Genomic DNA, 144,179 nt, shown 5'->3' with positions numbered 1-144,179 from the left:
CAAGGGGAAAACACATAAATACACTTTTCAAAGGAAACGATTTATTAGAAACAACATTAGAAAAAATACTCGCCACCTGTCTCACATTGGGAATTAGGTTTCCACCGATGAAAAGTAAGAGGGGAGACTTTAAAAAAAAAAGAGAGAGAAGAAGAAAGACACAAAACCATTTCAGTTCAGTACTTGTCGTGAGTGAGGAGGAAAAGAACCAACAACCTGTAGTCAAATTATTGTGTAATAAATTACCTTTCCATTGAGGACATGCTGACTCTATTTAGGAGCAAGCGGACTCATTACATAATCTCTTCTAGTAGGTGCAAAACTGGGAATTTTGAGATGTATGTTTCACAAAAGTAGACTTCTTTCTACAACCTCCTGAGATGGTGACCTTTCTTTCCTATTTTCACCAACATTACTTCAGCACATTAAATATGCAGACTGCGCATCTCAAGAGACTCACGGCTGTCTACTTACGCCTTACACCCTTAACGACCTTAGGAATCAAAATGGAACAGAACACTGCGGTGAGAAAAGACCTTAGAGATCTCCAAGCACAGTGTGCTTTTTCAAAGTAACATATCAAACACCCGTGAGCCTGCCACCTTGCCCATGGGAAAGGTACCTATGCAGTATGCTCGCTAGCCTTTTAAAGTCACTCTTTTAAAATAAAGAGTTGGGGTGTGTCTCAGTGGAAAGCACTTCCTTAGCATGAAGCCCTGGGTTTGATCCCAGCCTCACAAGTAAAAGTAAACATTAAATAATTAAGGAGCTTTTTGCCTTTATCTCTAAACAAAGCAGATAACTTCACTCTCTAAATCTAAGCTAAATACCACTTTTATGGACTGTATCTTATCTGATAAGTCACTTAAGATGGATTGTTCTGGCCAATATCCACCAAAACCTTAAAATGTTTCAGAAGACAATTCCACTTCCAGGAGTCCTGTAAGAACCATCTGAGAGGAACAGGAAAACTAAGGACAAGAGTGTCATCGTAACTCTATTTATACCGCACAGCTAACAGTCCAAACGGGCAGCAGCAAGACAAGAGTGAGCAGAAACAGTGGTACCCCCTTAAGACTGTTAGGCAGTAAAAACTTCCTTTGACAAACTGTTTTAATGATATGAAAAATACATATGAATGTGAAGTCAGAATGCCAAATTATACATACGATATGAGCTCAACTATACATCTAGAAGAAAAGTTAAAAAAGAAGGATGTCAAAATGACAACTGTGGTTATTTCTGGATGGCAGAATTACTATTGCTTAATTAAAATTACTTAGTGACTTAATTTAAAAATTTAGTTTTCTAAGTTGCATATATTCTCTAAACTGTCTTCCTCTCTTTTGCTAATTAAAACAAGTTGGACATGACGGGATGCACCTGCAATCTCAGTTACTGGGGGGAGGGGGGACCGAAGCAGGAGCAAATTAAAAGCTTAAGCAATATAATGGGACCTTAACTCAAAACCAAATAAATAAAAGGGACTGGTGTGGAGCATGGTAATAGAGTCCTTGTCTAGTACACACAAGGCCCTAGGTTTAAGTTCCAGTACTGAAAAGGAAAAGAAAAAGATATTTTAAAAAAAGACAATAAAAGATAAAATTAATTAAAACGTATCTGGAATGAGCAGACTCTTGAAGGATCTTTAGATCATTTGTCTTAGACAGGTTGTGGCCAAGAAATTCTTGGGGTGAATAATCCTGGTCCTTCTGGTGAAAGAGAAATCAAGGCCCTTGCTCTCTGAACTGAATAATGTAACTGTAAGGTGCTACTGACTCTTGCTTTTTAAAAAAATGCTCTGCCACACAACCAATAGCTGCTCATCCAAAGATGAGTGCCTATGGGATTGACTAGATGTCATAGAATGCACGGCATCACTTGGCCTTCTGGAGAGTAGTAATTGAAAATATGGCTCCTAGGTCCATAAATATTATATTATTGGGTAAAATAGGTCTCAAACTCCTTCTGTCCTCTCTTTAATTTCATTATTTTATCTTAAAATACAAATCTGGGCCTTCATATAATCCCCTCATCTACTCAATTAGCATCATGTATGATCTTTTTCAGTAATTTTACATGCATGACCATGATTCGTCATCCTATCAAAAGACTGTCACTTGGCACTCTACTCTTATGGAGACTCAACACTGAAGCTGAATATCATGGCTATGCCTAGAATCCCAACACTCAGAAGGCTAAAGCAAAAGAATTGAAACCCATTAGTCTGAGGCCATATAATAGTGGCCTATCACAGTGAGTTACAAAACAACATTCATTCATGTATGAATTCGTTTATTTACGTGTTGTTTGTTTTATACATCCTACCTCATTCGCAAGAAGACGCCAGGTTGCCTATTATAAAAACATGGAACACAAATCAAAGGCAAAACAGAAATGAAAAGTTATCAAGGAAAATTATACGAGAAGGTAAAGCATAAGAGAAGAAAAGGAAAAGAAGAAAAAGAAATCGCCAAGGGCAGACCTTAAAGGGTGAAGAGATACTCCTTTGACATTGCACTTTTCTCTGGGCTTCCTAGAAGCCAAAGTGCAAACAAAGGCAAAAGCAAAAAGAGGTGTTGTAGCACTTCAGGAAATCTCCGTTGATCTTTGTGCTGGGCAAAGGGCTATATTCTCGAAGTTGTTTGAACAATTGTAGACTATAAACATTCTTTTGCAGGCAGGAGGCAGAGTTCAGAGGTGAAGAGCACTTGTTGCTCTGACAAAGGACCTGGGTTCCATTCCCGGCACTCACGTGATGGCTCACAACCATTCATAACTCCAGTTCCAGGGGATCTGATGCTCTCTTCTCTCCTCCCCAGGCACTGCAGACACATGGTACACATACAGGCAGGCCAGACACTCACAAACATAAAGGAAAATAAATAAAGCTAAAAAGTGAATCATTTTGCCACTAAGTAAAGTTTCCAGGTATAGGGAATCCCAGCAGAGGTAGTTCAAATTTACATTAAAAACTTTGAGTAACTCGAACATATTTCAAATACCAGCGCCTTACCATTTCGTCAGCTAAAATACCATTGACTCCATTTTCATACAAAGAAATCAACCAGTTCAGTCCTCGAATCTGATAATCTCGCAGGGGTCCACCTTTCACATCTGAAAATAAAAATGAAGAACCTCTCATACTCTGCTAGGATAGTCAAGGAAATTTGTATTTCTCAAAAGGAACTGTTAAAGGAGCCGTGACTGTGATGAAATACTCACAGGAAGGTGAAACCTCAAATCTAACACACACATTTGATGTTTTCCTACTCTCTGACAGCAGTTCTTCATCTTCTTCTTGTTCTGTGCGCCTGTGGCGATAGCTAAGGTGGGGGGAAAAAAAAACACCAATGCTGAGGCACCAACTAAGTTAGGTTTGCTAACAACTTTTATGAAAAAGGAATGTGTTATCTGGTGTCTGGCATAGAATGTGCTAGAAGCAGTCTACACTTTTAACTAATTAAGTTCTGGTAAAGGAAAAAAAAATATTGTTGTCTCCAAGACATATTTATATTGCCAACAGTCATATTTTTATATAGCTATACTGAGAAAATGGAATGGGAAGGGGGAGGCATAAAGAGGGGAAAGAAAGTAGAGAGAAGGGTGCATACTCTCCAGCAGAAACCGAGGTCTGCTTGTCATCTTTCTTTACTCGAGGACGCGCCAGTTTCATGGTGAGAGGAGATGTTGGAGACTTCTGTGCTGAAGGTTGAATAAAATGTGCAAAAAGTTCTGTCTGCTTCAGTAAAAACTCAAATCTCTTCGCTCGATCTGCTTTCTAATTTACAAAAGGGAGGAAAAAGGAAAGATTTTCTTTTATATTTTAGATTATAACTTTTTATTCAAAGTTATTTAGCAAACGTTTATATTCTACTTAACTCATGCAATATCCTTAGCGCTCTTAACATACTAATGTACCGAATCCCCTTCCGAAATCCAGGAGGTAATCACTAGTGTCATAGCCATTTTACAGATGATAAATTGGAGGCACAGAATGAGCAAGGAACACTCCCAAGCTTCAACAGCTTGTAAGTAACCACATTTTAAAATGCTGTTTCGAACAGTTTGAACAGAAGAAAAATAACCTGGCAGATTTATTAAATGCTCCCCAAAGATGTATACCCTTGGCATTGGAGGTATAATACGGTGGCAGAGCATGCACCAAGGCCCAGAGTTCAAGTCCCGGTGTCAAAATATGACAAAAGAATCAAAAAGTCAAAATTAGAAAATATGACTCATTCGTCTTTCTAAAATATGATTCTCTTTTCCTTAATAATAGAAAATTAAACATCAATTATAATGTCATAAACATAGAAATACATATAAATTGGGGCCAGTTGTGGCATACACATTTAATTCCAGCACTTGGAAGGCAGAGACAGGAGGATTTTTGTGAGATCAAAGCCATGCTGGTCCACATAACAAGCTTTAGTACAGCCAGGACTACACAGAGAGACCCTTTCTCAAGAAACTAAAAATAAATAAATGAAACACATGTAAATGATGATATATACATACTATAAATTTAACTTTAAGAATTACCAAGCTAAAAAAAAAAAAGAATTACCAAGCTGCAAATAACTGAAATCTTAGAGTATGAAATCAGCAGCTCTCAAAAAACTATTTCAATGTCATGATACAATAATGCAATAAACAGTGCTTTGAGTTGTGGTGATCTGGGAAATTCTATTTTATGTTATTAGTATGCAAGCTTTCTACCCAAGGGAAAAGAGCTTAGAGAAAAAAATATTGGTACACTCATATGGGAAGCAGTTAATCTGTATTAAGTACTGAATGATGTGTAGTCTAAAATTCAATAAGCTCTGAAGCATTGTATATAACTTGTAGCATCAAAATAAATGGCCTTTATTATTACTTTTTTAGATGCTTGTTGGTTTTCTAAAAAAGAGAAAGAAGGGGTATGGGTGTGGATGGGAAGTGAGTTGGAGAGAATCTGAGGAATAAGGGGAGGGAAAACCATATTTATAATATACTAAAAAACTATTTTTGATAAAAAAATAGTAAAAAATTAAAAATAACACTGTTTACTACAAAACCTTAAAAGATTTAAAGACTTGTACCTCATCCTAGATAAAGAAATTAAATTGGTTTGGGTTTTCTTTTAATGTTACTTTCTGACCATTCAGCAGAGACTAATTGATTGATGGTGAAAAAGTAGTAAGAACACCAGAAACTTATAAGAACATTCATTAGCATAGATACAAGACTTAGAAAAAAATACATTCAGATGACGAGCTGGATAGAGGCCAAAACTTTTCCACTTCATGTTATCCTCTCTGGAATGTTGTTTTTAGAACTGTTAAAACATTAACTGTCTCCTTAGATGTGGTCTTAAACATCAAGGCACAGGCTCTTGTAAAACAGCTATCAGCAACTAAAACATGTATTTCCTCTCCACTTATTTTTAAAACTGTAAAAATAGTCCTTTGGGGGAAAAATCAATTCCAACTACCTGTCCAGGTCTCGATGACTGAAAATTAAACAAATCATAAAACAATATATGGCATTCAAATAAGATTACACTGCTTTTTTAATATTTGTTTCTTTATTATGTATACAATAGTCTGTCTGCGTGTTTGCCTGAAGGCCAGAAGAGGGCACCAGACCTCATTACAGATGGTTGTGAGCCACCATGTGGTTGCCGAGAATTGAACTCAGGACCTTTGGAAGAGCAGGCAATGCTCTTAACCGCTGAGCCATCTCTCCAGCCCCCAAGATTACACTACTTAAGTATGTAATACTTTCATGCATTGGGTAAATATGCTTGAATATACCTCAAAAGATGGATTGCCATAATTGTACATATTTTCTTGATGTACAGTGTTCATTTATATACAAATTAAGGAGAAATACTGATCTGGAATCATGACTGCATATCCCTCAGGGTATAAAGCCACACAGATACTGCCACTGATACCTTCATCACTGAGCACACAAAATATTTTTGCCTTATAGCATCTTAGTATTAGTTAAAGAACACTTAGCAAAAGTGAGATGTGGCTTCTCATCTCAACTATTCCGCATAGTTTCTGTAATCCTTAATTTTCTCCTTTGAAAATGAGATTAATTTATTCAATAAAAAGTAATAGTTGGTTCAGTGGGTAAAGTGCTTGTCACAACAGAATAACATCCTGAGGTCAGATCCCTAGCACCCACATAAAAAGGTTGGTATAATGGCATACACCTATGCTCCCAGCATTGACAAGAAGGAGGGGCGAATCTCTAGAGCTCACTAGCCATTCAGCCTCACCAAATCTGTGAGCTCTTGGTAAGACAGTGAGAAAAAATTAAGTAAGGGAGAGAATGGTTAAGGAAAAATCCCACCAAAACCCATCCTCAGGGTAAAGAGGCCAGGATCAAAAAAATAAGATGCCTGAGGAAGATAACTGATGTCCACATCTGATCTATGCACACACATACAAACACACACACACATACAAACACACACATACATACAAACACACACACATACATACACACATAGATACACACTTGTGACAATTTAATGTTTCAAATCACATTTGTACTCAGAAATATGATTATAAGTCATAAACAGGCAAATCTTTTTCATCTTTCATATCACTATAACATTAACTATAAGCCACGTATGGTGGAACTAATAATCACAGAAATCAGGATGCTAAAGCTGGAGAGAGAATCACAAGTTCAAGAACTTCTGCCTGGAAGTATATAAACCAGACCTGTCTACAAACAAACAAACAAACAAACAACACACACACAAAAAGAGAATTACAGTGGTCACTACCTTACCAAGGGCATATTTACCATTTTCTCTTCATAGTCTGGGTCCATTTCCTTTTCAGATTTGGAAGTTTTAGCAGCAAGTTTGAGTTGAAACGGAGAAGTGGTTTTCTAGAATTTCAAAGGAAATAAATATCAGTCAATTGCAAAGCAAGGTCTTTAAGCTTGTCCATGTTCTTCCTTAAAGAAAGCCAAGAGTAATTAAATAACATGATAAATAAATCACTGAGGGACATGCATGGAGCAATGAGGAGAGCGAGTTATGAAGCAGGGCTTATGATTAATCCAGTTCTGTGCACCTGAGGTCCAACGATAACGCTGAAATATCAGAGAGATGGCATTAATTAAAATAAAAACCAAAAATAAAACACTAATCCTTATTGTCTATTTTTTTAATTAAAGCAGAAGAAATGTGTAACCATAAAATAGCAGACTTAGAAATCCTCAACAGGCTAATGCTCAACCACAAACCAAAGAATTCAAGAAATGTAAATAATAACCCTCCCAAACACTTCTTTATGTACTGGAAACCAGCCAGACTTTCAGAATAAAAGACTCTGACTGCTGTTCCTGAAACGACACTTTTGAAATTTGTTGTCCTAGACTAATTAAAGCATGTACGTTTTTATATAGTGCGACACGATCTCATACGCTTAAAATAATCCAATAGTACAGCTTCAAACTGGTCACTTTATTTCCTCTGGAAAGAAAACTATTCTGGCTGTTACAAAAACATTTTATTCAAGTGATTCATCAGAGCTATTCTCTATTAACTGCTGACATTTTAATGCTATAATTTAGTGAACACTAGCATCAATTAGCAATGAGAAGTCTAAAATAACCTGCCAAAACAGGGTCAACATCTTATGAAAAAACAATTCTATTGATTTAAGTATCAGAATATACCTAGAGTAAATATCCTTCTCTGGGAGAAATTAAAAGATAAAATAACAAAAACAAGAATCTATTCATCAAGATGAATACCAAGAATACTTGAATTTGAACATAGACTTTGCAGAAATTAAAGTACAAATCTTGTTATGAAAACAAAAGAATTGAGGTCACTTTTATCACCGCTTTTGTCCAGCTATCTCTGAAATCTTCCATAGTAATTCAGCACCAGAATGTGGCCTTAAACGAGAAAATAAAATGCCTCCAATAATTCATGACTGTCTTCCAACATTTGCTAAAAGTTTTATTTTGAGGAAATTCAGAGATTATGGAACTCGACCATGGTCAGAGGCCTACTCTGGAGCACTGATCACAGAATACCTCTCTATAGTGATAGGCAGCATCTTATGTGCAGTGATCAACTATGTGAGCTGGCTTGAATGAAATTCTGGGTGGACTGGTATAGAAACTGAGAAAGACACTCTGAATAGCATACATTCAACATGTCACATATGCTGGAAGTCATGATGCATGCCTCTAGTCCCAGCACTCAGGAGGCAGAGGTAGGCAGATTTCTATGAATTCAAGGCCAGCCTGGTCCACAGAGTGAGTTCCAGGAACGCCATGGCTATGTGGAGAGACCCTGTTTCTCTAAGACCCTGAAAAAAAAAAACCAAAAAAGTCACATATACAAGTCTCATTTTCAAAGCAACAAAATTTTAGATATCAAAATATACATAAAATACATGAATAAATATGTCTTTTAAAAAATTCACACTTGTATCTTAAAAGGTTAATGAGGTGGAGTTTTCAAGTTTTAAAACAATAAGTACCTCATCAAATATATATATACATATATATACATATATAGATATACATATATATGGGAAATAAACTTCACTTTCAGAAGATTACATCTCAGAAAAACATTTTATTAATTACTTCTGTGCTTAAAAAACTAATCACACACTATATGAATCCCTCATCTTGAGTAGTACTATTAAAAGATATGGGTAATCACTTTATTGACACTACTATCCAAAACAAATTTTTTTTAATTTTTTCAGGAACCAGAAGGTAAGAAAAAATAACCCTGTGTGGGCTGTCACAATCAGTTCGCTAACAGATCTATCCAAGTCTATCTCATTGGCTAGTACAGCTTTGTACACTTAAAGGAATGAAAGCAGTACCAAATGACATAGTAAACACTACTAAACCAAGGTGTACCATGGAGACCAGGAAGACATGGCAGAACTCCAGACTGAAATCCTGTTCTCTATAGCAACATCCCTTCTTCCTGGGGTTAAGCATCACTGATATTTTTGTATTTTACAGATGCTTTAAATGCTATGTCCTATACAATAGATAAATTCTTTCTAATTAAAGTAGATGAGATCTTAAAAAAGTAAAAGTAAATACCCTGCTATTAGAAGCTAGTATTACTTTTGTAAAAAGTCTGAGAAATGGTTATTTAGTTGAGGGGAAACAAGCTGCTTAATGTCAGCTGGCTTGGTATCACTGTCAAAGTATAATAACCAAGGACTATGAGGAAATAATAAATGTGTACTTCTCCCAGATTCAAGGTAGTTCAAAATATACATAACATTTTTAAAAGGTGTGTGTGTGTATATGTGTGTGTGTTTCTATACATTTGCTTGGCTGTATGCACATATGAATGTGAAGGTGCCATACATCAAGTGTGGGGAACAGAAGAGAGCATCAAGGTTCCTCCTCTATTGCTTTTTACTTATTCCTTTGAGGCAGTGTCTCTGTCTCTCAACCAAGGGCTGCCTTTTTTTCCACTAGGCTTATAGCCACCACGTCCCCGCAATCTTTCTAGCTCTGTCACCCTCAAAAATAAGGTCTTCGGGTGTGTACAGGTCTAGTGTGTTACCTGGCTAGTGGGACCCACATTCTATTCCTCATGGCTGCCCCAATCTAAGCTTTTAGAGACAACTGAAAATTAAAAAAAAAAAAAAGAAAATATTGACCAAAATAGGAAACTTTGGAGACTCAGGAAATGCAGCTTCTATCCTGAGGGGACATATGAGGTTCCACCAGAGCAGTGTATAGAGTTCATGAGAATACAGCAATACACTTCATGTTTTGTAAATATACTTTATTGATCCCCAGTGTTTTCACAATGAAAATCCAAAAACTTATGCAATTTCAAAATTCAGCATTGACTACTTTCCAAAAAAGAAGGAAGAAGGAGGAGGGGGGAAGGAGGGGAGAGGAGAATGAGGGGGGGGACGAGGAGGGGAGAGGAGGAAGAGGAAGGAGAGGGAGGAGAAGGAAGAGGAGGAGGAGGAGGAGGAGGAGGAGGAGGAGGAGGAGGAGGAGAAGAAGAAGAAGAAGAAGAAGAAGAAGAAGAAGAAGAAGAAGAAGAAGAAGAAGAAGAAGAAGAAGAAGAAGAAGAAGAAGAGAGAAGGGGAGGATGGGGAGAGCTTGGGTGAATGGGAAGGTTGGGATGGAGGAAGGGTAGATATGGGAGTAGGGAAGTATATATCTTAATTAAGGGAGCTATTTTAGGGTTGGCAAGAGACTTGACTCTAGAGGGGTTCCCAGGTGTCCAAGGAGATGCCCCTAGCTAGTTCCTTGGGCAGCTGACGAGAGGGAGCCTGAAATGGCCCTATCGTATAGTCATACTGATGAATATCTTGCATATCACCATAGAACCTTCATCTGGCGATGGATGGAGATAGAGACAGAGACCCACACTGGAGCACCGGGCTGAGCTCCCAAGGTCCAAATGAGGAGCAGAAGGAAGGAGAAAATGAGCAAGGAAGTCAGGACCGCGAGGGGTGCACCCATCCACTGAGACGTTGGGACTGATCTAATGGGAGCTGAACTGGGACTGATGGAGCGTGTGACCAAACCGTACTCTCTGAACTTGGCAGAAAATGAGTGCTGACTGAGAAGCCAAGGATAATGGCACTGGGTTTTGATCCTACTGCATGTACTGAATTTGTGGGAGCCTAGTCTGTTTGGATGCTCACCTTCCTAGACCTGGATGGAGGGGGGAGGACCTTGGACTTTCCACAGGGCAGAGAACCCTGACTTCTCTTTGGACTGGAGAGGGAGGGGGAGGGGAAGTGGGGGGAGGGGAGGGAAATGGGAGGAGGGGAGGAGGTGAAAATTTTGATGAAGAAGAAGAAGAAGAAGAAGAAGAAGAAGAAGAAGAAGAAGAAGAAGAAGAAGAAGAAGAAGAAGAAGAAGAAGAAGAAGAAGAAGAAGAAGATATTTACCAGTCGAGGGAATAAAAGGCACTAGATACATTTCTGAATTTTGATACACGGTATTTGACCCAGATTTAATCATCGGTGTTGTCTTATTGATCCAGGTATTACACACATCTTCCATCCAGTATCTCCCATGGTTTTCACTTAGCACTACAGTTGTCTTCTGCTTAGTCAACTTTGTAACAGTAAACTGAGTGGCTTAAGGAACTGCTGGGATTTAGCATCACTCTTCCAATTCAAGGGGAAAAGGTGCTCCTCTCCTCCCAAAGCTGTCCGTCTAGTCGCATAGTACTGTATAATGACTCATACCAACCCACTTGAGATCTCTACAGCATGATTTCAATTTCCCACCATTTTTTAAATCATTGTGTGTGTCATAAACCGAAAAACATCCACCTATATACGATCTGGTCTGCAATTTTATTAGACATCAAAACTTCTTATACTCCATCCTCTCCTTTAACATCAGTTTTCGAAGCATTTTATAGTTTTACTTGCATATTCGTCTGCAATAATACCTGCTTCCTGGATTGGCCTGTAATAGGTGTGACTGGCAGCGGCTCCTTCTCGTGCGTGTATCAGGAGTAGTTCATTCTACAGACTCGGACTTTACAACAAATTGACAAAAAAAAAAAAATGCCTGTGTCCAGGAGTGAATGCTGCCCCAGTAGGCAAGGGAAGTGAAAGGCTAGAAGACCAGGCCAGATGTGGGGGGGGGAGGGGGGGTTTCATCTGGGTGGCCTGGGGCGAAACACTCTACCACCAGGGGCGGGGCAGAAGAGGGTGAGGGTGCAGAGATTGGACATTTTCCTAAGACAGCAAGCATGGTTCCTCAGTGTGAGGATTGTAAGGTAAACCGCGGAGAGGTTGTTTTCTTGACATGACACCCCCTCCTCACCATGAGGCGGGGATCAAAGGAACAAGGGGGATTATTTTTTTTTTATTTCTGTAATCCCAAAGACAGTGCCAATCAAAGAAAGCATTCCCTTCCAACCATTTTTCCTTTTCCCAGTCCTGCTCCCCCTACTACCAGCACCTTGAAATTTAAATTACAAATATAAGCCCTAGTCAAACCCCCTTCAGCGATGGTGAGACTGAAGGGCCCAGATTTCCCAGGCAGAGGCCGACGGGAAGAGGGGGGTAAGATAGGAGAACAAGCGAGGAAAGGGAGAGGCGGAGGCTTTTTCCAGCACAGCCCCATCCCCCCCCCCCCATACCGTTTCCCCAGTTCCGGAAAGGTGGAGAGCCCGGGGATAGGAAAACTCGGGGCTCAGGATCAGACACCCCGCTATCCTGCCGCGCCCTCGCCCTGCCCCGCCCCCGCCCAGCAGGCGGCCGGCAGGAAAGGGGGAGGGGAAGGAATGCTAAATGGTTCTGCCGCCCTGCTGCCCCCATCCCTGCAGGAATCGCGGTACCTGTCGGCGCCAAAAGGTCAGGATTTGGGCCCCTATGAGGGGCCAGGCACAGGATGTGACCAGCACACACAGAGCGCGCGCACACACCCCTTTCCTATTTACCTCCTTCTTCTTCTCGCCCTTCTCAGTGGCCGAGGTGGCTTCCGTGGTGGCGGCAGCCGCTCCCTCCTCCTTAAAGGTGGACGGCCCGGGCTGCTCATCCTTTATGACCACGATTGTGGCTCTGGCATCCGAGGCTGCCACGGTGGCTGCCTCTGTGGCCGTGTCCGGCTCCATGGCGTTGGAGCGGGAAAGATGAAGAGGAGAAGGGAGGCTCCTGGGCGGTTGCAGTGGCTGCGCTAGGAAGAGCTAGATAGAGCAGGGGTAGGGAATAGTAGCTTCCAACCCCTTCGCTCGCCCCCCACCTTCTTTAAATAACCCTCAACCCTGCCCCACTTCCGTCCACCCACCCTACGTCATGGCCTCCCCCCATCACCCTCCCCCCTCCGCCCCCCCTCACCAATCGCGAGACTCCCCCTCCCCACCCAGAGCCCGGGCTGGTCCCACACGACCAACTGTTGCCTGAATGTGGGGTGCACACAGGGGTGGCAGACGAAACCCACACAGCTCATGGCCCCTTAAAATTTCTACTTTTCCATATGCCCCCAACAGTGAGCCTGAGTTTCCCTCACAGATGTGTGCAAAAGAAATAATCTTTCCCTCAAATCTGCCCTACCTATTCTGCACCTCTGTGCCTCGGTGTGTTCTCCCCCTCCTTGCATAAAGAACTCCTCAGCCAATGACTGCACTGCAAAAGCCCAGAACCCCTCTGGGGACTGCCCTTTTGCAGGTTTCTGGGAGAATTAGATTGATAGAATACACTCAACCTTCAAAAACTCTGCTGAAAAAGAACTTGAATCACTCGACGGCAAATACTCCCTCAGACTCAGAAGGCAAAACCTGACAGAGATTTTATGAATATATGTTCCACTTTCCACTCTGGTTTCCTCAGATGGCCAACACTCAGGAGTCCTTCTTTTGAATGCACCCCTGAATCTTAAAATTCAAAGGAGACAATGTCAAAGTCTTCCACAAAACCTAGGGCAACTTGTGATAGGTTACCTGATATTGGTCATTGAATTAAACAGCTATGATTTTTTTTGCTTCTATTCCGCTCATATCCTTGTTATTAATCAATGATCGCTGAATGTATTTTGTAAAAGGTGCACGTGTATATAAACACGACTATTAATTATTGCTTCTATGTCTCCTTATTATTTATAAACAGTGGGGAGATTGACATCCTATCCTTTAAAGTTCAGTCACTAGAAATGACAGACAACAGAACATGTAAGAAACAGTATACCAAACAATCACAAAGCATACTGTTTCCAAAATGAAGCAACTGCTTTCCAAAGTAACTGTGTCACATGGTTAACGTCCATCAGCAGACCTCCCTAAACAACCCATCTAAAATAAGCTGTGGTTTGTGTACATAGTACCATAGCAATCAGATGACCCCAAAATATTATCTGTTACTGGTCACTTGTGCCTTAATGTGAATTAAGATTGTAGATTAATGTGGATGTGAGATTGTGTCCCTAAACTAGGTCATGTTGCTCTGTCTCTGCGTGTCTCTCTCTGTCTCTGTGTGTGTATGTGTTGCTCGGTGCCTCTCTGTCTTTCCCTCTCACCTTTCCTCTCTCCCACCTCTCTCCTTTGAGGTAGGGTCTTGCTCTGCAAGTCTAGCTGACCTTTACTTTGTAGCAGTTCTCCTGCCTCAGTCTCTCAATCCCTAGGATTACAGGCATAAGCAACCGTGCTCCATTTCATGGTCTAATTTCAAACACAGAAAAAGAGGCAGAGAAGAAGCCAGTGACTGAAGGAGTGTGCCAAAGAACGGGAAAAAGAATCTGATGATGGTATCATCTCATTTTACCATCATTATGTGTGAATCCCTCCACCCCAAATCCACTGATGACCTTTCTTAGTGAAGTATAGACATGCACTACCCAATGGACATTGGGTGTCTCAGGGTAAAGACTGCTGGTACTCCTGAAGCATCAGATTCCACTGAAGGAGATGGAGAGGGGCATTAAGTCGACTAACTGACCATTAGAAATGAATTTTCTATTAAAATATACAGAGACATTAAGGAATAAGAGTTCTTATCCCTCCCCCCCCCCTGCATGTACAATCTCCTCGATCAATCATTAAGGTCCTTTGGTAGACAAATTACAGAAGACCTGAGAGGAAAAAGTAGGCTGTATATACATACCTATCAAACAGAGGAAACAGAGCATTTTTTCTTTCCTTTTTTCTTTTTCTTTTCATTCAAACTGCATTTTTTCATGTGAATTTCATTCAGAATTGCAGTTTTCATGCAAACTGAGAGGAAATAGAATTCCCCCTTTTGCTGCCTGCAGCTTGTAGAAAGATAAGAAAGCTCCAAGAAACATTTGTTGTCTTTTTTCTGTGCTCCTGTTTTTAAGGTACCATATTGCTTATTGCTCCCATACAATGTTTCTGGTACACCATGTATTAAATACACTTTCATCAGGATGTCTTTTTCTGTGTGAATATGTATTCCACATTCCAAGAGAAGAATCTGGGAAGTGATTTGAGGTTGGGGGAGGGGGGTATAACGTATTTTTACTTGGGCAATTTCTCACATATGTATAAGGTGATCAATCTTTTTTAAGACAGGATGGCTGAAAGGGCGCACAAGTATACAAATTTGCCTGGGAAGGTGGATGCTCAGTCAATAGACTTTGCCACAGGATTCATGTAAATATTGGCCTTTGGCTTACAGCGACAGCTGGTATTTACAGAGCACGTACCCTCCTATTTGGGAAGCTGCCTACACTCCTGATCTGGAGACTTTGTTCAAGTCTCCTCACTTACGATTGTCTATGCTCTGCTCTATCTGCTTCTCCTCCACCCTAATAGGAACTTGTGAAATGGTCTTTAATTGCACTGTTCCATTGGGGTTGGAGCACAAGGCAAATGTTTATAAAGAAAGGAAGCCATGTGGATGCCGTAATCTGGAAATTAATCTCACCTCCTGTGCTAATGTCTATCTTGGCAGGTATGAGCATCATAGAAGCTGTGCTGTTGTTGCTTTAACAGGGCAATACTTTTCCCAGTAATTATAAGAATGCATGTTCAGACGTGCTATTCAATTGTCTCACTAAGTTCCTAAAGGCCACTTCAAGGGCCTTGTGTTTTTTCTCTTTTCCTGTATCTAAAATTTGTCATGGGGCCCAGATGGTGGCTTCAAAGCACATCATTATCTTTAGGAGCTAGTACACAGAATTCTAGTCACAGTATCTTGGTTGCAACTATGATACCAGTTTGCTTGAACCAAAACTCTCACCTTTTTTTTTTTTTAATTTACGGTAGTGGCATTTTTAAAGCCATATGCCCTTGGTGCTGACAGTATTAAGGAAAATTAATGATTTTATCGAATAGCAACACTTCTTAACCACCTTATAGTATATCAGGTAGTGTATTGAATTCCTTCCTTTTTAGTTTATTTAAGCTTTTCTGCAGTGAATTTGTTTTCTTTTTATTATTTGAAAGTTTTGTGCATTTATATAATGAATTTGAGTCATGTTCACCGCCATTCTCCTGTCTTATAGCCTCTCTCTTGCTGGAACCTTTCTTTTCAAAGAAACTCACATTTTACTTTCCTATTTGTCTTCATGTATGACCCACTGAGCTGAATTAGAAGTTTTACTCATGCTAATCCAGCACTTGGGAGGCAGAAAGAAGCAATCCTGGACAGTCAGAACTCTTACACAGAGAAACCCTGTCTCAAAAAGAAGGAGGGGGGAGGAGGGGAAGGAAGAGAAGGAAGGGGAGGAGGAGGGGAGGAAGAGGAGGAGGAAGAGGAGGGGGAGGAGAGGGAGGAGGAGGAGGAGGAGAAAGATGAAGAAGTTATTGTTGAAGTTCTACCCACGCATAGATAGAAAGTTATTTATTAAAGCAAGGGTATTTATTAAAGCAAGGGTAAAGCAAGGCTTACCCCACTAAAGAAAATGACACCCCTACATCCAACAACTTTTAACAGCCAATAGCCCCTTGTGGGGAGACAGAACCTTGTGGACCCATCTTCCATCCATGATGAAAGGTAATGGTCTCAGGCTTGTGCAGGCCTTGTGCATGTAGTCCCAGCCTCAGGGCAATGACTATGACATACCCTGAAGACATCTCTCTGCTGCACTTCGCCATACCCTTAGGCTTTTCCATCCCTGTTTTTCTCTTTTGCAGTGTTCCCTGAACCGTGGTATGCTATGTCCTTACTATCTGATATTACCTTTAGCTCCTAATAATTTCATCAAATAAAAACCAGCATAACTCTTTCACAGATGAAAACATGGAAATTTAAGGACATTAAATAATTCATCTAAGATTCCATAGCTAGTAAGTGTCATAAGCCAGATCCAAATTCCAAAATCATTCAACATCTCATTTTTCCCCCATTTCATCTTTATCAAGTTCCCTGTTCTTCATGGGGCTTTTTCCTTGATAGTGAAATTATATTGAGAAAATAACTGAAAAATATTTCTGTCACCTGTCTCCCTGGTGTTTCCTCTAAATTACCCAAATAGTATTGATTCTTAGGACAGTTACTGCACAGTGGGGAAACCCTAAGGGAAACAACTTAGTATTTAAGAAGGGATTGGAAAACAATTGTAGAACACATTCATAAATGAAATACTAAACAAACATAAAGAATGGTTCTGTGGGGCCTGGAGAGATGACTCAGTGGGTAACAGCACTGGCTGCTGTTTAGAGGACAAGTTCAACTCCCAGAAACCCACGTGATGGTTCACAACCATCTGTAACTCCAGTTCTAAGGGATCTAACGTCCTCTTCTGGCCTACATGGGCACTGCATTCATATGGTGCACTTACATGCAGGGAAACACTCATAAATTATAAAATAAAAATAAATAAATAAATAACAAATGTTTAAAAAAAAGAATGATTATGCACAGAAATATTCCCTTAGTATTCAGCTGACTATAAAGGAAAGTCAAGAATAGACTGTTCTTATTTCAGGGGGGAAAAAGGCAAAGAAAGAATTTATGTGACTATTGAAAAGTCCTGCTCCAAATGTTACCAGTATTTACAGTAATGTGGTTGGTAGGATCATGGGAGACAGTTTTTCTATTGCATCTAGGTTTGGGGGGAATTTGTTTTGTTTGTTTTTGTTTTTCGAGACAGAGTTTCTCTGTGCAACAGCTCTGGCTGTCCTGGAATTCACTTTGTAGACTAGGCTGGCCACAAACTCACAGACATCCCCTGACTCTGCTTCCCGAGTACGAGGATTAAGGGTATGCACCACCACTGCCAGACTCGGTTCTTTTTTAAACTTTCTATTATATCAGTTTTCCTTGATACGGTTGCTTCTTTACATAAGGACGAAAGAAAATGGTAAACGATGAAAATCAAAATGTTGCTCGAAGCCAGAAGTATGAGCTAGAAAGGAACACAGGACTTCCATATACCAATAATCACAGAAGGATGAAGCTAGAAGTTGTAGAGATTAGGGCCATCCTGGGCTACATAATGAGACAAACAATAGCATTTTATCCTAAAGAAACAATATGGCCGTGGTGGGTAAAGCAGCAGAAACAACAGAAATTATTTTACTGGTTACAATAAACGTGATCTGGGTGAGGAACTGCTTTTAACTGTAACCATTCTAAGCCATATGTTTATAAAGATTTTTCTACTTTTAAAAATTAGCATATAAAACATAGGTCAAGAAAAAGATATAACAAATTTCTCACGTGCTTTCTAATCCTGAAATTCAATCCATCCATAATACTCTAAAACACGAAACATGCTAAATTATATAAACTGGGCTTATTAAAGACACAGTATGCATGGTAAAAATTATTCCTGGCAGCAGAGCGGTTGGCTTTGATATGATGGTTCAAAAGCTTGGAGTTCCAATTCTATCCAGTTATTCAAACTTTCTGCCCTCAGCTTTACATCAGATAAAACAGATACGATAACAAGTAACTTAAAGTGGTTAACAAAGATGCAGACTAAAGATGGATGAAAAAATATTTTTAAAAATAAACATTTAGATGGTCTTGGTGCGCAAAAAAATGCAATCAGTGAATGCTAATTAACAAAAAGACAAAAAACTCAAGTTAACACTTCAAGCTTCAGATTGAGCCAAGGATATAAAGAAAGCCCTGGCTAGAAGTTAGCCCTAAGCAGCTGCTGAGTTAATTGAGCCTATTATCATTTTAAGGGTCGGCAATTTAGTGCAACTGCACATTTCTGAAGGCAAGTTGCAAAGAAAAGCAAAAAAAGAACCAAGATATTCCCCAACTTAGACTGACACCTACCTGAAACCAGTAAACATATCTGATTCATGGGGTTTTTTTTTGGTTTGGTTTGGTTTGGTTTGGTTTTTTCGAGACAGGGTTTCTCTGTGGCTTTGGAGCCTGTCCTGGAACTAGCTCTGTAGACCAGGCTGGTCTCGAACTCACAGAGATCCACCTGCCTCTGCCTCCCGAGTGCTGGGATTAAAGGCGTGCGTCACCACCGCCAGGCTGATTCACGGGTTTTTTAAGAACATACTTTGTGTATGATAGTACAATTTACATATCAAAGACTATAATGCAATGATTCACTTTTTGAAAACGACATAGGAATGTTCAGTCCAAGAACTAACGGAACTGCTACATTGGGTCCTCCACCCTCCATACATACCTTTGGACATCTAGGTTGGCTTTTCCTGATTCTCTCATTTTTTTCTTCTATCTTGTCCTAGGTGTCCAGTTTTCCCAGCTGTCACATGCATAACAAACACTACATGGTTCAGTTCCTCAGGCATCATCTCTAGTTTCTACTACCTATAACACATTGAAATACAGTTTGAGTTCAAAGTATATCTTTACCTTGAATGAATGCTCTCCTTGATTGATGTGTTGCTGTCTACAATGACAAGTTACCACAACCGTTGGTCTCAGATGTCATGGTATCTTTTAATATTGGCCATTCATTTTTGAGATGTGTGAGACACTATGTATTTGGAATATCTTCAACCATTCACCAGTATGATTCTTGCTTATTTGAAGATCACTTCAGATCTGGTACCATATCTCTTAAATGCAGTATGCTATGAATTTCTCTCAGGCACCATGTCCCTGCACTGAGTCTTTTGAGTATTTATCCAGGCCATGCCGTTTGTCCCAGGGAATATTCACATTCATATCCTCAAATGACAACAACTCCACAGATGATGCATTCATTCTCTTTGCTCTTGGGAAAAAAAAAAAAAAACAGAGAACTTGGGAATTACAGCTTCTGGAGCACAGAGTCCAAACTCAGCCTGGGAGTAGCAAAGAGAAAAAAAACATTTAACATTTTCAAGGCTCCTTTACAGCAGGCGTCAACTACTTTTTCTGTTGTCAGGATAAAATATAATGACAAAGGTAACTTTTAGAAGGCAGAGTTTTAATTTGGCTTATGGTTCTAAAGTGATAAGAGTCCGTCATGGTGGGAAGGCATGGCAGCAAGTGTCAGACTTGGTTGCTGGAAAAGGAAGCTAGGAGCTCATATCTCCAAACACAAGCAAAAAGCAAAGAAAGTAAATTGAAAATGCTATGAGAATGTAAATACCCAAAACCTGCCCCCCAGTGACACACTTTTTCCAGCTAGGCCATGCCTCCTAAACCATGCCAAGAAGCGTTACCAACTGGGAACCAAATGTTCAAATACCTGATGCTACATGGGACATTTCTCATTCAAACCACTACATTCGACTCCTAGCCCTCCATAGACTCATGGCTATATCATATGTAAAATGTACTTAGCCCAACTTTAAAAGTGCCCATAGTCCTTCTCAGTCTAAACATTGTTTAAAAGTCCAAAATCTCTTGTGAGACTAAAGGTAATCTCTTAATTGAAACACCCTGTAAAATCCTCAAAATCAAATTACATATTTCCAACACATCTTAGTAATTGTTCTATTGCTGTGGAGAGACACCATGACCATGGCAACTCTTAGGAAAACATTTAATTGGGGTAGTTTACAGTTCAGAAGTTTACTCCATTGTCATCATCGTGGGAAACATGGTAGCATACAGGCAGACATGATGCTGGAGAGGTGGCTGAGAATTCTACATCTGGATCAGTAGATTACAGAAAGAAAAGAGAGATGGAGGGAGGGAGAGAGAAAAAGAGAGAGGCTGGGCCTGGTTTGAGCATTTGAGACCTCAAACCCACCCCCAGTTACACACATACTTCAACAAGGCCACACCCTCTCCAACAAGGCCACACCTCCTAATTGTGCCACTCCCTGGTGACCAAGCATTCAATCCTATGAGCCTATGGGGTCATTCCTACTCAAACCACACACAACATATGATAGCACAGAATATACATTACGATTCCAAAAGAGCATAGGGAAGAAATTCTGGACCAAAACAAGACCAGCACTCATCAGGGAAAACAGCAAATCTGGTAGCCTCATATCCATTGTCAGAAGGGCTTAAATGACTCCAGCCTTCCTCCCTCTCTCTCTTAGTATGGCTTCATTCCCTGTATAGAGCTCTTACTGGCATATACCCCATGGCTCTAGCATCTCTGTAATCTTGGAGTCTCTACTGCCACCCAGACTTCACTTTAATAGCTTCACACAATGGCCTCCTGCAGTCTCAGAGTCTTTACACAGGGACTATGCTGCTGCACAGTCTGGCCTCAGTGGTCCTCTGCAAACCAAGGAGGAAGAATTCATGCCCCTGCTACTCTTGCATCCTCTATCCCTCTAAAGCCAGCATCCGATGAACAACACTGCCAAGTTTGGCTGCCATCTTGGAATGAACTCTGGCTTCTTTGAATTACATTCTTCAGGTACTTTCGAGGAGCAAAAACTCTTTAAGCAGACTTTCCCAGAGTGGCAGCTTAGCTGGGTGAGGTTTTCCTATGAGGGCACCTATCTCTTCCCACCCCCAACCCCCATAGAGCAGGAAGCTTCTTCTTAATGGTGCTAATCCTCACAATTACTTCCTCTCTTCTATCACTTGCCTTGAGTGGAGTAGTAAGCTTCCTGGTGTTCTTTATCTCTCTAAGAGTACATTTTGGTTTTTTCTCTGTCCTACCTGTTCATTTTCATTGTATACCTACCTAAGGATTATCAGTCACAACCATACCCCAGCTTCAACATTATGTGGTCTTGAAATTTTCTCTACCAATAAAATTAGTCTTTTCTTTGCTGTTTCAGAAAGCTTTAGTTTTACTTGGTCCAAGACTTAAGAGGGGCTCCAGGGCCATTATGAAGCTGTCTATGATGGGGGAGAGTCTTCTGTTTTGTGTTGATTTAATTGGTTAAATAAAGAAACTGCCTTGGCCCTTTGATAGGACAGAAAATTAGGTAGGCAGAGAAGACTGAACAAAATGCTGGGAGAGGGAACCCTGATTGCTCTTTGGGCTGATGAGGGAGGGGACTTGACTGGGGGAGGGGGAGGGAAAGGGGAGGCGGCGGTGGGGAAGAGACAGAAATCTTTAATAAATAAATAAATAAATAAAATGCTGGGAGAAAGAAGCTGAGTCAGTCGCCATGATTCCCCTATCCGAGGCAGATACAGGTTAAGAATTTCCCTGGTAAGCAACCAGCTCTTGGTGCTACACAGATTGTTAGAAATGGGTTAAAGCAAGATGTAAAAATTAGCCAATAAGAGGCTAGAACTAATGGGCCAGGCAGTGTTTAAAAGAATGCAGTTTACATGCAATTATTTCGGGTAAAGCTAGCCGGGTGGCGGGATGCAGCCCACTGCTCCATATCAACATGTCTAGTGGCTTAAGAGGTTCTGGTGAAGGTCTTGAGGCTGACTGGTGCAAGGCAGAGGTGGGAGCCCCTTGGAAGGTGAGTTCTCCTAGCCATGCTTGAGAGTGAGCCTCTCAAAGAGATAGCCCAGAGATGGCTGGGGCATGCCAGTCTGCATTAGCTGTGACCAGCCAGCCTACGGAGGCTGATCAGGTGGTTGCCCATCTTCTTAAAGAGCTTCACCTCCTCATCCAGGGAAGTGGTTTTCTAGGAGGTCACAGAACTTTTTAATGTAGTCTCAGGAAAGTTCTTAGGGCAAGAAGAAAACCAGATTCTTTGCCAAAATATCACAGGAATGATCTCTAGCTCTGATTCAGCATTCAACTATTCTTCTAGGCAAAAGTTCCAATTACTCTGCCATTCCTGCATTAATCAACACGGTTAGATTCTTCTCCACAGCAGCCCACTCTCTAGTACCAACTGTTGTATTTGTTACTGTTTTTCCTGTTGCCATGATAAAATACCGTGAACAATGGAACTTGCTAGAAGGAAGCGTTTATTTTGAATAACGGTTCCACAGGGGTAAGATTCCATCATGGTGTGGAGTCATGGCAGCAAGAAACAAGAAAGGCAACCATAACAAGAAGCTGAGAGCTCGCATTTTTCACAATAAACATGAAACAGAGAGAGCAAACTGGAAGACCAGGGTATAAATCTCAAAGCCCAGCCCACCCCTCAGTAACATACTTCTTACAGCAAGGCTGTACCACCAAAAACTCCCCAAAAAGCACCACCAACTGGGAATCAAGTGTTCAAATACCAGAGCTTACGTGAGACATTTCTCTTTCAAACATAGTACATATGGAACATATAGTACATATAGAACAGTAATACCATGATGGCTCATTAAGAAAATGGATAAAGTCCTTGTCTAAGAATAGACTAGTGGTTCTCATACTTGCACATCAGCATTATCTGAAGGACTTATTTAAAAAGTAAAAAAAAAAAAAAAAAAAAAAAAAGAGATAAGTGGTCAGGTTGCAGCACACAACTGCAGTCCCAGCACTCACGAGGAAAAAGATTGTGATTTGAAAGTTCTAGGACAACCTGGTCAACACAGCAAGACCCTGACTCAAACAAACAAAGAACAGATGATCAAATAAGAAGTGGCCTTTGGCCTTTGAACAGGGTTTGCAGACCCTGCATGAGCAATATCCAGTTAAGGTTTAAGGAAGACAAAGCAAGTACAACTGGAAAAACAAAGACATAACAAAGCAAAAATCATCCAAGGTGTTTAACCTCTAAAGTCACTGGGAGAATGGCAAACTAAAAACCTGATAAGGCCCTGCTATACATCAACTAGAATGGCTGAAATCCTTAAAGACTAAAAATAGAAAACATTGAGAAGGATGAGGAGCAGAGTGGGTCTCACATTGCAGGCAAGAATGTAAATTATGCAGCTACTTTAGAATTACATTATGTTATTACATTATGTTATTAGAGTGGAAGACATAAATTGTGGTAGAGATAGATGTGCCACCTAGATTCTCCTTCAAGAAAGTGCATTCTGTTCATATTTGGAAAGCAAAGAGACAACCTTCAACTAATAACTTCCTGAATCTACCCCAACTTCAGAGAGATGCTTGGGCCAAGGTCTTGTACATCTAAGATGAATAAGCAAGGCAGGGATGAAAAGAATCATTTCAGACACACAGAAACTCACCAGTGGGCTTTACTTGTTCCAAAGATTGGTTCAAGTTTTATTCTTATATTGCATTTCACCTTGCCTTCCGAAACCTTCTTCTGCTTTTCTTTCACAGGTATTGATCTCTAACGAAAATTTTGGATACAATACACCATTTATGAATCTTTACTTCTTATCATTGACAACTAAATCCACTAGGATAATATACCCTCCAGAATGTCCTTCATCATTCCTATGGGCATCAGAAAAAAATTAACTATGCAAGAATATTCTTAACAGCATTGGCTTGAAAAAGACAGCTACAAGACACATTTAATGTCTTTCATCAGGGGGAATGAATTGTGATATAGTCACTATACAATACAATATCCTGTCCATCAATGAAAATGTACAACATCTATATACATTCACCACCATGACATGATATTAGATGACATTAACAAAACATGAGTATATACTGCATAATCCCAAACAGGCAAATATATATAAATAACGTATCACATATTCACGTTATAAAGTAAAAATAAAAAACGAGGAACTAATTATCACAAAAGTCAAGATAGTGGCTTATAGGGCTGGAGAGATGGCTCAGAGGTTAAGAGCACTGACTGCTCTTCCAGAGGTCCTGAGTTCAATTCCCAGCAACCACATGGTGGCTCACAGCCATTTATAATGAAATCTGGTGCCCTCTTCTGGCATGCACGCATATATAAAAGGAATGTTGTACACATAATAAATAAATAAATCTTTTTTTTTTTTTTTTTGCTTTTTCGAGACAGGGTTTCTCTGTGGTTTTGGAGCCTGTCCTAGAACTAGCTCTTGTAGACCAGGCTGGTCTTGAACTTACAGAGATCTGCCTGCCTCTGCCTCCCGAGTGCTGGGATTAAAGGCGTGCACCACCACCGCCCGGCATAAATAAATCTTTTATTAAAAAAAAGATAGTGGCTTATATACAGAGGAGATACTAAAATTTTTGTGGTGCTGAGCATTAAATCTGCAGCCCTGAATATGCTAAAGAAGCCTGTTACCACTAAGCTCAATCTTCAGATTTTTTGAACAGCCAGTATGACACAAATCTTGATAAATGAAAATAAACAGAAATGTCTATACTTCAGAGAATTATGGCTCAGCAGCTGTTCCAGATTTAATCCTGGGTTGGGGGAGGAATGATGAGAAAGAGATGCTTGCTCTGGAGGTATTGTCCCAAGTGCTAACTGTTTGATTTCCTGTTTCTACCACGCAGAGTTTACATGTGCATTTGCTTTATAATGATTGTTAAGTGTGTTTATCTATTTTATACACGTTAAAGGAAGGACAAAGAAGAGACGACATAGGAAATTATAAACAGATATCTTCCAAGCATTTACTCTAAAACGTGTGACCATAAAGTGCTGAGAAATGGTGAGTAGAGATAAGAAGGAACAGAGGCCAGCGTGTGCTCCTTCGTTCTGCAACAATATGATACAAAGCAGACCTTGAAGAGTTCCAAGAAGTTCTATAAAAGGTACAAAGAGGCACACTGTTGCTCAGAAGAGGGAGCATTCCTTTCCAGCTGAACAGTAATGGGAGAAGAGCTTCAAAGAGCAAGGCCCTAAGGTGAGCATTGAAGAATTGAGGGTTCCATTGGGTAATAGCAGAAGAGATGGATGATAGATAGAGCTAAATTAATACTGATATTGAAGTAGGGAATGTGTGCTCAAGAAATGAGGCAGCATTTCTGCAATTTGTTTTGATGTTTAACACCCTTAGGAAAATTCCAAGTCATTCATCTTTTTCTGTAAGGGTTGTTTAACAGATCCCTATGAAAATACTGTGTGTTTTACAGATGCCAATGGAAATGCTACTGTGTGGGATACTTAGTACTGAGTATACTTCCATAAGAAAGAGAGACTAAATTCTGGACTTTCCACTGTGTGTATCTGGACACCATTTCTTTCCGGAGGCACCATCCTTCCTGAGAGCAATGATTAGGTTATCCACATAAAACCCAGTCAATTCATTATTTGGGGACTCTTTCAGTCATTTTCTACTTAGGCTCAATCAAATTTAGGATTTATCTTCTCCCTCCTTCAGGACAGTCATATTGATTTTGAACTCAAGAGTTTATAAAAATAAGACTGAAATATCATTTGGAGGGGGAGGGGATGAGCCCATTTCTTGAATCTGGCTGTAGCTTTCACAGGTCTTCCTGGAGGTGTACAGTTATCCACTAATGCTGCCATCCATGAAGGGATCCATCTTTCTATTATGCCTCTAAGGGCAGGGTCTCTACTGCTGCCCAACACAGTTTCATCTCAGCCTTCCCACAAGACCTCCACTCCTAATTTCTCTCCTCTTCCTGCTCATGTTCTTACCACTCCTTTGGCTTTTGTTTGTTGGAGCTAGAGAGATAGAAGTGAGGAGTGTAACGTGTATCTTCCAGCAGGAACTCTTCCCAAATCTGTTTCTTAAACCCTGGACTGAGATTTAAGATGAAAACCAAGACTACATTCTTCTCTCCCTCTGTGACACCTACATTGGACGTGAGGCCAATGTGCCACACTGTGCCACACTGCCTGCATCATAAAGGGTCATGAGGGTGAGGGGAGGTGCACTCAGGCAATCTTCATAGATCATCTTACTATATCCATCGCAGTGTTGATTAAATATTACTTGACCTTGAAGCATTCACAAACAGAAAGTGCTTTCAAAATCTGATGTTTTGTGATAACAAAACCGAAGAGAGGGCTGAGCTGGAAAAAGAAGGGAATCAGCTAGTGAGGACACAAGGGAGGGAGAAGAGGGAAGAGGATGCATAAGAACAAAGTATAACAACACATATGCATGAAAATGTCATGTGAAACCTATTATTTTGTATACTAACATAAAAAACTAATAATAATACATCTGATGTTTATAATTCATAACTAATGTCCCTCAGTGGTGACCTTGGATCGTATATGACCTTATACACTTCACTTTTGTGGGTACTTATCTAGTCACTGGGTTAAAGTACTGGCTCAAGTATCTAATGCACCATTACTAAAGAATAAAAATGTAGTAATAATAATGATAATGATGACAAAAGTCTGTCTCTTCCCCTAAACAAATTTGTCTGGAATTATTTAATTCCATGGTTTTAAAAAAACTTGCTCACTTTGATAATTTTTATTTTGTTTGTACATGAAATTAGAGATCTTTACTTAACTTTGCAGAAGTGGATGATTTTATTACCAATAAATGAGATACTAATTTGTAATTTAGCCATAACTCTGTTTTTTTTTCCTTAGGCTTTCCAAAGCACTCAAAAAATTTTTATATGTAATCTAAGAATGTTGATCAGCTTATGAGTTTGATGAGTATCATCTTGACAAATTGTAGAAGCTTTTATCGATTTTGCACTCTGTATTTCAACATTGCCATCTCTCATATTCTTTGGAAAGGTACTGAGTATTTTATAACCATTTTTGTAACTTAACCTGCTATAAAGGTCAAAACCAAGATGGCGAGCTAGCAGCGTTCAAGTGATCCCACCTATCTTGTTGAGTTAAACTCCTGTACATGTTCAATTTCAAAGGCATGATGGCTAGAACATGAAGTCTGTAAAAAGTAGTTTTAAGCAATAATCCTGAAAAGACATATCCAGGGGCTGTAGATGAAGCTCAGTGGTAAAACACTGACTTAGCATGTGCAAGTCCCAAGGTTCTTCCTTATATAACTGAAGGAAAAAAAACATTCAAAGCCAGGAGTGATGATAAACATCTGTAATCCCAGCAGGTGTTGTTGCTGTGAGGTTGAGGCAGGAGGGTTAAGATTTTGGGAGCTGCCTGCTCTTTATAGTGAGTTCCAAGGCAGCGTGGCCTGTAAAATGAAGGATCCTGTCTCCAAAACAAAAGGCAGCTACTGTCAAATTTGACAGCCTAAATTCAGTCCCTGAGACATACATGCTGGAAGAAAAGATCTGACTCCTTCAAATTGTCCTCTGTTAACCATACATAACACACACACACACACACACACACACACACACACACGCACGCACACGCACACGCGCGCGCGCAAATAGAATGTTAAAAGTTAAAAGAAAAAATTTAGCCAACCAATGAACAAAAATGTAACACAAACAGATCCTTGGATCCTAGAAAGACAGGTTGATTGCATACTGTGTCAGCTGGATCTCTCTAGCTTCTGAGAGGAGGAGGCAAGTAGGTCCAAGTAATGCCTGACTTTGGCGTTCAATATATGGGAAAGAAAAGCCAAAGACAAGCCATAGTCCAAAGACAAGAACAATGTATGCAGAAAGTGGAGAACTTAGCCAGGAAAGGAGGAAATACCAAATGTGAGTTGAGGCTTAGTGGGAAAGGAGAGTCTGGAGGGCATTCTGTGCTAAAGGAGGCTGGTTGTTTCTGCTTGCTGCGCCTCTTACCATCTCTCTAGAGTGTATGTGACCCCAGGTAATAAATCTTTCTCGGTGCAAATTCTACCCAGAAGGAAAACATATGTAAACAAACTAAAAATGCCTAACTAGAAATACATCACAGGAATGTAAAACAGAAATATGGAAATAAGAATGAGCTCTTCATGCGGCACTGTAGGGAAAGCAATAGCAATAGTTGGACGTCTGTGTGTGAAAAGCAAGGCTTTTCAACTAGTGGTAATTTAAAAATTAATGAATCATTTATGCCTCAGTTCTGCCTGCCTTCCAGCCTCTGGCTGCTGACTCACCTACGTGCAATCTTTCCTCCTGGCCGCATCTGTGCCAGGCAGGCCTGTTTTTCCCTTCACAGACCCTAAGTGCTCTTGCTTGTGGAAGCTCCAGCCAGCATCAAATTAAACATATTAAAATGCATCCCCTCTTACATTAAACATTTATATTTTACTATAAATTTTTGAAAGGGCTTTTGCAATTTTGCTTTTGAAATTGTCTGTGCATAACTAATTTAATTTATGATGGCTGTGATCTCTGCAGAATAATTAAGCAGACTTGGGAAGTAGGGAGATCTGACCTGAAAACAAGTTCCAGATATCATGGGCGTCAGGGCTAGGAGCATGCCAAGCACAGATTGAATGTGCTGTGGTAGACCATTAAGCCAGCACCAGGAAGCCCCAAACAGAACAAGAATAAAATATAATGAGTTTGGGAAAATAATAACAATTGATATACTTGATAGAACATACTATATTGTAGCTACTTGATTATAAATTATTTTCTCTTGTTTACTGGTTTCATTTAGTATTGTACAGCCTTAAGGTGTTAATTTTCTTTCCTCAGTACTTAGGAATTGAATCCTGGGTGTCTCATATGCTAGCCAAGAGCTCGGCCCGGGATCTCAAGTTTTCGTTTTGTCTCTGAAAATCCTATGACTCCTAACGGACATTGTGGAATACATCGAAGATACACATTGAGAATTCAGGCACACTGGGATGCCGGTAAGATTTGGAGATTTGTGTTTCCTTAAAGCTAAAAATACATTACCTTGTACTTTGTTCTATGACCACTTAACTCTTTATGTGACTCTCTCACCTTCCTAGGCAAACACTCCTCCACTAAGCTATATTCCCAGCCCTTTAATGTCTTTTCTATACAGCCATTATTACCTTTATGGAAGACTTAGCTCTTAGAGTCCTTACATTAATATACTTTCGTATCTATGCAAATCTCTTAGTTTTTTTTTATCCAACAAAGAGTTCCCTCAAAAACCACTATCTGGTAGGCACTATTTTAAGGTTCAAAGACTATAAAGTGGGAAGAAAGAATCTTGCCTTTTCACCAAAGTTGGATTTCTCTATCTCCAGGCTGGATCCTTGCCCTTTCCAATTACTGAGGGTATTTGCATGGGATTTTTGGGTTGGGGAAGAAAGGTTTTATTTGGCTTACACTTCCTTATTACTGTATGCCATTGAAGGAAGTCAGAACAGGGACTCAAGCAAGGCAGGAACCCAGAGGCAGGAGCTGATGCAGAGGCTTTGGAGGACTGCTGCTTACTGGCTTGCTCCTCATGATTTTTTGCATGGGATCTTGCAGCCTACTTAATCTAATATGTGCTGGCTCCTATCCCTTGGCTTTAATGGGCCTTCGGGCTCTATCGAAAGCCTGTGTTACACTTCTAGCTAAGTTTCTTAGTTTCTTCCTCTTTGTTTTCAAAGCTCTTCAATATGTGGTGTCTTGTCTCCACTCTCTTAAGTCAGAGCTCCCTCCTTGCATTCTCTGTCATCTTGTTTCTATTCTCCCCTCTGATTGAAACCACACATCTGGTGTGCACTAGTGGACTCCTAGCAACAGACAAAGAACGTCTCTTGGCCTTCATTTTTCCTTGGCCTAATTTTAGCACCTGACGTTGCTCACCCTCTTCTACAGACTGCTCCTTTTTCATTTTCATTGATTACCAATGATTGCCAATGCAGGAAAAAGTGAACAATAGAAAAATAGACGCACCCAGCACCCAGTTCTAACTAATCTTGCAACAGCAACTTTCATTGTGTTTGAAGAAATAACTATTAAAAACTAAGTCTGAGGGCATACACCTGTGATCCTAGTACTTGAAAGGAGGCCAAAAGATCATCACAAGTTAAAGGACAGCCTGGTTTACATAGCATGTTCCAAACCAGCCAGAGCTACATAGACCCTGTCTTTAAAAAAAAAAAAAAAAAGACAGAAAAGAAAAAAAAAAGAGAAAAGATAATAACATTCATTTTTGCCCCAGGATCCTTCTCAGACCTCTCCTCCCTTATAATTTTGTGATCATGCCCCTGTGTGACAGTTATGTACTGCATCTATGTAATCAACACACAGCAATTTTCAGATAAATATTTGGATAAATATTGGGATAAATATTATATGAGACATTTTTGTTTAACTCCATAGTTCTGAGATTTAATTCTGTTGCTACTTAAAGCTCAAATTCGTTCATTTTATTCCGAAATCATGAAAACCGAAATTTACCCATTCGCCTTCCAGCAGGCATTTGATATGCTTCCATCTTTGTTACAAATAATGCAAAATAATTTATTTCTTTGTTTAGAAAGATTAGTTTTGCCAGGGTTTCTACCTAGGAATGTATTTCTGGGTTTAAGAGTGTCATATGGCTTCCTTCTAGTGCTCTGAAGAGACACCATGACCATGGCACCTCTTCGAAGGAAAACATTTCATTGAGGGTGCTGGCTTCCAGTTTCAGAGGTTCAAGCCATTATCATCACGACGGGAAACATAGTGGCAGGCATGCAGGCAGATGTGGTGCTTGAGAAATAGCTGAGAGACCTACATCTTGCAGGCAACAGTGTTGTGGGATATTATTTGTATTTTAATAAATAAATCTTGCCTGAAGACCAGAGGCAAAGCTAAAGCCACTAGAGGCCAGGTAATGGTGGCACACACCTTTAACCCCAGAATTTGGGAGGCAGGAGCAGATGGATCTCTGTGAATTCAAGGCCACCCTGGGCTACACAACAAGATCAATGCAGAAACAAATCCAGGTGGTGGTGCCTCACCTCTGATCCCAGTACTAGGGAGTCCTGACTTTAATCCCAGCACTAGAGGGAATATAAAATGGGAGGAGAGAGAGGCTTAGTTAGTTAGTTTGCAGTTGCCCAGCCTCTGTAGAGGCTTCTCTGGTGGCTTGGCTACCTTGCTTTTCTGGTTTTCAGGTAGAACCCCAATTTCTGTCTCTGGGTTTTTATTAGTCATGTCACACAACAGGAGATCAACTGAGACACTGGGTGGTATCCTGAGCATAGGAAACCTCACAGCTGCCCCCACACTGTCACACTTCCTCCAACAAGGCACACCCACTCCAACAAAGCCACACCTCCTAATAGTGCCACTCCCTATGAGATTATGGGGGTCAATTACATTCAAACTACTATAGGGTGTGTTTTCACTTTTATTGGACATTGTCAATTGTTCTTTACTAACTTAGAATGATAGTACAAATTCTACCCAAGTTATCTGTGTTCTACACCCTCAAAAACACTTGAAGCTGCATCCAAGGGAATGCAGTAAAGGAACTGCCAACAGGACAGCTGCACGGGGGGGGGGGGGGGGGGGGGGGGGGGGGGGGGGGGGGGGGGGGGGGGGGGGGGGGGGGGGGGGGGGGGGGGGGGGGTTCTTATTGTTAGCAAAACAGAAGCAATATCCAGAGGCATCTGGAAGAGTCCAGAGCAGAGAGAAAAGAAAGCAGACTGGACATGGCCAGGGCTAGGGAAGTGGGAAAGCAGGAGACAATGGTGGAGATAGTAGGAGATAGGACTCAGTGCGAGAGTGGGGGAGAGCAGCAAATAGAGTCCCAAAACAGTGGGGGGCGGACAAACCAGGCAGATTATAATAAGGTAGCTGGAGGGAGGTATTCATTGGGGGGGGGGGATGAAAAAACCTGTTTCACAAGTTCCTGAGGAATGCTGGCTTTTATCTAACCATCAGAAATCCTTCTATTGTCCAGGTTGAAATCATTTCTAGACATATAGAGGGCCAGAGACCTAACAGCCGCTACCTAACTTTTCAATGTTTTGCCAAAAAAAAAAAAAAGATTGTGAAGCAATATTTCATGATTTTATGTTTTAATTTTCCTGAGTAGTAATAAAGCTGTGCATCCTTTTATGCTTTAGCAGTCACTAAGGTATACTTGACAATTAATTATTTATTCATAATTTTATTGTTTTCTACTAGATGGTGTGTGTGTGTGTGTGTGTGTGTTTTGTGTTGTTAGGTATTAACCCCAAAGCCTGGAACGTGGTAAATAAGCATTTTACCACTAAGATGAGTTTCATCTCCTTGTTTTCCTTGGAATAAGCTCTCATTATATAACTTCAACTAGTTGTGAACTTGCTGTGTTACCCAGGCTAGCCTCAAACTCCTGAATATCAGGCATGTGTTATCATGCCTCACTCTATTGTCTTAAAAGTATATGCATTGTGAAAAGTAGTGTAACAAAAAGTATCATTCTCACTGTATTTTCTTTTTTTTTAATTTTCATTGTTGATATTTTGTTGGTTTTTTTGTTTCCATTTTTTTGTAATTTTTTTATTAAAAATTTCTGCCTCCTCCCCACCGCCCTTTTCCTTTCCCCTCCCCCCACTCTCTATGCCCCACTCCCCTCCCCCTTCCTCTCCAGTCTGAAGAGCAGTCCAGATTCCCTGCCCTGTGGGAAGTCCAAGTTCCTTCCCCCTCCATCCTGGTCTATTAAGGTTATCATCCAAACCGGCTAGGCTCCCACAAAGCCAGTTCATGCAGTAGGATCAAAACCCAGTGCCATTGTCCTTGCCTTCTCAGCAGCCCTCATTGTCCACCATATTCAGAGAGTCCGGTTTTATCCCATGCTTTTTCAGTCCCAGTTCAGCTGGCCGTGGTGAGCTCCCAATAGATCTCAGTGGGTGAGTACCCCCCTCGCGGTCTTGACTTCCTTGCTCATGTTCTCTCTCCTTCTGTTCCTCACTTGGACCTTGGGAGCTCAGTCTGGTGCTCCAGTGTGGGTCTCTGTCTCTATCTCCATCCATCGCCAGATGAAGGTTCTATGGTGATATGCAAGATATTCATTAGTATGGCTATAGGATAGGGCCATTTCAGTTTCTCTCTCCTCAGCTGCCCAAGGACCTAGCTGGGGACATCTCCCTGGACACCTGCGAGCCCCGTTAGAGTCAAGTCTCTTGCCAACCCTAAATTGGTTCCCTTAATTAAGATATATACTTCCCTGCTCCCATATCCATCCTTCCATTATCCCAATCATCCCATTCCCCCAAGCTCTCCCAATCCTCCCCTTCTCACTTGTCTTTCCCCATCTCCCCTTTCCCCCATCCCACCCCACCCCCCAGTTCCCAATTTTTGCCCAGCAATCTTGACTACTTCCATTATCCAGGAGGATAACTATTCGGTGCTGGGGGTTGCAGGGACTTGTGCATACTAAATGTCCGTATTATCACTGGCCCATCGCCCCCACCCCTGCTCTCCCACTTTCTTCTGAAAGTTGCAAAGTTTTGCTTTTCACCACTTGATTTTTAACCTACCTGTCCTAGTTTTCTGTTGCAGTGATAAAACACTGACCAGAACCAACATGAGGAGGAAATTTATCATCAACATAAGCCAGAGCAGGAGCTGAAGCAAGGAATCCTAAAGGAATAGTGCCTACTGGCTCGTTTCCCTTGGCCTGCTTAGCTATCTTTCGTATACAGCATATACAAAAGACCTATCTGCTCAGTGGACTGAACTCTGCCACATCAGTAACCAAAAGAATGTCTTCACAGGCCAATCTGATACAGGCAATTCCCCAGTTGGGATTCCTTCCTCCTGGGTGTGTCTGTGTTTGTGTTGAGTTTACAAACCCTACGACATTCCACCCTTTGTCAATTCTGACACACAAACACACAATTTTAAACCAAACCTTTTTTATTTCTTTTCTCTGGGATCTCATGTTAATCTCAATATGTTTTAAAGTTTCAGTCTTAGCCGAGCAGTGCTGGTGCATATCTTTAATCCCAGCACTTGGAAGGCAGAGGCAGATGGATCTCTGTGAGTTCAAAGTCAGCCTGGCCTACGGAGTGATTTCCAGGACAGCCAGGACTTTTAAACAGAGAAAATGCGTCTTGAAAAACAAGCAAACAAAAACATAGTTTTAGTCTTTTAAAAATACCAGTTATTTTAAAAGCCCATTCTCTTTAAAGATCTAAAGTCTCTTTAACTATAAGCTGTTATAAAATCCAAAATAAGTTTCATACCTTCTTATTCCAGAGGGAAGAGCCTGGGCACAGTTAAGATCAGGTCAGGTCAAGGCCAAGCAACAATCTAACAGTGTAAAAAGCTTAATGTCTGATATCTAGGACTCATTTGTGATCTTCTGGGCTCTAAAGTGCTTGGTTAACCTCACCTCCCCAGCTCTGACATATAGAGCACACACAGCTTGTTTCGTGGGCTCAGGCTGACTACTAACTATAATACCTCCAGAAATTGATTTTTACATCCATGGTGTGAGGTAAGGATCTAACTATATAATTTGCCATGTGAAAAAAAAAAAAAAAAACAATATCCCCAGCGGTATTTAATGAAGAATCTGTTCTTTCTTCACTGATATGAAATGGCACATATACTGAGTAATCCATCTTCTATATGTGGATGGCTCTTTTTAAGGGCTGTGTATTCTGTTCCATTGGTCTGTGCTCATACTATAGAGTCTTAACTAGCATAGCTTTAAAGTAAGTCTTGATATCTAGTCAAATACAGATTCCGGAGCAAATGAACAACGCAACTGAAGTGGTAGTACTTTGGGGCGACTATTAACAGCCTGGAAAAGTTACAGAAGTTCTTCGGGTGGGGGAAAGATTCAGTAACCCAGCTCAGATATCACAAAAGCTTGTTTACGTGGCCATTTGAAAGGCGAGAAAACAAGAAATTGGTAAAGTCATTCCAAAGAAAATATGAATAAGGTTTATTTGGATCAAAATGATCATAAGAGACGAAGAAAGCATGCAGCTTTTAAGTTTTCAGGGCTCATGGCTGAGTGGAACGGACTAGGCACGTGTGCTTGAACTTCACAAATTTGGAAGTCACCTGAGGAGGATGAAATGCAGGGGTGGGGGTGGGCCAGAGGGCTAAGCTCTGGGTAATTTCCAAATTTAGGGGATGGAAGAAAAACATGGAAAGAGAAAACACCTTAGAAGATGACCAACAGAGAGCTTCATAAGTTTAATGGTTTTTTTTTGTTTTGTTTTGTTTTGCATCATGCTATGGTTCCTATAGGCCCAGCTCATCCGATGTGGCTGTTTCTTTTATCTGTCTTCAAAGTCCTCAGAACCTTTCTGCTGCTTTGCCTTGTGCTGGACCAGCGGCTACAGAGTCAAGTCTTTCGGGTGTCTGGCTGCAGTTCCCCAGGTTGGTCGCAGGGGGCGAAATCTGCGGCGGCCTGGCAGGCGGGCGGGGGCGGGAGGCGCCGCTCTCTCTCGGGTCAGACACTCTCCTCCCAGCTCCCCAGCTCCCCAGCTCCCCGGCTGCCTCCCAGGCTCCCTGGCTCTCGGGCTTCCCAGCGCCCGTTGGCGCCCGAGCCCTTTCTGTCCGCCTAGCCGAGGCGGGTGGGCGGCAGGCCGCAGGAGGCGGTGTCGTGGAATCCGCTGGCAGTCCGCAGCCCCGCAGAGCCTGGAGGCCGCCCTGATGGAGCCGCAGCTCCCGATCGGAGCTCAGCCCCTGGCCGTATCCGTCTGAGAGAGGGGGAAGGGGAAGGGAGGCCACGGGGGCAGGGGGGCGCGGGCCGGGGTGCCGCACGTGTAAGTCCTGGGGCTGAGCGGAGCAGGGAAAGGGGGCCGGCTCGGGAGGGGACACTGGGGGAACCTAGGAGGGCGGCTGGTGTGTGCCTGACCCCGTGTCACCCCTCCTTGGCTGAGTTTGCAAAAAAAAAAAAAAAAAAAAAAGGGAGAGACCCTTGACCAGTGCCTGCATATGGTGGAGGGTTTGGAGATGAAGGGTCCCCTCCGGGAGCCCTGCGCCCTGACCCTAGCCCAGAGGAACGGGCAATATGAGTAAGTAACCACCTGACTTCCACGGAGGAGAGCGAGCGCCTTCTTCCATAAATCTCCCTGAGTCCGAAACCGCAAGGAGCCAGCCCCCTTGGCCAAGCGGGCAACAGGTTCACAGCCAGGTGTGCAGAGTGGGCGCTTCCTGAGCAGAGGCCTCCCATCACCAACTTCTAAGTTGCTAGATAACTCCAGGCCCTGTGCCTCAGTGGAAGGGCACAATGGACAGGGAAGCAGGAAGCCTGGGTTCTTTAGTTCCTGCACCCTGTAACTGACATGTGTTGTGTAACCAAGTTAATAAGGTTTTCTGAGTCTTGGTTTCTTTCCTCTTACGTTGAATAAAAGCATAAACTCTTAGAACTTTTGGAGGTTTAACTGGGGGAATCATAAGTGTAAAAGTGGTTTACAAAGTAAAAGTGCTATGGAAATGCTCTACTGTTAATGTTCCAGACTTGTCTTTTCGCCATTCGACTGGCTCTTCCAGTCCCTGGATCCTCTTTTTCCATTTGCTTGAAGGCATATTCATTAATTCACTAATTTGTTGGCGTAGGGCAGTAACTGTCTCACTGGACTGGACTGTTGGAAAGAAAAGCTAATGAAATGTACAGAAATAAAGCGATATTTGATATGTTATCAGTGCAAGTCACTTCCTTGGATGATAGGAGCTCAGTAAATACTGTTACCTGAGCAAAAGATTATTTAGATAAGCTTTCGGGCACAGCTGCTAACCTTGCCCCCTTGCCACTAATGCTTCATCTAAAGTTTCCATGGTTACCATTATACATCACAATGCCCTATCACTGTTAGTGTGGAAGGTACTACCCTTGGTTCACTGGTTTCTGGGAATCAGTTTTTCTCCCCGTTTAACAATTGTTGAGCACTTAAATCTGAATATCTCTTAACATTGGATTCTGCATGAAAATCCGTTTGTCTCGGGCCCTCCTTTTTAATCCTCTGTCTCTAGCTGCACACAGAAGAATAGTACCATAAGCCTTGCCTGGAGGCTACAGGTGACACTAACTGATTTCAGCTAGGTCTTTGAAGTAGCTCTTTCCTAGATCCTGCTTGTTCGGTTGTGCTGATGTGAGACATTCATATTATTTTCCCTAGACTTTATAAAAATCCAGGAAGAGTAGTTTAATACGAGTGCATTCAATGGAACAGTGAATCGAAAGGTTCAATTTCGCGATCATGTCGAAAGGTGGAAACAGTAGGAAGTAGTATAACTGGCACGAACCAGCAGATTCTACGTCTCTTGGTTTCCTCTTCAGTTAAAAATAAAAAAGAGCCAAAGTTATAAGAATCAAGTGGAATAGCTACATCAGTGTAATGACCACAACCCAGGAATCTAACCCCCTGTTTAGTGGGTTTAGAACTCTAAAATGAGAGCCCGTAGCTGGTCTTAGGATAAGGAATTTGTCCTGTCTAATCTCTTGTACTAGAAAAACTTTTAAACTTGGCAAGGGGAGCACTCTTGACTATTTCCCCACAGAGAAATCAAATCTTTGTGGTGTGAGTGCATATAAATGCTAAGGGTATAGCAACTACTACACATGGTGACTTGATGGTAGCTCTAAGTGCTTATCATGCCCCTTTATAGATAGAGAAAGGGAGACTAGGTTTCTTGTTCAGTTATAACATTGCATAGCTGAGATCTAAACCTATGCAGTATAATCCAGAATTCACAGAGAAAAGGTTTGTTTTGTTTTCTAGACAGGGTATCTGTGTAACCCTGGGCTGTCCTGGAACTCAGTTCTGTAGACCAGGCTGGTCTTGAACTCAGAGATCTGCCTGTCTGTCTCCCCAAGTGCTGGGATTAAAGGTGTGGCTGTGAAATTTCTTTTTAAAAACATTCACTGCAGACAGCTAAAACTATAATACCATCTGTACGCCTCAAAGGTTTTTTTTCCTCTTAATGTCTTCTCTGACCTAGGTGTCCAGAAGTTTTTACTTTCGGACTTTTTCTGTCTTAGAACTTGAAGCTTAGCTCCACATTTAGCTCTGTGGTTCTGAATATGGAAGAGCTTTGCTTGAGAGACCAAAATGAAAAATAAACATATAGGGTTTTGCAGGGAAAACAATGAAATATTAAAAATATTTATTTCTTCAGGGAGTTTCATTTGGAAATTAACCTCTGCTTATAGTGTAATTAAAGTTGTTCACCTGTTTAACCAGTAGTGATTGAGTATCTGCTAGGCTGTAGACCGATCTGAATAGGGTCATTGCTCTGAAGGAGCTCCACTCGAGGGGAAATTAATGTAACTGCTGTTTAAGTGTTCTGTTGGAAGGCCAGGCTAAGGGGAGAAGATTGCTGGTTCTGCTTGGAACTGTTCGGAAAAGGCTTCACAGAAGAGAGCGGATTTGAAGTGGGGCTCAGGAAGAAAAGAGATATTCTTGAACAAAACTGAAGAGTGCTTGATGAAGGAAGCCGTTGATGTTTAGAACAGCGGTTTCCTAATTAGGTTATACTTGGATTCTGTGCCACTCAGAAGAAGTGATTTTTAAAAAGTGAGCCCAACGTGGTGGCATGCATCTACAGTCCCTGCACGTTGGAGGCTGGGCAGAAAGATCATGGGTTTGAGATCAGCCTGAGCTATATACTGGGTTATAGGCCAGCCTGAACTACAGTAAAACCCTGCCTCAACAATGTCAGGAGTAAGAATACATGAATTTAGAAGTCTTGCACTTCATACTTGGAAGCCAAATTCATTCGTGCTTGCCCAAAAAAAAAAAAAAATACCAGCCTGAAGTTAGAAACCAGAGAACATACACAAAGGGTGTGAAGGCAACCCACTTATGGTTTGGGCTACCTCTTTGCTGTTATTTTACTGGTCCAGGAATAATTCTTCTTATTCTTCCAGCAACCTACATGCATGTGCGAAAGAGACAGAACCCTTCTTTGGTCAAAGACATGAACCCGAACGTGAAAAACTAAAGACCAGGTTGTCTGGTTCATTGATTCAGTGCACCTGAGTGTCTGTGATATGCTGGTCTCTAACCTAAGCACTAGAAATACTATGACCAAAAAGATAGCCATGGTCCCTGCCCAGTGAGTTCCCTTAAAGTTATAGGTTCTCCAGTCTGATGTTTATACAATGAACGTGTGTAACGTGGGATGCATGCTCTTAAGACTGTTTTTAAGACATAAGCATATACATTCTTTATGCATGTAAGCCAGTTTGGATATTCAGATATTGATCACCACTCTTAGCCCTCGAGCAGCATTTACTAATTATGATACTCAGATCGAATGGACTAAATCCAACAAGTCCAATCAACATATACAATTTTTGTGTAGCAAGACATCAAGGTGTTTTGTTGCTAAAGATTTGGCGTTTTCAGTAGCTATTCATTAATACATTCTTCTGTCTTCTAGGTTAATAATCCAGTTGCATGGGAAGGAGCAGCATGTTCAAGATATCGTTCCTATAAATAGCCACTTCAAATGTGTTCAAGGTACTTGCTTTAATGACTTAGCTAATTTTATAAGGCTTCGCCTTGGTCATCAACGCAGTGTATAATGCCATACATACTCAAATTTGTCACTGCATGTAAAATGAAATATATTACTCTTCACAGAAAAAGTTAACACTTCTAACTGGCCATTGAAAAGATAAGTGCTATGTTTAAAATGCTGAATGTATTTAGCACCTGCTTCACTGAGTAGGGTTGGAGATATGTATAACTAATCTTTTATGCCGACGGACATATATGTGGATTTAAATGACGACCTTGGGCTTAACCAACATTCTGTCCATTGTAAAGGATTCCCGTATTCGGCACTTTGGGTTTAAGTCACCTTGGCAACATGAGGTATCTGACTGTCATGCCTCATACTCAGTTCTATCGGTTCTCAAGCCTTGACATTGGTGAATCATAACTCTGGGGAGGGAACACTTGGCTTTGTACCCTCACATTTGAGGACTGAACATAGAAAAATCTTGGTTCGTTTTCTGCAACGAAACTCAAAAGCTCGGAGAGCTGTGTAGGAGGTATTGCTTCTGTAGCTTCCCATTGCTCTAGAAAGGAAGCAGGTTACTAGAGAACAAATGTCTTATGCCTTCCAAAGGTCCAGTGCTTCTTTCAGGGAGAAGCATTCTGTACCCAGTGGAGGATCTTGAGAGCTTGAGTCCCACCTTGCTCAGGTACTTTCTACATTGAACTTTGATCTTTTCACAACAGTAACATGCATTCTGTAAAAGGGTTGGAAAGAGCAGCAATGCACGAAGAAAATAAGTCACCTAAAGCGTCCTTTAGAGACACGTAATATCTATTTTTTTTCTCTGTGCACACAACACATCATTTAAGCAGGATTCATCCTATACAACATTTTTCTCTCATTCACTTGCTACTATATTACGAGTGTTGTCCCATGCTGTCAATGGCTATACGCTGTTCCATTTTATGGATAGCTCATAATCTAATTATTCCCTCTGGTTGACATTTGGACTACTGTTCACTGGTATAAATAGGAATGGGGCAAACATCTCTGCACATAAATCTCCCTGCATATTTATTACTTGTTCAGGATTTATCCCTGTAAGTGAATGTAGTCAGTGTGTATGACTTTTAAAACAGTGCGCTGAAAAGAAAACCCAGTGTGTATTAAGAACTCAAAAATTCTCAGCTGGCCATAGTGGCTCATACCTATAGCCCAGAAGGAGGCTAAAGCAGGAGGGTTGCAAATTAGAGGACAAGGAAGAGTTCCAGGCTAGACTTGGCCATGTAGGGAGACCCTGCCTGCAACAACAACAACAAAAAGCAAAAGGAACAAGGAGAGGAGAAGATAGGGGAAAGGAGGAAGAGAAAGAGGAGGGAGTAAGGTGAAATACGCAGTAGCGTCTAAGGTGTGTCGAAAAGCCAGCCAGTTGTTGAACCTGCCCTGCGCAGGAGACATTGTAAACAAGGCTCCTACATGCTGTAATAGGGTTGCTACACTTACAAAAGAGCCAAAGGTTTCGGTGTCCGAGCATGATTTGGGCCTTTCCTACTACCCCTAGGGTCCCATTTCCATTATTTTTAGTAAGAAGTAGATGGCCAGTTGCTGTATTGCAGTGGAAGATGGATGCCATTTTCCCCCATGACAAATTGAAATGATATGCCCTTGAGTTTCCACTTCCTTTCCATTTCCTGACTTGCATATCTGTTTGGGAAGCTAGTCACTCAGAGTTTTGTGGAACTAAAGGGCATTACAGGGCATTACGTCTTCATTTCCTACTTACGTCAACCTGCAATGAAGAGCAGGGGACTACACTCTGCTATTGGACAGCTTTGTGCCTTACTAATCACTGCTCTCTGCACCTGAATAGCAGAGCCTGGTGTTGAATTGAGTGCAGTGAGGGAGCTGGAAAAGTGTGTGGCTTCTCATCTGATCAACAGAGGCCGTGGTTGATTCCAGCTCAGAACCAAGTGTCAGCTGTGAGACAGGAGCCTGTGCTCAAATCTAGGGAAGTCAGATAGTCCAGGCAAAAAAAAGGAAGTCCAGGCAAACCAACGAGAGAAAAGAGAACTCTAAACTTGCAAACAGCTTGTGCTGTCTTCTCTCCCCCCCCTCCCATTGACACATAACACTTGTGCATATTAGGGAGCACAGTGTAACAATCTGAAACATGCAATGATCAAATTGAAACAATAGCATTTCATTGTATTAGGAACCGTCAAAGACATCTAGTTTTTCTAACATCTGTAGTAATGTGTGATCTACTGTTATTACCCTGCTATGCTGTAGAATACTAGACCTTAGTCCTCCTATCTAACTGTACTTTGCTATCCCATATTTACTCTCTCTGGATCCCTTTACCCACTACTTGACCCCAGTCTCTAGTCCTACTCTATGCTTCTACGAGCTCATATTTTAGCTTCCATGTGTAAGTGAAAATATGTAATATTTATCCTTCTGTGATGGTTTATTTCACTTAACGTAATGTCCTCCAGTTCCATCCAGTGGCCAAAAGGTCTGAATTTCATTCTCTCTGTCCTTAAACAGTATTCCACTGTGTGTTATACACTAGATCTTCTTTATTCATCTGTCTGGGTCATCACGTCTCATGTGAATCATGCTCCAATTAAGATGGCATTGTGTCTGAAACTTCTTATTGGATATGATACCTTTTAGACACACAGATATTCACTAAAGCCTAAGAGAAAAAACTTTTAAGTATGCTCTACTCTTCAACAGGGCAAAAGCAGAGATGAGATCATTGACAAATTTTCAGACACTATGTCTGAGTTGAGAGAATAATTCTGTGAGAAGAATTCTCTGAGGCTTTTAGTCACTTTTCTCTGGCTTCCTATAAGATCGAAAGAACACAGAGAGCTAAACTGGCCTTCACTTGCACAAACATGTTATCATGTTCCCTTCTATTAAGTCACCATCCCTTGATTTTCTTTGAGGAGTTCCAGTTGGGTCCTTGATCAACTCATTTTTTTTAAGTTGAATTGTACATAGTCTTTATAACCTGAGGCTATAAAAATTATTTTAAAAAATATTCCAAACAAAAGCAGTCAAAGGATTCTTTAATGTATTCTGAGACTCGGGAGGGGTGACTGAGTGATTGTTTAGTTATGAAATAGTGCTTTAGTGGTAACAAGTAGTGTTCTCCTCTCTGATTGCATTGTGTTTTTCTCCTACCTGTAGAAGCAGAGGAAACTCTTTTGATTGATATTGCTTCAAACAGTGAGTATCTTTCTGAATGGAGTTGATTTTCATTCTACAAATATTGACTTTATCACTCTATATTTAAGAAACTTTTGGGGGCCACATGGTAGTGGTATACACCTTTAATCCCAGCACTCAGGGGGCAGAGGCAGACAGAACTCTATGAGTTTGAGGCCCGCCTGGTCTACAGAGCGAGTTCCAGGACAGGCTCCAAAGCTACCGGGAGAAACCCTGTCTCGAAAATCAAAAACAAACAAACACCCAGAGAGAAAATGAGAGAGAGAGAGAGAGAGAGAGAGAGAGAGAGAGAAATTTTCAGGGGTGCATCTTGCTTGTATTTAGCCATCTCATTTTGTGGTCACCATTTTCTTAATGCTGCCCTACAAATTATCCTCATCTCTCAAAGCCATTCCATCTGAGCCTTAGAAAACACAGAGAGCTGCTAAGAATCTTTAAAAACCTGAAATGTGATCAGCTCTTCTGCTGAGGAGCTTTAAGCCACCTGAAGCTGCAATTATTGTCACTACCAATCACATCACTGCTGTGGAACTGATTAATTATAAAGAAGAGCTAGGAAAATGCTTAAACACTTAAGGTTTCCAGATCATGTTTGTGTGTGTGTGTGTGTGTTTATGTTAGTATATATGCAGATAAGCATGCAGTGTGTGTGTACATGTACACATCTGTGCATTTGTATTGAGGCCTTGGGTCAGTGACAATAAGTAGCATTTTTTAGGCGTTGTCCACCTTTGTTTTTGAGACAGAGCTTCACCAGCTTGGCGTTCCCCAATTAAGCTAGGCTGGTTGGCCAGTAAGCACTAGGAGTCTACCTATTTCTGCTTCCCCAGCACAGATTACAAGTATGCTCCACTATTTCGAGCTTTCTTACATAGGTTCTGAAGATCAAACTCAGGTCCTCATGCTTAAATGCCAAACACCTTACTGATAAAGCTATCTACCCAGCCATATTAGCTTTTTATGTGTGTGTGTGTGTGTATTTAAAATAAAAATATAATTACATTCTTCTCCTTCTTCCCTATCCTTCCCCCAGCCCCTCTAAAGTCCCCTCCTTCCAGTTTCTTCCATGTCCCCCCACTTTAAAACTGATAACTTCATTATTATTATTATTAGTTACATATGTGTGTGCATTCATGTATGCATAAATATATAAATACAACCTGCTAAATAAGTTTGTTATTTGTGTGTATATGGCTTCAGAGTATTGAACAACAAATTAGGGGCTCATCCCTGGGTGAGGCTGATTCTTCCTCTCTGGATAGTCATTAGTTGCCTTTTCTTTTGTTGTTATTGTTGTTAGCATACAAAGTAATAGATGTCATCACGGCATTTTCGAACATACTTTGGCTTTATTGATTTTCCTCCCACAGCAGCCTGCCTCTTTCCTCCTAATCCCTTTCTTCACCTCATTGGTCCTCCTTCTGCCTGCATGTCACATATATTCTTTGACCCTGTTTTCTTCTCCCCAACATTCCCTTAGAATAAGACCTTTTCCTCCCTCGTGATCCCCTTTCCAGTCTTCTAGCCCATACCCCCCCCACAGATGCACCTGGATACATATTAAAATTTAGGCTCTGCGTGTGAGGGAAAACATGCAGTATTTGTCTTTCTGAGTCTGAGGCACGTTTTTAATATCGTCATTGTAATTTGTTACACCTATTTTCCTGCAAAAGTCACGACTCTATTTTTCTTTGTGGCTGAATCTTTTGACTGCTATTATACTGTAGACTTTTCTCCCACCTTCTCTTGATGTTTTTGTGTAAGCTCGCGATGTTTTCACCTATTCCTTATATTATGTTGAAAGGCGCAGAGTCCATGAAATTACTTGTTCAAGCATTCTCTTTTCTTTTTTGAAATAATTTATGTCCTACTTAAGCCCTGTTCCCTGAAGGCCTCGATTCATCAGAGGGAACATGGTCTTCTCTTCGCTGTTTCTGTGCTTTCATTTCTATCAGTTTGATGCAAATCACTGACTTTCTATGCAAGATGTTCTTTATCATCTAATTGTGCTGTGCTCTGGAGAGGAGAAAATGGGCACTTGATTGCTACTGTGACTACTGTGTGGTTGCTATGGAAAGTGTATCTGACCACACGAATCGAAATCAGATAGTTTGCCTTATCTCTTGCTTGAGTCCTTGGATAAGCAGAACACATTTAGCTTGAGGCTACAGGTTGGTTGCACATTAATTTTGTTTGGAGATGGTCTCTGCTTTTGGCCCTATTAATTTGTACTGGATGGTTTTCTGGTTTGGGTTTATTATGCTTTTCTTTAATCGTCGAATATGGAAGTCTTAAAGGCTGGTCCTAACATGCTATGTAAAACTAGCTGCTAGTTCCCGTTGCAGGTATCCAAGAGAGAAAGTAACTCAGAATCTGTGTTTTATTGTGACTAGACAAGACAAAAAGCAGCACCAGGTTGGAGATGTAGCTCAGTTGATAGAGTGTTTGCCTAGCATCCAAAATGTCCTGGTTCCATCCCAGCACGACATAAACTGGGGATAGTGGCGTCCATCTGTAACCTCAATGATTGAAGTGCAGGAAGGAGGATGAGGAATTCAAGTCTATCCTTGGTTACATAGTGATTCCAAGCTAGCCTGGGCTACATGGAACTCTCCCTGTTTCCAAACCAGAGGTGGTGGTGGTGGTGTTGTTAACAGGGTCAGGGAGAAGTCTCAGTGAGTAAAAGCACTTGCTGTACAAGACTGACGTTCTGAGTTCAACCCCTAGAAAATAGTACCCTTTCTTAATGGGCAAGACTGATTTTGGTGTAAATATGTATTGTTTAGATACCAGTAGTAAACATCTTGAAAACAGTTTTTCTGGTTATAAAGTTAATGCAATTAATTATAATTTGTGATCATCAAAAAGTTTCAAAGTATCAAATTAAACTTTTGGGTAGAATGGAAGAGGTGGCTCAGCAATTAAAAGCCAGTATCTCTCTTGCAGAGGACCCAAGTTCAGTTTCCAGCACCCACTTAAGGTGGCTTACAACTGCCTGTAAGTCCAACTCCAAGGGATCCAATGCCCTCTTCTAGACTCCACAGACACCTGCACTTCCATCTGCACAAACATACACACATAATTAAAACTAAAATCTTTGAGCATTGCTATATAACCATGAAGTTACACTATAGCTAACATATATATATATATATATACACATATATATCCTACTGCTTTAGATTATATTTCTACATAATTAGAATCCTTCTACATAGTTTTTGTGGAGAGAGTTTTAATGATGAGCTTTGACCCCAGAGGTCTGGTGCATGGTAAACATATGCTCTATGACTGAGCTATACCCCTACTCCTTTATTGACAGTTTTTAATCATGGATTTTTACTTAACACTTTACCATGACATTTTCCCTATGATATTTAAAATCATTTAAAACATACTTTTGTTGTTGTTATTGTTCTTTGTTTGAGAAATAATTCTATCTATTCTAGGCTAGCCTCAAATTCCTTATGTAGTCAAGGATGACATTGATCCTTTCCTCCTCAGTGCTGGAATTAATGCCTTAATCCACCTTGCTGGGTTGTTTAAACACTGTTTCTAATAACCACTATCTCTCCATAACTATTTTGTCAGTTTTACTAAATTAGTTTATAAAATTAAATCATTTGCGGGAACGCAGTGCATCTCTTTATAACTCTTAGTAAAATTTTATGGTTTCTTTATGTACATCAGATTTTTAGGTTAAGAATTTCATTATTGCTGGTATTGTGGTGGGGTGTTCTGTTATCTTCTGATTGTTTATTACTAGCATATGAACAACTAATGAATCATGGATATTTTATCTGGCCACTTCACCTAATTTATTTTTAGTATTTTTCTATTTTTTTCCATTTTGGTAGATGGATAACTTTAATTACGTTCAAATAGCTACTCTGCCCCATTTCTCATAGCTATAGCCATTGCCGTGTTTCGTGTCTTACTGTACCGATGAGAATTTGGGGATCAATGTTAACTAATGGTGTTAATCCTTGTGTGGGTCTGGGTTTCAGTGAGGATGCCTCAAGTGGCATTTCCCAGTTAAAGACATTCTGGCCTGATTACTTGCTGGTGCTTAAAAAAAAAAAGTAAGAAACTGCATTTAAACCAGACATGGCATGTGCCAGTAGGCAGAATACTTGGAAGGCTTAAGTAAAATGATCATGAATTCAAGGCTAGGGCTATATAGCAAGTTCAAGACCAGCCTGTGAGTTAGACAGAGAAAGCAATTATGGCTTGCAAGTAGTCACTGGGCACACTGCATCAGCAAACTCCCAGCAACAAGTTCTACTTTCCTTGCCTCTAGTCATCTTCCTATGTATAGTCTCTATGTAGAAAAAATAAGAGAAAATCAGAAAGGAGGTTATAGTACCATATTTAAACTTTTCAATGTAGATTTCCAATTTTAGTTAAGGAGGATGGGTAAAATTTAAACCCTGGAAGAACTTGAAATACAGGGCCTGCATAGGTTTCAGCCAGAATTGTTCCCAACTATGAGGGTGGGCAAAGTGGACACAAGCTCCTATTGCTAATGGAGAAATTATCTCCAACTGATATCTGCTTTCAAAGAGAAAAAGTAGTTTTCTTCAATGGAGTCTCCCTGATTGTATTAACCACACTTAAGGCTAGGCCCCATCTGTAGCAGTAGATAAACAACACAAAATAAACTCAATGGTATATTTATAGACCATTGTCTGAGATCGCTATGTTTGGCCTTTTCCTTATATATTATGGTTTCTATTTTTTTTTTTATGACTTTTGTGTGTGTGTTGTATGGGTATGTGCTTCTTGTGATTTTTTTCTTTGTTTCTTCTTTTAAAGACATTCTGGTTTTTTTTGTTGTTGTTGTCTTATTTTCTATTTTGTTTTATAAAGAGAGAAAGAAAGGTCTGGAATTGGGAAGATTTGGAAATGGGGAGAATCTGGGAGAAATTGGGGTGTTTGATCAGAATATATTGAATGAAAGAAAATTATATATATTATATTATGTATAAATTACACATATTATGCTAATTATATTATAAAGAAATTATACTAGTTACCTAGAAAGAAAATAAGTATTATTTGATTTTGTAAAGGTGACATTGAGAAATAGAATATGAAATCTACTATTATATGAAAAAACAAGCTATGTAATATGTCATTGTATTCAGATCTTTCAATAAAATTCTTGCAAACAGGAAAAAAAAAAACAGCCTGAGTCACATAACAAAACTCCGTCACTTACCAAAAAAAAAAAAAAAAACTAACAGCAAAATAAATGTATTTAAGTTTTTGCTGTTCTTTAACATTGTGAATATATACTGAATTTTATTCAATTTTCTCCCTCTTATTCATGGAGATGAATATGATTTCCCCTTTTGTTTTTTTTTAATCTTTATGACCTTTAGATGAACTCTATTATGCTAATTTTTAATTATTACCCTACCGAGTTTACTCATTATTCTATAAATATTTGTTCAGTGCCTTCTGGTTGTCAGACTTGGTTGTAAATCCCACAAAATCATCAGAGCACAGCAGAGATAATAGTCCTGTTATTGCTTTGGTTTTACCTTCCGTGATTTTTTTTTTTGTTGCTAGAGCCACAGAGATACCTATAATTCATGCATGTATTCAATAAATATTTGAGTAATTTTGGGTGCTATGCACTGTGCAAGGCTCTAAAACTATAAGAGAAAGCAACACTCTTGGTAGTTCATGTACTTTAATATAGAAAAGTGACTTTCAGCAGGTTTAGACACATGCTTGTGGATTTGGTAAATAAAAGAAAAGTTGGAAAGAATTTACAAGAAGAGTTATTCATTGGTCATTGTAGTTAGGCAAGGAATTTACAAAGAGACATTTAAAACCACATGGTGGTTAATATTCAGGAGGATGCCTATAGGTTTTTCTTTGGGTTCTCCTTCTTATTTAACTTCTCTAAGAACCCGAATTATAGGCTCAATGTCCTTTATTTATGGTTAGAAACCAAATATGAGTGAGTACATCCCATGTTCCTCTTTTTGGGTCTGGCTTACCTCACTCAGGATGGTGTTTTCTATTTCCATCCATTTGCCTGCAAACTTCAAGAAGTCCTTGTTTTTTACTGCTGAGTAGTACTCTAATATGTATATATTCCATACTTTCTTCATCCATTCTTCAACTGAAGGGCATCTAGGTTGTTTCCAGGTTCTGGCTATTACAAACAATGCTGCTATGAACATAGTAGAGCATATACTTTTGTTGTATGTTAAGGCCTCTCTTGGGTATATTCCCAAGAGTGGTATTGCTGGGTCCATGGGTAGGTTGATCCTTGGACTTCCCACAGGGCAGGGAACCCTGATTGCTCTTTGGGCTGACGAGGGAGGGAGACTTGATTGGGGGAGGGGGAGGGAAAGGGGAGGCGGCGGTGGGGAAGAGACAGAAATCTTTAATTAATTAATAAAGAAATAAATAAATTTAAAAAAACACATGGTGGCTCACAGCCATCTGTAGTGAGATCTGGTGCCCTCTTCTAGCCAGCAAGCATACATACAGACAGAACACTGTATACATAGTAAATAAATAAATCTTAAAAAATGTTTAAAAAAAAAGAGACATTTAAATTGGGAACAGAGGGCCTAAGAGACAGGCAACAAATCGAGGGGGGAAAGAGTATTCCAGATCAAGGGCACATGAGACTCTAAATTTAAAAGTACCCTGATGCTTTCTGGGAAATAAAAGGCTAGGGTGCCTGGAATAGGGCTTGAGCACTGAGGCAAGAGAGGCTATGGCCAGATCCAGTGGAATCTTGTAAGCCACAGTGTTGAATCTGTCTTTTTAGATCTTAAAATGAGAAGTTAAGGATTTTATGCTGATATAGCATCATTTGCCTGGAAGCAGAAAGACCACTTAGGAGACTGCTTTGGTTGTATATGCTAGAGAGTATGGTGGTGATAGAAACGGAGAGATGTGAGCAGGTTTGATAGATGAATTTAGAGGTAAGGTCAAGAAGAGTTGACTTGGGTGTGGGGAGTGGGAGGAAGAAAAGTGTCGAGGATAAATACAGGGTTTCTAACCTGAACTGAGATGATGATGCCCATTTGCACAACTACATTGAAGGTGGAATGAGTTTTCCTTTGAGAAGACCGTCAAAATTTCCTCTTTTAAAATATATCTTATTATTTGTTTGAGAATTTTATATAATACGTTTTGATTGTTTTTACCTATTCCCGGGCACGGAGTCATCCATTGACCTACCAGTAACCACATCCTTAAAGAAAACTGACTCTCCCTCCCCTTGAAGCCACCAGCTGTCCGTAGCTCTTCAGTTAGGAGTAAGGGCTCATTAACGCCTTTCCACCTGATGCTAGAATGTCGATTGACTGATTTTTGTGCAGGTGCTGTGCACATACCCACCGCTGCTCTCAGCTCAAGTGCAGTGTGGGTCTGTCATGTCAAGAAGACAGCTTTGTTTCCATCTTCCCCTAAGCCTTGGGAAAGGAGTGTGATATGAAGTCCCATTTGTGGCTGAGCCTGCCACTGGCACTTACACTTTGTATTTTGCCAAGCTGTGAGTTTCTTCCTTAACCACTACCCACTGCACAAACTTTTGGATAAAGACTGAGGGCTTTGAGGGCAGGTTGATACTGTGTCTGTTTAGCAGAGTAATAGCAGTAGGCTTACCCTTGGGGCTTTTGAGTGATCCAACCCTGGGTTTGTGGCTGGATTTACAGTTCCAGTGAATGCAGTTTTAACCATGTTTAATTGAGATTTCTTTGGGACACGTGTGAGTGGATGACTAATTGACAGTCAAACCGATGCCACTTAGAAGCAAAGTCAAAACCACTAGCACGTGAATGATAATATAAATAACGTGATTATGTCGAGAGCTGTGCTGTCTGATGCACATGTATTACATGAATTAGAAGTAAAATTCAGAATTCAGCCATCCATTTCAGTAATCCGTTTTCAAGAGCTCACTAGCCAGATGTGTCCATACTGGACGGTCCAGCTATAGAGCTTGCACAAGATCCCAGAAAATTTGGGACAGTGCTGTATAGAATGAGAAAAGAATGTGTGTTAGTTCAAAGAATTCTGTCTGTTTCTTTAAAGTCACATATAGGAGGAGCCACTTCCAAAAGTAGTACCAACTAATACCCATAGTAGACAAACTGGATGAGTACTTTTGTAAATCTGGAATGGGGAGCGTCTACCCAAAGAATAGCAGGAAGCGTGATTCCTGAGAGGACTGGGGGATGTGTGAGGACGGATTGGTGTCATAGTAGAAGGGATCCTCTTTGAATGGGGCCATAAAAGAGATGAGTGCAAACAGGTAGGCTTCCATTCTCTGAAGTATAGGTTAAGCAACCTGCTGAGTGGGAGGACATGAGAAGGAGCTGGTCCACAATCTGAGAGTACATGAGAAGATGTGAAAGTTATTCCAGGTAATATTAGGACACTAGTTAACTGTAGGAAACAATTGCTTTCTAGGCTAAAGGGTCCATTTGAGGTTGGCGATCGAAATTTTATTATGCTAGCAAATCCAAATGTACATGTGTCTTAGTTCAGGTTTCTGTTGTTTCAGTGAAACACCGTAAGCAAAGAGCAAGTTTTTGGGGGAAAATGGTTTACTTGGCTTATGTTTTCATGTTACTTAACTGTTCATCGTTGAAGGAAGTCAGGACAGGAACTCAAACAAGGCAGGAACTTGGAGTCTGCAGAGGCCATGGAGGGGTGTTGCTTCTTCCTCATGGCTTGCTCCCCCTTCAATCACTAATTAAGAAAATGCTCTGCAGGCTTGCCTCCAGTCGGATTTTTTCTTTCTTTCTTTCTTTCTTTCTTTCTTTCTTTCTTTCTTTCTTTCTTTCTTTCTTTCTATATTTATTTATTAAAGATTTCTGTCTCTTCCCCTCCGCCGCCTCCCATTTCCCTCCCCCTCCCCCAATCAAGTCCCCCTCCCTCGTCAGCCCAAAGAGCAATCAGGGTTCCCTGCCCTGTGGGAAGTCCAAGGACCACCCACCTTCATCCAGGTCTAGTAAGGTGAGCATCCAAACTGCCTAGGCTCCCACAAAGCCAATATGTGCAGTAGGATCAAAAACCCATTGCCATTGTTCTTGAGTTCTCAGAGCTTATGGAAGCATTTTCTCCATCAATGTTTTCTCCTCAGACGACTGTAGTTCTTTCCGAGTTGACATAGATCTAGCCAGCACAATACATCCGTGTACATGTATGCTTATTTCCTCTGGTTGCTCTGGTGGAAGTACTGAGAAGGCAATTAGTTGGACTTTTGTGGGTTGGAATATAGCCAAATAGGTGTTGTGGGAGACCAGAGGTAAAGCAATTGTGGATTTTTGCAACAGACTATGGTGATGACATCTGTTTGAGAAAAGGGGAAGTAAAAGGGTTCCATGGATAGAAAGTGAAGGGATTAATGGGCTGAGGTTCTGTGATGCCCAAAACAATTCCAGTAAAGATAAGCAAGTAAATTGGGAGGAGGAGTAGGTCACAGTGAGACATTTGATTTGGAGTGTGTTAGGTGATGGTGTTTCCATGATGGAAAATCTAGGATATTATTGAGAGAGTCACTGTAGGGAGTGAGGAAATGGTGGCTGAGGTGGAATGGGAAGGTCATTGGGTGAAGGAGTTGAAGGTGTTAACTGGGTTTTCTGCACTAGTTTTCAAACAAGGTGGAGGTGAAGTCTTATGTATCAGGCATCGGATCCTGAATTCTGGGTCTTATAGAGAGTGGCACTCTCACAGAGGAAGAAAGAGAAAGCAGTACAGCCCACTGGATGAGCCTCAGGAGAGAGCGGGTTCCTGAAAGACATGGAGATGGAAGAGGTGGTATTGGATTGCATCATGTTTAAGCCAGGCATGCTAGTACCTGTCTATAGTCTTAGCTACATGAAAAACTGAGGGAGAATCACTTGGGAGCAGGAGATCAAAGCCGGTCTGTGGAGGGGTAACCCACTTGAAAACCAGGCAGTTTGCGTCTGCATCTGATTTTTAATGGAGTTGGATGTTGAAATCCCTTGCAAGTATTTTGCTTAAAACTACCTGTAGTCAAATGTAGTGACAGGTACCTAGACTTCTAGCACTTGGGAGCCAAGTCAATGAAAGACCCTATGTATTTTTCAAAAGATAAAGTGAATGACTCCTGAGGCCTAATAACAGAGTTTAACCTCTGTCTTCCACCTGTTTGTGCACACCCGTGTGGGTACACACACATGCACACAAATAAACCTCTGGAATGTAATGCAACTGTGATTGAGAACTACCAAGAGATACAAAGACTGTTCAGAGGAAGTGAAAGATACAGGATTGTTTGCTGCCCACAGAAGGCTGAGAGTTGGAGCAGGGTGGGAAAAAGGAGAAGAGAAGGTTGGGTCATGAAATAATTTGTTATATTTTCTAAGCACTTTGGTAAAAGAGCATTTGGTGATAATTTTCAAACAGTTTCTGGAATCTTTTGGCCATTAAATAGGTCTATTTTATATTTGCTAAATTCTGTTTTTCAAGAATTGTAGGAAAGGGATTACATGGTTTTGTACTAAATTTGCATCAGATAGAGATTGCTCTGCTTTACCTATTCTGATTGTAACTGACATGAGAAATGGAGGACTCGGGTCCTGAAGCTTTTCCCAGTAGCTTTAAGGCTGTTCCTAAATGACACTTGTCTACCTGCCTTTCTTCTCCTCTGCACAGTGCATCCCCCCAGTAAGTATCTTATCTGTGGCCCTCTTGATTGTCTTTCATTCCTCCATTTTCATCCTTTTTATTCTTCTGACCAGTAATTTTATTTAAAAAAAAAAACCACTGAGTTCTATGAAGATGGAAACAAATGAGATTTTAAAAAGAAGACAAAAACAGAACCAAAGGCAAGAACTAGATTACCAACATAAGAAACTAGGATATGAATCCCATTTCTCCTTTCTTTATTATTTCTAAGTGTAGAAAAGTCCTCTTCCACAGCTATTTGTTGAATGCCTTCTAGCTCTGAATCTGCCATCATTGTCACCAGCAGAGTGACCAGCTAACTCGGGACTTTGTTCATCCTAATAATCTGAAAAGTCTTGAAGCACATATGGGAAGCCCTTAAGTTTCAGACGACTCTGAAACTGTTGGAGAGCATTGGATGATGTGGATATGTGTCCTGCCTCCTGACTAAGGAATGTGTAGCTTTAGGAACACAGGAAAGCAATATGTGTAATCCATTAGAATAAGAATATACACAAATACATAGGCTCCCTGGATCATAAAATCTGAATAGTTGAGTCAGATGGTAATTTTAGGGCACCACAAAACAGGTGAGAGTATGCTGTACCCTTAAGAAGTCTAAGCCTGAGTCTGGAGAGATAGCTCAGCTGCCCATTATGAGGACCAGGGTTCAATTCTCAGAATCCTCATGATAACTCACAACTGTCTGTAACTCCAGTTCTAGAGGGACACACTGCCTCTTCTGACCTGCAAGGGTCAGACACATAACACAGACATACATGTAAGCAGAAATACTCATACATATAAAATAAAAATAATAGTTTTAATAATTAAAGAACTCTGAGACCTTTGTAAATTTACTTTTTTTTTTTTTTTTTTTTTTGGTTTTTCAAGAGAGGGTTTCTCTGTAGCTTTGGATCCTGTCCTGGATCTAGCTCTTATAGACCAAGCTGGCCTTGAACTCAAAGAGATCTGCCTGCCTCTGCCTCCCAAGTGCTGGGATTAAAGGAGTGTGCCACCACAGCCTGGCTGTAAATTTACTTTTTAAGTATTACTATTCATAATGTTTAGAGATGTTTTGCATGCATGTATGTATTGCACCATGTGCATATTTGGTGCCTGCAGAGACTAGAAAAGGGCATTGGATCCCCTAGAACTGAAGTTACTGAAGGTTGTGGTTTAACATGTGGGTGTTGGGAATTGAACCCAAGTCATCAGCAAGAGCATCAAATGCCCTCAACTGCTGAGCCGTCTCTCCAGCACGAGTAAATTTGCTTCAAATTCTACTCTTTCTCAAATGGTTCTTCTTAACCAACCCACTCTTGGAGTAGATCTTTATGTTGCATTTGCAAGATTATTCAAAATCCTCGTTTTTACTTGAGGTATTTTTCACTTGTAAATTGAATTTACTCTGAACCTAACCATGTTACTTCCTATATTACCTTCATGCTTTAGAATACTATATGAGCTGGACTTGAAATGGTGGGGATTTCCAATGTAGAGAGAGGAAGAGGATGATTGATGAGTTTATTATCTTTTGCTAGAACTTAGAAATCCCTGCACTGACATCTGAGAGATCAGGACATAGGAAGCTATGAGTTAGCTTATTATAATCTTGAGTGTCTATTGCTAGATCAGTCTGCTTATTGACACAGTCCATGAGCACTGTGCGTACTGTGAGTACTTCCCATAGGGTTTCCTCTCTGTTTGAGCCCCTCAACCACTGCAATACCGAGCCCTTGCTCTTGGATATGCGCTCCTTATTGAAGGTCTAGAATATTTGTAATCTGGACCTCCTACTGACCAAAAAATTTCAGAATACTGTTTCAATAAAGCAGTGTATCACACCTCTAGGTATCTGTGGATTTAATTCTTTTTAAAGGTGGCTGCAAAATTCGGGTGCAAGGAGACTGGACCAGAGAACGCCACTTTGAAATTCCTGATGAAGAGCTCTGCTTAAAGTTCCTCTCAGAAGTCTTTGCGGCACAGGAAGGTAACTCAAGACTCAGCAAGTTTCTTTCCACTATTTCAGTGGGAGTAAAATACTGATGTGCTGATTTAGAGTAACGGAGCCGTTAACCAAGCCCCCTGCCCCTTGAGCCCTGAGAGCTGATTTTTTTTTCTTCAGGAATGAACCCAGGATAGATTAAGGAAGAAGTCTACCCAGCTCTAAAAAGAAAGTCAGTGGCATGGCATGCAGTTCCCTGCAGCCTGTAATCCCCCTCCTTTTGCCCCCAAGATGACTCAGAGGTGTCGGTATTTCCTTAGTCTCTTCCATTCCATTCCAGAATTGTGCTGACCATGTATTTACTCGGGGAGTTTAAATAAATGAGTAGCTTTGCGTTTGTAGTTTCCCAGTTTCTGACCTAAATCTTGTCTTTCCAGCTAAGTCACAGCTTCTTGTTCCAGAACAGAAAGAATCATCTAGCTGGTATCAGAAATTAGACACTAAGGATAAACCTACTTATTCAGGTATTAGAAAGACTCTTTTATCTCCGGTTGCTATGATCATTTTAGAGTCGATAGATTGTATTAGTTCAGATTAATTGGTGGTGTAGAGTGGTTTTATTGAACCCATGACCATGGACCAATGTTTCACTCTATGGTATACTAGCTCTTTACAGGCCAACTGGAAAAAAAAGGTTAAAAAGTACAAACTCCACAGCCAGACAGCCTAGGTTTGAATGTCAAGTCAGTAAAATACTGACATGAAGCTTACAGTTTTATGTCATCGTGTTTGAGTGACTCAAAAACCCTGAACGTCTGTTTCCTTCTCTACAGTGTGGGAAGAGTTTTCATTAAAAATACTTTATGAGGTTATTGTAATGTAAGAAAGACAAATGATATATAATCCCTTCTATAAATGTCGGCTTACATTATTCAAAATCCAGATCAGTATAAATTTTCTATCATTACAGTTAACATGTCAGTGCTTCTTGGTTGAATACGAGTCTTAGCATAATTTAAGTGATTACGACCGCTGCGGGGCCCTTCTGTTTAGCAACATTGCTGATTTTGCGCATAAAAGCCTTGTCTATCCTGGCTATGTTGGAGGATCTCTGTTTCTTCACTTCACTTTGAATCTTGTATCCTTCAGGGCTGCTTGGATTTGAGGATAATTTTTCATCTATGAATTTAGATAAAACAGTGAACACACCAAACTACCCCACAGCGATTCATCGGGAACCACCCCCTCCACCTGCTTCAGTAAACAGAATGTAAGTTCTGTATCACAGCATACTTCCCCCCTATAATAGGCTTGTATGTTAGCCTGTTTTACTTTTGAATCCTGCTTGATGTGCTAGGCCTCTACGTGAAAAGGAAGCTTCAAACAAAGAACAGCCCAAAGTGACCAACACCATGCGGAAGCTATTTGTACCAAATACCCAGTCTGGGCAGCGAGAGGGTCTCATCAAACATATCCTTGCAAAGCGAGAAAAAGAATATGTCAACCTCCAGTCTTTCAGGTTTGTCTGTCTTCTACCCGCTGAGTCTAAAACTTTAGGTATTTGTCTTTTTATTTGTAAAAATATTAGCTTCATTAAGAATCAAAGCATGCTCCAAGGCAATGTTCATTTGACTCAGACTTCTGTCTCTGCTGGCCAAAAACATATATATCTAAGATCATGCAGAAGCTATACTTTCAATTTCCTAACTGCTAATAATACCATGTCTACTAATATTTCTACCCACACTTAGGGGAACAAATCAAACTCACATATAATAGAAAATTGTCCTCTCACGCCTTCTATAAACAAGTATGTGTCTCATCTGGCCTACTGAATCTTTGTCCAGCCAGTACTGGAAAACTAAAGTCCACCAGTACTGCCATGTATTTACAGCTTTGATAAATTAAATAAAGTTTCACCCAGTCATCTTGATTGGAAGATCTATCCTGAATCCTTTCCTATTAGTTTTCATTTCACTTTGGCTCATTAACATCTCATTTTCTGGACCCTGGTATATGTGGTATAAAGGAGAGGTGATGGGGTGTGGCATGTATCCCCAGTGTGTTATTCATGGGCAGAATATGCCTTTCTAATCCAAGACTCCAGTCCCGTCTTCTAGCCTAACATGCATCATTTCCTCAAATCCAGTCACAACTGCAGTTCCTCATATTCTGTACAGCACTTATATGTGAACAATTAGGACAGTCATGAGTCATCCCTTCTGCCTTCCTGCTTAGTGTACTATCTGCCTCATCAAAATTTTCCAAAGAGTTGTCCTCATGATCCTCAAGAAGTGAGGTTTTTTTTTTCAGTTTAGCTATAGCTCCTTACAGAACAGTTGTCCTTATTAGCCTGTCTCCAGTGCAAAAACAGCTCTTTCCATTCTAACCTAAAGCTGTCCCTTAATGAATATGGATAAAGTTTGAGTGGACATTTGTCAAGAAATTTAAGTGTGTCTGTTTAAAATACAGACCTAGCTCCTTTTTGGTGATTCACTTGATGTAAAATGTAGAGAAAATAAACCCAGGGCTTTGTATTCTATGAGCAAAATTTTTCTTATGTAGCTGGCAAAACACTTTGAAGCGTTATGTTGATCAATATACCCTTTCATAGAAATGTTAAAAGCAGTATTATGTTTGTTAATGCTTTATCTTTGTTTTCAAATTAATTTTTGTTGTACTGTATTAGATTTTTTGTTGGAACTTGGAATGTGAATGGCCAGTCTCCAGATAGCAGCTTAGAACCTTGGCTGAACTGTGATCCAAATCCTCCTGATATTTACTGCATTGGGTAAAGACCACTTCTGGACCTTCCTTTTCCTCTATTTGGTATTAATGTAACATGGCTTTGGCCTCTCTCTCACCTTTGTCTGTGTATGTGGTTGTGTATACAATGCGTTAGCATTACATTGGGGGCCTCCATCTCACCTTCTTTTTTATTCTTTAACCATTTCATTCTTGGATAGAATAAATTTTAGTTGTTTCCACCCCTATGACCTTCTTTCTCTCCTGCTGAAACCTTTCTTCCCAACCAGTCTACCTCCTACATCCATGTCTTCTTTATATACGTGACCCATTGTGTTTAATTGGAGTTTCCCGTGTGAGCATGGATGGGAGGTTTTTTACTGGAGCGTGAGCAACTTATCAGTGGCTATACCCCAAAAGAAAGTGACAGCCTTTCCACCAGCAACCATTAACTGCCCATTGTCCCTCAGGGAGGGGTAGAGCCTCATGGGCCCCTCCCCTATCCATGATGAAATGTTGATGGGTCCAATTTGCAAAAGTCTTATGCAGACAACCACAACTGGAGTGAGTTCAAGGGGAGCAATGATTATGTCATCAGGAAGACGTCCTTTTGCTGTACATGTCACCGTCTTCTGACTCTTACATTCTTTCCATACCCTCTTCCACATGTTCCCTGAGCCTTGCAATGTGTGATGTAGCTGCCCCATGGTGACAGGGCCCTCCACCATCACTAATTCTCAGCACTTTGGCCAATAACGAGTTCCTCCATTAACTGCCACCCACTTCTATGTTAAAGCCTACCTTATATCTACCTTAGTTTTTGAGAGACTCTCCACTGAACCAGGAGCTTGCCTCGAGATCCTCCTGTCTCTTTCTCCCCAGTGCTGGGATTGCAGGTATATTCTACACCCCCAGCTTTGTTTTCCGTGGATGCTGAGGACTGACCTCGTGTCCTCACACTTGGACAGCAAGCACTTTATTGGCGGAGCCGTTTCCCCAGCCTTCATCTTCCTATTTTTTCTAAAACTCGTTTGGTTAAAAACTTGATGTGAACTATATGTGAGGGTTAATTTGTGGGTCAAAAGAAAGCATGAATGAAACCCATAGGAAATTGCTCATAGTAGAAACAGATGAAATCAATTCTCACAGTGATTATTCAAAGGTTGTAAAAGAAAAGTTTCACTACTATCCCTATGAGAGTTTTGATTGTTATTGTTTGGTTTTAGTATAACCTATGAATATAGTGGTGGGGATTCTTTAAAAAAAACTACATGTCTTTTATAAAATTTATCTTGCATTCTTTTTTTCCCTTTACTCTGATGTCTCAGAAAATGGGAAAGGAGGCAGTCACTAAGTTATGGGCTGTGTATACCATAGCTATAGCCTCTGCCCCCATTTTTCCCTCAGATTCCAAGAGCTGGATTTGAGCACAGAAGCCTTTTTCTACTTTGAATCTGTAAAAGAGCAAGAATGGTCCATGGCCGTGGAAAGGGGTCTGCCTTCAAAGGCCAAGTATAAAAAAGTAAGCTACACTGGATTATCTCATTCAGTCTATAACTAAGTAGACCTCACTGGCAGTTAGTCCATTAGCTGAACCTCTTTCAAAAAGCTTGTTAAATAATTGAATTCTTCCTCAGATGAAATACTGTGCTATAGGAGCCTAATCTACCATAGTTTCTTCTGGGGGGAGCATAAGTTTTCTGTTCATAATTTTTTATCACTTGGATAGCCTTTAGAAGAAAACAGTTTACTGTTTTTGCATTGATAATTAAGTCAAAATAATTACATATAAGCTAATTGATCTGTCTGTGCAATAAAAGTACAACTGTCTTCCAACATGGCCAAAATAAAATGCCTACCAGAAAAGCAGATTGAAGCTTATGGGGTGCATAAAGTGTGCTTTAGATTCAGAACAAGAACAGCAGTGTTGTGGTATTTAAACAAATTCTAGACTTCTTTGTAGGTGAAGAATAAAGTTGAGGGGCTGAAGAGATGGCTCAACAGTTAAGAGCACTGGCTGCGCTTCCAGAAGACCTGGGTTCAATTCCCAGCATTGATATGGCAGCAAACAACTTTCTCTAACTCCAAGATCTGACACCCTCACACAGACACACATTCAGGCAAAGCACGAATGCACATAAAATAAAAATAAATAGTTTTTAAAAGGTATATGCAACAACACTCAGCTATTTGTTAAATAATAATAACAATAAAGTTGTCTTTAGCAAGGTGGTCAAGTTTGTTGGTCTTTAGAAGATATTTGGTATAGGCATTTTCATTTCAAGGCGACTATCCTAATCTCAGAAGGAGTAATCTAATGTTCTTCTTTGCTTTTGAACAGTTTATGTAGGTGGCATAAATCGTGAAGATATTACAGCTCTCTAGCTCATTTAGACTAAAAATAATAAAAATTCAAAGGATCACTGTAGATTTAAATATCTTAGACAACGTGAAATCAGAGTCTAGGAAGGAGAAGGAAGAACTTGCTGGGATAATGGCTTGTTTTTTACTATTTGAATTTTTAATGTACTGTCAGTGAGGTACAAAGTGATTTACAAAGAGAGCTAAAACTGAGCATGTGAGTTAGTGGTAGAGTGTCTGCCTGCATAGCATGCTCAGGGTTCTTCATTTGATCCTCAGCACTGACAAATAGAAACACACAGGGGTGGGGGGACAGAGAGAGAGAGAGAGAGAGAAACTTCTACATTATCTTTTGTTAGTCAAATTGAGACTAGAGCTTCCACAGAGAACCTTGGTTTCCAATTTATGGGGTCCAATAGGAAATTAAAGGATGCAGATACAGATGTGGACATCAGTAATCACTTTGTTGGTCATTCTAAGAAGGTAGCTATGTAGCAGAAAGTGATGCTCACATTAGCTGTTTGTAACTCCCTGAAACTCATAGGTGCAACTAGTCCGCCTTGTGGGGATGATGCTTCTTATATTTGCCAGAAAAGAGCAGTGTCGGTATATACGTGATATTGCTACAGAAACTGTGGGAACTGGAATCATGGGGAAAATGGTGAGTTACTTTGGCAATTAATTTGATTATTGTTGGTATCTATGTGAAATTTGGTTGCACCCTGTGTTTCCTAACTTTATAATTGCCTTTGCTACCAGGGAAACAAAGGAGGAGTCGCTGTGAGGTTTGTGTTTCATAACACCACCTTCTGCATCGTCAATTCCCACCTGGCTGCCCATGTGGAAGAGTTTGAAAGAAGGAATCAGGATTATAAGGACATCTGTGCAAGAATGAGTTTTACAGTCCCCAATCAGGCTCTCCCACAGCTGAACATCATGAAACATGAGTAAGTGGCCTCTCCATGGCCTTTGCGTGGAGAGGTAGCAGGGGTTAGATAGGGTGAGAAGCTATGGAGCTGTGAAAAGGGAGGGATTACCATTTGGGGATTTGGACCACAAGGAAGAGAATGTGTTATTTAGAACTAGATTCGCTGAGGCCGAGAAATTAGATTTGGCATTAGGGGAGAAAGGTTTGTATTAGTGTAACTTCTAAAATAAGGCTGAAGGAGTCTACACATTAGTGTCATTTTAAATAATGAAATAGAAATGGTCACTGTAAGTGTGATAATAAAAGATAAAATGAATAAACATGGTTTAAAATCCTTTACTTACCTCCTCTTCTCCCCAGCCAGTCCCTTTCTCCATAGGAGACTGTATTTAACATTTCTAGATGTGCACTGTCTAATATGATAGCCAGCATCTGGCTGTTGGTATTTGAAAGTCATTCGTCAAACTGAGAGGTCTGTGAGCAAAAGCTATATTGGATTTTGAAGATTGCTTGGGGGATTTTGAAGATTGCAAGGTGGGATACCTTAATTTGCAAAATATTAATCACACCTTAATGATTTGGGTGTATTAAGTTAAATAAAAGTTGTTTTTTTCTAGTTTTATTTTTTCTAGTAGCTGCACTTACTTTGAACAGAACCTCAGGGATCTGGGAGGCAAAAAGCATTAAGATTCTCTTCGCCTAGAGACCTGGCAGGCGGCCAGACAAAATTTTGAAGCTAATCCAGCAAATAAACTGCATGCTTCTCAGTCCATTAACTCCTTGGCTTCCAAATCCCATATGTGTACTATATGGCCCCACTTTCATTCAGTTTTATGTGGCGTGCCTATTTTCCCAGCTATTTTATAGTCTATTGGCTTTCTCCGGGATCGGCAGTACTTGCCCCTAAAGAATTGATGGCAGCTTTAAACCCCTTGTCAGCGATAAATAGATCCTTAGAAGTAGTCTACCCATTTTCTTCTCTCAGCTCTCCTCTGATTGACTTTAATGTTAATTAGGGCTATTCTAATCTGTTTCTTGGTCTTCAGTGTTGTCATTTGGTTGGGAGACTTGAACTACAGACTTTGCATGCCTGACGCCAATGAGGTGAAAAGTCTTATTAATAAAAATGACCTTCAGAAGCTCTTGAAATTCGACCAGGTAAGTGAAGTTTCAATGGCAGAGTTGGTGAGGATTATGAGACAGACATGGTAGGCATGGCTTATGCTGGGAAGAGATCCAAGTTATCTTGCAAGACATTGTACCTGGGGATATATAGATTTGGAGTGCCTCGATTAAGTACTAAGATTCAAGGGAGATAATGTTGGTGACAAAAAGCCAATGTAAAATTCATTTAGTAAGTGATTATCAGGCAGAGATTTTAGAGATTTGTCTAGACTGGCTACAGAATACATGAGGTTAGTTGGAGAATACTTCCTAGAGGAGAATGGCCTTCTGCTGTGTTAATGTGGTTTAGCAGATGGAATGGGGAAAATTGTTCTGTGATTATTTGGCAGACTGAGCAACAGCTTGGAGATCAAACAGAGGGGAAAAAAGGTTTTTTTGGGGATGACCAGCATAAGCTATAGTCAAATAGGAACTGATTGATAAATTGGTGTTGACTGATATTTAGCTGTTGATGTTAAAACCAGTGGAAGGGGCTGAGAAGGTAGCTCAGTGGATAAAGTGTTTGTTGCACAAGAATCTGTACTTGAGTTAGGATCCTCAGCACCCATGTAAATGCCAGGCACAATAGCATGCATCTGTAATCCCCATTCTGAGGGAGACAGGTGTATATCCCAAGGGCTTACTGGTCAGTCAGCCTAGTCCAAACAGTGAGCTCCTGGTTCAATGAGAGCCCAGTCTCAAAATATAAGGTAGAGAAGTGATAGAAGAAAGCATCCTGATAGCACCCTCTGACTTCTACACATCCCTACACGGACGCCTACCCACATATAAACAAACAAGAACAACCAAAGTACTGGTGGGGAAATTATTGATTATGGAGCGCTCAGACAAAACATGATATTCAGTAAACCAGTCTCTGTGACTATAAGCCTCTATGTTGGTGTGTAAAGCTGGTAAATGAGTTGAATTTTTATTTTTACACAACCTTTTTTTATTTTTGCACTTGAACATCACTATAAAGCCTGTCCTAGCCTGGAACTAGTTGTATAGCCTAGGGCTGACCTTGAACTTGCGCTTCTTCTACCTCTGCTTCCTAAGTGCTGCTGTTACAGACATGGGCCAAAACACCTTGATCATAAGAATAATTTTTTTTGGAATATAGGTAGTGATCAATGAAAATGAATATTCCTTCATGTCATTTCATATTTGATTTATACATATTAATTGTACACTGTCATTGTGTTTCTTTGATGTATCAGCATGTAGAGTTGGAGTAGAGTAATCAAATCCAGCCTCTGGGATCTGGGGATGTAGCTCAGTGGTCAAACACTTGCATAATCTATATTAGGCTGCGAGGACAATCTAGAGCACCATAAAAATCACCTTGTTATTTTTATATGACCTCTCCTCACATTCCACTTTCTGATTATCACTATTCTGCATTCAGTCTGACTTCTTTTGGCTTTCATGCCTGAGAGCTAAATTGTAACATTTGTCTTTCTGTGTCAGATTTATTTCATTTAACAATAATTACGTCTAGCTCATCCATTTTGCTGCAAATGACAGTGCTTCATTGATTATGACTGAATAATAGATGTGTGTCACATTTTCTTTATCTAGTCAGTATTCACAGGCACTTTTCTTGGTTCCTTATTTTTGGCTATATAACTAATGCCACAGTAAACATATGTGAACACTTATCTCTTTGGTATGCTGGTTTTACTTTCTTATTATGTACCCAGCACATCGTGGTACAGGAGTGAAAGTAAATGCTTCTTAATGAGAAAAGACAAAGTTTTAACTTGATTCAAATGTCTTTAAATCCCTATGAGAGCCTTTTGACCTTTCGACACAGTAAAAATTCAAGTGTTGTGCAGCACAGTAGTTTTTATAGTGAGTCTTCCTTAGCTATCTGCCTTCACACTGAAGTTGAAGGGCTAATTTGTATCCCTTCCTCTTTCTTGCTTCTAGAAAGGGTACAGTTGGGATAATTGCTGAATCTTGTGTAACTTCGGTAAAATATCTGAGTGAGGATAACTTTTTACAAGAATGGGTTATAGGGCTGGAGAAATGAGTACTTGCCTTGCCAGCATGATGGCCTGAATTTGGATTCCAACATCCATAAAAAAGCCAAGCATGAAAACATGGACCTGTAACCCCAGCACTAACAGGGAGAGGTGGAGACAGGAGGGTCAGTGTGTGTGTGTGTGTGTGTGTGTGTGTGTGTGTGTGTGTGTGTAGGGGGGGAGGGAGAGAGAGAGAATGAGTGGGTTAGAGCATGTACGTGCAGTGCCCATGGAGACCAGAATAAGTCTGTGGATCCCTTAGAGCTGAAGTTACAGGTAGCTGTGAGCCATCCAACAAATTTGGGTCCCCTGGAAGAGCAGTGTGCTCTCTTAACCACCGGGCCCTCTCTATTGCAGCAACTCACCCACTTTTTTAAAAAAAGAAGAAAACATTAACTAGTCATTGAAATTGGTTTCAGGAATTATCCTTTTAAGGTCTGCATGGTTTTGGTGGTGGTGGTGGTGTTGTAATTATGATTATGCTAGGTTGTGCCTGTCCAGTTCTAAGCAATGTAGGACTATTTGAAGTTCTTGTTTCCACAGTTTTGTCCTGACCACAGTTGGCAATAAAATGGCAAGGTGCTAATAACAAGTGTTGTCATTGAATCCGAAAGATTAGCAGTCTTATCTGTGTATTTTTCCACACTTGAAAAGGCTCTGGAACTGGATCCCTACAAAGGGAACAGTGACCAACCAGCCTGATTATCACCTCTGTTACTGTAGTGCTGTTGTGCTTACATGGTGTTTCTTTCTGGCTGCAGTTAAACATTCAGCGCACACAGAAAAAAGCCTTTGTGGATTTCAATGAAGGGGAAATCAAGTTTATTCCCACTTACAAGTACGATTCTAAAACTGACAGATGGGATTCCAGGTAAAGTGATAAGAACCTTCTCGCAGACGAGGTTAAGGCTTGATCTTTACTGTGCCTTTCCATGTCCCTTCTGACAGGCTAGGATTTTTTTATATCATTCCGTATGCAGAGAGGGAAATCTAATGGCTTAGTGTTATTACAGAAGAGTATTTCAAACTGAGCTTATATTAGAAAAGTATTAATTAGATATCAGGGCTGGTGACATTTTATGAGCTGCCTCTGGTACCTTGTTTCTGTCACCTCTGCAAACTTGTTTAGATTTTTTTTGTGTTCCCTAGTCTTACCTTTCTTTCTCACCTAAGGCTCTTAGCCTCCTCCCCTAATGCTTACCTAATGCTCTTCGCCAAACTACTTCTCTGCTACTGACTCTCGATACTCTGAGAACCAAGAGTCATAAGCAGTTCTCCAAGCAGAGTCATTCTTGGTCCTGAGAACACATTAGAATCCACTGGTAAGGGCCTGGAGAGATTGCTCAGTGGCTAGAATACTTGGTGCTCTTGCAGAGGACCTAAGTTCAGGAACTCCAGTTCCAAGGGATCTGACATCTTTCTCTGACCTTTGAGGACATCTGTATATATATATACACATGTATGTATATATGTATATGTATGTGTGTATATATATATATATATATATATATACACACACACACACACATTAATGAAAAAGACAAAAATAATCCTCTTAGACATCCTGAAGTCTGGACCCATACTTCTTAGAAGAGAAAGCTCTAGTCTTCTCCAGAGGTTAAACCTGGCCTAGAAATAGAGAATGGCGGTTTTCAAGTCCATTAGTTGTCTATCATGGAGTACCATTGAAGTCAGGTAGAGCAAAGGAAGAAAAAATATTAAGGATGGGATCCTGACCTGAGAAGGCTATTTTTTAATTAATTAATTTATTTATTAAAAATTTCCACCTCCTCCCATTTCCCTCCCACTCCTCCCACTCCCCTCCCCCTTCCTCTCCAGTCCACGCAGTCGAATCAAAACTCAGTGCCATTGTCCTTGGCTCTGAGAAGGCTGTTTTAAGGAGGTGCTGTTCCATCCTTCCCTGTGGTGACATTTACGATGCAGACCTAAATTTAGGGAAACCATCCCTCCATTAGTTGACACTAGGCACGTTGTACTTTGTACTGGGCAGTAGTGCTAGGAGTTTAGTGGCTGACAAGCATACACAGGCCCTTATCGGTGCTTGCAATGTAGAGAAGATGATAGGGACCGCCTGGGAAGGAGAAGTATGTGCTTCATTGGAAGCATATTAGAAGAGGCCTAATGTGATTCTAAACCAGTGTGTGTTACAACATCCTAGTGCCGTATACTCTGTTTGTGACTCATTCCTTTATTTACAGTGGGAAATGCCGAGTTCCAGCCTGGTGTGACCGAATTCTTTGGAGAGGAATAAATATTAATCAACTTCATTACCGGAGTCACATGGAACTCAAAACTAGTGACCACAAGCCTGTTAGCGCCCTGTTCCATATTGGGGTAAATAGTTGATTGCTCATTCATTTGTTTACGTGTTAAGTAGCTACTTCCAGAGCATTATGGAGATAGAGTAAATTCGTACTCCAGCGTGCCATAAATGTTCTCTAAGCAAATAATCATTCTCAGAGTTGAGTGGTTAGCACCCCTCAACCCTCCCAAATGCTAGCCTTCTATTTCTTCATGATCCTGTCTTTTTACTGATATGCAGATATTTTATTCCATGTAGGCACAGACTGATCAGAACAGAACCAGATCTACTCATTAAAGAGAGTCCTGTCCACTGCAGTGGCACATTCCTCTCAAACAGCATAGATATTATGTTGTTTTGTACTTGGTTGCATCTTAGGCTGAATTGATAACCTGTTTCACCTCTAATGTGAATGCATTTTCCCATTTTAACTGTGTTATGAGTGTGGAAATTATCTTATAAGCTTGGTGGTTGATATTTTGATTAATTCTTGTGTATTTTCCACATATGTGGTCATGTAACCTGTCAGGATATAACTCTTGTGAGTCTCACTAGGATGAATTAGGTAGTCTACTGCTTGGTTTTACATTCCAGGTCAACCAGTTTGTAATTGTGAAGAGTATGGACAATTTATTTAGCATCCTTATGTGTCAATCTCCTCTACCTAGCATGCTGGTAATGGGACCTACTCATGAGGATTAATGAGTTCAACCATGCGAAGGGCGTAATGAGACAGGTTACGTTTGTTTATGTCAGTTTCAGGGACTGCTGTCGTAGGTGTTACCCATGTGTCTTTTTTTTTTTGAAAAGATTTATTTGTTTCTATTTTATGTACGTTAGCATTTTTGCCTGCATGCATGTCTATGTGAGGGAGTCTGATCTTCTGGAACAGGAGTTACAGACAGTTGTGAGCAGCCATGTGGGTGCTGGGAATTGAAGCCGGGTCCTCTGGAAGAGCGGCCAGTGTTTGTGACCACTGAGTCTTCTCTCCACTCCCACCTCCACCCTCAAGTCCTCTTTTAAAGAAGAATGACTTTAGGGCATTTCCCTGAGAAACAAAATTAGTTCTTGGTCTTAGAGTATATTAAAATTTTCAAGACAACCAACAACTTTATTTTTTTCCACCTTTGGGCTGCACTTGTTTTTGTTTCTTGTTATATTTTGCCTGGGGAGGCACATGCTGTGTGCTGTGTAAAGGTAAGAAGACAGTTTGGTAGGAGTTGTTTCTCACCTTCCAGTATCCACAGTTGTTTTTCATTTGATGCTAGGAATCAGACACAGGCTTTTGTGCCTTCTAAACGCCTGCCAGATCACTGAGCTGTGCACCCCTACCCCTTCCCTTCCATTCCAACATACAGCAGCTAGTATCTGTGGGCCCAAAATGGCTTTAGGGAATTCGTGCACGTCAGTTACTTCCCACAACAGTGCTCACTTAAATATTTTCCACTTCACAGATGAGCAGATAAAAACTCAGGGGAGTTCCAGCATGACTTCTTTGAGAGTGATACAACACTTGCATGAGCCCTTTGTGGGGCTGGCAAGGTGTCTCAGTGGGTAAAGGTACCTGTCAGCAAGCCTGATGTCCCAACTTTGATTTTTGGGATCCACACGGTGGAAAGAGAGAATCAGACAACTTCTGAAAGTAGTCCTCTGACCTCCACATGTGTGGCGTGCCACATGCACACACATGCATGCACACACAGAGAAGAAAATTTGTCTTTTTGTTAAAATAGAGACCTAAGCCGAATTTACACAAAAGGCTGAGACTCTTTAGTAACTGTCATCTCCCACTTGAGACTTTTCATAAATCCCTACTTCCTAGCCAGGCAAACACCATGTATGAGTGTTTGTCTTCCTAGACGTGTATCATCATTGGTGCCTTCTGTGATGGTGGAAATGTCTTATATCCATGCTAGACTTCTGCATATGTCTTTCTGCTTAAAAGTTTTGTGTATATGTGTGTGTGTTGTAAATGGTCTTATACTATGTGCTGATCTGAATTTTGTTTGTGATATATAGTATATCTCTCTGGGTAATTTTGTTAAGATCTAGCTCATTTTCCTTTTATACTGAATTCCTAATTTGTTGGGGATTTCCTTTTCTGAAATGGATGTATCCCATGGTAAGATTCTTCCCACCACCCTCTGTTATCCTAGATGCACCATTAAGTAGTGCTAATCCACAGAGAATAGGTTTGCTTTTATTGAGTAACTACTTCATACTTTAGAACCTTGGGCTAACTATTATTAGAGACTTTAAAAACTATATTACACATTGGGGCACCACCACAGGCCCCAGGGACTTTTAGCAAAGGAGTCAAGTGTTCTGTTGTCAGTTTCTAAAGACTTGCTATGGACTGTCTGAGACGAAGCTTTTCTGAGACAGTGTTCTACCCTGCACTGGGTTCTGTGATCTGCTGTGATGGCACTCAGATTTTAGGGAAAATGCTCATTGCCCAGAGAACTTTGTAAGAAGAAAAAAGGATGGAGCCATGAACCCCTCACCTCAACAATGTGAGAATAGTCCCAGGCCCCTGTGATTTTTAAACCTCAACCAGGTGGAATCTGTTGCTTACCTCGTCTTTCTGAAAGAATCTGCATAGTATTCCAGATCTTGCCAGGGAGGCAGTTATGTGAACTGCTCAACTCTTAGAATAGCCCTTGCTTCTGTGGTCTTGAAAGTTCAAACAATATTTTTTAAGAAAGAAAAAGTTACATTTTTTTTTAAAGAATTTAAGATTTAACTTAACCTAACGCTTTACATACTGTGGGGTTAAAGTGATAAACCCTCAGTTCCTCAGTTCTCTAAGTTATGGCAGCAATGTATTTAAAAAAAAAACTCCCTAGTCCATTTAGTTCCCCTGTTTCCCACATCTGCCTCAGAACTTTGCTGTATACATGAATCTTTTTAAGATGGATTTTTGTGATTTTATACTTTATGTAAAAAGGAAACTGATGTCTCAAATATGACAGTGATGTTACATTACTTATGCCAAGTGGTAACATTAGTTTGTTTGAACTTTTAATATTTACAAAAATACAGCTATGTCAGGAAGCTGGAAATGCTGTGTCATCTAGAAACTTTCTTGACCCATTACTGCAAATGACTTGTCTGTTGTCATGGTTTTACTCCAGGACATTTTGTGGTGGCCCTTTTCTAAAATGGTCACTGGCTCCGTTTCCTAACACCATAGCTTTCCTGTTAGTAATCTGAGCAATTACCTGATTCCTGTCAACGGGCATAGCAACTAATGGACTTAAATGCTTCAAGCATTATTTTGTACAGTTTCACAATTTTTGCTTGTTAAAAATAGCAGTGGATGTGCTTTAGCACTGCAAGAAATCATTTTTATTACAAGTTCTCATTTTCTCCACTCTCAGATAATTAACAATGGAGCAAGGAAAAATATATACCATATACCCAGATATCTTAGAGATTTTACTTTTCCAGAAATTTCGCCATTTGACTTTATCTTTCCCATAAAGTGGATTTTATAATGCTTATTAATTTATTTTAGTGGCTTTTAGAATTTATTAGGACTTCTTAGAGAAGTTGAGATTACATGAGACTAAATAAAAATCTGTTTCCTTTCAGGTGAAGGTTGTAGATGAAGCAGGATATTAAAGCTTTGAAGGGTGTTGATTGTACTACAGTTTATCTCAAAGGTGTTTCCGTAATGCCCAGTTTGAAATTATTAGATACTCTTCGCTGGAGATGAGCTAGGAGTGTGTAGAGCTGAAAATGGTTCCTTCTTTCCCGTTAGGTGAAGGTTGTGGATGAACGAAGGTATCGGAAGGTCTTTGAAGATATCGTGCGCATTATGGACAGAATGGAAAATGACTTCCTTCCTTCATTAGAACTTAGCAGGAGAGAGGTGAGCAAAACTAGACTGCTTCCTGTCTACTCTCCATTATTAGTTAACACAGAGGAAACCGTGTCACTTCAAAGGGCATCAAGGATAACATCTCCACTGGTGTCAGACTGTCTCTGTTCTGGTGTCAGCTTTGCAGTTCGGTAGCTAGAGGAGCACAAGAAGCCACAGAGATGCAGCTCCCTTTCCTGGATCACATGAGTTAATACATGAAAAGTTCTTAAAACAGCACCTAGCAGCTTGGAAGCCCTCATATTAGTTACTCTTATTTGGTGCTCAGTTCATATGTTTGAGGGAACAGAGCCTAGTCACAGAATAAGCACCCTGGACACAATTGTGTTCATCTCAGGATCCCTGGAAGAATCAGAGTAGCCTTGAACAGGGTCAAAAGTTACCTAGCACCTTCTTTGCTGGTGTTAGCTAGATAATGTAGGAAAACCAATGCTAGGAAGTCGTCTCGGTCTGTGAATACATGTGGTAGATATGCATCTGATTAATAATTACCTTACTCTTGATTCATATTGTCTATGAATAATCCAACTTACTTCCCCTACTAGTGATGCATGGTTGTGTCTGTCTGTTCCCCAGTTTATGTTTGAGAATGTGAAGTTTCGGCAGCTGCAAAAGGAGAAGTTCCAGATCAGCAACAATGGACAGGTTCCCTGCCATTTTTCTTTCATCCCTAAACTTAATGACAGCCAATACTGCAAGCCATGGCTTCGAGCTGAACCTTTTGAGGGCTACTTGGAGCCAAGTGAGTTTCCCCTTTACCACTGCCTCTGCTTGCCACCACCTTGGCTTAACTTCTAGTTCTCTAAGCGCTTGTCTCTCGCTTCGCTGTCTTTATATTCGTGTGTCCCATCCTTTCCCCATTGTTGTTTTGTTCTTGTTTTTGAGGACAGCTGATTTTTCCACCAGAAAGCTCTGGGCTACAGTGCACCATCTCTTTCATTTCAGATGAGACAGTGGACATTTCTCTTGATGTCTACGTCAGCAAAGATTCTGTAACCATCCTGAACTCTGGTGAAGATACGATTGAGGATATTCTCGTCCTTCACTTGGATCGAGGCAAAGATTACTTCTTGACCATCAGTGGGAATTACCTTCCGAGTTGCTTTGGTACATCCTTAGAGGCTTTGTGTCGAATGAAAAGGCCAATCCGAGAAGTTCCTGTTACCAAACTCATAGACTTGGTGAGAAGCATTCTAAAACATAAATTGTCTTCACATTTAATTCGCATGTTTTTGTCTCCATTATTTCTGTGCCTTCTCTCTTCTTCTGGGGTCAGGGGAACTGACAAATGATACAGAAGAATGTCACTTTATCTTAGCACTACTTAAATTAAGCCTAAGAGGGAAAAGAAGAGGCTAATTTGTTGTTAACTCTTGTTGTGACTATAGTAGGTAGTATACTTCCAAAATATGATTAAAGGCTCTCTCAAAGCTGTAATGCTTGTTAGGTTTATCACACTCTTTCACATAAATTGGCATGTATGTGAGGTGTGGCAAGGGAACCATGCGGTATTATCCTCATTGTGCTGGCAAGAACACTGAGGTTCAGACGCATTCAGTTGCCCATAGTCAACTAAGTTAGTGACAGATCTCCCGCCCAGATTGTCTGACTTCCTCTCCAGTATCCCTCCCTACATTATATCAAATCAAACTTGGCTGCTGATGAGAACACAGGCTGTTAGGAAAGCTTACAGAACCTGCATCATTGTCTTAGGGGTGCTTACTCTATGTAGAGGTCCCTATCCCCATTCACCAGTGGTAACAGAATTTTTAGATATGGAGCCTGAGTCTCCATTTTACTAATATTCCAGAAGCTTTTTTCTTTGGTAGCTGAGGCTGGAGTTGAATTTCCTCTTCAAATAAGAATGACTTTAAACTTCTGATCTCCCTGTCTCCACCTCCCCAATGTGGGATCACAGGTATACGCCCCAAGCCTGGTTTATGCAGTGTTGGGGATCAAAGCCAGGGCTTCATGCATGCTAGGCAGGCACTCTGCCAACTGAGATGCAAACTCAGTCCATAGATGGGTATAATGCACACTGAGGCTTGTTCACTTAATGTGACTCAAAAAAGGAAAAGAGAATTATTTCCTCCCCTTTCCCAAACCAAGTTATTATAGAATATCTATAGTCTTAAGAGGAGAAAGTATATTATTTTCAGTAAAAAAAAAATGACTTAATAGCAAATTCATCCTATTAAAAACTTTTCTGATAAATGAAACTATTGTTGGATGTGTGTACAGATTGGCACTACAGGTTTATTCTTAGCTTTTTTTTATCAAATATAATGAAGTAAAGAGCCAAATGTTATCATGTGTATAAAATCACATTGGTGCTTAGGCCTGGGCAGAGCTAGTGATTGTAGCATCCCACAGGAAAGGTTAGAGGAGGAGCAGCAGCCTGCTGACTTGTATCTGTGCTGTTGCCATGGAATTGTTGCACCTGTGACTCAGAGCAAATTACAGCACTGGAATTCTATTTGTTTCCATAGAGCTCTCATGATGGAAGGCTTTACCTGTGTTTGAAAGAAACCCGTTTTCTACAGAAATTCATATCCTGCCAGTCTGGTATTTCTCATAATTGTTTTTCTTCTACCACCATATTCCTTTTTTGTATCAAAAAAAAAAAACTATACAATATAGTCTGATCACAGGTCCCCTCCCTCAGCTCCTCCCAGAGCCTTCCCACCCCACCCAACCAACTCCACACTCTTTCTTCTCTGACTTTAGAAAGCAAAGAGGCAAACAAAAGACAAAAGACTAGAATTCTTTTAAAAGGGAAAAAAAATCACAAGAAATGCATGCACATGTGCGTACAAACAAAAACTATAAAAACAAAAGATAGGAAGCCTTGCAAAAGAAAGGTGGGACAAAAAAAAATGCCCAAACAAAGCAAGATGAGACAAAATGCTTACCAGAATGGATGGGTTCATTTTGTGTTGGCCATCTCCTGTTCAGCATGAGGCCTGCCACCATAGTCTTAGTTTTCAAATTTTGCATTTCACCTGTTAGAATAGATTCTGCATGATTTTTTCTACTTCATCCCAAACCCTATTTCCTAGCTTTCTTTGTTCCTGCTTTTGCCTCTGTGTGTGTGTGTGTGTGTGTGTGTGTGTGTCCCCGTGAACCATATGCATTCCATGCCTACCAACAGAGGTTAGGAAAGGGTGTCGATTCCTCTGGAACTATGTCATTGTGAGCGTCTGTCTGGGTAATAGGAACCAATCTGAGGTTCTCTGCAAGAGAAACCAGTGCTCTTAACTGCTGAGTTATCTCTCTAGCCCCGATCCTTCAATTTATGAAAAATGTCAAATGTGTAAGAAAAAAACAGAATAATACCGTGAACTCCCACAATTTATAAACACACACACAGATATTTTTCTGTAGCATTTAAAATTAAGTGCCACTATGTCATCTTGACACTAAGTACTTCAGCCTGTATCTCTTAAGAAAAAGGACAAACTTTTACATGCACACACTATTATTGCATTTCAGAAAGCTAACAGTAATCCACAATACCGTCTAGCATCTAGTTTATATTCATTTTTTTCCAATTATTCTAGCAATTTCTTTTATAGCTTTTTAAAAACCAAAATGCAATCTCGGTTCATGCAGTATAGCATGTGTGTATGTATATGTATGTGTGTGTATATACATATATTCATATATATGCTAATATTTCTGTAGTGCCTTTCATGTCGTATATAGCATGTGTGTATGTATATGTGTATATGCATATATTCATATATATGCTAAGGCTTCTGTAGTACCTTTCATGTAGTATATAGCATGTGTGTATGTATACCCTTCATAGTAGAGCAAGTCTCTATTTTTTCTTTATTGTCACTTGCCTTTTAAGAGTCTAGTTTAGTTGTCCAGGCAATGGTCTCTTAATTCCTAAATTTAGCCATTTCTTTTTTGGTATTTTTAACTTATCCTTGTATACCCTCTCTTTACTCTTGTTTTCCTATCAATTAGACCATGGCTTATTTTATCAAAGTCAGTGGCAGCATTATAGTACCTGACCATAATTTTTTTCATATTCTGGAAGTGACTAGGAGGTTCAGCAAGCTTTAAAAGGTCTTACCGTATAGAAAGGATATTATCAGGCAATTTGACCACATCCATAAGTAGAAAGTAGACAAAATCATTAGATTAATCAGCATCTCTGTAAGGGGCCCTCTTTGCTCTTTCAGGACATTATTGACTCAGGGTTAAAGAAATAGAACCTTAGTCATTTGTAATTACATAATGACTTTTTATTAAATTATACATCCATGATCATCATTTGTTCTTTGTGAAAGTTCTTATTTTGTAGGCTTTAGGGCTCTCATTCTTTCCACAGGTTATTGCATTTCAGTATTATTAAATTACTGTATCTCATCAATAAGGACGTTCTCCATCTTTGTGAGGCAGTAAACAGGAATCTAAACTCACCACTTCCCCCTCTGAACGCCTTTCCGCCTACTTTGACTCTGAAATACTTCTTTAGGTCTCATGTTCACTCATGCTTTTCTGGACCCAGTGGGATATTTCAAACCCCATGAGACAGTACCCTTAATACTGCTACATTCCTGTATTGTATTGTGTGCTATAAATTCACAGGGAAGCCAAAAATGAGTTCAGCGCATGTGATTTGTTTCCATGTACTGTTTCAGGGAGATACTTATGTTACTTTATTCTTCTAACCATATTCAGTATTAGAGATTCTACAACTCCTAGGATAGGTGGGATTAAGTAAAGAGGAAACAGATGAGAATTATTTGCTGTTGTAATTGTTTTTATTCTTTCTCAAAACAAAGATCCATTTTTCTAATTTATTAACTAACATGTTAACCTGCAAATAATCATCAATATTTATTACATGCTGGCTGTAAAGTAGTATGGAGATTATGTGAGTTTCTGTAATTTAGTGGTCATGAAAGTATCTTGCATGCAAAATATAGCTAAATCCTAAGTCATGGTTAGTAGAAAGTTTTGTTGGAGATAATTTGAACATTAGTGGTCCATACTGGCTACTGTTCACTCTGCGTAAGTCGACACTTTGGGAAATGATGTAAAGTGAATGTTATGGAGGTTGTAATTTGTATTCACTGTAGATTCCTTTTCTACACAGTTGCTCAAGCCCTTGTGTGCTATAAAAGCTTATCGATTCACCAGGAAATCTCTGCAAAATCAATCTCAGAATCGGCTTATTTTTGTCTTAATGGATATTTGATGCTTGTAACATTAACATGATCTAGAAATATGTTCAGTACATATGAATAACTTAGATTAGAAAAGTGATTTGAAGTTGACCACAGACATATTTCCACTCAAATCAGAGCACTTAAGAAACAAACATATGGGGGCTGGAGAGATGGCTCAGAGGTTAGAGCACTGCCTCCTCAGCCAGAGGACCCCGGTTCAATTCCCAGCACCGACATGGCGGCTCACAACTGTCTGTAACTCTAAGCCTAACAACCTCACACATACATGCAGGTAAAAACACCAATGCAGATTAAATAAATAAAAAAAAAAACCCTGTCTGTGAAAAGGTACCCCATAGCCTAGTTGCTGAAGGGAATATATTAAAAAAAAGAAGCAAACATGTATTTAGGTATAGGCTGAATAGACTGTTCTAGAAGTAAGGAGCACCTTGAATAAAGGATGCAAAGTAAGAGAAAAGTGACCATGAGTGGGAAATACTAAGACTTCCCTGGAGGGTGAAGGGTCAGATTATGATACTGGTTCTGTAGAACAGGGGTAGGCAATGGTCCCAAAATCAAGAGATGCACTTATGCTTGAGCCAGAGATTATCTCGAAACTTCTTTAGGAGACTTTGAGGGCTAGTACAAGGTTGAAAATTGACATATTGGAAGGAACCTTTTGGTATTGCATATAGAATGAGCTAATGGAAAGAAGGCCAGGCTTGATGTGCCAGAACTAGTTAAGGGTTTTGGTTGCAAGTACAGACACGAAAAAGATGAAAGATGGGTGGAGAACATACCAGTGAGGAGAAGAATATAAAGTCTGAGATAGGAGCTTGGTGATTTGTTCAGGACCTGTATTCTCTTCACCCTGGGTTTGCTTTATCTTGCTGATCTAATTGCTCCTTTCTTGTCCTGTTACTTGTATGACTGGTTTCTTCTATATATTTCATATGAACTATTTCTTCTGAGAACTTCAGTTTCCATTTAGTTATTCTTAAATTGGAACCTTCTAGTTGAGCCTGGTGGCACACAGCTTGGAAGACTGGAGACAGGAGGATCACAAGATCTAGGCTAGCTTGAGAAATTTAACAGGCCTTGTCTCCACGTAAGGAGTTAAAAGGGGGTGAGGGAGCTGGAGGTGCGGCTTAGTGGAGATGCAATACTTTCCTAACATTCCACAGGCCCTGGATTCAATCCCCAGTACTGTCAGTCTGAATCTTCAGTTTGAAAAAAAAAAAAAACAAAAACAAAAACAAAAACCCTCTTTTATATTGTTTTAGCTACATTCACTACCGAGAACGTTCTTCTTAGGGTAAATGTTGGACTTAGGAATGATTTGCATTGCATTGGTTACGGGTCATGTCACCCCAGGGAAACAAATCCTGAAGTGGACTCCTGTTCAGAATGAGATCAACAGAGCCTTTACCAAAGAGAATATTTGTGCCCTTTCAAGTCCACTGAACTACAGAATGCGTGACCTTTTATTAGTGGAGGTTTACTGATGTTTCTAGTTTCAAAATTCAGGCTAGTGTTGGATTAAGTGTAATTTACATTTGTTGTCTTTATGCCTACACCCAGAGAAGTAAACTCACTATCTATTTTCCTTTCCACACTTTCAAGTGTGTGTGATGTGCACTGTGTATATGCATATTCAGGTGTGTGCATGTGTGTGCTCATGCATGTGAAGCCCCTAGCTTGATGTTGGGGATCATTCTCCATCTGTCTCACACCTTATTTGTGGAGGCAAAGTTTCTCAGTCAAACCCAGATCTCAATGATTTAGCTAGTCTTTGTAGCCAGCTTCTGAAGATCTCACATCTCCCCAAGGCTAGGATTACAGGTGGGCCACCACACCCACCTGGCATTTGAGTGGGTTCTGGGGGGCCAAACTCCATCACACTTATATAGCAGATGCTCTAACCACTGAGCCACCATCCTAGCCACCACAGAAATCAACTTTTCATGTAAATTTGCTGCCTCTCCAGTTGCATTTTCTCAATCAGTTTTATTCTTTTATCCATTCCTCATGTTTGTGGTATTGTGGTGTTCATGCCAGATAATCGTTCTATCACTAAGAAACACTGCCTGCCCACTATTTTTTTTAAATATTTTATGGTTTATTTAACTTTATTTTATGTGCATAGGTATGAAGGTGTTAGATCCCTTACAACTGGATCTTCAGACAGTTGTGAGCTGCCATGTGGGTGCTGGGAATTGAACCCGGGTCCTCTGGAAGAGCAGTCAGTACTCTTAACCACTGAGCCATCTCTCCAGCCCCCGCCTGCCCACTATTTTAAAATATATTTTTTCCATTCTAGTTTTTTAAAATAAATTTCTCTCTCTGTCTCTCTCTGTCTCTCTGTGTGTGTGTGTGTATACATACGTGTACTTAGACAGACATGCATGTGCCACAGCACATGTGTGTTGATCAGGACAGCTCTTGGGAACTGGTTCTCTCCTGGCTTGTAGGATCCAGTATAGTTGCACCTCCATCAAGTGAGCCTTCTCCTAGACCCCTTATTAGTAAATAAGTTGACTCACTGACTGATTTAGCTTGTGTTTTCACTCCAAGGCACACTTGTAGAGGTCAGAGGACAGTGTTGTGGAGCTGCTTTCTTTTCTTCTCTCGTGTGAGTTCCAGAGATTTAAGTCATCAAGCTTAGTGGAAAATACCATTGTGTGCTGAGCTCTTTCATGGGCCCCCGTATTAGTTTTTGTTTATTTGTTTGTTTGTTTGTTTGGTTGGTTGGTTGGTTGGTTGGTTGGTTTGGTTTGGCTTTTTGAGACAGAGTTTCTCTGTGTAGCCTTGCCTGTCCTGGAACTCTCTCTGTAGACCAAGTTGGCCTCAAACTCACAGAGGTTCACCTGCCTCTACCTCCCAAGTGCTGGGACTGAAGGTGTCCACCACCACTGCCTGCCCCCCTGTTAGTTTTAAGGTGTTTCTTTTCTCCCTCTTGGCCTATGCTAATAGTCATTTAATGTTTCCTTTTGTTCCTGCACTTCATGTTTTCCCATTCAGGTCTACCAGACTGAACGTTCTGTGATACTACTCCCGCTGGGGGCAATGGTTTTCCTTGCCCAAAGGTAGTGAGTGGCTCCCACATGCCTGTTCGAGATAATCCAGATTCGTTAAGCTGTCATTCAGTATCACCTATTGGTTTTTGACATTTTTTTCAACATTGTCTAGTTAGGTTATGCTCCCTACAAACAAGATGAATAAGTTCTTCTTAGTTATCTTGCCATTTAACTTTTCTGTGCATTTGTTTCTTTCTGCCTCTTCCACCTTTTCTTAAAGCATGGATCTTGCTATGTTTTCCAGACTGGCCCTGAACTCCTGTGTCCATATGAACTTCTTTAGTAACCGTCATAACAGGCCTACACCACTGGGCCTGGCTTACTTCCACATTAGTTCCCTTCATCCAAATCCTGTGACTTAAGGGCTTAGATGTGGCTCAATAGGAGAAAGTTTCTACAGCATGTACACAGCTCTGGGTCCTAACACCAGCTGGCAAAAAAAAAAAAAAAATCCTGGGTTTTTTTTTTTTTTTTAAAGAACAAGTGGCCATGTATTGGGAACTTGTACATATGAGTTATAAGAATATTAGTTGTAAATTATGAGACTAAGGAGGACTGGTCAGAATTGGAAAGCAGGGACCAACCACATCTTTCTCTTCTCTGTGTTCTTACTTGTCACTGTCCTCCTTAGAAGGTATTTCGCATAGCCCTTTATACTGATAGATGCTCACCACTCAAAGGGAACTACTTTCAGGGCCTACAATGACACAAAATCCTTGCTTCATTTTGCTTGGTATATCGTGTGTCACGTCAGATTTGCTTGTCAGATTTATGAACGAGTGTTTCTAAACTTAATATTAGAGTACAAACTTTTGTTAAGTTGGATGGCTGACACTGAGAATCAACTTCACATTTAGAAATATCATAATGATAGAACAATATGGACCTTATAAGTACTATTATTAGGACTCTGACTACTTTATTCCACTTGGTATTTAAAAGTTTAGGTAAATGCAGAAAAGCATGTTAAATTCAAAAGTATCTAACAATATTAAGACCCCTAATTGCCATATTAACAACTCAGGATAATAGGTTCAGGATTATCACTTGCATTCTCCAGGAAATAAATGCTCACTCCCGCTCCAGACACCTTTGCTTCTCTGACAACAAGGCTTAGATTTCTCCTTACACCCACCAGACCTGAGATGTGATTTAGCCTTGATTTTCTCCGTGGTCTACAATGGGATCAGGAAAAATCCAGTTGAGAGTTTCTGGGGCAGTGTACCCCATTTCCTCCTAACTTTAAACTGCTTTACTATCCTTATGTAGAAAATACTTTACCTGCTTCAGAGATGAAAGCGCTGAGACAAGAGTGTGGTAAATTGCCTGAGCAATCAGTAGGAGGCAGAAGGAAGATTTGTACCAAGGCCTGTCTCACATCTGGGCTGATACTCTTTGCATTAACCTTGCTGCCTTGCGAATAGCATTTATCACTGTTCTTAGCTGATTCTAGAAATATTCCCACACGTTTCCCCTGCCTCTCTATCTGAGAAGTGCTTGTGTTGTCCTTTCTGAATTGTCTACCTGAGTACGGTGATAATGAATGGGGTTAGTCAGACCTGGGTTCCAATCTTGACTCTGTCGCTTATTACCTGTGTGTGACCTTGGGCAAATAATTTAACCTCTCAAAGCCTCAGTTTCTTCATCTGTAAAACAGGAATAATGTTTCATAATGATGTGCAGATAAAGTGACATCATATATAAACCCTTGGCATGGCTGCTGGTACCTGGTAGATATTCCTTAAGTGGTGGTGATCATTGCTGCTGCTCTCGCTTCCATTGGGTTGTAGTGAGTGCAGAAATAACAAGGAAGAGAAAAGGTGCTGTTCCCTCTGCTTCTTGTCTTTTATGTCCACTAGGAAAATCGAGGAACTGATGGATACTCTGATCCACAAAGCTCTGAGATAAGATCCATGTACATCTTAGTAGGCCCTTCAAATCTGGGGAGTCTATAGGCCTTTGAGGAGGTGGGTGGGTACCAGAGAAGGTAAAACCTCTTGGAGAGTCCAGGCACTAGATGAGATGAGAAGAACAATAGAAAGGAGTAGCTCATCACCTGCTTCTGCGTGTCTGCTCTCAGACCAGCATTAGGATGAGGTAAGAACTGCACATGACAACAGATGAACAGGAAGCCGCAGCACCAGGCTTGACTCGACTCTGAGGCAGCTTCCCGGGGTCAGAAAAGTCAAGGCTTGTGGTTTTTGAATGATCATCCCAGGGAACTGTATAATAATATACTATGCATGACAAAGAACTTTGCATGTGGAAAACGTGTTCTATTTTCAGTGCTTGTCATTTGAAGGGTTCAGCGCTTTTAGAAGCCCATGTCTAGCAAGCTAGCAAGATCTAATACTGAGCTGTTTCTAATGCTGTGAATTAAGTCTAATCATTGTCTATCTGCCAATGACTTTTCTCCTGCTCTGCTCTCAGGAAGAAGACAGCTTCCTAGAAAAGGTAATTCAATTCATTGGTGGTAATGAAGGCTTCCTTGGGCTTGATTAACACCAAACTGTGGTCCCTGGAACTTGCCCCTAAGCACTCTCATATCAGAGGCCTCTGACTTGGTGAGAATTCCCTAATAAGCCCTGATGTCCCACCACGTGTCTTGAAGTATGCTCAAAATTCAGGAATGATATTTATCCATCTGACAAGTTGTTGATACTGTTTATAAAAGGAATAAAACTCAAGATATAGATTTTATTGAGACGGGCTCTCATGTATTACAGGCTAGCCTCAAGCTCATCATGTAGCAACAGTGACCTTGCTGTTTGATCCTCCTGCCTCCACCTCCCCAGTGCTGGGATTATAGCACTCCTGGTTTTATGCAGTCCTGAGACTCAAATTTGGGCCTTATAAGTAGATGGTAGATAAGCATTGAACTGAGCTACGCTCTAGGCACCTAGTGCTTTACATATGCTACACAAGTGTACCACCATTGAGCTCTACCCCAGCTGCACTTGCATTTCTTAATTTCCAGACAAGTGCTGGACCATGAAGCTACATCTCTAGCCCAGATTTCCAGATTTGTCTCTGAAATATCTTATCTGAAAACTCATGAGTTGGAGGGTACTGTTTAGCTGCCCCTGCTTCCAATAATAGTAACACCAACAAATGTTATTCCTGTAGCAATAATAGTGATTTGGAAGCTGGGGAGATAGCCCTGTCAATAAAATACTTGTCGTTAGGCAACCGTGAGGGCCCAAGTTCAGCCTTCCAACACCTGTATAAACAGAAGAGCTAGGTACAGCAGCACACACCTGTGATGCCCATGCTAGGGAACAGATACCAGGTAGGTCCCTGACGCTCACTAGCCAGCCTGTCTAATAGCATCTGTGAGCTCCATGTTCAGTGAGAGAACCCGTCTCAAAAAAAAAAAAAAAATAGGATGGTAACAGACTGAGCAAGACAAGTGGTGTGAACCTCTGGCCTACATACACATATACCCAGGCATACACATGGACCACACGCACAACAGAGGAGTGATTTGGGAGTTCTTGGTAATAATGGTTAATTACTCTCAGAGACTACCCAGATACAGTCAAGAAATAGAGCATAGAGTAGAATTGTGGAGCTAAATCCTAAATCATCTAATCTAGCCATCTGTCTTTAGCCAAAGAAAGATTTTCTATGTTCTAGCAGACATGGCCCAAGGTCCAGAAAAGTAGAAAAGGCTATTAAAAGGTCCCACTGCCTCTGAGCACCAGAGTGCCAGGTGTGGGTGCTGTTTCCTAACTGTCTAGTGGCATGCCCCTTCTGCAGTGCCTCGCAGCCTCTTCCATCATCAACTGGAGATGCCAGGCTCCCCTCACGGCTGCCAAACATGGGCAGGAGCTCCACATTCCACAACATGCTCATAGAGTGTTTGAGGGACTTCTCCACTGGGTGGAATTGAATGCATTGTGAAGGTGGAGATTCTTTAACCACTAGCACTAAGTATAGGCTAAGAAGGCAAATAGGGGGTCTTGTTGAAAGAAGCAGAGTGTCTTGGTTCCTCTTGGAACATCAAAGTTCACAATAATGTGCAGAACATTTTTGTAACTATTCATGCCCCATTTTCTTATTGTATCCTTTTCTAGGCCTCAGAGCTACAAGTGTAACATTTCCTATTATCACACGTGAATTTGGAAGTGGATAGTAGATGCTGTATATAACCTACTGACATTTTATTAACCTTTTAAACCACTAAGGCTTGAGATATCTTTGCTTCTTAGCTCTTCTCTGTTAAGGGCAGTCCATGTTCTGTCTATACAGTTAGACTGTGCCTTGTGTTGTCTTAATGCCTCAGGACAGGAATAACCTTTAGTTAGATGTCAGATTTTTCTTCGAAAATATGTGAGTCAATGATGAATAATTTATACTTGTTAAGTTGGGACACATCTGCTAAAGAGTCTGCACATGTGTCCTGATTGATTCACAAAGTTAGTAGCATGCATTGTGAAATGTTTGGGCTCCAATAGCAGGTGGATACCTGCATGTAATACATAGAACTAGAATGAAGTTAGTGGGCGAGTTGCCAATAGGAGTTATAGCAACCACATAAAGTATGAATATCAAGACATAGCATCCCAGGGAAAGAGAGGAAGGAAATGTGACGGTAGCTAACAATCCCTGCTCCCTTCTCTTCCCTGAAAGGTCATTGGTGCTTATTAAAGAGCACCCTGTTAAGAAAATACCTGGGTGCTGCTGTAGTATATGTGGTCCCTGTGAGCATAGTGATAGTTTTTTTATATTTCCCTTAAAGCTATATGACTGGAGGTTATATATATAGTACAGTGTCAGAAAACAAGCTGAAAACTGACAATATATAATGCATGACTTAGAGTTAACAAAAGGAAGAAGATGCTAAAAGCCGAGCATGGCTTTCTCCACTGGGGTTCTTCTGAAGGCTGCCTTCAGATGCCTTTTAGCCTAGTTTGAATATGTTTTTCATATGCTTTCTATTTGAATCTATAAATGTAAGCTAAATTAACATTTATTTTTGAGTGTTGGGAGATAATTGAGTTTATTTTGCCCTTTGAATTTAGTTATTGGTCTGATATATGTCACTTCTGGATTTTTGTCTTCTATATTTCAGAAGACTCTACCAATAGAAAACTAGGTAAAACAAATAATAGCCCCTAGAAATCTTTCTGAGCTATTAACATAAATTAAATTTCTGGAAGTTTTCACGGTATTCTAGCTCCTCGGTTGCTATATTTCAGGTTATTACTTTTGGATTTTGGACCTTATGATTAGAAACTTGGATCAAGCCTGAAGAATCCATATTTGTGCATCTAATGAGCAGAATTATCTTTAATTTCTCAGAACCAAGTCAATCAGTTAAAGAAACAATACAACTCCCAGGAGTATTTGTGGTGAGACTTCAAGGGACAGTTCGTGTAGAATAAACGGAAACCTAAGTGTAAACATTGCCTTTTGGGGTGCCATACGAACAACTGTGATTTCAAGGTCCAGCTACTGGTCATGTGTAGATTCCACTGTGACTGTATTATATTCTTGTCGTGCTGGGTCTCACTTCAGAGTATGGAATGCATCCAGAGGATGCACACCCCAAGTACAAATGAAATGCTTGCTGATTGAATGAAGCACTTTGGAAGGCGATTGGTTAAGTACCAGAATCACTACTGAGTGTCTCCCGAGCATGGATGTCCCGTCTGAGAAGAAAATGCACAAGCATAAGAGACAAAGATCACACTGTGCTTACTTGTGCAGATTTTGAAAGAGATATATCTCTTTATTCTGAGACCCCTTTGACTTTCATCCCTTTTCATCTGTTAGGAGAAATCCCTTCTCCAGATGGTCCCCTTGGAGGAAGGTGCTAGTGAGAGACCCCTTCAGGTCCCCAAGGAGATCTGGCTTCTAGTAGACCACTTATTCAGATATGCCCGTCACCAGGTAAGTGTGAGAAACCCTTCTATGAAACTATACAGTGTGTATGAATCCTGTGGGAAATTCCAGTGCTTCACATCAATGTAGTACATTTCACCCATCCAAGCAACCTCCATGCGGCTGTGCTGTCGGACCTCTAAAGCATACAAGCTGAGAAGGCACCTGAGACCACACTCTGAGTCTGATGGCAGAGCCATGGCCAGAACTGAGAATGCCCAAGGCTTGTGTATGCACTTTGCCCTGAACGACTGAGTGCCCCAGTCCAATGCCTGTTTTTAGCTGCCCTGTAGCCAAGTGCGAATTTTAAAATGAAAACAAACTTCACACCCATTTCCTTCACATAGCACTGAGTTTTCTTTTAAATCCTATACTGAAACACTAGCCATGCCCAACTCATTCCCTAAAAGAAAGAACTTTCTTTGACCAAATTGAAGGTAATGTTTCTCAGACCTACTGAGACCAATATAACTTGGAAACCAAGTTTTGTCGTGAATGTGCCATTTCCTCCTTTCCTGGCATCCAATTCTGTCCATATTTGATATGGCTGTGATTATGCAGGGTCCACTCTGCCTTGTTTTCCAGAGCCTCAGTGGACTGTCTGGCTTCCTGATCTGGCCATCTAGTCCCTTGCCCTATCAGGTAGAGGCTGACATGTCATTTGTGGACAGGTCACTTTCTTGCTTGAAATAAACGTTGACGTGGATTACAGCAACACTAAAGGAAGACGATGTTCCATCCATACCTCCTTCCCTACCCGTTAATGCTTGTGCCCCCTTCACATTGCTTCCTGCTGCTTCTCCCAGTTCCTGGGCAAGCTTCAGAACTTAAGTGGCTGGAGAGCTTGCCTAGGTCCCTTCATTCTGACTTCTTTGGTAGGAGGACCTGTTCCAAACCCCTGGGATGCAGGAGGAGTTACAGCAGATCATTGATTGTCTGGATACCAGCATTCCTGAGACAATCCGTATCCTTTCTGCCCAAGGCTCGGGACGCTGGACGGATACGTGGCCAAAGTCTTTTCCCGCCTGCGATTTTGTGTTTCTATATCGACTTTTGTCATTGTCTTATTACAAGATAGTCATTGACTATCTTGTTATTTTCTCAAGACCTGTCGAGATCTGTTAGTCTCTCTGTGTGGCCTAAGAGGAATCGAGGGGTGGACAACAAGGAGCATGGGACGGGGGATCCACAGCACCAATACTGCTCTCCTTCAGCCAGCTGGCCATTCCTGCTAGCCTTCCCATTCAAGTGCTAGCATAGGGCGGGAAGAAGAAGAAGAAGAAAAACACTGACATCCAGTTTATATCCCATCCACTGCGCCCTATCATTGTGCAGGCTGTGCTCCCTGAGTCTCTAGTTTAGTGAAGGGCCTCCCAAGGGGCTTTGGGTAATTCTCTACCTACTTGGCTGCAAAATACCTGGACCATTATCAAACTCCAGTCAGGAGCAGTATGTCCTAAAAGAGAAGAGAAAAATCATCCCTCTTAGAGACTTAAGGAAGAGAGCCAGTCACATGTCTGTCTTGCTTTTCTCTGGGTCCCTCTACCCTTGACTATGGTAATTCAGCTGGCAGTAACCACTCTGTGGCTGAGGCGCTACTTATTTTCCTGGAAGCGCTACCAGAGCCGGTCATCTGTTATGAGCTGTATCAGCGATGTCTTGACTCTGCTCATGATCCTCGGATCTGCAGACAGGTGAGTTCTGCTGCTCTGGGGATATGCCCAGTGCAGGTTTTCCCATAGAGGAGTCTTCAGTTTTACAAAGCTATATGATAGAACGGGCCTGCATCTGTTCTTCATGACAGGATACCATCATTAAAAGTTAAGACCCTTGAGCCAGGCACAATGGCACACGCCTTTAATCCCAGCATTCAGGAGGCAGAAGCGGGCAGATATCAGTGACTTCAAGACCAGCCTGGTCTACAAAGCCAGTTCCAGGAAAGCCAGGGCTACACAGAGAAACTCTGTCTTGAAAAGCCAAAAAAAAAAAAAAAAAGACTGGGAGAGCCAGTGAGATTGTTTGATGGGTCAAGGTGCTTGCCACAAAGCCTGGTGACCTAAGTTTGATCCCCAGAACCAAGAGTAATGATAGCAAAGAACCAATTCCCATTAGTTATTCTCTGATCTGTGCAAACGCCTTGCCCCTGACACACACTATAAATGAAGGAAGTTGAAACCCTTGAATTTAGGTACTAGCATTTTCTATTATATTGGAATTTTTTCTAGTTGACGTATTTCTGTTAACAGAAAAACTTAGTGGGGTGGTTACTTGAACCCAAGGGTTGTTTGGCAAATTATTGTAAGGGCAGTTCTAGCTGTCATTACCAGGAAAAGTTCGTAGCAATTGGGAGCCTTTCTTTTTCCTCTTCTCCCTTTCCTTCCTTCCCCTTCTTTCCTTCTTGGTGTGTTTTTCATCTTGAGAATATTTTGGTCCACAATGGCTGAGACCAGCTATGAATCACTTCAATGAGTGCTGGTAGGAGGGACCCATCCTTGCCAAGTAAGATTGTAGAGAAAAAACACTTAGGTTGACAGATTCCTTTGCTGTTGGGGGAAAAAGAGAAAAGGAACAGATGAACACTTACCTTCTGGTGAGGCACTGTGCGAATGGGAATCTGATGTGAGTGCATGACCTGGCCATTAAATAGAGAGAAACCAAACCATACCCACTTCAGAGTTCTAATTTGTCAGGTAATAAATCTACTACTGGTCATGAGTAAGTAATGGAGGGTAGTGACAGGCAAATGGGGCCGTGAAGAGTTAGATTCCAAATTGTTCTTATGGCAGCTCTAAATGCTTATGCCCCTTAAGCTATTTACTTCACTCCACGCTCCTCTTTAACAAACAGGTCATTTCCCAGCTTCCAAGATGTCATAGAAATGTTTTCCGCTACTTGATGGCATTCCTTCGCGAGCTCTTAAAATTCTCTGACTACAACAACGTCAGTGCCAACATGATCGGTAAGGGGACTACATGAGCAAGTCTGTGCTAGTGTTTGCCAAGTGATGAGGGAGTGATTTCTTACTAATAAAACTGCCTAGGCCCATTTGATAGGCCAACCCTTAGGTAGGCGGAGAAAACAGAACAGGATGCTGGGAAAAAGAAGCTGAGTCAGGAGTCGCCATGATTCTCCCACTCCAGGCAGACACAGGTTAAGATCCTCCCTGGTAAGCCACCTCGTGGGCTACACAGATTATTAGAAATGGGTTAGATTAATATGTAAGAGCTAGCCAGTAAGAGGCTACAGATAACGGGCCAGGCAGTGTTTAAAAGAATACAGTTTCCATGTAATTATTTCAGGGCATAACCTAGCCATGCGGGCGGCCTGGTGCCGGGGACGCAGCCCCGCCGCTCCTCCTTCAACAGCCAAGAATCATCTGGGAGCATCATGCGTAATCTCTACCGTATTTGATGTTTGGGAACGGGGCAGTCACTTCCCTCTTACTGTTCTTGTTCCCTGCACCTTGAACCTTCAGGTTTTGCTTAGGTCAAGTCTGACAGTGGGTTTCCCCTTTTCTTTCTCCTACCCTCCAGCTACTCTCTTCACAAGCCTTCTCCTAAGGCCTCCACCAAACCTCATGGCAAGACAGACCCCAAGTGACCGCCAGCGTGCCATCCAGTTCCTTCTGGTCTTCCTGCTCGGGAGTGAGGAAGACTAAGTCTTTTCCTATGTGAGATTCTAGAGGAGGAAGATCTTGGGCTCCACGTATTTCAGAATGATTTGAAGAGTCATGACACCAAAAGGGTCTACTGTAGGATCTTAAGTTCTGGTAATAGTACAAAGGAAAGCGTTTCTTCACCCCTCCTCACCATATCCTACACAAAGAAATCCTTTTAGACATATATTGCCAAGCCAAAGTTACCATATTTTGGTGTTTTGTGTTTACTCTTTGTAAAGCAAAGAGGTCTGTATTTATACTCCTTTACCTAGGGGTGTGTCTCCTGCCCTGTTTCCCAGGCATCATGATTATCTTTAATGCCCCAAGGCCTAGATTGTGAGGCATACATTCTAGGCCAACAAGCACTACTTGCTATAACTCAGACTTGTCTCATAACGCACTTTGGACCCACTGTCTCCCCGTGTCACTACTTTGCACTCTGAAGGACACCTAGATGAGACTAGTGACTCCATGGGTGTCCTCAACCATGAAGTTCACTGTCTACATGTGATTGGTACATACACTGGTGCATTTCTACTACAAGGATGTCTATGTGTCACTGTACCTTTGGCCTTCTCGTGGATCCACACTTGGTGGAACCATATTCCCTTGTCTTGGGTCATGTTTAGTTACATAGTTTTATGGACCATGGAGATGGCATCCCACTGATGTGAGAAAATTACACGAGCGAGGAAAGCCCTGTGAGTACTTGAGGAGTGAAACTGTCCATGCTTGACAGGTCCTGCTTCCTACTTCCCTTTGCTGATTAGTATCGAAACTTGACATAAGGCATACGTAATCCTGGATGTTTGGGAACCCATCTTCCACTAGAAACCCACTTCCAGAATAATGTTTGCATCACAGTCAAACAAGGAGTCCGTGTACCTCAAGTGAGGCCCCATGGACCTTTCTTCCTCCCCTAGACTTATTGAGGGTAACCCTCAGAACCCTTTCTCCTATCTTCTGACATATCAAGGGAATACATTGCCCTCTCTCAGCAGGGCTGACTCTGGGTTCCTTATCTGACTCCTTCACATCAAGGATCAAAAGCCTGCCCTTGGTGCCTAGTCACTATATCCAATGCTGTGTAAGAGAGGCTGGTCAGTGGGACCAGCCACACACTTTACCTCTCCCACCTAAAACAACTCTGGGCTTTTCATTTTATTCAAGCATTGTGGTGTGGACAGACTTTTTTTTTAAGAACTAATATTGGCTGGCAAACAAGCCACCACCAGCTACTAACTCCAAACCGCCTGGTAAAATTGGCTTGCTTGGTTCTCTTTCATCAAAACCAATGCAAGTTATCTCATTCTTGCCTCTTACCATTGGGCATACCGAGCTTGTAGAAGACTGTCTGTATAATCTTGGGTGCTGATTCCATGACTCTTGTAGCATCCGAGGAGAGGGCCAGGGAAACATCCAACATCCAGTGGTTTTCCAGTTCTCTAGTCTCCTCAAAATTGAGCTCTTTGGAGAACAAAAGGTGTGTATCCTGCAGTAGACCGCTTAAGCCCTTCCCCAAATGGGAGTTGAGAAAAAGAACTCAAAGTATTTTTGCCAGCAAACTGAAGATCTTACCTGGGTCAATAGTTGGTTAGTGGAAGACTCGGAACTAGGAGTTTTGTTGTATCTATTAGGCCAGAAAGTAATCACCTAAAAAAGCAGATGATAGGAGCTGGGGCAAGGCAAGGTGGTCCACAGGGAAATGCCTCTCCTGTGCCCATTTTGTAATATTTTGCCAACCTTGGGTCTTTGGGTGACCAAGAATATGGTTAGTAGGGGCTCTGTGGAGCATGCATGTAATGTCCTTCCTTCCTCAGGCCAAAGCACCAAGTTGCTTCACTGCCTCCACCTTTTGTCCAGCTTGGCCTAGGATGTATATACGGTTGAGGCTTTTAGACAATCTCCAGGTAGGGGATACAAAACAGATCAGATGGAAGAAACTCGCTTCCCTACCCTGCCTCTCCAGAACCTCAACCTCATAGTTCCTCTGAATTAAGGATTTTATATCCAACTGGTAGAGAGGAATCCCTAATTCCTCTAAGGTTCTATTTCATAGATCTTCCAAACTAAGGATTTCATATCCAATTGGTAGGGAGAAACTCAGCACCTCGTGTCTTTGGGAAGAAATGATTCAAATCTATTGGATGCTATTACATTAGTTCTTTCACTGCTTTCTGATTCTTAATCTGAAGTTCTTTGTTATATTTCACAAAATGTCTCAGTCACTAAGCAAAGCTGCTAGTGGGAGTCTGTATTTTGTGTCATCTTTTTTATTATAATTTATTGCAATTTTTCTGAATAAATATATGTTGTGTGAAGAATAATTGGGACCTTAGTGAGAAAGAACTGAAGGGAAAAGATTTGTGTCACTTGGTCTCACTTGGTTTTTTTGGAGTCCCCATCAACTAACTATACCTGTACGTGTCACCACCTAGCTTACAGAGAAATACCATTTAAAATTTCCGCACTGGGTCTATGAACTCTCGTTTAAAGTGCTTACTTACCATGCACAAGGCCTTGCGTTTCATCCTTAGCACCAGGACTACAAAACGGTGGTGGCACACGCCTTTAATCCCAGCACTCGGGAGGCAGAGACAGATGGATCTCTGTGAGTTCGAGGCCAGCCTGATCTACAGAGTGAGTTCCAGGACAGCCAGGACTACACAGAGAAACCCTGTCTCGAAAAAAGCTGTTTCCATGGATGAAGGTACTCGCCATCAATCCCGATGCCCTGAGTTCATTTCCCAGGAACTACAATGGTAGAAAGAAGGAGCTGACTCCTGAAAATTGTCCTGTGGCCCCTACACATGTTGTGGCATAGCCACATAAATAAAATTGGAGCTAGAGAGATGTCTCAACAGTTGAGGGCACTTACTGCTCTCATGGTGGACCCAGGTTTGGTTCCCAGCACCCTGACAGCTCACAACTGCTATAACTCCATCTCCAGGGATCTAACAGCCTCTGCAGGCACCTGCACACATATGGTACATGTACACACACACACACACACACAAATAAAGAATAAATTTTTTTAATGAAAAACTTAAAATGATGTATTTTCCCTAAGAGATGAGAAGCCATGTATTTTCAGACACTGATGAAGTCCTGTACTTTTGGGGCCAGTACATATCTTTATTTTGACCCTAAGGATTCAGGCAACAGTGAATTCATCTGTTCCATGACACAGCCCACCCCACCCCCTGGGATGGCATGTGCAATGGAATCTCCACTATATTGCTGAGGCTGAACTTCTAGACTCACTCAGCCCTCCTGACAGCCTCCCTTGTAGCTAGGGCTGTAGTTACACACCATCTTGCCTGGTTGGATGTTGATTCTTAATCCTGTACATGTTACCGCAAGGTCACATCCATGATCCCACCAGCTCCAGAAGTAGGGCAAGTCCTACTTTTCACCCACGTTTCAGAGGAGCCCAGTTGCCCTTGGAGCCAGCCTAGGTGGATTAGATGGGCCTCCCAAAGAGCCTGCCTTCACATAACCCATGTTAGAGCTTCCGAAAAGCAGTGTGTTACTTAGGGTCATGAGGTGCATAGATTGACAAACACCTTGGGGAGGCTCTGATATGAGCTCTGTGGCACTTGGAGAGGACGCTTGTCAGCTCAACAGGACACTACTGTGCCCTGGGCCATCCACAGCATCAAGTTGTGGCTTCTGACTTCATTACTCTGGAGACTGGAGAAGCTTCAGCTGGAGGTTTCTTCTCAGCCAGGGCCTTTTTCCAGTTCCCTCCCTCTGTGAGCCTGCCAGATCCATGCGCTGATTCAGTGTTGTTAGGAATCCTTGGTGTGTGTGTGGGGGGGGGGGTGTTCTAGCTCCACCCAAAGGCTTGGCAGAAGAAGGTGTCCTCTTCTGTGAATGGAGACTGCCAGCCAGCAGTTTCTATGTAGCAGGGGGCAACATGGCATAGCAGGCGTCGTAGCTGTCCTTGTCAGAAGTCAAAGCAAATCTGCATCCCCTACCTTCCCTGCTGCTGGCTTGTTATAGGGGCCCTGCTAGAGTCTTTTTGTGGCAAAGCAGGTTGAACAGGCTCTTGGTGTGGTTTAATAATCCATAGCCACCTAGTGTAACTGTAAAAACCTCAGAATGTTAAGGAGAGATACTTAGTAAATGATCTAATTCATTGTCATTGTTCAAATAGAGCGTTTCAGAGGGGACAATGATTGACGCGTCCTGTAGTATGGTGGAAAGAAAAGGCTTAAGCTTCACAGTTTGATGTGGGTCAATGAACACCCTACATAGCCTTAACTTATACCCACCAGTTAGCATTTCACCCCAGTTGCCTTATCTTGAGTCTGCTGTTCAATCCAGCTTCTGCCACTTCTTTATTGTGAGTGACTTTGGACTAGTTACCCTATAGTGTTCTTGCCTGTAAAATGAAACAAGTGTAATATTGACCTATGTGATATAATTGCGTCAGTCTCATCACCTCCTTGTTAAAAAAAAAAACTGAACAATTACCTGGCACATTTAGAACAACGTCCCAACTTTCTCATGGTCTTCGAGGTCTGGCATTGTTAAATTGAAAGTACATTAATAAGTGCCAGCAATATTGCGTGCCACATAGAAGTGCTCTATAGATTTCCCACTCCCAGATTTCTGTTTCTATTACACTGACTGTCCCTAAGGCTTGAGATTTCTCACTTAATGCTAATAACCTTGTCAGCTAGGCAAGAACCAGCTTGTACTTAGTCTCTTCCACTCTCCGTCATCTGACCCTGAGACATGCCAGCCCAGCACAGCTATGCCTCTGTGTCTCAGACCTCATGGGTAGCCGATTCTCAAATGATAATTATTATTTTTAGTGTGTGTGAGAGAGAGAAAGAGAGACAGAGAGATAGGGAGACGAGAGAGAGAGAGAGAGAGAGAGAGAGAGAGAGAGAGAGAGAGAGGAGAGAGAGAGAGAGAGAGAGAGAGAGAGAGAGAGAGAGAGTGAGTAGGACATGGAACAACTTCCAGGATTCAGTTCTTTCCTTATACTGGGATTCAGGGATTAAATTCAGATTTTCCAGCTTGTGTGACAAGTTCTTGTCACTCACTGGCCCATCTGGGTGGCCTCCATAAACCTTTTGCAAAGTGGGCTTGGGATATAACAAATATGGTGGTATATATCTGTAAACCCAGTATTTGCTTAGGAGGCCAAACCAATTTAGAAGCCAGCCTGGGTTATATGCTGGGATCAAGGTTAGTCTTAGCTGTGTAACAAGGCCCTGTCTTGATTGATTGGGGTAGTTTGTTTCTTCGTGTGTGTGTGTGTGTGTGTGTGTGTGTGTGTGTGTGTGTGTGTGTGTGTGAGTGTGTGTGTGCTTGTGCACTGTGGTTCTAGGTAAGTTAATTGATATAAGTGCTAAGAACAGAGCTCAGATCCTTGGGACAGTATGTGCTTTTAGCTCCTGAGCCATCTCTTTGGCCACACCCACTCAAATTAAACAAACAAAAAAGAATGAATAGCAAGCCCACCCACGTGAAACACCTGGCTGCTGTCCAACTTTGGGAGCCACACAGCTTGCTCTGCCCATTCCTCCCTACTGCCTCTTGCCTTTTAAGGAGCTTTGCCTTATCCTGTGTGCCTGACTTCTACCTCTTCCTGCTTGGTGAGTAAATGCCTTGTTTTGACCTTTGCTGCCTAGACCACAGCTAACTCCTTACCTGAATTGATTCTTAGCCCACAGTGCTACTTTCTATCTCTGTCCTGGGGAAGCTATTCCTATTCCCCTGACCGCCTTAGTAAAGAAAAGGAGTTTGCCTGTTCCTGAATCATGCTTCGAAGACATTTCTCTGGACTGTTGACTTCCTCATCTACAATTTAGGTGAGTGGTTCTTAATCCTGGCCTTCATTGCCATCATCTACAGCTATGGTTCTCAAAATGTGGTCCCCAAGGACAGCAGCATCAGCAACACCTGGAAGCTGCTCTAATTTTACTGCAGCATGTAAAAATGACCACTGCCATAGCTACACTTAAGACCCTTGAATGAGATTGCCCTCTCAAGTCTTAGGCATAAAAAAAAAAGCTCTTGAGAGCTTCCTAGGCCATTGGTCCTCACACTATACAGAGTCACCCGAGGGCTTAAGAACTACCAGGAAAACTGGAAGTCACCTTTAAATTGCAGAGTAGGTCTGGGGTGGATATCTTATTTCATGTTCCGTTGCTATAACAGAATACTTGAGGACTGGATAATTTCGATGGGATCAGGAATGATCGTAGTGCCGTGGCCATAGACAAGACAAGGTAATTTAAGAGGCATAGATATTTATTTTGACTGACAACTATGGGGGTTGAAGATCTCAGGAGCATGGCACAGGCATCTGCTTGGCTTCTGCTGTGGGCTTCCTGGTTCTTCAACTCTTAGCAGGAAATAGGAGGAGGAGACATTTAGGAATGACAAAGGACTGAATTCATTATATGTAACCCATTCCCACAAGAAAAGCATTAATTTCAATTATTAAAGGCTCTGTCCTTATGACCCCCATCCCTCCCGTTAGATCCTACCTTTTGACACTGATATGACTGGGAAGTGAGCCCCAACATTAATTTTTTTTTCTGAAGACAAGTATGTTTAAAGCCTAGCAGGGGAAATGGCAAACATTTGTATTTCTGACAAGTTCTTGGGTGTTCTAGTTTCATTTCTGTTGCTGTGATATAATATCCTGACAAAAAGCAACTTAAGGGATAAAGGGCTTCTTTTTAAGGGAGAAAGGGTTTATTTTAACCCACAATTCAGGCTGGAGAGATGGCTCAGAGGTTAAGAGCACTGGTTGCTCTTCCAGAAGGGCCCGAGTTCAATAGCCAGAAACCACATGATGGCTCACAACCATCTCTAATGAGGTCCGGTGCCCTCTTCTGCTCTGCAGGGATACATGGAGGCAGAATACCAGAAACATGATAAATAAACATTATTTATTAACCCACAATTCTAGCTTCCAGCCCACCACTAATAGGAAGTCACAGTGGCAGGAGCCTGAGACAGTTGGTCACATGACATCCCTAGACAAAAGCAGAGAGAATCTAATGCATACATACTTGCATGCTTGCTTGTGCTCAGCTCTATTTCTACTCTGTTACAGTTCCAGACCCCCTGCCTGGTAAATGGTGCTGCCCACAGTGGGCAAGGTCTTCCCACATCAGTAATCAGACACTCACCTAAGACATGTCCAGAGTCCAACCCAATGTATTCAAACCCTCATCGAACCCCTCTTCCTATGTGATTCTAGGCTGTGTGAGGTTGACATCAGAGCTAGCCATCACACCAGCGAAGGCTGAGGCTGATGGACCAGAGACCACACTGGTTGCCTGTTGGCCTCCACAGTACAATTATCATTATCTAGTTCCCAATTGCCCTGTCTACCCCACCCCCTGCCGTAATTCCTGTTCATGGGGATGTCTACTTTAATAATGCTTGTTTCAGAGGCTCTGAAACCTTTATCTCCCTACTTTAAAAAAATTCTTTATAGTTTATTAACTTTTTAATTTTATGTGCATCGGTATGAAGGTGTCAGATCCCTTGGAACTGGATCTTCAGACAGTTGTGAGCTGCCATGTGGGTGTTGGAAATTGAACCCGGGTCCTCTGGAAGAACAGTCAGTGCTTTTAACCACTGAGCCATCTCTCCAGTCCCTATCTCCCCACTTTTGATCCAAGGTATCACTATATAGACCAGGCTAGTCTTAAAACCAGCAGCAATCCTCCCTCCCTGGCCTTCTAGTGCTGGGATTGCAGATGTGTTGCGCCAAGTCTAATTCACTTCGTGGAGCAAGCTACCCCATGCCTAGGTTTCCTACAAGCTAACTGGTGTTCCATTCTGTGGAACTAGAACTCCTAGTCAGTCATTTATGCTTCCTTATGCCCATTAAGCCTCTTCTTTTTTTTTCCTCTTTCTTTGTTTTTCAAGACAGGGTTTTGCTTTGGAGCCTGTCCTGGAACTAGCTCTTGTAGACCAGGCTGGTCTCGAACTCACAGAGATCCACCTGCCTCTGCCTCTGGAGTGCTGGGATTAAAGGCGTGCGCCACCACCGCCCAGCCCATTAAAGCCTCTTCTCCATCTAAACCAGGACTGACCTTTTCCAAACAGTTCTACTCTGCTCATCCATCAATCCCTTTCATGATATCTTATCATTTGCCATGGCCTTAGCACCACAGTGATCCTGACCCTAAATGTCTCTTTCCAGCTCATCTCTCTTTTTCTACCCAATGTGTCAAATTAGTTGACTGATATCTACCTTTGAAAAACCCACAGGCATCACAAGCTTCACATGTCCAAAATGGACTCCTTATCCCAAATGCATTTATTTCTGCCCAGTCCCTATCCCCTATCAGTTATCTCTCAAGTCTGAGTATGCTAATGCTACCATCCGATGCTTAGCTTAGGCTAAACATCTGTTCATCCATTTCCTTCCAACCCCTCCTCAGTGTTGGTACCACACATTAATCTTTCTCACTAGTCCAGGTCACCATAATCCCTTGGGCACACCTTCTTACCTGGTCATTATCTTTCTAATTGTCTTACTCTTCAGCCCACCCTATAGCAGACAACATGACTTAAGACCACCAATCTCTCCACTCTCCTGAATTCCTAATTAATGGAAGTGTTGCAGTAGGTCAGATCTAAAAACGAAAAAAAAAAAAACTTAAAATTTCCCAAGGTATACCAAGCCTTGAATTTGGTGGCTACTAAGTCTATGTGTATCCAAGAATCACCTGGAGACGGTTCAAAAGCAGGTAGGTCCCCAGGCCTCACTCTCAGAATTCTGCTGTGGTAGTACTGAGGTATGGTAATCCACACTCTACATGAGTGCTTGCCTATGGGTCGCAACCCCTTTGGAGTTGCAGATCAGATATCTTGTATATCAGATGTTTACATTGCAATTCTTAAGAGTATCAAAATTATAGTTATGAAGTAGCAACAAAATAATTGTATGGTTCCACAACATGGCATTAAAAGTTTGATGTATTAGTCAGGGTTCTCCAGAGTCGCAGAATTTGTGGAATTAATTATCTCTCTCCATACACACACACACACACACATACACACACACACACACACGTTAAAAGAGAAGTGTGTGTGTGTGTGTGTGTGTGTGTGTGTGTGTGTGTGTTTACTGGAATGACTTACAGGCTCCAGTCCAACAATGGCTAATTGTGGATGGAAAGAACAAGAATCTAGTAGTTGCTCAGTCCCATAAAGCCTGTGTCTCAGCTGGGCTTCTGTGTGTGCTGGAATCCTGGAGAAGCAGACTCCAATGCCAGTGAAGGATGCCTGTGCTGACTAGGGGAGGGCAGGCAGGTGAAACTTTAACCCTTCCTCCTTCCATTGCTCTTATCTAGGCTTCCAGCAGAAGGTGTGGCCCGAGATTGTAGGTGTGCCTTCTAGCCTCAAGGTCTGGATCAAAGGCCTGTGTCTTCTTGTCTCAAGATCCAAATCAAAGATAACCAAGAATAGCCATCACAAGTGAGAAGCACTGCTCTAAAGTATCCAAGAGCATTCATGACCAGGTCAGGATTACGTGACCATGTTTTGAATAATTCTACCCTGAAGTATCTTAGTCATCTACCAATAACCCTTCTCTATTACTGCCACTCTGATCTGGCATTGTTCGTTTACCCCTTTTAGTGAGCTGCGAATTCTTTCCCAGCTCAAGTCTTTGTACATAATATCGACTAATTCCCTCTTTGCCTCCCATTTCAGAATGCCTCAGATCCCAGCTTGCTGTGCCTAATACTAGCTCTCTATGTTGTCCCATTCACGTTCTTTCCTCCCATTCTTTGGCTTTCTTTCATAGTGTTATGACTGACTAGCCCTGTGTCCATCACATGGGGTTCCATGGACCTTCTATCCACATCCAGCTGATCTTTTACATGTTCCACTAAGAACTAAAGAGATAGGAAATGTTACTGGCTTTTCATGTAGTCTCCAACATGAGTTCAAATCCCAGATCTGTCATATTTTATATTTTAAATATATATAAAATTTCCCTTAGGCAAAAGTTAATTGACCCCCTCCTCATTCTCTTCTCTGGCTTAATCTCCACGTTTTCACCAGCTTCATTGATAGATAATTGGCAAATCAAAATTTTTATATACTTAGTTCATTTTATATTGCTATAACCAACTACCTGAGGCTGGGCGCTTATCATTCGTACAACTTCATGTTTGGATATCTCAGTCGGTGCTGGAATCTGCTCAGTTCTAGTGAGGGACTTCTGGCTTTATCACAACATAGTGGATTACATCATGGACGGAGCACTGCAATAGGAAGAGATCACAAAGAGGAAGCAAGCTTTTCAGGGGGCCCGCTCTTCTCTTTTAACGGCAACCCACTTATGAGAAGTAACCCAAGTCCTTTGAGAACTACATTAATCCCTTTCAAAGACAGCATCCCCAGTGATGACTAGGTTCCACCTCTTCAAGATTCCTGCCATCTCAACACTAGGGACCAAACTTACAACACATGTCCTTTGGCTTGATACACTCAAAATATATCCAAACTGCAGTGATCCCACTCTTAGAATAGAAGCAATAATAGTCCTCCCCTCCTTACAGACTTGTGATGATGCCAAACTCAGTTATATTTTAAAGGCCTAGAGCAGCCCCTGGTAAACAAGTGCTCAATAAATGGCAGCTAACCTAATTATTCCAAAATGTTCCATTGGTTTCCATACTCAGACCCCTCTCCTGCTGCCCTTCAGCTCCCGACAGGTACCCATCCACTTTGTGAAGATGTCAAAGCCATCTGGCAGATGCCACCCTCTCAAAGAGCTGCCCCTGCACATCCCAATATCTCTATCTTCACCCCACCCCCTCTTTTCTGCCCCGTCTCAGAAATAAGTTGTGTTCTTCCTTGCTGAGGTCAACTCCTCCATCTATGCCTTTGACGCTTTCTCCATCCACCCTTGCCAGACTTTGTCCTGTCAACCATGACGCGTCCTCTCACACCTTCAATAACAGTACTATATTTTGATAATATTTCTTGGGTGTCTCCTCTATGTACTGTTGCTATGCAGAGTGCTAGAGTCGTAGACCTAAACAAGACAAAGTCCCTACTCTGATGGTGCTCTCATTGGCCAGGTGGAGCAGCTAGAGGTAGACAGACGTGCACACCCTTCACAAAGCAACTGCAGATCATCACAAGCCCTGTGGAGAGAACGGGGCAGAGTGAGCACAAGAGGACACAGCAAGACTCGCACAGGGAAGGCGTCTTCGAGGTTGTGGCTCTGATCTTCCGAAGTCCCCTGGAGCCAAAAGATACCTTATCTGTATTTGACCTGCAGTGACACAATACCTACCACAGAAACCAAACAGTCAGGCTCCAGGTGCAAAGATTATATCTCAACAAAAGAAGGGAGGAACGGTCCTAAGGCAGAAAAACAGCTGGCCTGTTCTGAGGACAAGCAGGCAGAGCCCAGAGCCCAGGGACAGGGAGGTTGTGCTGGACAAGAGGTAGTTGGGGACCTAAGAAACCAAGGACAGGAGTTTGTTTCACAAGCAACAAAAGCTATGGGTGTCCCTTGTCAGAAGGCTGATGTGGTTATACCTCCCTCCCCCTCCCCCTACCCCCTCTCTCTATATATGAATGTTTCTTTCTCTCACAAGAGCTATAATGGTGCCATACTGTCATATTGCATTTTTCATCCCCTCTGGCCTTGACAGTGGTCTTAGAAACTTATGACGGGGATACTGCTTTATCCCCATTTCCACAGTCAAGGCAAGGCTCAAAGAGACTGTAACTTACTACTCCACTAATGACGGAATAGAATATGTTCCTGAGTCCAAATTGGACTATTAGAAGCAACTGTTACCTCCACTACTGTGCTGAAAACGAATGTAGGTGTGTGTGTGCTTCCCTTGTTAGGATAAAATACCTGAAATAATTAACTTAAAAGGAGAAAGGGCTTACTTAGCTCTTGATTTGGGAGGTTTGGTCCATAATCATGTGACCAGATTTTTTTTTTTTTTTGCCTTCTAGTGTGGGTGTCAGAAGGCAATGGTGGGAAGTTCATGGTGGGACAAAATGAGGGGATAGGTGTCCTGCTAGCGCTTTGAAGTGCATGCTCCCCACTTATCTAAGGATCTCCCCCACTAGGCCCTACCTCTTGAAAGTGTCAAAAGCCTCTGTTGCAATTACTTTTTCTGGGAAGTCTGTTTACCCCTAAGACATACAGGACAGAGATAGACCAGAGAGCTGATTCTATCCAAGTCTAGTTTGGTGGATGTGTGAATTTATTCCAGTTCTTCCAGGAGCATGGGTGACTCACAAGCAGCTGCATCATCAGAAAGCCCCACCCTAGCATGAGTGATGACTCAGAAAAGCTGCATCTCTGCAGTCTCCTCCCCAAGACAACCTTCCACCTCCTACGTACTACGTATGTACGTACGTACGCTCTACCACTTCCCTAAACCGTGTGCAGCTGGAACAAGGTGATGTGTAACTAGGGGCAAACAAGAGGAAGTGAGTGGCTGGGATGGGGGGGGGGGTCTGATTACCTTTCCTCATGCCTCCTAGGCAGAAATGATAATAGTGAGTAATCACAGCTGCTCTGACCCCAAGATGGCAATGGCTATGCCATGAAGACAGTTTCACAACATCTCTTAGTATCGTCACCCCAGGTGATGAACCTTTAGGGAACACTAAACATCCAAACCATAGTAGTAGAAAGGCCCCTTTAAATCCCCTTTAGCTTCATTCTCACCACAGAGCATCAACTTAATATCCTTGCTTGTAGCTGATATTCAATTTAGCTTGGACTTTAACCTGCTTCACCTGGTATCTTCCTCTCTCTGAAAGCCCAGGCCTAAGCCTTTGTGTACTCCAGGCCTCTGGGCCCCAGTTGTAGTCCTGTACCAATTAGAAGTCAACAAGTACTTATGAAGCACTTACTAGCTACAGGCCGCTGGAAGGCTTGGAGGGAACCTGAAATGGGTAAGATGGGAGATAAGACAAATATATGGACTCTTTTTTTTTTTTTTTAAGACAAAGATACTTGGGGAAAAGCAGGGAATAAGAATGCGGAAGAAGAAGCCGGTGGAGGGAGGATGGGTTTGAAAAAGGGAGAGAAGGGTGAGTGGCTGATGGAAGAAAGGGGGAAAGCAGAAAGGAAGAGTTGGGGAGTAAACATAAATGTCTGAAAAGACACCCTAAGAAATGGAACCAAGGTTGGACACTCAAAGTTTCCCCCCATCTGGGCCCTCTTTGCCCTTGCCCACTTCCTGGGCCCCACAGAATTCAAGCTGTCATCACATCAGATCTGGGGTGCAGTGCTTGAGGCTCTCCAACCCCTGCCTAACTTTTCAGCTGCCAGTCTCCCTCTCTTTTGGCTTATCTTGATCATTATTGCATTCCACCGACGTAGCGCCTCTCTGCCTCTCCGTGCCCTTTCCCTCCCACTGACCACACAAGCTCTAATTCTTCAACCTGAGCTTCTTGTCTGCACACTTCTGTGAGTGAATCTCCCACTCCCAGCCTTCTTATCACTCCCGCTGCAGAAACCCACCTACATCCTTCTGCCCAGTCTGCATCCCTCTAGCTCGGTGGTTCTCAACCTTCTTAATGCTGTGATCCTTCAGTACAGTTCTTCAAGTTGTGATGACTCCCGACCATAACTGGAACTTTGCTGCTGTTATGAATCGTAATGTAAATATCCGATATGCAGGATATCTAATGTAATTCCTATGAAAGGGTTGTGACCCACAAGTTGAGAACCACTGGCCTAGCTCCTATATCTCCATCAGTTCAGGCCCAAGCAAACCTGCTGTCCTCTCCTCCAGAAAAGCTTCCTCCCGCCTCCTACATTCCTGGACTTTCCCTCTAGGCTATGCTTTAGGACTGCCACCTGTCAGAGAGTGTTGCTGCCCCTGGGGACCAGAAGTCCCAACAAAGATGGAACCAAGCAGAATATTTAGAGTTTTCCCCACAGGGCCTTGCAAAGGAAAAGCACTCAATAATATTTGGTTAACAAAAATTATTCCTGAAAATACATGAAGATGTAAGTCTGTGTGCAATACATGTTCCTAAAATGTGCAAATGTGCATACAACTAATTATTCATTCTGAGTTCTAACTTCAGAGAAACATGCGTGTGTGTGTGTGTGTGTGTGTGTGTGTGAGAGAGAGAGAGAGAGAGAGAGAGAGAGNGGGGGGGGGGGGGGGGGGGGGGGGGGGGGGGGGGGGGAGCGAGCAAGCAGGTGGGGAATTAGTACATACCATTAATGTAGTACAGGAAGATCAGTTTTGTTTTGGGTTTTTTGTTTGTTTGTTTGTTTTGGTTTATTTTTTGTGATTGTTGTTTAAGACAGCATTTCTTGGTGTAGCCCTGGCTGTCCTGGAACTCACTGAAACTCACTCTGTGGCCTCGAATTCAGAGATTTGACTGCCTCGCCCCCAAGTGCTGTGATTAAAGATGTTTGCTGTCAACACCTTGCTTATGATAAGTTTGGTTTTTTATTGATATTTATTGAGCTCTACATTTTTCTCTGCTCCCCTCCCTGCCTCTCTGCTCCCCCCTTCAACCCTCCCCCAAGATCCCCATGCTCCCAATCTACTCAGGAGATCTTGTCTTTTTCTATTTTCTACTTCCCATGTAACGTATATAAAACACTCAAAAATCAAGCATCAAAAGAGCAAACATTGAGCCAGATGGTGATGGCACACACCTTTAATCCCAGCACTCAATAGGCAGAGGCAGGCAGATGCCTGTGAGTTAGAGGCCAACATGGTCTACACAGGGAGTTCCAGCTCAGCCAGGGCTATGTCGAGAGACCTTATCTCAGAAGAAAAAGAAAGAAAGAAAAGCGAAAGGGAAAAGGAAAAAAGAAAAGAAAAATATTGTGAACGAATAAATAAAATGTTTTTTAAAGAACAGACAATTCAGCCTATAAATGTGCAAGTTAATTGAACAGACAACTCTCAAAGGAAGTGCAAATAGTCAGTGCGCATGTAACTGCCCAGTGTTTTAGGCACCAGTGAAAGGGACATTAAAGAGCCCATCCCACTCTCTGTAGTTCTTTCTCACTTTTCCTTAATAAATCTACATTTTCTCTGCTATTGAAAAAATGAACAGCCGGGTGGTGGTGGTGCACACCTTTAATTCCAGTACTCAGGAGGAGCAGGCAGTTGGATCTCTGTGAGTTCAAGGCCAGCCTGGGCTACAGAGGGATTTCTAAGATATCCAGGGCTACACAGAGAAACCCTGTCTCAAAACAAAACAAAGACAAAACTATTTTGAGATTCCATCTAACCCAATCAGAGTGGAATTTAAGACGAAAACAAATGCTAGCAAGTATTCGGAGAAAGAGGAACCCGTACATAGTGCTGATGAGAATGTGAACTGGTATAGCAACTAGAGAAATTGATTGGAGGTTCCTCAGATAAACTGCAAATACAAGGACCATATGACCCAGCTATGCCACACATGAAGATACTGAAAGACTCTGTCAACACACCTCAGAGCTATAGACAGCCATGTTTATTGCTACACTATGCAAAACAGCTTAAAATGAAACCATCTGTAGAAGGAGAGAGACACTTGTTGGTTCCTGGCTGCTTAGCCCCGAAATAACCACACAGAAACTGTATTAATTAAATCACTGCTTGGCTCATTAGCTCTAGCTTCTTATTGGCTAACTCATATATTAATTTAACTCATTTTTATTAATCTGTGTATGGCCACGTGGCTGTGGCTTACTAGCTAAAGTTCTGGCATCTGTCTCCAGCAGGGGACTCTGACCTTCTTTTTCCCAGCATTCAGTTTAGTTTTCCCTGCCTAGCTAAGTTCTGCCCTGCTATTGGTTCAAAGTAGTTTCTTTATTTATTAATGGTAATCACAGCATACAGAGGGAAATCCCACATCAGACATCAACAAATGAATGGATAAAGAAAGTGAGATATGTATGCTCAGTGGAATTTTATTCAGCCATAGAAAAAAGCAAAATCATGGTATTCACGGGGAAACTGGATGGAACTGGAGATGATCATGTTAAACCAAATAAGCCAGTCTCACAAAAAAAAAAAAAGTGCCACTATATAGAAAAAAAGTTTCTACTAGGTGGAAACTAAAGTTAAAGAAGAATCAAAAAAAGTAGAATGGGGACTACTTGGGGGAAAGGGAGACCAAAGAGGAGGGAGAAAGGAAAAGGAGAGGGTGATTAGGTTAAATGTGATTGGAGTACATTGCATGCATGCACAAAAACCTCATTGTGAAACCTGCGGCATTGCTCAATACGTGCAAATGAAAATACTAGGAAACAGCATTCTAAACACTTGACAGCAGGCAGTGTGGATCATGATACTGTAGTCCGTGATGACTTCAGAATGTGCATGGAGGGAAGTTTAGAAGCCACTAAGAGGAAAACTGGTTCAGTCCCATGGAGGTTCCACAGCTGTCTAGAGTTCATGAGTTTCCATGAGCTTGGTTCAGCTGTCTCTGTAGATTTCTCTATCATGATCTTGACCTCCCTTACTCATATATTCCCTCCTCCCTCTCTTCGACTGGATTCCCTGAGTTTGGCCTGGTGCTTGGCTGTGGATCTCTGCATCTGGTCCCGTCAGTTGCTGGATGAAAGCTCTATGATGGTAGTTGGGGTATTCACCAATCTGATTTATATGGGAAAGTCACCCTTATGTGGGAGACAGGGGTGAAGCTTGGACTATCTGAGAGGCCCCTGGCAGTAGGGCCAGGATCTATCCCTGGTGCATGAGCTACATTGTTGGAGTCCATTCCCTATGGTGGGATGCCATGCTCAGCCTTAATGTAGAGGGGAGGGGCTTGGTCCTGCCCCAATTTAATGCACCAGGCTTTGTTGACTCCCCATGGGAGCCCTTACCCATTGGGAGGAGTGGATGGCAGATGGGTTCTGGGGGAGGTGGGGGGACAGGAGGAGGAGTGAGAGGGAGAACTGTGCTTGGAATATAAAATAAATTTTTTAAAAAATAATGTTTTGAAAAAACACACCAGAAAAAATAAAAAAAAGAGGGAAGCTGGACGGTTTGTCTTGACACTACATATTGCCCTTATACAGAAAGCAGAATTTTGCTGTAAATTACATGTCCCCCCACAGTGACTTCGGGAGTGTTGCTGGTGATTATGACAAATTGCACCCCCAGCCACCCTGTGATGCCAACCTCAACGCTTTTAGTTAACTTTGATATTTCTCTGGGTTTCTAGAGCTTTTACAATGAGCCTGTATTGCTTTTTTGTACTCAGAAAAAGATTAAGGAAAACATTATTTCATGAAAGAAAGGAATGTCTGTGTGTTCGAATGAATGAACACAGTGTCTTGCTTAAGCCTGGAGGTGACTGGAGAAGGCCTTGCCAGCCCCATGTCCTCACCCTCACATTGAGGGGCGTTTCTCCTCAAACTTCGACAAAGAAGATTACTGATGTCCCATCTTATCTGTATTCCCTAGAAAGAGTTCCATGGGCTATAAATCTCCAACACCCCCCTCCATACACACACACACACACACACACACACACACACCACTTTACTGACAATGAGCTGTATCTAACAGCATCTAACAGTGACTCTGACTTTGAAGAACTAGGAACACATGCAGACTGCAGCTATGACCAGTAGGTGGCAGCAGAGGATGACTGTTCTTCTGTTAAAAGCATTTAAAACTGGTGCTATTTTTTTCTTATTTTGCCATCATTTTCTTTTCTACTGTGGCTCAAAAAGCCAACAAAAACAAAGCCTTTTTTTAAAAAAAAAAAACTAAATTGAAACTGTCTAGAGGCAGTAGAGATTTCATGCCTGTGTTCCATAAAACACCACGCCAAATCAAATAACTTTTCCTTTGTCAGTTTTTTTGAAAGCGCCATCCACGGTTGGAAGGTAATCTTGCTGCCTAAAGCTAATGACTTAGATCTTCTGAAGAGAAGAGAATGGAAATGACCGGGCCTTCTGGAGGAGCGGGGGTGGGGAGGAGGCACCCCGAAGGAGAACTGGGGAGAAACCGAATGATCCCTTGCCGTGTGGCTGAAGGTGGAGTACAAGGAACGCAGGAGGCTGCAGGTGGACGGGGTTGCTGTGAGTTGCCATTGAGCCTTCCAAACACATGTGATCAAGTCTTAATGGCCAGTAGCCATGAACGTGACCTACTCTGGGAAACCCTTCTCCTAGCTTTCCTCCGTCCTCACTCACTTGGAGGTGCTGTTCCAGGCTCCCTTTGCATCTTGGCTCTACCACTAGCTGTAACACTTCTTACTCCGCGCTCTCCATTAACCTAGTTCGTTCTCTTGACTACAGTTGCCACCTGCGTGGTAACAAGTCCCAACCTCTGTCTGAAGCAGTATCCATCCCTGTCACCTTCCACTTCAGACCCTGGAACTCACTCTGTGGGCCAGGCTGGCCTCAAAGCCAGAGACCCACCTGCCTCTGCCTCCCAGGTGCTGGGATCAAAGATATGCACCGCCGTGCCTGGTACACACTGCTCAGTCCTGGGAGGGGATCATACCACAAAACATAACCTGAGAACTGCCACCTGCTAAAGGGACAGCAAAGTGACATCACACATTGATTGCAGAACACATTTGCTTGACCCAAGGATAATTCAAAACACTTTCTCCTGGCATTTTCTCATTCTATGAAGGCATAAGTCAGGTTGAGTTGAGATTAAGTGAACACTTATATATCACTACCTGCTAAGGCGCTCCACTCGGATAAATGGCCCACATTTATCTTGTACCGAACACATCCTACCACCCTAAGGCCATCTTTTCCTGAGTTTTCTCTGTCCTTGGTGAAGGATAGTATAGGCCTACCATCAGAAATAGCCTGAGGGAGGTTGTGGGGGGGCGTTGATGAGAGTAAACCCAGCTCTGTGTAATGGCCCTAGACGAGATGTAGATTAAATTCAGGGACAGCATGGGAAACCTAGAATGCCAAAATAACCTGCTTTGTGAGATTGGACACAGGGCATAATTACAGAAGGACCTTAGCCAGAAGCTTTGCCCACCTGCCTAGCCACAAAGGACTTTTGATGATAATGTTTAGTATTGTACTATACAGTGTGACTAATTGTAAGTTGCCCCTGAACAAATCCTCTAGAATTCTGTTCTAGTGGCTCTCAGGAGTTGACAAACCATGGGCCAAATCCAATATACTGATTTTATCTGATTTTATAAATAAAGTTTTATTTGGGCATAGCAGTGCTATTTTTCCATAATATCACTAATTGTATTTTAGTATAAGAAGAAAGTTGCCACAGAGACCCACAAACAAAAACATTTCCTGTCTGACCCTTTACAGAAATTTCCCTAAATACTGTAATCTAGACTGTTCTGCTCCGAGCCCTATCAGTGAAGGCTGGGCCCTTTAATGCAGGCTTTCGTAGTCAGTCTATGCCATCCAACATTTAACTCAAAGGAATTCACATATAGATGCTCAGAAGACCAACAGAAAGAGATAACAAATACGGCTTGGCGCAGCCATGTCGCCCCTGATCCCGCGCATCCAGAGTGAGCGGCTGGGAACAGGCGCATCTGCTGCTCCCACACGCTCTCTCAGTCCCTGAGCATGTCTCACTGTCCACGCTTCTCACTGCCCTGCCCTGCTTCTCATGTCTGCACTCAGTCAGCAGTGCTGGGACAACTGGACAGCCATCTGCAGGGATCCAGAGTTGGAGCCATACCATACACCGAGAACAGTATCAATTCCCACCACTGCAGACTGACGAGTTTCCTCTGCCTAAGGAGGTCCCCAGAAGGACGATTAGGTTAGTGACACAGAAGACAGGCAAAGGCCTTGTGGGAACTGGAGGATTGAGGTTTGATGGAGCTACTGCATGGCAGGAAGACCCCCCCTTAGCTGCAAAAAGTTGGTTCAGGCACTTCACTTTGAGCCAACCATGTGTATATACAAAATGTGTGTATGTTGGAGTTGGCCAGGAAGTGGGGCTAAAGCTGATGTTCTCAGAGGGAGCAGAAGAGGCCAATGGCTCGATGACACAGGAGGAGCACAGCCCCTCAGCTGGGAGGTTGGGCAAGCACCGCTCATTAGTTGCTAGAATGAAGCTAGGGTGTTGCACAACTCAGGGGTCACGACTACAGTGCCGCCCACCCTTGATTCACCAAACCCCCAGAGGCTCACATTCTGGAAAACTTGCAGGCCGTGGAGCCGCTCCAGGAACTGAGGTAATCCCAGAAAAGATGAAGTGATCCCTGCTTCATTTTTCAAGTAGACAACTGGAGACCCTGTGGACAAGGGTGAGAGATGGGAACGTGAGAGTGAAGCCAGCAAGATGACTATTCGCAGAGACTCAAATCTTACAATCTGAAAATTATTAGAAGTACTTTTAAAAACACTTTGTGTACGTGACTTCCTTTATCATGTGTAGATTCTTTGTGAGTTGTTATTGCTCATAGTTTAAAGTTAAGCCGCATGAAGAATTTTGTGTTTGACCCATGTCTTGGCTCAGGACAATAGGAGACTAACCCAAAACTGAAATCTGATTGAAAGCAGAGGGCATGTTGCTCTTCTCAGCTGGATGACCCCTGAATCAGTGGAGGGGAGAAGGGGGGATGGCACAGGCACTCAGTGATTACCTCAGTGTCGTCAGAGACTCTGCTTTCATTTCCCAGCCGCCCAGGCCCGAACAATCACACAGACTGTAACTACCACACTGTTTAGCCAATGACTCAGGCATATTTCTAGCTAGCTCTTGCATCTTAAATTAACCCATGTCAAGCCAGGCGGTGGTGGCACATGCCTTTAATCCCAGTACTCAGGTGGCAGAGGCAGGAGGATCTCTGTGAGTTCAAGGCCAGCCTGGTCTACAAGAGCTAGTTCCAGGACAGGCTCCAAAACCTACAGAGAAATGCTTTCTTGAAAAACCAAAGAAAAAAATTAACCCATTTCTTTTAATCTATGTATTGCCACATGGCTGAGACATTACCTCATTTTCTACATGTCATGTTTCCTGGGTGTCTCTTTGACTTCGCCTACTCTCTCTCTCTCTCTCTCTCTCTCTCTCTCTCTCTCTCTCTTTCAGTCTGGCTTTACGTTGTTAAGCCATTGGTCGAAAGCAGCTTCTTTATTAGCCAATGGCAATAAACCTATTCACAGCATACATCGCCTCCCACATCACACATTTGGTTCAGTCAGTAAGTGTCNATATATATAATGTTCAGATTTCCCACCGGGCTTTACTCTGCTATACCATTGGCCAAAACAGCTTTATTCATTGACCAATAAAAGCCACACATATACAGAAGGACCTCCCACATCACCTCAGCCTCTCCATCAAAGTCTGAGTGTCCCCTGAAGTCTGAGGGCAGAATGAAGGTGTTGAGCTTCCTGAGTCGGGCTCTGTTTGAATTCAGAGTGTGGCCATCTTACCAGGAATGAAGACAGTCTAAAGATGGTTGGGGCCCTCCCTTTGGGTATAGATCTATTGAAACAATGGACCCCTAGAAATTTTTCCCATGGGAGATTCATGCAGGACGAAGGAAGGGCTGAGGCCATGGTGCCAGCCAACAGAGGAGCTTGTCTCCCGAAGATTCCAGATAGTTCTGACACCTTTTCAGAGCACCTTGCAGGAGAGAGAGGGCAGAACCCATGCAGATGATAAGGACTCAGCGATGGGCAAGACCACATCTTGACTGAAACTGCTCAGTTATGCACGTCTCTGACCCTCTGTTTAAATCTACCTGACAGGACCCAGAAGATGGACATGGAATGGCAGAGTCATTGGGCCTGGGTCTTTTTTGTCCCTTTTCCTAATGTGACAACCTTGAATATTTATCCCCCCCCCCCCCGATTTTCGCTATTGTTTATTTGTTTAGCTGGCCCATTGAAGACAAATTGCTGGGCCTGGCTCATCAGGGCCCACATTCCAATGCTAACAAGTCTGGTAGATAGAGCAGCCTTGAGTGCCAGGCCACAAAGTCCCGGGAGGCCTGGTTTTTCTCTCGCCTTCCATCCTTTGAGTCTTGATCATTGCCTCTTGTTGGATCCTCCCAGTCGCCTCTGTGGAGGAAATACACGGTTCTTTTTTATTTCTTGTGACTCCAGTAGGGGGCGTAGTGTGTTGAAGAATGGGGCAGGTCTCCTGACGTGATAGCCACCCTAGTCGCCTGGCCTGGCTGCGTATTCATCAGGAGGAATTGCGGTGTGAGACGCCTCTCACACCCGTGTCGCTTTTCGGGATGGACATGTTCACAAGTAGCTTTATTTGTACAGTGCGGTTTCTGAAACATGGAGGAAGGCTAGTGATTCTGAAGAGCCTAAACACTTTAGCCTGGAGCATCTTTCCAAGTCTTGCTAAGTGTGAAACCCTCAGGGCATGGCTGATGTTATCTCGGACTCTTTACCAGAAGGCTGCCAAGCAAATGTGTGACCCGGAACCTTAAGGGCAAGGAGCTCTGGCAGCACTCTTGATGCCTGGCCAAGGGCAGGAGCAGAGTCTCCGTTTCCCAACGTAAATAAAGCATGGCCACGGGTCTAGAAACCAGCCCAAGTCACCTTGGCCTGCATTGCTCCATGACCACTTGGAGACACTTTTGAGCCACAAGAAGCCCAACAAAATCAGAATGCCAGTTTGTTCTGAGCTCCCTTTAGGTGTGAAAGCCTCAAAGGAAATTGGAAAATACTAAGCCACCAGGATTTTTCTCCCTAGTGGAAAGAGTCTATCCTGGTCTGAAGTGAGACCTAGCCTTGGCACCCCTGCTTGCCTTGCAAAGACTAGCACAGAAAATGCAGAGAGATCCTGGCCTCTTCCTAGGCACCAGTCCCTAGAACATGACCTGAGTCAAGCAAGGGATGAGGATCACGGTGTAAAACGAAGCAGGAGGCAGAACTGAACTGGAAATGCCTGCGCTCTGGAGACGGCTATGTCCCCGGCTCCCACAGTTCAAGAGCAGGAAGGACACCTGACCACAGGGAGTATGGTGGTAGGCTGTGGGTATGGTTAAATGACCCAACTGGACACTGTCGTGTTGAACACCTCCCTCTTTCATGTTTGCACATCCTTGTCATGCCAGGTTCTCTCCCACTCCTGTACTTCATGTCCATTGTAGCCCACTGCCCATCACCGTCTCTCTGTGATGAGTCTGAGACACCATTGGAGACAGACAGAAAGCCCTCGAGTTGAATTTGAATCTCAGATAAGTAGAATCCTTTCCTGTCTCTCTTGTATTACACTGGATCATTACTTACACTTAACAAAAGTGTTCTCTATATGAAGTTCAAATTTAACAGGACCATCTGTGTTTCATTTTGTTTGTTTCTCTTTTTTTCCCTTTTGTTTTGTTTCTAAACCTAGCAACCAAACCAAGAGAGCTTCGAAGCCCTGCATCCCTTACAAAGCAGCCACAACGAACTTACGTTAAGCTATGGTCACGTCACTCACTTCTAAAGGCTATCAATAATCCCTGTTCATCCAGGGATCAGGTCCAAGCTCTTCACATGACACACAAGACTATCGCTGCCGGAATGCCTACCAGCCCTCATCTTCATCTCCTTCTGGCACCCTGAACCCACATTGTAGCCCCAACATACCAAACACCCTGTACTCCCCTGAATGTGCTTTTTTGCTTTTACATATGCCCACTGTGTCTGTCCAGTCATGAGAAACCACCACTACTGGCACACACACACGAAAGACATAGAGACCAAAGGACTAGAAGAGCAGACCATCCCAGAAATAAGTCAAAGCACCTATAGCTGCCAGATCTTTGACAAGGGTGTCAAAAACATACACCAGAAAGCAAAATGTCCACTTCTTCAGCAAATCACGCTGGGGAAAGTAGATACTCATGAGTAGAAGAATAAAACTAGATCCCTCTCTTTCACTCTAATACTAACATCAGTTTGAAAGGGATCCAAGGCCTTAATGTGAGACCTGAAGCTTTGAAACTGTTATGGGAAAGATAAAACATAGATAAAGCATAGATAAAACACCAAGACACAGGCTTAGGCATGGACTTTCTTAAAAGGGCGCCAAAAGCCCAGGACATGATAACTGACAAATTGGGTTGTATGAAATTAAGAAACAATCCCCAGAGTCTGAAAAGACAACCTACAGACCGGGAGAACATCTTTGCCAACTGTATATCAGACAGTATATCAACTGCAAATCGATATCTAGAATGTATAAAGACATGTGAAAATTAAATACCAAAAGCCCCAAATTCCCCCAAGTAATGCATGTGCTAATGAATTGAATAGTCAGTTCTCAAAACAAGAAATACAAATGGCCAATAAATATTTTAACAAGTATCCAGCATCTTTAGCCATTAAGAAAGTGCAAGTTAAAATTGCTTTGAGAGCCCATCTCAACCCAGTTAGAGCGGCTATCACGAAACAAATGCTGGGGTTAGAGAGATGGCTCCATGGTAGGAACACTCGCTGTTCTTGCAGAAGACCAGATATCAACATGGCAGCTCACAACCATATGTATCTCCAGTTTTGGGGGATGGAACACCCTCTTCTAGTCTCCATGGGTACTAGGCATGCACATAGTGCACATAGACACAAGCGGGTAAACATTCATACATAGAAAATAAAAACAAATGTTTTTAAATGCTAGAAAGGATATGGGGCGAGAAGAACCTTTATATGGGGGAGCGAGCCGGTGTGAATATGGAGGGTCCTCGATGCACTGAATATAAGACTATGAAATGATCCAGCACACTCCTGGGTGTGTGCCCGAAGGACTCTCAGTGGTTATCCTGGAGGCACCTGAACAGCCATGTTTATTGCTGCATAATTCCCAATAGCCAGAAGATAGAATAGTCTAAATTACCGGCAACATATGAATGGAAAAAGAAAGCATAGTACGTATACATAGTAGAATTTTTTTTTTTCGAGACAGTTTCTCTGTTTAACAGCTCTGGTAGTCCTGCAACTAATTCTGTAGACCAGGCTGACTCAACTCGAACTCAAAGATCCACCTGCCACTGTCTCCTGAGTGATGGGATTAAAGGTGTGCACCACTGCCACCTGGCAACATAGGAGAATTTTAGGCAGACATAAGAATGAAATCATGTCACAGAAGAATGGATAGGACCTGAAGAGCGTTGCACTGAGTGAGACGAGGCAAACTCAGAAGGTCAAATGCTTTGTTTTGCCTCACATGTGGTGCATCGCTTTAAATCTACCCCCCCCATATGTGTGAGGGGCCCATAGGAGACTGGGGGAGAAGAAGAGCTATTAAGGGAGGGGAGAAGAGGAAAGGGGGGTAATGGAATGCAGGTGACACAGAAGGGGAAGGGAAGGCATCAGCAAGGGGTGGACAGGTGAAGAGGGACATCTATCAATTTGTATGCTAACATTCAAAATAATTCTAAAATAATTGATCTTGGCGTATAACAGATAATACAATGTACTTTCTTAAGTGAAGCCTTAAAGACGCATGCTCTAGCCTGGCATGGTGGCACACACCTTGAATCCCGGCACGTGGGAGGCAAAGGCAAGGGGATCTCTGAGTCTGAGGCCATCTTGGTCTACCGACTTAGTTCCAGGACAGCCAGGGCTACACGGAGAAACTCTGTCTCAAAAACAAATAAACAAACAAAGAAGCAAAAAAGCCTAAGCATGCTCTTGCCAAGATCATCTTCTTGATATCCCACTGCCTCCCTCAAGCCAAGCACAGCTCAACACAGCATTAAACTGACCTTTACATTTGTCTTCCTATTAAAACAACCTATGTGGGTCAGCGAGATGGTTTAGCCTATAAATGTACTTACACACACACACACACGTAAAAATAAAATTATATTTTTTTAAATCTATATTTCTCCTCCAAGAGTGTGGCCCCATGAAAGGTAGCATATCCGTGTTCTTCATCTTTAACGTCACAGTGCACAGTGCAGTTGCTGGCCAGCATGGAACAATCAATAACAGTGTGAGGTGTGAATGAATGAAGAGGTGTGAATGAAGTATTGATTCTAAATCTGAAGCCTCAATAGGCCACCAGCAGTGAGTGCATTAGCAGTAATGGACACCAGGGGGTAGCATAAGCTTAGTTTTAGCTGGTGGGCGGGGCTGGAGGGGAAATGGTGTGCAAGAGCTGACTTGGCTCCCAGTGTCAGTTTCGAAGAGCTTTCTGTTTTGTTTTGCTTTGTTTTTAAATCATGGAAACAGGAAGCCAGGAAGGAACCTTAAGAAAGCAGTTGAATCAATTGCCTCTGTTCACACAGTTGAGAGAAATCTCTCTTTTTCTACTTAACTACATGTTTCCAGGAAAAGCAATGAATGTGTCCTCAGTTTTATGAAGAATAATCAGAGAGGTTAGGGCACTTGCTAAGTCAGAGAACCAGTGAACGGTGATAACCGATCTGGCCCCGAGCTCTGCCTCCCTGCGAGCGAGGTGCTGTCCCTAAACTGCAGGCACCAAGGTGCTTCGGTAGAGTGGGGTTTGAACTCGGGTCTACAGAACTCCTCCTCACCCCCCCCCTCCCGCCCTGTCCTTCCTCACACTCAGAAAACTCCTCGGCCTGGGAATGCGGCCCGAGGTGGCTCTGCAGCAGTCACCCCTGTCTGTTGTAAGGTTGGTTGCTGTACCAGCTTCCGATTCCTACAGCCTCAGCACCAAATCTCAAAAGGTTCTTGTATTGGGAATCCCCGTGGAGCATCCTGGGTTCTGGCCCAGGCCCTAAGGTGGCCAGAAAGAGGCAAATAAGGCCCTTAGGCGGGAAACTAAGTGTGCTCTGGCTCACTCAAAGGTGCAACCTGAGGAGGTTCAGGGCCATAGCTCAGAGTGGGCGCCTCACCTCAGAACGCTCAGGGCCTCACTGGAGGCCTGATCTCGAGTCTAACAATGAACCCCATAGCCTAGTCTTCTTTGTTCTCACTGCTAGGCAGGCCTGGCCTGGGAGGAGCCTCCAGGAGGCAGGGACTGCTGGGGGTCCTTTAAAGAAGGTGAGATGGATCCATAGTAATTGGGGGCTGGGTCTCACCCGAGTCACTGCAGAGCCTTAATTTTCTCCCCCCCCCCCCCCCGACAGGGTTTCTCTGTGGCTTTGGAGCCTGTCCTGGAACTAGCTCTTGTAGACCAGGCTGGTCTCGAACTCACAGAGATCCGCCTGCCTCTGCCTCCCGAGTGCTGGGATTAAAGGCGTGCGCCACCATCGCCCGGCCAGAGCCTTAATTCAATAGGGAAGACACACACACGCACGCACACACACACACACACACACCTCCACTATATACTTTCATCCTCCCTTCCAGAGGATCCCCAAAGATCTTTGCTCCTAGGGTCCCCTACTCAGCCACTCTCTGTGGGTGGAATAAGGAAACACAACTCAACCATGCTCTCTTCCCAGGTGGCTCCTTGCTAGCAGGGCAAATGTGCAGCCCGTGGGGCCTGCTACAGTGGCCATAGCCCAGCCCGCTGCCATGCCCCCTTGCTTTGCTAGCCTATGCAGCCTGAAGGGAGCTTCACGACTGCTACCCACGCGGATGCCCAGCCAGGAATGGGGTTTTGATAGCTATGCCGTTCTTCACTCTTCAGCAGCCCAAGCCCCACCCCCTTGATGGCATTCTCCTGGAACCCCCTCACGCTTCTGGGGAACAAGATAGGGGAGAAGCCCCAGTGCTAAGCCAGTCTCCCGGTCCTATGATGTCCCCAACTTTCCTCCTGTATCAAGGGGAAGAGATGATGAGAACCGTAGAAAAGCTCCTAATGAGCCCTCAGGGAAGCTCCTCGGCAAGTCTTTCTTGAGGCTTATTTCTCAGCTCTGAGGCCTAGCTGCCAGTTCCAGGGTCTCCAGAAGGCCAACTCACACCGTGCTTGATGAGTGTCCGCTGAATAACTCACTGTGCCTTGCCTCCAAGACCAAAGACTGGAGAAGAAATGAGCACCATTATGGGCCTCAGCTGTTTTAGAGCCAGTGGAAATAAGGTTTGGCATACCAAATTGTCAGAGGACAGGCAAAGGGATTAGCAGAGACCCCGTAGGGAGTAAGAGGCACCTTGGGATAAGGAAAACAAATTGGGTTTGCTTGCTGGATGCATTCCCCTGGAGTGTTAAGAAGCTCTGATTTTGGCCATTCTTACAGGTGGAAGGTGGAATCTCAAGGTTGTTTTGATGTATACTTCTCTGATGACTAAGGATGTCGAACATTTCCTTAAGTGTCTTTCAGCCATTTTAGATTCCTCTGTTGAGAGTTCTCTGCTTAGGTCTGTACTCTAGTTTTTTGTTTTTTTGGTTTTTTTTTTTTTTTTTTGGATTATGTGTTCTTTTAGTGTCCAATTTCTTGAGTTCTTTGTATATTTTGAAGATCAGACTGCTGTCTGATGTGGGGTTGGTGAAGATCTTGTCCCAGTCTGTAGGCTGTTGTTTTGTCTTGTTGACAGTGTCCTTTGCTTTACAGAAGCTTTTCAGTTTCAGGAGGTCCCATTTACTAATTGTTACTCTCAGGGTCTGTGCTACTGGGGTTATGCGTAGGAAGTGGTCTCCTGTGCCAATGCGCTCAAGTGTGCTTATGCTGGAGAGGATGTCGGTAAGGGGAACACTCCTCCTTTGCTGGAGAAAATTAGGAAACAATCTACTTCAAGACTCAGCAATACCGCTATTAGGTATATACCCAAAAGATGCTCAATCATACCACAAGGACATGTGCTCAACTAGGTTCATAGCAGCATTATTTATAATAGCCAGATCCTGGAAACAACCTAGACTCATAAGTGGCTTTTAGACAGAAAGCAAAGAAAAACCAGTTTACAATTCACAATTCCAGAGAACCTAGACAACAAAGAAGACCCTAAGAGAGACATACATGGATCTACATAGGAAGATGAAAAAGACAAGATTTCCTCAGTCAATTAGGACTATGGGGGTCATGGGAAAGGGAAGAAAGGGAGAGGGAAAGAAGGGAGGGGCGGAGAAAAATTATAGCTCAATAAAAAGAAAAAAGAAAAAGAAAAACTCTGAGCTTCGGTTACCTCGTCTGTAAACTACACAGACACCTCAGGAATGTAGTAAAGATTAGATGAGATTATATATGCAGGCAACCAATTTAAACTGTAGGGTCCTGTCCAAAGGGGTAAGTTTTTTTTGTTTGTTTGCTTGCTTGCTTGCTTGCTTGTTTCGTGTGCAATGGTATTTTGCCTACATGAGGGTTTTGGGTCCCCTGGAACTGGAGTTGTGAGCTGCCATGTGGGTGCTGGGAATTGAACCCAGGTCCTCTGGAAAAACAGCCAGTGCTCTTAACCACTGAGGCGTCTCTCCAGCCCCTCTGTAGATTTTAATTAGCTAGAAGCAGTCATCCCCCCCCTCCCAAAACCTTGTAGGGAGTACAATACTTAAAAGAAATTTAACGTTCATCTTGCTTTTGTTTCAGAACAATTCAAGACAAGTTATGATGGGAGTTGAGTTTCTGGAAACCGTAGAGGGCGAGGAGGAGGATCAGGGCCTGGGGATGAGAAATGCTTTCTTTCCAGCTAGGCCATATGCTACACGTGCAAGTCTACCGGTCACTTCTCCTCTCTGAACAGGTTTCCCTGGGAGCAAATTGGGGGTGCTAGCCATGCCCCTCTGGGACGAGATAGAGTAGAAACAAAATTAGCCAGCACCATGCTCAGGACATAGTGGCCTTAGTGGATATCTGTTATATCCTGTGATACTAAGGTTCATGGACATTATTACCAAAGAGGGTTTCTTTGGGGTGCCAGCGGCGTGCAGGAATGGGGGCTTAGGCTTGAGCTTAACCTTGAATGAGGAAAATAATTTGGAAAGCCTTTTCTGATGGAAGCAAAAAAAAATTTTATTTATTTATTTATTTTTGGTTTTTCGAGACAGGGTTTTTCTGTCCTGAAATTCACTCTGTAGACAAGGCTGGACTCAGACTCACAGAGATCTACCTGCCTCTGCCTCCCGAGGGCTGGGATTAAAAGTGTGCACTACCTGCACCACCACCCCTGGCTGGAAAAAGATTCTTTTTTTATTTTTTGGTTTTTCAAGACAGGGTTTCTTTATAGCTTTTGGAGCCTGTCCTGGAACTAGCTCTTGTAGACCAGGCTGGCCTCGAACTCACAAACATCCACCTGCCTCTACCTCCCAAGTGCTGGGATTAAAGGCGTGCGCCACCACTGCCCAGCCGGAAGAAGATTCTTATAAGTGAGTCTTGACAAAACTAAAAATAAGATCCCCAAGTTCAAATCCGTCCTTTCCCATGGATGGTGTACAGCAGGCGTTCTCAGCCTTCCTGCTGCTGCGACGCTTTAATACAGTTCCTCACAGCGTGCTGACTGCAGTCACAGCGTTATTCCATTGCTTCTCCATAACTGTAATTTTGCTACTGTTATGAATTCTAATATAAATTTTTTGGAGACAGAGGTTTGCCAAAAGGGTCACTCCCCGCAGATTGAGACCCTCTGGTCTATAGAGTTGGGCATGTGGGTGGTATGAGAGAGAAAACATGACGAAGTTCAAGTAGCAGCACAGGCCTCGTCTACTCTTGAGAGATCCTGACGTCCTCACGGGGCAGCAGAGAGCTAACTGTGGGCTGGGCTGTGCAGTCTGCTTCCTGCTTTGTGACCAGGAGGCCTCCTAAACCCTGGACCCACCCTTTCGGCCCTCTCCTGAAAACCAGCCCTGAAGAAAGGGCTTCTGGTTCTCAAAAGATGAAGGCACGACCCCTGTTAAGGAAATGGAACGCATTTGAATGGGGCTTTTGCTAGAAACAAAGCCCTGCCTCCCACTCTGTCCCATCTTGTGAACAGCTCTTGTTCTCTGCTCTGGTTTTTATATTTGAAATGTTGACAGATTCCTTGAGGCTTTTAAACAGTCCCTGTTTGCTGCATCTAGGGGGCCAAGAAGCAAGACTTACACGTGTTAATTCCCAGGACGTGTGCTCCCCCACCCCACCCCTACTCCTACCCCAGCTCAGTAGAGGAGGCCTGCCAGAGAATTGCTGCTACTGCTTACTGAGTTCCACACTTGTTTGGCTAAAAGGGGTGTGTCCCGTCCTTTTCTCTGCTAACTGTATACAGAAGGTCACGCTGTGATAATAGACACCCTGAAACCAAGGCGACCTGCACAGGAAAGGTTCCTTTCTTCCTCATACAGTCTAGCAAGGGTTTGACAACGGTTAGGGGAGCTTTCTGAAACCAGTGGCCTCCAGGAATTCTGAACTAGGACAAAAGAGACCAGGAGGAGCATGGAGTCCATAGCTCAGGCTAAAGCAGCCAATAGCCAAAGCAAAAACCATTAGGCATGCATTCTTGGTCCTGAAGGCTGGGAAGTCCACCATCAATGCACTGAAAGGTTCCGTGTCTAGCGAGGGCCAGCTTCCTGTCTTGGAAATGGTGTCCTTTAACTGCATCATCGCTTGACAGAGAGAAAGGTCCCCTCTGATAAGAGCACTAATCTTACTACATTAGGGCCCCACCTCTCTGAATTCATCTTCGCTTAGTTCTTTGCTCCTGATCCAGACACTCTAAAATAGCTTCCAAAGGGTCAGAGGGATAGAATCCAGTCCATAACAGCACAGTAACTCCTTACACTGTGGCACAGTAAGAGCACACAGAACTTCCATTGATGCTTTTCAGTCAGAATTATTATATTGCCCACACTTAACTGTAAGGGATGCTGGGAAATTATACGGTAATACAAGGACATTTGTTACATATAAGCTTTACCATATACTGTGTCCTAGGCTGAGCCTTGCAGAGTTTTTGAAGGTTAGAGGACAACTCTGAGATGTCAGATAGGAAACACACAAGAGAGAAATAGAGCCGGGCGATGGTGGCGCACGCCTTTAATCCCAGCACTCGGGAGGCAGAGGCAGGTGGATCTCTGTGAGTTCGAGACCACCCCGGTCTACAGAGCTAGTTCCAGGACAGGCTCCAAAGCCACAGAGAAACCCTGTCTTGAAAAAAAATAGAGAAAGAGAGAAACAGAAATAGAGGGACAGAGAGACAGAAACAGAAGGCAACAAAGAGAGAGGATTATCTGCCAAGTGGTTTCAAAGAGCAAATAAACTGCCTGTAATCCCAGCACTTGGGAGGCTGAGTCAGAAGGATTGTAAATTCAAGACCAACCTAAACTGCACAGTGAGACTATCTTTTTAAAAAAAGCCACCAGAATGTCCACCATGACTTGGAATGGGGTCTTGTGGGGTGGGTGAAGGGTGGGGAACTCGATCCTGTGTTTGGTATATTTTGAAGTTACAATGTCTCCTACTCAGTGTGTGAACACACATTTTACCATAGATATATCAATAGTCATTCAAGAAATTCAGATGAACTGATCAGACAATCATAGGACAGTGAGACATTGATGCCACGGGGGAGTCTTGGGAAAGCTGCCTGCCAGGTAAGCTGCCCAGCTGCCCAGTGCGGTTTTGGGCACACCAGGAAGATGGCTCTTTTCAGCAGAGGTGCTTCATTAGGCCGCTCCTGTATTCTACAGCTTAACAAATCCACTGTGTCTCAGCCTCAGCTAGACATGACAACACGTGACTGTAATCCTAGCACTCCCGAGGACCTGGGGACAGGAGATCTGAAGTTCAAGTTCATCTTTAGCCACATATCAATCAAGTTCAAGGCTGGGATAGGCTACAGGAGACTGGGTCTTCTAAAAAAAAAATGGAAGCCCGGTTTATGTGTGAACTGTCAGAGACCAGCTTCGACAAGTATACCCACTTACCAGGGGACGGCCATGGGGATCAGAAAAATGAGTAAATAGAAGGAAGACTATTTACTCAAACTCTCTGACCTTCAGAGAGAAATGGGCTTACATTTTGGGGCCTCCACAGTGAATGAGTGTGAAGTCTAACTTGACAAAATCAAAGATGGAGATGCTTTGCTGCCCTGAGATGTCTAAAACCCAGACAGGGAAATGGATGATGGGGGGGAGGGGGGAACATGTCTTTCTCCTGACAGAATGTGTTATGACAGATTCTTCTAGGGAATGATCTCGGTACTGGGAGACCACCCTTGTACTGGTGGCCCTTCCAAATTCTCCCTTCTGTGACTTATTAGGCCTGGTTGGATTAGTTTATATCTGCCTCTCCCTTCAGCCATCCAGGAGAGCCCCAAGTTCTTTGATGTCTCTGGGCTTTTGTACTTGCTGTTCCCGTATCTTGGAAGTTCTTCCCCTGGGTCTTTGCCGGCTGTATCATTTTAATCGCTCTGGTCTCACTTAAAGGCTACCAAGTCATAGTGAGCTGACTATCCTCAGTAACATCACAGTCTCCTCCCTCAGCTTGCGTATTTTGTGCTAGACATATGGGGCCATGGGTCCTCTCTAGGGACACTTATGATCTACAAACAACACCACAAAGAGTAAGCAACTTGCATGTTCTGATGCACTGTGCACTGTGTGCTATGTATTTTTTTCAGACATTTTCTTCTTCGTCTCATAGAGGTCCACTTTTCACAGATGATGCTACACTCAGAGAGGTCAAAGAAGTTGCCCAAAGGTCACACAGCTGGCCAGTGTAAAGTGAGCTATTATTAGTCGCTAACCTGGGGAATTCCCCTGTTTTTGTTGTGGTTATTGTTGACCCAGGTTGCTTAGGAAGTACTCTATCAGCTCCTCCTGCAGTTTAGATTCTGCCTGCTGACAGTTGTGGTAAACAAACAATGGCCCCGAGACTCCTGCGTGTTTTTTTGTTTGTTTTTTTTTTTTTTTTTTTGCATCAGTTTCATACCTGATGAAACCTTTTGAACCTCAGCCCTTCTCTGAGCCCACAGGGAGCGGGCACTGATCTCAGCAGGGAAGTCATGTATGCGAGAGGCTGTCTCTCCTTGAAGTTAGGACCTCACACCAGCCAGTTTAGTGGACTCTGGAAAGGCGCCTCCAAAACCCCGTGTCTCCCCCATGAAGAAGAGTCAAGGAATATTACAGTGTGCACAGCATCATACACAGCTTACAAAAAGCTGCAGTCCTGACCTCCCTCATGCAGGTCCAATTCTTGGTCCTGAGATTCTAGTAGTGAATGCAACAGCCTGGACTCCTGTGCTCTTGTGCTCTTGTTGTCTGCATGGTGTAGTAGAGAGGGGCAGAAGACCAAAAAAAAAAAAAACCACTTACACAGACAGACACATCACCTGGTAATCAACATCAATGGAAAAAAAAACAAAGCATAGAAGGAGACTAAGGGATGGGAGCAATTTTAAATATGGTGGCCAGGATAGGTGTTACCAAAAAAGTGACTTCCTGGGAAGTGGGTGGGGCTGCCCCCAGGAGCCAGGCTCCATGTTTTCATATGGACAGGGCCTTCTGCACTAGCCTGGTATGGTCTAGGTGGATTTTTCTCTTTGGGTAGGGCTTGGTACAAGAGGCTATGTCCAAAGGCAAACCCCCACCCCTAAGCTTTGGATGTTACCATTCTGAAGGACCCCATTCCCTACCAATGAAAGGGACAGGCAGAGAGCCACAGGGACAAATGCCTTGCTCTCTGCCTGCCTTCTCAATTTATCAAACCCAGGGCCTCATGGATGCTAATCAAGCACTCTACCAACTGAGCTATAGCCCCAGCCCTGATTTTTCATCTATACAATGAACCTAAAATATAATACTGTCCTGATTGGGTTGTCAAGGTTGAGATCATCTTTGTAAAGCACTTAACATCGCCTGCCACATAGTAGGCAATCTAGAAGCTCAAGATAATATTGCTGCTTGTCACTCAGACTGTGCTGAGCACTCTGTACGCCAGGAATGGTGCTAGGTGCTGGGAGAAGCAGAGGGAAGAATCAAAGTCACACAAGGACCAATCTGCCTGTTCCTCTCATAGATGCTGATGCTCAAATCCAGGGGCCTCACGCAGGAGACCTTGCATCTAGGAGGATGAGCACGGGGTGGGATGTCCACAAGGCCCAGACCAGGAAATGTCTGGGTGGCTTGGCATAGCACCCATGTCCCATCCTGCACAGCCACACTCCTAGAGACTCCTCCGAGTGCCCAGTGGAAGGGCTGACACAGTGAAGGGAACTGGTCAGTATGTGTCTGTTTACTCTCCTTGGCTTCTGGCTATCGCCAATGGACCATCTTCCTCCATTTGCTTGGGAACTGTCTTCCTTTTCCAGCCAGACTCATCCTATTTATATACTTTTTGAGTTTTGGACTGCTGGGGATAGGATCCATGGCTGCTATACACACTCAGCAAGCACTACCACTGAGCTACAGTCCCTGCTCTCTTCCTGTTATCTTTTCTATTCTGTTCTATTTGCCACCGGTCCATTCGCTGTCCCTGTCCTCAGTCACTCCTAGTCAAAGTGGTCAGTTGATTTCCATGTTGATCAGGAGTCTGCTGGATTATATCAATCTCTCATTGGTCCACAGGGCATCCCTTACTGAATAGAAGGAAAAGGAGAGGAGAAATGAGAAAAGTCTGTACTCTGACTGATAGATTGCATGCATTCACCCAGGAGGGTGTTAGGACACCCACGTGCTGTTTGGTAGATGGCACAATGCAAAATGTTGCAGCCTAGACATTTTGCAGCTCACGGGGAGGGAAAAGGCAGTGAAAGCCATAGCAGACGAGGGGGCTTAGATTGAACTGGGAAGGAGGTGGAATTCGCTATGTGTCAGCTGGTAGCAAGAGCCAGTAGGTTGATGAAGAGCGAAAGAAAGAGATTAGTCTGGCCCAGGCCAGAGGTCAAGCACCCAAGATTGAGGCCTGAGAGCAAATGAAGGAAAGGCATCGAGGGACCTTGGGCATGATGGCTGCACAGACCCTGTGTGTAGTCCTTGTTCTCCAATCCTCAATCTGCTCTCCTTCCAGCCTTGGTCTTCAGCACCAGTCCTCCATTCTTGCCCATTGTTAGACCACTCCCACTCACCGCCATTATTCTGTCTGCGGAATGAGGAGGCTCCTACCGGAGGCAGGGGGTGTTTCCTCTCCAGTCTTGCGTTCCATTTCTGAGATCTGATTCAGTGAGAAGCGCTCTCTCCCAGGCTACCCCCTCAGGCCTGGCCCTGGCTTCCTGTAAATGAATACCTCCTGGAAGAGGCCTGAGGATCAAGGCCTGCCATCCTATGTTGGTGCTTACTGGGTGTAATGGACAAGACTATTCCGTTTCTCACTCGGGCTGGCATCAGGCAGGGACATCAAGACTAGTTGTTACCTTGATTCAAGAAACAAATGGCTTCCTTTCAGCACCACAGTCCCTTGAAGATGAGAGAAAGGCTAGAAGAGAAGATCTTTGATGTTGTTCAATTGAGAAATTCATCAGGAGGGAGCAAGCCCGGAAATGCCTCAGTGAAGGACTCCACAGTGGGCTGCATTGGCCCGACCCTGGCCTCTACTTTGTTTTCTGATGGTAAATGTGTCCTGACATAAACACAGGCAGAGCAGGGAATAACAACATCCAGTCCTCAAACAAACAGAACAGAAACGGAACCTGTCTTGCACGGGGGATGGCTCCTGCTGCGGGGATGCAGCTCAAGGGCCTTCACTGTGGAATTTCCTGCCTGGAGCATGATGGATTTTCCATTCTTGTCCTCAAATGAACATTGGCTTTGGAGCTCAGCAGATAGTCAGTGGGGCTCAGTGAAGCCCTCTGGGAAATGGGCAGCCTCTGGGTAGAGTTGCGGGGCGCAAGGGGGGGGGATTGCTTAAGTCAGGCATGAATGAATGCTGCTGCTGGCGAGTCCTCCAAAGCACTATGGCACTCTTTGCCCTTGGGTACCTGGTACCTGAACATGGAATCTGAGACTGCTTTTTTTTTTTTTTTTTTTTTTTTGCCTGTTTGTGGATAGCTTCTCCTTCAGGTACCGTACACTAAAGTCATCCAGATAATCTCTGCTTTCCACAAGATGCCGGGTATTCTTATATCCATCCCGGATTCTGCTTATTTAAGTCATAGCTTGCACCTCCTACCCTCATACTATTTCTGCCCATTCCAGAGGTAGTATGAGCAGTAGCTGTGGCATGGAATCTGCTAAGAGTGATTCTGGCTCCATCTCTAACCAGCTGTGTGGCCTCAAGCAACTCACTGAGCCTTGCTCAGCTTCTATGTCTGTATCCGTTCAATGGAGATGGTAAGGGCACTTACTTCATGGGATTGTGGTTAGCCTAAATTACTCATTATTTGCAGTGCACATAGAAAAAGACAACATGGGGCTAGAAAGATGGCTCAGAAGTTAAGAGCACTTGTTGCTCTTGCAGAGGACCTGGCTTCAGTTTCCAGCACCCATTTGGTGGCTTACCACCATCTGTAACACCAGTTGTAAATGGACTCAACTCACCTATAAAAAAGACACAGGCTAACAGATTGAATACAAAAACAGAATCCATCCTTCTTTCGCATACAAGAAACACACCTCGGGCTGGAGAGATGGCTCAGAGGTTAAGAACACTGACTGTTCTTCCAGAGGTCCTGAGTTCAATTCCCAGCAACCACATGGTAGTTCATAACCATCTGTAATGATATCTGGTGCCCTCTTCTGGCCTACAGGTATATATGGAGGCCAAATGTTGTATACATACTAAATAAATCTTTAAAAAAAAAAAGAAAGAAACACACCTCAACCTCAAAGACAGACATCGCCTCAGAGTAAAGGGTTGGGAAAAAATTTCTAATCAACTGGACCTAAGAAACAAGCTGGTGTAGTTATCCTACTATCTAACAAAATAGACTTCAAACCAAAATCAATCAAAAAAGCCAAAGAAGGACATTTCATATTAGTCACAGGAAAAAAATCCATCAAGAGGAAATCTCAATACTGAACATCTATGCCCCCAAATACAAGGGCATCCTCATATATAAAAGAAACACTTCTAAAGTTTAAACCATACATTAAACCCACACACTAATACTGGAAGACTTCAACACTACACTCTAACCATTGGACAGGTCAGTCTGACAAAAAAATTAACAGAAAAATAAGAGAACTAACAGATGTTATGACTCAAATGGACTTAACAGACATCTATAGATTATTCCATCAAAACATAAAAGAATATACGTTCTCAGCACCTCATGAAACCTTCTCAAAAAATGACCACATACTTGGAAAAAAAAACCCTCAACAAATAGGAAAAAATTGCAATAACCCATGTGTCTTATTAGATCACCATAGCATAAACTAGAATTCAACAGTAATACTAATTCCAGAAAGCCCACAAACACATGGAAATGAAACAATGCTCACCTGAATCATCAATGGTTCAGGGAATAAATAAAGGGAGAAATTAAAGACTTCCTAAAATTCAATGAAAATGATCACACAACATACCCAAATTTATGAGACACAATGAAAGCAGTGTTAAGAGGAAAGTTCATAGCACTAAATGCCTGCCTAAAGAAGCTGGAAAAATCCCACACTAGTGAGTTAACAGAACATTCAAAAGCTTTAGAACAAAAAGAAGCAAACTCACCCAAAAGAACCAGATGCCAGGAAATAATCAAATTGAGAGCTGAAATCAACAAAATAAAAACAAAGAAAACAATACAAAGAATCAATGAGACCAAGAGTTGGTTCTTTGAGAAAATCAACAAAATAGGCAAACCTTTATCCAAACTAACCAAAAGGCAGAGAGAGAATATCCAAATTAACAAAATCAGAAATGAAAAGGGGGACATAACAACAGACATGGAGGAAATCTAGAGAATCACTAGGTCATATTTCAAAAATCTGTCCACAAAATTGGAAAACTTAAAAGAAATGGACAACTTTCTGGATAAATATCACTTACTAAAATTAAATCAAGACCAGATAAGCAATTTAAACAGACCTATAACTGCTGAAGAAATAGAAACAGTCATCAAAAGTCTCCCAACCAAAAAAAAATCCCAAGACCAGATGGTTTCAGCTCAGAATTCTAAAGATTTTCAAAGAACTAATACCAATACTCCTCAAATTATTCCACACAATAGAAACAGAAGGAACATTGTGAAACTCTTTTCATGAGGCTACAATTACCCTGATACCCAAACCACAGAAAGACATTACTAAGAAAGAGAATTACATACCAATCTCACTCATGAACATTGACGCAAAAATTTTAAATAAAATACTGGCAAATTGAATCCAAGAACAACACATCAGAACCATCATCCACCATGATCAAGTCGACTTCATCTCAGAGATGCAGGGATGTTTGAACATATAAAAATCTGTCAGCGTAATCCACCATATAAACCAACTGAAAAATGAAAACCACATCATCATCTCATTAGATGCCAAAATCCTTTCGACAAAATGCAACATCCCTTCATGAGAAAGGTCTTGGAGATAGCAGGGATACAAGGAACATAACTAAACATAATAAAGGCAATATACAGAAAGACAATAGCCAACATCAAACTAAATGGAGAGAAATTCCCAGTGATCCCTCTAAAATAAGGAACAAGACAAGGTTGACCACCCTCTCCATATCTATTCAAAATATTTTTTGAGGTCCTAGCTAGAGCAATAAGACACCAAAAGGAAATCAAAGGGATACAAATCGGAAAAGAAGTTAAATTCTCACTGTTTGCTGATGATATGATAGTTTACATAAATGGCCCCAAAAATTCTACCAAAAAATTTCTATAACTCATAAACACTTTCAGTAATGTATCAGGATACAAGATTAACTAAAAAAAAAAATCAGTAGCCCTCCTGTACACAGATGATAAATGGGCTGGGAAAGAAATCAGAGAAACATCACCCTTCACAATAGCCACAAGTAACATAAAATATTTTGGGGTAACTCTACACAAACAAGGGGAAGACCTGTATGGCAAGAATTTTAAGTCCTTGAAGAAAGAAATTGAAGAATACACCAGAAAGTGGAAGGATCTCCCATGCTCTTGGGTAGGTATAATTAATATAGTAAAAATGGCAATCTTACCAAAAGCAATCTACAGATTCAATGCAATGCCCATCAAAATCCCAGCAAAATTCTTCAAAGACCTTGAAAGAACGGTACTCGATTTCATATGGAAAAGAAAAAAAAAAACAGGATAGCCAAAATAATCCTGTATAATAAAGGAACTTCTGGAGGCATCACAATCCCTGACTTAAAACTCTACTACAGAGCTTCAGTACTGAAAATACCTGGTATTGACATAAAAACAGACAGGAGGACCAATGGAACTGAATAGAAGACACGGATATTAATCCACATACTTTTGAACACCTGATTTTTGACAAAGAAGCAAAAAAATATCAAATGGAAAAAAGAAAGCATATTTAACAAATGGTGTTGGCATAACTGGATATCAATTTGTAGAAGAATGAAAATAGATTCATATGTATCACCATGCACAAAACTCAAGTCTAAATGGATCAAAGACCTCAACATAAAGCCAGCCACACTGAACCTCATAGAAGAGAAAGTGGGAATTACACTTAAACGCATTGGCATCAAAAGAACACATCATCAAAAAAAAAGAACACATAATCCAATAAAAAAATGGAGTACAGACCTAAACATAGAACTCTCAACAGAGGAATCTAAAATGGCTGAAAGACACTTAAGGAAATGTTCAACATCCCTAGTCATCAGAGAAAAGCAAATCAAAACAACTCTGAGATTCCATCTTACACCTGTAAGAATGGCCAAGATCAAAAACACTGATGACAACTTATGCTGGAGAGGATGTGGTGTAAAAAGAACAATACTGCATTGCTGGTGGGAATGCAAACTGGTTCAGCCCCTTTGGATATCAGTGTGACGATTTCTCAGAAAATTAGGGAACAGCCTTTCTCAAGACCCAGTAATACCACTTTTTGGTATGTATTCAAGGATGCTCAACCGTGCCACAAGGACATGTGCTCAACTATGTTCATAGCAGATTTGTTTCTCATAGCCAGATCCTGGAAACAATCTAAATGCCCTTCCACCGAATAATGGATAAGGAAAATATGGTACATATACACAATGGAGTACTACATAGCAGGCAAAAATAACGGCATCTTGAAATTTGCAGGAAAATGGATGGAGCTAGAAAACATCATACTGAGCGAGGTAACCCAGACCCAGAAAGACAAATATCATATGTACTCACTCATAACTGGCTTTTAGACATAAAGCAAAGAAAACCAGCTTACAAATCACAATCCCAGAGAACCTAGACAACAATGAGGACTCTAAGAGAGACATACATGTATCTAATCTACGTGGGAAGTAGAAAAAGACAAGATCTCCTGAGTAAATTGGGAGCATGGGGAACTTAGGAGAGGGTTAAAGGGGAGGGGAGAAGCGGGGAGGGGAGCAGAGAAAAATGTAGAGCTCAATTTAAAAAAAAAAAAAAACGAACATTCAATTCCTGCCTTCCTTTGAAGCCCAAATCAAATGCTATGTCCTTTATGCAGTCTTCCTGGCCCATCCCAGGGGAAATGTCCCCCCATAACCTTTTAACTGGATCTTTCCCAGGGAGCAGTTTCAGAGGTTGCAGTCATCCTTGATGAGGAAGCTGAAACAGAGTTTCTGCATGTACTGATTTTAGCTAAAGATATTGGTACTTGACAAGAGGAAGGCTTTGCCATTTCCCTAAGCCTGACTGGGGGTGGGGGTTGCTATTCCAATGGATCTGAGGCATTGGAGTTGTTGACATGGACGTGTTCAGTTCAACAACACACATTCACTCAGGCCTTCATCTAGTCCCAGAAGGATGTCCCGAGCTAGACTTACCATCACTACCAAACTGTGAAGATGTACATGCCAGTGTACATACTTGAAGAAGGCGCTAAAGGGAACAGAGAAAGTATGCACCAGGTGACCTCCATCACATTGATTCCTGTTGGTGACCCTGAGATACCCTGAGCCAATCTAGACAGCCTTTTGCCTACCCTCAACCCAGAATTGTCAGTACACACCTTCCCAGAAAATCTAAGTGACGTCCTTCTCAAACAACTTACTCAGTCCCTCGTGTGCTTGTCCCGCCAGAGGCTGTCTGCTTGCTTTCACTCTTTCCCTCCTCCCCAAGGATTCTAGACATACTCAGAAGTCCCTTGAATCATGCTCATATACAGCAAAGCTGGACCTAGGCTCCACCACCCTGTTGAGCTATTTTCTCAGCACTCCCCAGAGTCCCTCTGTCCTTCAGCCACCCTGCTATCTGATTTCTGTCCATTGTGCTTGCTTGTTGAAATGACTTCTCTGTAGGCGCCAAGTGATTGTGCTTTTTTTGTATACATTGCAGCACCTAGCAGGATGCGAAGGGATGGAGATTGGTTTTGCAAGTCATGGAAGCTTCTTTAAGCCTTTTATCATTATTCAATTGTCAAATCAAGGAGTGGGAGGTGGGAATGAAATCCACAGTCACTCTGTTCTTCGCCTTTGCATTTCTAACCACTCAAGTGGATTCCTGAGCTTTCCCCAGGTCCCCGTGCCCTTTGAGACCTAAATGGCATTAGCCTTCCTTCACCTCTGTGCCAGGCCAGTGCCAAGAAGAGTCCTATTCATGATATTTGCGAATTTCATAGGGTGTGGAAATAATAGGGAAAATGTATCTTGTGCTCCTCTTTGCCCCCTAGTTCTTGTGGTTTGTGACATGGTCTCTGTTACCGCCACAATGACCAAGGTTCGAAACCTTGGTCCTTCCTCAGTTCTCCCCAAGTACATGATGAGAGAACAAGAACTTCCTGAAGATCTTCAATAGAGAGCCCAGACTTCCTCCATCTGTCTGCGACTTCTGACTCCCTTTCTTCACTGCTCCTTGCCGCTTCCCTTCAAGATTCCCAAAGCTGGTCCAAATTCTTCCCTTGCCTCCTGAGGTCTTGGTACCTATTACAGGTGTGAAAATCAGGGACAAGCACCCTTTCCCTGCCCTTAGAAGCTAACTTCAAGGTTTTTGGCAGCATTCTCTACTTCTGTGGCTGCTGGTGCTAACTGGAAAAAAATATTTTCTTCATCTCATTCCATGAACAAACCCCTTTCTCCTTTCTGTGCCTTGGTTTTACAATCTGTAAAGTGAACCAGAATCTCTAGGTTGGCCCTGCTTAATAAAAACGCAGTACAAGTCAGACGTGTAACTCCAAGTATTCTAGTAGTCTCACGGAAAAAAATATTAAAGAGGTGAAATTAGTCCTTTCACCCTCTAGTGTAGTAACAGTGAAGCTACGAGGGAATTTTTGCAGTGTTATTGCTATACAGATGGCATATAATGAAGTACACATATTGAACCGCACAGTTTGATATATGTTAGCATCTGTGAAAACATCATCACAGTTAGATAGTGCGTGTATTCCTCCACTTCAAAGAGCTCCTCCTGCCCCTTTGCAACTTTTTTAAAGTCTACTTGTCGTGTGTGCGTGTGCATGCACGTCGCACACATGAGGGCATGCGTATGCATGCAGGCGCCTGTGGGATTCACAACACAGAGTTGAATGGAAGGAATTGGAGTTACAGGTAGTCACGAGCTACCTGACATGATCGGAATCCTGAGAGCTCCATTTGGCTTCTCTGGGAGAGCAGCAATTATCCTCAACCACTGAGCCATCTCTGCACCCTCCCTTTTGTGATTTTATATATTTGGTAGTCTGTGCTATTTAATTGACTATATACAAAAATTTTATATGCCATCATTTTAACATATAATCAGTACAAAGAGTATTAATGAGGCCGGGAGATGGTGGCAAACTCCTTTAATCCCAGCACTTGGAAGGCAGAGGCAGGTGGATCTCTGAGTTCAAGGCCAGCCTGGTCTACAAAGTAAGTTCTAGGACAGCTAGGACTGCTACACAGAGAAACCTTGTCTCAGAAAAAAAGATTATTAATGAAATAGTTCATTGTTTTCCTCAGGCAAACGCTTCTACTTCTCGTATATATTTTACTCTTAGAGAACATCCTATATGGCAACAGCCACATTTTAAATGCTCTGTAGCCAGATGTGACTGATGGTAATGGTTCTACACAGCAGAAGTTTAATTGATTTCTAAGCACTTTTTCCTCAGCTATCGTTTGAAATTCCATGTGTTGGAACATTAATTCCCAGTGCAGCAGTGTTGAGGAGGAAGGCTGACTGGCACTCGCAGCCTCCATGAATGGATTAAAGGAGTGTGCACGTTCTTAGTGGTGTGGCTTTATTCCTATGTGGTTATTTTGCACATTGTCACTTGCCCTCATGGGAAGTCGTCCGTACAGCACGGAGGCATTCAAATCCTTGCCAGATGCTGTCGGCAAGCCTTGGAACATTCCAGCCTCTAGAACAATTTTTGTAAATGGCCAAGGCTGCGGTATTCTGCTACAGTAACAAAATATACTGTGGTACCTCATGCGGAAGGGCTCTAAGGTTTCTGGATCTCCAGCAGTGTATTCTTAGCTTTGGTCCTCAGCCACTCTGTTCCCTGAACCACTTCAGCTGACCCACTGTCAGTCAACAGCAGCTTGTAGGTGTACACCTACAAGATGCTGAGCAGGCTGCCCCCTAGTGCTCCAAGGAGGTCCAGCAAAGCATAGCTGTTGCACCTGTTACCTGGCATCTACACTGAAGTCATTACTACCCCAACCAGGTTCAGGTGTCTGTGGGAGGACCTTCTACTACAGGGTCATGCTTATGTGTTCCTTAAAGGTCCATGTGTTAAAGACTTGGTCCCCAGGGGGCTGGAGAGATGGCTCAGAGGTTAAGAGCACTGCCTGTTCTTCCAAAGGTCCTGAGTTCAATTCCCAGAAACCACATGGTGGCTCACAACCATCTGTAGTGAGATCTGGCGCCCTCTTCTGGACTGTAGGAATACATGCAGACAGAATACTGAGAATACTGTATACATAATAAATAAATTTAAAAAAAAAAGACTTGGTTTCCAATATGGCATTGTCGTGACACAGTGAAACCTTTCAAAGGTAGGGGTTAGCAGAAGGAAGTTGGTTCACTGGGGGCTATATTAAACAGACTCTGTGTCACTGTGACAGAAAACCTGAGCAGGTAATTTCCAGGAGAAAAGATGGTTTCTTGACCCCACCGACTTGGGCAGACCATCATGGTGGAAGGAACATATGGCTGGGGAGCTTCTTCATTTCGTGGCCACCGGGAAGCAGAGAGAACACAACTGCCCTCTGTTGACTCTGTCCTCTCTCCCCTTCCATCCCGCTCAGGCCTCCAGCCTGCGGTGCTGCCAACATTCAGTAGATGACTTCTCCCTGGGCTGGTTTTTATTGTCAGGTTGACACAACTTAAGAGTCACGAAAGAGGAAGCCACAACTGACAGCTTACACTGACGAGATTGGCATGCGGCTATGTCTGTGGGGGCATTGCCTTGCTTGCTAAGTGCTGCAGGAGAGTCCAGCCTACTGTGGCAGCGCCATCCCTAAGTAACTGGTTCCAGGTTGTAGAAGAAAGCTAATTGTGCCCAGCCAGTGAGCAAGCCAGTAGACAGAACTCCTCCACAGTATCTGTTTCAGTTTCTGCTTGAGTTCCTGCCCAGACTTCCTTCAGTGATGGACTGTGACCCGGAAATGTAAGGCAAGTAGACCCATCCTGCCCTTACGTTGCTTTTGGTCAGATTGCTTTATCACAGTAACAGAAGGAAACAAGAGCACCTCCTTGTCAATCCTCCCTGAAAATAACCTAATGGACACACCCAAAGGTGTGTTCTGCTAATTACCTAGGTGCTTCTCAATGTAATCAAGTTCACAGTCAAGCCTAACCAGCACAGGGATGCTACTCTTGAAGGAGATTGTGGGACCCCAGTGTCTTTCTTCCACTTTCCAGAGATGAGGTGAGCAATTCTCTGCCACATGCTCCTACAGTGATGTGCTTACCTTCCTACAGGCCCAAAATAATGGGGCCAATTCATTATGGAATGAAAGCACTAAAACGGAACAGACGTTTTCTTCTTACAAGTTGATTGTCTCAGGCATTTGTCCTAATATGGAAAGTTGGTGGCCTCTGGTGGGAACTTCAAACAGCAGAGTCAAGACAGTTGTAAAGCATGTCATGATAAAGCATCAAAATGTGCAAAGAAATGATCTTGCATTACATATAAGGTTGCATCTTGACGAACTTCATTGCAGGGGTGCAGTTGGAATTATTCCAAGAATGAGGATACTTTTTCTCCAATAAGCCTTCTTCAGTGGGACAGAAGGGTATAGTTGCTATGCTGACCCTAGCTTATCCTCTCTATGCTGAAGCCTTGAATAGCCACTAAGGATGGCCGAGAGGTGCAGTTCCAGTGATTACAAATGGTGGGCGTGGATTATCATACCCCAAAGTAGTCAAAGGAGCATGTGTAGTGTGTGTTACAGTGCAAAAGAGATATCAGAGTCCTGGAATGGAGTACCAAGGTGGGAAATAAAAAAATAAAATAAAAAATAAAAAAAAAAAACAAGAAGGTCTTTAAAGAGAAAGGCTTCAACCCCCCTGTGGCTAAACATTGTTCACCAAAGCACCCATATAAGACATGGAGGTTGAGCAACAAATAGTGTGGCTTGGAGGTAGGCGCACCTCACAATGAGAGAGCAGGAAGGCAAGCACACCTTCCAGACCCAAATGCCCTCCTCTACTCTTCTGGCAAAGGTGGAGAAGGGCTACAAAGGCGAACACTTTGAATATAGCCCCTACCACTTTCCTTTAGACCCAGAAGGCATTCCGCTCCGGGGTAAGCCATTTGCCGTCTTTCCTCTGAGACTGGGTGGGGTGGTAAGAGTGGACGTGGCTCACTGGGGTCTGCAACTCCAGAGCTCTAGAACGCCCTTTGGGGGCCGGATGCAAGTTGCAGCTTTTGCTTTTGCAGCTGCAGTGGAAGTGAAGAAAGCAGGAGGGCATCCTGAGGCGGGAAATGCCGATCGGTGTCATCCCAGCTGCTTCCGCCTTCCTCCTTCAAGGATTCCTCAGCCTCTCTGTATCCCTGCCAGCCCCACACCCCTCCCCTGAGTTCTGGCCGGCAGCTGTGCATTCCCCCTTTAGGGCTCACGTCACAGATCCTCTGAGAGGCTGTCAGCTCCCTATTGTTCTTGGGGCTTCTCCGGCATTCCTTTGGCTCAGGAGGGGAAATGCCAGAGGCTTGGCCCCCACCTCCTCAGAGATGCTTGGCCTACTAGTCACCAACACTCCTGGCTCCTCCTGGGACATCGGGAGGATATCACCAGATCCTAGTGCCAGCCATACTAAGCACACCTGCTGGATGCGAAGCTGGAAACTAACTAGGCCTCTGTGCTTTGGGCTTACCCTTTCCCAGGCGAACACATTTTACCTCTCCCTCCAGCGCATGAACACACAGCTCCGCAGTCCCACCCTACCTTCCATTCCCAAGCCTGCCTACATCCGCACAGGTCTTCACACACTCTCCTATGTGCACTCTTGTCTGACCTATTGTTCTGGAAAACCTTCAGGAATGGTAGGGTCAGACACTACCTTTGCTGTAGGCTCGGAACTGAGCCACGTCCAGGAAAACTTCATGACAAAAAAAAAGAGAAAAATGTCCTGAATGAAGGCTGTCCCTAACCTCCACCTGCTCCAGAGTCCCTTCAGGAAACACAACAGACAAGCTCATCCCCTTAGAGCTGTGGTTCTCAACCTGTGGGTCGCGACCCCTTGAAGGTCAAGTGACCCTTTTACCATGGTCACAAATCAGATATCCTGCATATCAGATATTTACATGAGGGTTCATAACAGTAGCAAAATTATAGTTATGAAATAGCAACAAAGATCCTTTTATGGGTAGGGATCACCATGACATGAGGAACTATATTAAAGGGTCGCAGCATTAGGAAGACTCAGAACCCCTGCCTTAGCGTTTACACTTTCATGTGAGGAAAGCAGTAAAGAAAGAAGTGAAACGCATATGATGTGGTGGTTGGTGGTGTGGAGGAAAAACAGAGGAAGAAAAAGGACTAGGTAGAGGAGCCCCGTGGCTAATATTGTTTCCCCGTGAAGCCACTTGAACTAGGCCTCCAGAGTCCACCTTACCCCCAGCACTACTGTCTCCCATGCTCCTACTAACATGGCTCATCAAGCTGTTTTCAACACACAGCCATGTTTCTTGTCCAAAGTCTCCCAAAGTCCTCCAAAAAACAACATGGTCAGGTTCTTCACACCAACAGCCTACTGCCTGGAACGAAGTTCCCACCTTTCTGTTACTTTTCTATTGCTGTGATGAAACACCAGGGTAAGCCAATTTACAAAAGAAAATGCTTCTTTTGACACAGCTTCAGAGGGCTAGAGTCCATTGTGGTAGAGCAAAGGCATGGCAACAGGAACCATCGAATGCTCCCATCTTTATCCACAGTTAGTATGGTGAGGCATAGACAAGATTCTCCATGTTAAATCATCGACTATTTCCACTCTGTATAGTTCAAATTTTATCATATGTGCAGCTGAAATAAGCATGTGTTCTAATGCTTTTACAATGCATTGCATCTATATACAATGAAATCGGTGGTTTTATGACTACATGAACTTTATATAAAATGATATCCTGTTGCAGAATATTTATTTATACTATAAAGAGGTGTCTCTGCTTAAGGCACCTTCTGATTGGTTTAAGAAAAAGCAGAATGACCAATAACTAGGCGGGAAAGGTTAAGCAAGATTTGGGGGGGAGGGAAGAGCAGAAGGAATCTAGGCGCACAGGGACCCCAATGAGACATGGAGAGGAAACAGGAGGTGCAAGGTAGAAGAGCGGTAACACCATGTGGTAAAACATAGATTAATAGAAATGGGATAATTTAAGTTATAAGAGCTAGTTGAGACAAGCCTAAGCTAAGGCCAAGCTTCCATAATTAATAAGTCTCCATGTTGTTATTTAGGAGCTAACTGGAAGTACAGAGAAAGACTCACTACAATATCCTGTTCATATCTTTTTGTAACTTGCTCTTTTTACTCAAAATTAGGTTTTTGAGATTTAGCATGTTTAAACATCTATTTCAATCTAACTCTATGGCATCCTGCTATATAAATGTGCCCCAATTGGTATATCTACCTTCCTAGTAAGATAATTTCAGCTGCTCAACTTTTTGAATGCTTTGCTTGTATTTCTATAGATTGTGATGCAAAGCTTTGTGGTGTTAGTCATACAGAAAGTACACGATTGATGCCATACATGATTTGGTACACACCTATATTTCTATCACTCAGGAGGCTGAGGTGGGAGGATTGCAAGTTCAAGACCTACCTGGCTGTAAGAGAGTTCAAGACCAGCCATGTTGATATAGTGTGACCCTGTCTCAAAATAAAAAGTAAAAGAGAGGGGAACTAGAGAGACGGTTCTGCGGTGAAAAGCACTTACTGCTCTTGCAGAGGACTTGGGTTTAGTTTCCAACAACCATGTCAGGTGGCTTACAAGAACCTATGGCTAACTCCAGATGCTCCAATGCTCTCTTACGGCCTCTGTGGTCATGGCGCTCATGTACACATACACAAAAGAAAATAAAAACAAATCCTTGAAATGTAGAAGGAGAGCTGGGTATGACGGTGCATGCCTTTAATCCCAGCACTTGGAAGGCAAAGACAGGTGAACCTCCATGAGTTCCAGGCCAGCATGGTGTATATAGCGAGTTCCAGATCAGCCAGGGCTACATAGTGAGACCTTGTCTCAAAAAAGAAGAACATAGACATAGTACAATGTTAGAGTGTTTGCCTGCTATACACAAGACTGGGTTCAATCCCTAGTAGTATGAAAACAAAAATGGAATTTATCTCATAATCTCTGAGTCAAGATTCTGGGTGTAGCTTAGCTGGATCCTCTGTCTTAAATTCTCTTCCAAGCTTGGGTCAAAGTGTCTGTCAGGCTGTAGTCCCTACAGGACTCAATGGGAGACCACTTCCAAGCTCAACCACTTGGATGCTGCAGAGAGTGTTCTGGTGCCTGCTTGTTATTGGAAGGAAAGTCTCAGTGACTTGTTAGTTTTTGGCAGCCCTCCATGCTTTTCCACGTGAAACTCTCCAGAGGGTAGCTTGCAACATGGCAACCAAATTCCTCTGAGCAAGGAAGGCATAATGAGAGAATATAAGACAGGGATCACTGTCTTATAGTGTAGTCTTAGAAATGCCTGCCTATCTATCTTAGCATCATCCATTAGCTAACCTTTCTAGGTTCAGCCCATAGTCAAGGCGGGTTAGATTGGACAAGGATAGGAATACCAGGATGTGGTACTCTCTGAGGACCATTAGAACCAAAAGGGTCTTCTACTGAGACCACAAGGGAAGATGAGAGGTGATGAGTGGCATCAAAAGCCAACAGATAAGAATGTAAGGATGAAAAAATGAAGGCACATGAACACAATTTATATATAACAAGTTTGGTTGTACAAGAATTTTGGTGGACAGGCAACCTCTGAGCACATTTGAGGGCCAAGGAAGAAGGGCAAGGAGTTGGTGAAGGGAAATACACTTCAGAGCATGGAGGGGAATGATGGAAGCCAGACACCTAGGAGGGGTAGAAGGGCATTGAGGAATGTAACTAGCCTTCATAAGCTCAAAGGGAATGGCACTATCAGAAAGTGTGGTTTTGTTGGAAGAAGTGTGTCACTGTGGAGGCAGGCTGAGGTCTCATATATGCTCAGCCACACCCAGTGTTTCAGACCACTTCCTGTTACCTGCGGGATCAAGATGTAGCTCCGTCTCCAGCACCATGTCTGCCTGCATGCTGCTATGTCCCACCATGAAGATAATGGACTAAACCTCTGAAGCTGTAAGCCACCCCACTAAATGTTTTCCTTCATAAGAGTTGCTGTGGTCATGGTGTCTGTTCACAGCAATAGAAACCCTAAGACAGGCATCTTGTCATCTCCTATGGGTATTTATAAGCACAGTGCAGCTTGGAAGCATTAACACAGATCCTTCTTATGTGAGCCTCATCTTTCCCTAGCAAGATTGGTAGGCTATCACCTCAATTTCACAGATGAGGAGGAAGCAGTTACAGAGAAGGGAAATGGCCTTCCCTAAGTCATATACACAATGAAGAAATGAACCAGACTGGAGAATTCATTCAGGTCTTCTGCCTCTCAATGGTTTGATTGCAGCTTTGGTTCCTGTGACCCAGCTCAAAAGCAACCTCGCTTGGCTTTCTTATGACTGTGAGGAGGAGGAACTGTCCTCACAACACAAAGAACTGAATGGAAGACCAAGGTTTAGGTCCAAGCAGGAAAATAAGTAGAAATGTCTTCACTCTTGAGAAGCTGTGGTTCAAACTGTAAGGCTTTGGGGTATGAGGGTGATGTGTTGAGAAACCCCTTGCAGACTGGCCTGCTGAACTTCAAGCCACAAGAGTTAGTTGGGCTTGGATGAGACCTAATGAGAAAGCGTATGGGAGGGAGATCAACGCCAATCAACAATGGTCTGAAGAGACAGCAGACAGGTAAGTAGCCCTACTTGAGATCTACCTATTATGTCCCCCTCTCAGTCTCTCTCGCCCTTCAGGAAGGTCAAGGTCAGTGCAGCAGTTTTAGGTTAGACCTGGTAGGCACTAGGCAAGCCTGCGAGGTTGTTTTCATCCAGCCTTGAACTGAAGCAGAAATTTATGGGCGAGATTGGGGTCTCCTTTTGGAACCTTTGCCACATGTCTGCCAAACCTGGCCTTCTACCTTTCCCCTGGAGACAGAGAGGTCGAGCCTTTACAGAAGCCAGGAAGCTCAGTCCTCCATGCCTGATCTTAGGACAACCTAGTGGAAGTGCACTTCACTGTAACCGCCTGTGCTATCAGTGGGCCCAGAGACGAGCTAGACACTCATGGTCTAGAAAACGGGAGTACAAAAGCAGCAGGAAGTATGTCTCAATATCACAGAGCTGCTGGGGCAGGGCAGAAGGGGAGGGCTGCAGTCGGAAGGAAGGCCAACTGAGAAACTGTAGTAAGATTTCTTCTGAGCCGAGTTAAGAGTTGCTCCAAAGGACACTCAGGGGAGCCTGAGAATGCTCATAGTAGGTGCTCAACAAATGCATAATAATAAATACAAAACTCTGCTCTGAGTCTCAATCAGGCAGACTAGAATAGACAGTCTGGGCTTTCTTTCCATGGGACAATAGAACAGTGCTGATGCAAAGCCGGTGGTGACAATGGCTGGGCCCTAAGTGGGAGGGAAGAATGTCTCAGCCTTGATGGGGATGAAAAGTGTCTTCACTCTCTTTTTGTGGTGCTGGGATGCTAACCCAGAACCTCATGTGCACTACCTGAATCGCCTTGACCACCGCACTACAGCTACAACACCTCTAGACCTTCCATTTTTGTTGAGTGCTGGCTTGGGACCAAGCATCAACTCTCACAGAGAGAATTAACGTGTCAGAGCTTTAGAAGTAGAAACTAGCACGACCTCCATTTTCCAGATGAGGAAATGACCCTTAGCCAGCTCCACCCCTTGCCTGTAGATGTGCAGCTGCTAAGTAGTAGGGCTGGGCCCAGAATCCAGGCCACCTGGTCTTACCGTTCCCACCCGGGAGAGATGCTTGTAGGAGTGCCTCAGGCTCTACGGGCCATGGGGTCACTCTCATTCAAGGTCACTCAGAAGTGGCACAACAGGGCAGGATTTGGGGCTATTGGAGGCCCACACTTCTCCATACAGCATGTGTATACCAAGGTGCTTGAAGTGCCTCCCTCTGGGCCTTCTGTCAAAAGGGGGAACCCTATTTAATCATGAGCCCCAGGGTAAACTTTCTCACAAGGTTCTCTGGCCTTTGTCGGAGCAGCAAAGCTTTAAAGGCCCCAAATCAGGGTAGAAATACAAAGGAATAGAGGAAAGGTGTTTCCAGCAAGCTGCCCTCCTCGCTGTTCATGTGGTACTCACCAGGCACCTATGTGACTGTGTTGAAGCTGTCAGGGAGAGACAGAAAAGTGACCCCACAGCAGAAAGAGCTCAAGGGAGGAACTCTGACCTAAATAAGTCCACTAAATCCAGTGTGATGGTATGAAGAGGTGGGGGGGGGGGTCTTGAACCGGGGAGGTGACTCGGCAGTTAAGAGGGCTTAGTACTCTTCAAGAGGACCCAAGTTTAGCTCCCAGCCCCCATGCCAGGTGGCTCACAGCTGCCTATAACTCCAGCTCCAGGGGATCTCATGCCTGTGGCTTCTACGGACACCTGCACTCATGTTCACATATGAACACACTTACACATCTTTATGAGGTAAGTCTCAAGGGTAGAGCCCTAGTGGAGACTTTAGAGATGACTTGAAAATGGGGTGGGCATCCAGTTCTACTCTTGTGTCATGTGAGGACACAGTGTTTTTCCCCTCAGGAAGGCTTGGCCACAGGGTGCCATCCTGAAGCAGACAGCAAGCCTCACTAGGCACCAAACCTACCAGCACTTTCTTCTTGGATTGCTAGCTTCCAGAACTATGAGAAACTAATTTCTGTGGTTGATGAATTATCCAGTGTTCAGTGTTTTGCCAAACAACCCAAAGGGTTTAAGACAGGAATGTTCAGATAGCAGCTGGAGAAACAGCTTTGCAATTAAGAGCACTGGTTTCTCCTTCCAGAGGCCTGGGTTCTATTCCCAGCGCCTACACAGTGGCTCACAGCTGTCTGTTAGCCCAGTTCCAGGGATCTGATGCCCTCTTCTGACCTTCTGGGCACCAGGCACACATGTGGTACACAGACGCACATACAGGCAAAATGTCCATTACACATAAAAATAAGTGAAAATAAATTTTTAATGAAAAAAATAAAAAAAAACTGTTCGAGTGGAGGGAGGGGTGCATTCTGAGGAAGTTCAGTACTGACAGAGTCCAGGTGAAGTCCCAGGAAAGGCACTGGCAAGCAGCCTGCATCCTTTGCCAGCTGCTGTGGCACAAAAGAAGGGACTACATTCACCAAAGTCATGAGTCAGACACATGACTCTACAAGTCCGTATGTTCAAGAAGTGTGGAGGTGCTTGTGCTGCTCCCCGAGACTGAAGGAACTACAGACCGTTGAAAGCAATTCTATTGGTTATCACTGTGGGCGTGGTGTGTACGCAGATGCACGGGTGCCACAGCCCACGTGACAACCAGAGGACAACTTTACAGAGCCCACTTTTATGCCATTCCAGAAACTGAACTCAGGCCAGTAGGCTTGCATAGCAAGGGATTTATTTGCCTGATGAGCAACCCTGCTGGCCCTACAGCCACTTTGGCCGTTGCTAGTTTAGTTTAGTTTGATTTGAGACAAGGTTTTACTCTGTAGACCAGCCTGGCCTTGAATTCTTCATCCCTGTGACTCACCTTCCCAAGTACTGGGATTTTGGGAGTGTGCACCACACCCAATAGGTACAGACCTCTGCTGCAACTGACGTTCATACGCTTTCCTGAGTTTCCATGGTAACTAGGAATCACCATAGCTATCCTCATACTAACAAGATTATGGCCTGCAGCTGTGCAACATTTAGAAGAAAGAATGCTTCCTGCTTTAGAGAGAAGAGTGGCGCTGCCCTCCAGTCCCCCCTAACTAGGCAGTGTATTGCATGTGATTATTGGTGGGAGAAGCAGGTAGTAAGAGGTCTCTAATGACTTGGATGAATCCACCTGCTTCAGCTCATTGTCACCAGAGAGAGGTCATGGGTCAACACTGTTCATAAAATTCTCTGCTGGAGCTATTGAGTAGCACCCTTTTGAAAAGATAGTTGTTCGCCCAGGCTTCATTTTCTCCTGTCTTTCGGTTTCTTTTTCCATTAAATGGAGCCAATCATACCTGCCTTTATGTCTTCTTATAAAGCACAGAAAGCACCTCTACTGGCTAGCACACAAGTGTGGAAGTCAGGTCTAGAAGGTCCATCCTAAATGCGGAGCCTTCTCTCCTCCCAGACACACCTTTATTATAAACTCCAGGAACAAGCAGAAAAACTAGGCGTCAAAGAGTCCAGGTTAGAGATCATCCAGAAATTCATAGCATCCCAAGACAAAAGACACTGCAAATACCGGAACCCTGGGGCTTCGTTCCAGCTATCCAAATGACTGTCTGTGGGGCTTTAAGCCACTCATTCAACCTCTCTGTGTTGGAATAGGAGCGGCGGGGCTGCGTCCCCAACACCCCGGCCACTTGGCTAGCTCATGCCCGAAATAACAACACACAAACTGTATTCATTTAAAGAACTGCTTGGCCCATGAACTCTAGCCCTAATTAGGAGTTAGGCAATTAGGAGGCTAATTCTCACACCTGGACTAGCCCATTTCTAGTAATGTGTGTAAGCACCCCAAGGTGCGCTTACCGGGAAGATTCTAGCCTCCATCCATCATGAGTCTGAGCTTCATGTGTCTGCCTCAGAGCGCAGAGCTATTGCGTCTACCTGGGAGGGCTGAGCATGGCGTCTCTCTGGTCCCTCTGGAAGCAGGGCAGAGTCTGACCTCACTTCCTCTTCCCCCCAGAATTCTATTCTGTTTACTCCTCCCATCTATGTTCTAAGCTGAGGCCAAGCAGTTGGTTTATTATAACTTAACCAATGAAATGAACAGATTGATATATGACACTCCCACATCATCTCTGGTTCTCAGTCTCGCTGCATACGGAACACAAAATGGACTGACCCAAAGCTGAGACTTTTCGAATTGTGTTCCACAGAATTGTAGGTGCCTCAGGGAGGCACTGGTAGGAGAAATGAAACCCGATGGTTGACAGGGAGGGCTTTGGTCTT

General features: G+C 42.5%; 2 protein-coding genes and 2 long non-coding RNA genes across 8 annotated transcripts in view; 3 read left to right on the top strand and 1 right to left on the bottom strand.

Moving 5' to 3' along the window:
* The window catches only part of Smarca1 (SWI/SNF related, matrix associated, actin dependent regulator of chromatin, subfamily a, member 1), a 73,372-nt gene extending 60,653 nt beyond the window's left edge, over positions 1 to 12,719 (bottom strand). For 2 of the 4 annotated variants that reach the window (XM_050123983.1, XM_050123986.1), the window contains exons 1-5: positions 12,437 to 12,719; positions 6,796 to 6,897; positions 3,615 to 3,781; positions 3,226 to 3,326; positions 3,017 to 3,117 (exon numbers count right to left, since the gene is read on the bottom strand). In XM_050123983.1, the coding sequence (XP_049979940.1) occupies positions 3,017 to 3,117; positions 3,226 to 3,326; positions 3,615 to 3,781; positions 6,796 to 6,897; positions 12,437 to 12,610 (645 nt within the window). In that variant the 5' untranslated portion in view covers positions 12,611 to 12,719. The remainder of the gene's footprint in view (positions 1 to 3,016; positions 3,118 to 3,225; positions 3,327 to 3,614; positions 3,782 to 6,795; positions 6,898 to 12,436) is intronic. The other 2 variants (XM_050123984.1, XM_050123987.1) reach the window with 1 other exon arrangement.
* A 14,372-nt stretch (positions 12,720 to 27,091) lies between these two features.
* Positions 27,092 to 31,685, top strand: LOC126489611 (uncharacterized). The gene is made up of 3 exons (XR_007588965.1): positions 27,092 to 27,235; positions 29,065 to 29,222; positions 30,890 to 31,685. It is a non-coding gene; the product is annotated as an uncharacterized lncRNA (long non-coding RNA).
* A 4,463-nt stretch (positions 31,686 to 36,148) lies between these two features.
* On the top strand, positions 36,149 to 91,141 carry Ocrl (OCRL inositol polyphosphate-5-phosphatase). 2 transcript variants are annotated; one of them, XM_050123971.1, is made up of 23 exons: positions 36,149 to 36,287; positions 39,658 to 39,737; positions 42,919 to 42,957; positions 55,511 to 55,621; positions 56,014 to 56,100; positions 56,726 to 56,846; positions 56,934 to 57,095; positions 58,266 to 58,367; positions 59,729 to 59,843; positions 61,227 to 61,343; positions 61,442 to 61,629; positions 62,657 to 62,768; positions 65,563 to 65,672; positions 67,021 to 67,156; positions 70,888 to 70,998; positions 71,584 to 71,749; positions 71,953 to 72,188; positions 81,701 to 81,724; positions 85,049 to 85,165; positions 86,036 to 86,120; positions 86,723 to 86,850; positions 88,004 to 88,115; positions 88,690 to 91,141. In XM_050123971.1, exons 1-23 carry the CDS (start codon positions 36,208 to 36,210, stop codon positions 88,812 to 88,814), a joined length of 2,664 nt encoding a protein of 887 aa, XP_049979928.1. In that variant the 5' UTR covers positions 36,149 to 36,207; the 3' UTR covers positions 88,815 to 91,141. The 2 variants fall into 2 exon arrangements, with proteins under 2 accessions (XP_049979928.1, XP_049979929.1); XM_050123972.1 differs by lacking the exon at positions 81,701 to 81,724.
* Positions 91,142 to 94,239: 3,098 nt separating this feature from the next.
* Positions 94,240 to 102,923, top strand: LOC126489621 (uncharacterized). Its single transcript, XR_007588966.1, has 3 exons — positions 94,240 to 94,642; positions 98,156 to 98,323; positions 99,896 to 102,923. It is a non-coding gene; the product is annotated as an uncharacterized lncRNA (long non-coding RNA).
* Positions 102,924 to 144,179: the final 41,256 nt, after the last annotated feature.

Source organism: Alexandromys fortis, unplaced genomic scaffold (genome assembly GCF_014885135.2).
Source record: "Alexandromys fortis isolate MF-2015 unplaced genomic scaffold, M_Fortis_MF-2015_v1.1 scaffold_224, whole genome shotgun sequence".
In the NCBI taxonomy this organism is placed as follows: domain Eukaryota; kingdom Metazoa; phylum Chordata; class Mammalia; order Rodentia; family Cricetidae; genus Alexandromys; species Alexandromys fortis.
The sequence above is the reverse complement of the archived record's forward strand: the minus strand, read 5'-3'. Positions and strand labels throughout refer to the sequence as shown.

Excerpts from the sequence above, each read along its gene's own strand:
- Ocrl (XM_050123971.1), top strand. The coding sequence starts at position 36,208 with ATGGTGGAGGGTTTGGAGATGAAGGGTCCCCTCCGGGAGCCCTGCGCC. Across the intron at positions 56,847-56,933 it reads CCTGCTTCAGTAAACAGAAT|GCCTCTACGTGAAAAGGAAG; the intron begins GTAAGTTCTGTA and ends TTGATGTGCTAG. Across the intron at positions 62,769-65,562 it reads AGCTCTTGAAATTCGACCAG|TTAAACATTCAGCGCACACA; the intron begins GTAAGTGAAGTT and ends TTCTGGCTGCAG.